This window comes from Dasypus novemcinctus, chromosome X (genome assembly GCF_030445035.2).
Source record: "Dasypus novemcinctus isolate mDasNov1 chromosome X, mDasNov1.1.hap2, whole genome shotgun sequence".
Classification (NCBI taxonomy): Eukaryota; Metazoa; Chordata; class Mammalia; order Cingulata; family Dasypodidae; genus Dasypus; species Dasypus novemcinctus.
Genome location: NC_080704.1, coordinates 167,596,886 through 167,741,064, shown reverse-complemented (window position 1 = coordinate 167,741,064; position 144,179 = coordinate 167,596,886). Strand labels below are relative to the sequence as shown.

General features: G+C 38.6%; 1 non-coding gene and 1 pseudogene across 1 annotated transcript; one reads left to right on the top strand and one right to left on the bottom strand.

Moving 5' to 3' along the window:
• Positions 1–48,389: 48,389 nt before the first annotated feature.
• LOC139438017 (uncharacterized) lies at positions 48,390–142,920 on the bottom strand (annotated as a pseudogene).
• On the top strand, positions 66,272–66,402 carry LOC111758883 (small nucleolar RNA SNORA18). Its single transcript, XR_002793017.1, has one exon. It is a non-coding gene; the product is annotated as a small nucleolar RNA SNORA18 (small nucleolar RNA).
• Positions 142,921–144,179: the final 1,259 nt, after the last annotated feature.

Sequence of the window (144,179 nt, the reverse complement as noted above, 5' to 3'; positions counted from 1 at the left end):
AACTCTTCATTTAGCTTTGTTAGTCATGTAGGATTGCTGTGCCTGCCAAATCTGCAGTAGAAAGTTAATTCACGAAAGTAATGGCCTGCCAACCTTAACTTAGCAAGCATTTCAGTGTATGTCTGTTATCATGGGTTGAATGTTCTTTACATATTAATTTGATAAAATATAAAATGAATATTGTTATAGTACAAGTTAATTATGTCTCCCTAAATAGTATTCCATTTTCATTCATTCATCCAGAAAATATTTTTTGAGTACCTATTCTGTGCCAGGCATTAGGGATGCAGCAGAGAGCAAGACAGATCAAGTTTCTTCCCTCATTGAGCTGACATTCTAGAGAGGGGCAGTCATACAATAAAAAATAAGTAAAATATATTGTATTTTTCTTAGTGAGTACTATGCAGAACACTAAACAGGAGTTGTTGGCATGTGGAGCTATGATTTTTAAAAGGATAGTCAATTAAGACCTCATTGAGATGATTAGGCATAATATTTAGCACAGGGACTGTGCTAAATTAATTAGATCCAGTCTCATCTTTAATCATTACAACCACCCAATAAAGTAGTTAGTTCTGTATTTATTTTAGTTGAGGAAACACAAGGTCAAAGAAATTACATAACTTCTTCCAGGCCACACTGTTAAACTGTTAGTAAGTAGCTGAAATAGGAATCATCTAGATCAAGAAATCTAATACCAAAACTTGTGCTTCTTTCTGCTACACATCTGTCTTGGGTTTATAAATATCTAATAGTTTATAAGTTGGTTATTTATTCTAAAGCCTAAAGTGGAATTTGTTTCATTTGACATCCTCTTGTTTTATAGTATTTCATGCTTTACCTCAGGCTATTGGCTTTACCTTAAACCTTCCTTCTTAGACTTTCCCCTCTCTCCTTAACAGAACTCCACCAATTCTTCAACATCATATAACATGCTAATATGTGCATGAAGTTTTTCTCTGCTTTCCAAACAAGAAGGTATTTCTTCCTCCTTCACAACTCACTGGCAATTGGCTTGAACCTTTCTTATAGCACTTTGCATAGTATTCTTTGCATTATAATCATTTGAATACTTTTCCTAGTGCACTTATGCAGCTCTTGAGCCTTTTAATGACCACTGGAGAGGAGTACATGGCTTCCCATATGCAGCAAAAACTTATTTTTACACAGCCATCAAATTGTCTTATCAACTTGTCTTTCCTCCCTCCATAGTTCTGGGGATGGAGTCAGATCATAGTCCACTGTGTTTCTCAGACTTCAAGACACTTATCTCAGGTTTTTTAATTGGTATTATTGAAACTCCTTTCTCTTGGCTGGAAGTGAAAGGGTTAGTGACCCCCTAAACACTTTTTGTCCACAGAGCACACAATGGCACTTTTTTTTAAACTAACAAAAATTATTCCTAGGTCTTCCCATATCTCTCTTATCTTGAGGTTTATATATCTGTTTTGGCTTTCAAACCTTCCTGTATGTTGATCTACCCATATCCCATCTTCAGAGCCAATGCTGAGAATATTGCGTGCTGATGAACCGCAGTTAGGACCCCCAGATAGAATTGCCTCTTCACCCATGATTACAACCACCCTTCCACCTGGTAGTCTATGGACAATGATTAGCTGATGTGATGGTTCAAAAGCCCATCCCACTTTACTCAATTTGGGACACTTCTGGAAAGTTGACCATCCCAGCTCCAGAAATTTCTGGACTATTGTCTAAGACCACATTTGAAAAGCAGTGAGAATCAGCTTCTCCCTCAGCTCAGCTCTCCCCTCCTCACTTCCTTACAGGTATGTCTCCCTAGAAAACTCACAATAAAACTATCGCATACAACACCCCATCTCAGAGACTTATTTGTAGAAAAACCATCCTTAAAACGAATCTATAACTGGTTTTAATATTTAAAAATCTATATTAATCTGTTCTTCACTTTGGCATTCCATGTCTATTGTATTAACTCAGATAACTTCCAATTTAAAATCCTGTTATAGAAGAAGTACTACCTAAGTTAAACATGCACTGAATTAGTTCAGTGTGGTGTGAGTGAGGAGTATGAAGGGGTTATTCTGAGAGATAAAGCTGGAGAAGTAGGCACTGACCAAATCAAGACATTTTGTGGATTTTTCCCTTTAGGCAACAAGAAGCCTTTGGACAGGTTTTACACAGGAGAATAACAGAATCAGATGTATAACTTAGAAAATTACCTCTGGTGGCAATGTAGAGAAAGGACTGGATCACTTGGAATAAGATTAGAGACAGAAAGAACAATCAGAAGACTAATTCAGATTAGACTTAATGAAGAAATGAAATGATATTGTCGCACTGCTTACTTGTTAGTTTATTTTTATAAATTATAAACTTATATCACTACATAAAATTAACACATGCAAAACATAGGAATTGAAAGGCATGAGATGAAGAATAAATTTAAATAGAATTTCTGTTTTCTTCCAGCATCTCAGTATATGGTATTGAACCCATCTTGTAATTCTCCTTTTTCAGAAGTCTTTTATGTGTAAGGAATGGAGTGTTTTCCCCATTCTCTTATTTGTGCAAAGAGATTTTTATGATCATTTTCTGCCATTATCATTTCACTTAACCTATAATATAATGGCTTTCATCACTTCTTATAATGAATGCTATTCTCTTCAATTACATTACATACTAGCACCGACTGAAAGGGTATGTGCCGGCACTTTTTTTTTCAGGAGGTACCAAGGATTGAACCCAGGATCTCAGACATGGCAAAGATATACTCAACCACTGAGCTACATCTGCTTCCCAATGAGAGTTAGTTTTTATTTTTTGTTTGTTTTTAGGAGGTACCGGGAATAGAACCTGAGACCTAGTAAATGGGAAGCAGGTGCTCAACAACTTGAACTACATCAGCTCCCCAGAATGTATTTTTAACATAGAATGTGCATAAATACAATACAGTTATGTTAGATGAGACCTTTTCAGGACCATGTGGTGGACCTACAGGTTGCAATGAAACCCAAGGACTTTGCTATTATCACACTTGATTTTCTCTTTGTGTTCATTTTTGTGTGTTTATATTCTTCTGTTTTAAATTTTCTAAAGATAGCAAACTGAAAGAAACATTTGTATTGTATTTGAAACTATACAAAGAATACTACGGCAGTCAATCATCATTCTAACTTTACATTTGAATGAGGAGCATAAAATTTTGTTGGAGCTGGACCTCCAGTGCCTGTCTCCTGATCCAGTGCTTTATTGTAAACTCATGTTACCTTTTCCAAATTTCACGTGAGAAATTTCTATATTCTTCTCTGCATGGAGCTATAGATAATTCTTTAATTAATCTTTGACTCGTTCTCAAATACCCACATGGCATCAAGAGGAAATAATACTATTTGGGATATCAGTCCCCTTGAATCACACAGCATTTTAAACAGTCCTTTCTTCACTGAACCTCTTTTGTACTTCATTAGAAAAATAACAACATTTAATGTGGTATTTACCTGGGCGGAAGATTCTGAATCATTTGCTTCTTTCTGTACTATTTGTAGAACAGATATTGTAGACAGCAATGAACTCATTCCAGTTCACAACAAAATTATTTTACTTCTTTCTTAGACAGGGATAAATGTGCCCTGATTGAAAATGTCCCCCTAAAGATGAACTCTGGTTCAGTGAATAGTATCCATGGAAAATATCTCTGTTCTGCTATACCTTGTGATCCTTTTCATAGAAAAGGGGGTAGACAGGATAAAAAATGACCTGTCTTTGTAACTTTCCTATAGAAGGCCATCAAGGAGATGAATGTATAAAAGTTCCTATTGTGTTTATTTTTTTCTTATTTCTCTCCCCCTTCCCCCGTTGTCTGCTCTCTGTGTCCATTCTCTGTGTGTTCTTCTGTGTTTGTTGTATTGTCATTAGGCGGCTCCAGGAACCCATCCTGGGACCTTCTGGAGTGGGAGAGAGGTGATCATTCTCTTGCGTCACCTCAGCTCCCTAGTTTGTTGCATCTCATTTTGTCTCTTCTCTGTGCCTCTTTTTTTTGTTGTTGTTGCATCATCATGCTGTGTCAGCTCTCCATGTGGGCGGCACCACTCCTGGGCAGGCCACGTTCCTGTGCGGGGCTGCACTCCTTGCACAGGGGGAACTCCTTGTACAGGGGGCACCCCTCTGCAGGGTGACACTCCTTGTGTGTGGCAGCACTCCACTTGGGCCAGCTTGCCACATGGACCAGAAGGCCCTGGATATCGAACCTTGGACCTCCTATATGGTAGGCAGAAGCCCTATCACTTGAGGCACATCCACTTCTCTGTGGGTTTTTTTAGTACAATTTTTATAGAAGTTTTTCATTCATACATGAACATACATAAACAATAAGTGTATAGTAAAACTTGTGAATTTACATAACAAACATGCATATTCTCATACAAGGCTCCCATGCATCACCCCATCACCAACACCTTGCATTGTTGTGAAACATTTCTTATAAAATATGAAAGAGCATTGTCAAAATATTACTACTAACTATAGCCCATATCTTACATTTGATGTATTTTCTCCCAACCCACACAATTATTAATAGCCTATATTCATATAACATATTTGTTATCATTCACGAGAAAATATCTCATATTTATCCTGTTTCTCACAGCCCATCTTCCACCACTGGATTCCCTTTGTGATACAGTTCCATGCTTTGTACAATCCATTCAATGTGTACACTCAGTGGCTCTCATTTTCATCACAGAATTGTGCTGTCATCATCTCTGTCAATTTTAGAATGTTTTCATTATTCCAAAAGGAAAAATCCCATATCCCCTTATATCCCCTATTTTTTCCTTAGAACCGAAATAACATCTTTTTGCCATTGCTGCAAAATATTACAATATTACTCGTAACTATCGTCCATAAGTTACATTAGTTGTAATTTTCCCATGTATCACCATGTTCTTAGCACTTTGCAAAAGAAGAGGATTCTTATATTTATGCTATTAACCACAATCTTCATCCACCACCAAAAGCACTATGTTATACATCCCCTAGATTATTCTCTAAGTTTTCTTTCAATTGACATTTATGTTCACAGACTACCTCCTTTCAGCCACAATTACATTTATGAATCAGCAGTGTTAGTTATACTCACTATAATGTGTTACTATCAACTCTATTTATTTCCACACTTTAACAGTTAACCTTTGTTTTAGTCAATTAGAGGGTCATTGATGCAAAATACCAGAAATCTGTTGTTTTTATAAAGGGTGTTTATTTGCGGTAGAAGTTTACAGTTACCAGGTCATAAAGCATAAGTTACTTCCCTCACCAAAGTCTGTTGCCACATGTTGATGCAAGATGTGGGAGATGTCTGTAAGGGTTCACTCTTCCTCCTCCTCCCAGGGTTCCATGGTCCCTGCTTCTTCAATTCTCAGCCGCAGGCTGGGACAAGTCTTGTCTCTCTCCTGGGGCGTATTTCTCTCTGGGTTTAGCTACTCCACTCTCGCCACAAGACCAGCTGTAGATAATCAGGCGAATGGCTCCTCTCTTCCCGGGGACTCTGCCCTGTCGAATGGAGCCTTCTCTCTTTCCTCATGTATCTTCTTCTCTGTGTATTTACTTCCCAGGGCTCCGAAATTAAAACTCCAACTTCCCTTCTCTGTGGTGCAGTTTCTCTATGAGTCCTACTGATGTGACCCAATCAAAGCCTTAATCATTATTTAATCAAATAAAAGTGAAACCTCTGAATCCAATACAATATAATATGCCCTGAGGAACAGACCAGTTTACAAACATAATCCAATATCTATTTCTGGAATTTATAAAAAATACCACATTGCTACAACCTTATTAATAATGTCACGTACATTAAGCATCAGCTCCCATTCTCAACCCACATTCTACTTCCTATTAACCTATGCTCTAGAGTTTGTCTCCATGAATTTACTCATCATATTTAGTTTATATTAATGAGACCATACAATATTCATCCTTTTGTGTCTGGCTTATTTCACTCACCATAATATCCTCTAGCTTCATTCTGTTGTCTTATGCATCCCAATTGCATTTATTCCATTGTTTCTATATACCACATTTTGTTTATCCATTCATTAGTTGATGCACACCTGGACTGGTTCCATATTTTAGCACTAGTGAATAATGCTGCTATGAACATTTTTGCATGCAAATGTTAGTTTGTGTCCTTGCTTTCTGCTCTTCTGAATATATTCCTAGTAATGGCATTGCTGGATCATATGGCAGTTCTATATTCATCTTCGTGAGGTACTGCCAAGTTTTTTTCCACAGAGACCATTCTATACTCCCACCAACAGTGAAGTAGTGTTCTGTTTCTCCACATCCTTTACAGCACTTAGAGTTTTATATTATTTTTTTGATAATGGCCTTTTTTAAGGTTTGAAATGGCATCTCATAATTTTGTTCTGCATTTCCCTAATAGCTAGTGATTTTGAATATTTTTTCATGTGCTTTTTGTTCATTTGTCTTTCCTCTTTGGAGAAATGTCTATTCATATCTTTTGCCCATTTTTAATTGAATTGTTGTCTTTTTATCATTGATTTGTTTGATCTCTTTATATAACATGGATATCAAATCCTTGTCAGATTTGAGGATTCCAAATATTTTCTCCCATTGAACAGGTTTATTTTTTACTTTCTTGACAAAGTCTTTTGAAGACCAAAAGTGTTTAATTGTGGAAAATTTTATTGGCTTTGTTTAACTAAGTGGTGGACAACTATCTTGGGCTTAAAGACAAATATGTGAGGACTCAAATTTAGTAGGTCACTCCAAATCGAATCTCCAGTCAAGGTTTCTATATCCTTAGGGGTACTGCTCCATCATTCTTCATCCAATTTTGTGGGCACAAAATGTTGAAAATCATCTCCTGTTCATTTGGTCCAACATTAGGGAATAGAGCAGAACAATAGTTGATTTTTGAGTAACTATGCATCTACCCATCCAGCATTCATCAGCTGGTAGATATTCATGACTCTTTATCCCCCCACGATTGATCTCAGTTGTCTGAGAGAGATCTCAGTTGTCAGAGATTGATATCAGTTGTCTGAGAAAGAATGGAGGGACCAATATGTCCCTCCCAAATATCATGATGTTCCCCAAGAAGCCGTCTTCTGCATCACTACCTGGGAGTTTTCTACCATGAAATGTCTGGGACTCTCTATAAGCAGGGCAAAAAGAGGGGACACTTGTACTTTTCTAAACTCTTAATAACTGAGCAATGCCATCAATCACATTTTTTCTGCCAGGGCCCTAGGCCAGTATCTTGTTGGCAGCATAAAGGGAGTGCCCGTTGGTGAGGAATTAGGTTCCCTTTTCACTTGGCAGCTTGTTATTAGAGACTGCATAAACATGTTGCCACCTGGCTTCTCCAAAGTCTGAAAAGTCGCTGTTAGGACTTTTTCTCCTGCCAAAACTGGTGCTAAAATGTATCTGAGTCAATTTCCTGGCCCATGTTCTCTGTTACAAAATCTCTAGCGTGGTGTAAATGTGACTACTTTTTCTCCAGCTCTCTAATGTGTGCTTAAGAGTTTTATCTAGTATGTACTCTGGTTCACAGCTAGAAGAAAACTCTGGTCTATAGCTCCAAAGATTCAGCCAAATTCACTTGTTTGCTTTGAGAGCCGAAGTGCCTTTGGGCATTCTGTTACATTGCTGCAGTTTCTTGGTCTCTGATTTCTACCATGGCAAAATCATCTTTTCTGTATTCCCCGTGTACAATTCAAAAATCTTTCCTCCCTGGATAGAATTTTCATGCTAAAAAATTGCCTCAAGTTTGGGTAGGTTATCATTCCCATAGCAGGCAAATATTTTATCTAAATGAGATAGTCTATCCCTGGAGCAGCATGCCCCAAACGAGGGGTAGTTAGGGGTCTTCTATGCCTAGGACCTGCTAAATTTTTCTACTATGTGCCACTCCTTTTCAAGAAATAATTTCCTAATTTGTTCTGTTTAATGATAAAGAGATTCCTAATCTAATGTGAGGACATCAACATGAAAATCCATGCCCCTTTGAGGTATTCCCCTGGGAATCACAGGGGCATTAATTCCATTAGCAAAATCTGGTGTGAATGCATTCCTCCTTTCTTCCTCCAAAGATCCACTCTAGAGGTCCCCTTGCCCAGGGATTCAAACATGTTCTAACTCAGTGCTGTCACAGTCTGCTCTCATTTATAAAACTAGCAGAGACATCTGAGGTTCATCTGTGCATACCAGCTCTTTATTACCAATGGCCTCCATCTCAAAGTGCTCTTCCATTCTAGGGACTGTAAGAGGTAGACTGTGGTTAAGATGGGCACCTATTCTTAGAAAGTCACAGAGAGATTCTCTCCAATGAACCCATTTAAAGCTTTGTGCAAAAACTAAGGTGTAAAATATGTATCATGTTCTTTATTTACTTAAAATAATATAGGATTCATTTAGGGCCTCTCAACTTCCAGCAAGGAATGGAATTACATTTTAATCATTCTTTTTCTTAAAGATTTATTTATCTTTTTAAAAAAGGTTTATTTATTTATTTATTTATTTACATTTCAATCATTTTTGAAGTCCACAACTCTCGTAGTTCAGGGGGCCTGATGTCTTATATGAGAACCCTCAGAAATCATTAGCCCACCATGGCTGTCAAGGAAGCACTCAATATTTTCCTTAATAGCTAACTCCCTATCCAGTCCCAGCCGCAGCCCCAAGTCCTGTGTAATATTTTGCTCTCTTCCCTCTTCTTTTAGGTCTTTCAATAAAAGTCTCTAATGGATTTAGATTTCTAGAAAAACAAAAACAGGAATATAATTGTCACGGAAACGGTGTCTTTGGGTGTTTCTACTTCCCTAGCTAACTCCCAAATCTTAACAAACCTCCACAGAGGCAAGGAAACAGAATCGGACCTCTCCTGTTTCCTCCTAATAGCTGTTAGCATGTACATAACACTCTTTATGTACCAGGTACTGTTTTATTTTTCGTTTTTTAAAATTTTTGTCTTTACTTGATTTTTTAATGTTGTATTCAAAAAATATGAGATCCCCATATACTCCCCACCCTCCTCACCCAACTCCTCCCCCCATAACAACAACCTACTCCATCATCATGAGACATTCATTGCACTTGGTGAATACATCTCTGAGCACCACTGCACCTCATGGTCAGTGGTCCACATCATAGCCCACACTCTCGCACAGTACACCCAGTGGGCCATGAGAGGACATACAATGTCTGGTAACTGTCCCTGCAGCACCACCCAGGACAACTCCAACCCCCGAAAATGCCCCCCATCACATCTCTTCCTCCCACTCCCTACCCCCAGCAGCCACCATGGCCACTTTCTCCACACCAGTGCCACATTTTCTTCGATTACTAATCAAAATAGTTCATGAATAGAATATCAGTAAGTCTACTCTAATCTATACTCTATTCCTCCATCCTGTGGACCTTAGAATGATTGTGTTCACTCCACATCTATATCAAGAGGGGGCTTAGATTCTACATGGATGCTGGATGCAATTCTCCTGCTTTTAGTGGTAGGCACGCTTGGCTCCCTGGTGTGGTCGTTGACCTTCTTCATCTCCATGTCAGCTGAGTGGGGTAAGTCGCATAAACCAGAGTGTAGGAGTTGCAAGTCTGTTGAGGCTCAGGACCTGGCTATCACATGGTCAGTCCAGAGATTCAGTTCCCTGGGTATACATTAAACCCCAGCACCAACTGCAGATCCAGTAAAAGTAACAGGAGAGGCTTGAGGACAAAGATCACATCTGAGTCCAACTCCATCACACAGAAATACATACTCCAAAGTAGGGTCAACTGACATGGCACTGAACTCCATCTGCCATGACCATAGAACCTGTGGGTCTCTGTAGCCCTCAGAAGAACCAATACCTGGGGTTGTATCTACTTTATCTGTCTCTTGGTCTCTGCTGAGCTGTGCATAAGGGCAACCCCTCTGAAAACCTCCCATCTCTTTTTGGGGACCCATAGCCATATAAACTCATTTGTCCTTTCCATTTCCCCCTTTTATTCAGGTAAAAAAGCATTTTTAACTCCTAGTATTATATGTAGATTGAGATATTCTGCTGGTCCAAGTTGCCCTTTTATTCAAGGTCGTTTTCTAGTTACATCATCAGTTGGTATTTGGTAGTAATACCTCGACACCAGGGAGTCTCATCCCCGGGAGTCATGTCCCACGCTGGGTGGAAGGCAACACATTTACATGCTGAGTTTGGCTTCAAGAATGGCCACATTTGAGTGATTTTTGACTAACCTGTCAAGCCCTCCCAGTTGGGGCAGACCAGTTTATTCAACAAATGCTGTTGGGAGAACTGGATATTCATAGCCAAAAGAAAGAAAGAAGACCCCCTACCTCACACCTTATACAAAAATTAACTCAAAATGGATCAAAGACCTAAATATAAAAGGAAGTACAATAAAGCTCCTAGAATAAAATGTAGGGAAACTTCTTCAAGACCTGGTGGTAGGTGGTGGATTCTTAAACTTTACACCAAAAGCACGAGCAACAAAATAAAATATGGATAAATGGGACCTTCTCAAACTTAACCATTTCTGTGATTCAAAAGGCTTCATCAAGAAGGTGAAAAGGCAGCCCAGTCTATGGGAGAAAATATTTGGAAATCACTTATCTGATAAGGGTTTAATTTCCATTCTATATAAAGTGATCATACAATTCAACAATAAAATAGCAAACAATCCAATTAAAAATTGGGCAAAAGACTTAAGTAGACATTTCTCCAAAGAGGAAATACAAATGATCAAAAAGCACAAGGAAAAATGTTCCATATCACTAGCTATTAAGGAAATGCAAATTAAAACAACAATGAGATATCATCTAAAACCACATAGAATGGCCATTATTTAAAAAACAGACAACAATAAGTGCTGGAGAGGATGTGGAGAAACAGGAACATTCCTTCCCTGTTGGTTGGAGTGTAAAATGGTGCAGCCTCTGTGGAAGACAATTTGGTGGTTTCTCAGGAAGCTGAATATAGAACTGCCATATGACCAGCAGTTCCTCTACTAGGAATATATCCAGAAGAAGTAACAACTATGACACAAACAGACATCTGCACACCAATGGTTAGCAGCGTTGTTGAAAATTGCTAAAAGATGGAAACAACCCAGGTGTCCATCCACCAATGAATGGGTAAACAAAATGTGATATATACGTATGGTGGAATACTATTCTGCAATAAGAAGAAACGAAATTGGGACATACATGACAACATGGAGGAGTCTTTATGACATTATACTAAGCGAAGTAAGCCAGACATAAAAGGACAAATATTGCATGGTCTTATTAATATGAACTAAATACAAATGATAAACACATGGAATTAGAACCTAGGCTATAGGTTATAAGGAGCTAAGAGCAGGGTTGAGAAGAACTAAGGATGCTTAATGTATGTAGAAGTTTTTATTAACTTGATTTTAAAAGTGTGGAGATGGATAAAATTGATAGTAACACATTTTAGTGAGTAATAACTGGATTATAAATGGGATTGTGACTGAAAAAGGTAGTCTGGGGAAGTAAATGTCAATAGAAAGAAAGCTAAAGTATAATCTAAGGTCTGAATAACACAGTGAACCCAGAGGTAGATGAAAGTTGTGGTTAAGGGTGCAAATGCAAAAGAGTCCTTCTGTTAGCTAGAGCAGATATACATCACTTATGCAGGGTTATGAGAATATGGAGAAACATGGGAAAACTAAAATTGATGTGACCTATAGACTGTGGTTAACAGTAATTCTATAAGATTCTTGCATTAATGCCAAGCTATACTGTGTTGATAATGGAGGTATATGGAAAAAGTGTGCCAAATGTATGCTATGGACCATGATTGGTGGTAATAATCTGATGATATAGTCGCATAATCTGTAACAAATGTTCCACCAGGTTGTGGAGTTGTATGGGAAATCTACACATCTAAATGTTTGTTTTGCAAGTTCACAATATCTGTAAAAAAAATACATTAAAAATAGTAGTGGTGGGAGAAAAATACACCAAATGTAAGATGAGGAATATAGTTGGTAGTAATATTTTGACAATGCTTTTGTATAGTTTGTAACAAATGTTTCACACCAATGCAAAGAGTTGGTTGGAGAGGTGATGTTATGTATGTTTATTTTGTAAGTTCAAAATCTTTACTATACACTTATTGTTTATGTATGTTCTTGTATGAATGATATACTTCAACTAAAAAAAATGTATGTCGTGGTTCCCTAAAGAACTTTCAAGTCAGCAAGTTGTCCAAAAACTACCTTTAGAAAAAAAATTAATTTAAGATGACAATAGTAGGGAAAATTGGGTGTGGGATATTTGGGATCCCTCTCCACTACATTTGCATTCTTCTGTAAATCTAAAACTGTATAAAATTAAAGGTTTAAGAGAAAAGAGTAAAGTTATCAGGACAGAGTGGTAAGATTAGAAAGCAAGTATCAATATGAATCGCGTTTATGTGGCATCATCTCTAGACGACTTCTCTAAATCCTCTCCCACTCCAGTAAGTCAGAACTAGATGTTTTTCTGCATGGTTCCATAATTTCCACTGATTACATCCTTTTAGACATCACACATGTGGATTGTAAATTTATTATGTAAGTTTAAGCTCATGAGGACAGGGGTTGTCTCATTGATTTTTGTATCGCCACCATCTAGTACAGTGCCTGGCACTTAGTATGTCTTTCATAAATGATTGTTGAATAAATGAACTGATGAATGAGAGGAAATGTGGTTCCTCTATAGTAATTACTACAAATTGACTCTTAAATTTGTCTTAATATTCAGCATTCAATAGTATATTCAATGTATACAATCAATCAGTAATGACACTTAGAATGTGTCTATAGCTGATAAAAATAAAAGATTTCAATTAGTCATTGTTCAATTGGTTTAGACTGAAGAATTACCTTTTTCTTCCCTAAGCTCTTTATCTCCACATCCTTCCACAATAGCAAGTAATAAGGATGCCCTATCCTTAAGGAGTTGAGGCTGTCATGACTTTCAAGGATGCCAAAATGGCATTTGACATATTTCTAATTAATAACTGCTTTTTAATTTCTCTTTGAAATTGTTGTTCATTATCTTTTACTGACTACAAAATGTGCCACTTTAAAATCTTTCAAATAAATTTATGGGTTCATTCCTTTGTGATAATAAAGAGCTTTATTTTACAAATGATGGCCTTTACAAAGGTCTTTCTGTGCCATCTGCTTTTAATATTTAATTTGCTTTTAGCTTTGCATGGAGGTCTCTCAAAACAAAAATGGAATCACTGTTCCACTATTCCAATCAGTTTCATTTCAGTTCAGGTTTTCGACCTTGCATTAGTAATTGTATACTATTTTTATTATGCATTAGTCATTAATAGGCCATGTAAAGGAATGAATACCTGCTAATTTTGACAACTGAGCAATAGATACTTTGTCTTAAAAATAAATTAAGGGGAAAAAGCAGAACAGTCACTTTCAATTTTTTCCTGTCTTATTTCTTGCAAACAGGATTCATGTTTTCTTTTAATATGTAAATATTTATTAAATACCGTATTTAGTACCTCCTGGCTGCTTAGCCTTGTGCTTCATAAGGTTGGCAATACAAAAATTCTAAATCAGAAGTTACCTAATTGTTCTAGTTATTTATTAAGTTTAATGAAAGATTTTTAAATTAATTAGTTTTGTTAATTATACCAGAAATACATGATCATGTTAAAAAATTGAAGCAATAGCAAATGGTATAAGGTGAAATGTCAGTCTCCCTACTATCCTGATCCCACCATCCTCATTTCATGGAGACAAATACCAGTGTCTCTGCATGTTAGGCATATATTACACACATGTATGGGTTTTTCCTCTTCAAAAATTCAACTGCACTATGCATGTTTTACTGTGTTTAGTGTGGCTTTTTTACTTTTCATATTTGTATATACATATATTTACTCTATACTTTTAAGTAACTATATAGTAAGACAATAAGATGTGTTTAAAGCACAGATTAGATTTTGTGTAGAAATTGCATCTAAGATAAGTGTAGATTAAATAAAGGAGAATTGTACATCAAATACTAAACCAGATGCACTGTGGAAAATGTAAATATTGTTTATTCTCCATAACAATTATAAACATTTACTATACACAGGGAAGAGATTTTTATAAAGATATCTTAGTATTCTTTACATTGATTAATATCTGTATACATTATTTGTCAAACACCATCTATGAGCCAGAATCCATTCTAGTCACTTGATATATATCATATAATTTAGTGCTCCCCAAAGGCCTTGTAGTCAAGAAGACATGGGCTTCATTTCTTGCTTGTTGACTGAACAGCTATTTGAACTTGGGTACTGCTCCCCATATTTCCTTAAATTTAAAATGAGAATAATATATTACTTACACAAATGGGTTTATGTGCTAATTGAATGATATACTATATATAACTACCTCAGGGATTTTAGGAAAATTAAATGATTTCATATATGTAAAAAAGCACTCAGAACAGACTCTGATGTGAAATAAGTGTTCCATACAAGTTTGCTAAATAATAACTATGTACTTAGGACAACTGCTATAGATTATTCAACAAATAATGTGAGCTATGCAATATGCTAGAGGTTGGAGATATAATGGAATATTCTGGCCAATTGGAGAAAAGGAAGGGATATAATGGAATATACGGGTAAAATAGAGGAGACAAATCAAATGACCACATGTCTAGACATAGAATCACAAACTCCATGGGTCCTAAAATAGCATGGATTGTTTTTATTAATACTTTTATCATCTTTATACAAATGAACAGATCCTTAATCATTCACTCAAGGTATTTGCTATTATGATTGCAAGGAAAGTTCCCATTTCCCCTACTGGACACCACCCACCATTTTTCAGCCATACTTAACTATTTATTAATGAAACTTTATGTATGAGCTCTAAGAATTTTATTGCTTTTTTGTTTCTATCCCTTCACTACCATATTTGCTCAAAATAATCTGGAATATTTGTTTCAGCTTATGGTGTATTTGTGTAGGCCCCTTCTACTTAAATGATTCTTTTTCAAAAACGCATTAAATATGTAGCTCTATTAACAGATAATTACATTGATCTATTTGAAAGTTTTATTGCACTCCTTAATCAGTATCATTACTGTTTCTATTGTACAATTTCTTTATTGACATTTTATTCTGCCTCCCTCCCTATTTAACTGGAGTCATTCAATCCTTGAATAATATATATTTTATTTTTTTATCAATTAAAAAAATTTCAATGGAGAAGTTGTGGGTTTACAGAAAAATCATGCAGAAAATACTGTTATCATATACCTTGCCCCTATATTAGCTCTTTGCATTAGTGTGGTAACTTGCTTACAATTGATGAAAGAATATTTTACTGATTATACTATTAATATAATCCATGGTTTATATTAGAGTTCACTGTTTGTGTTGTGCAGTCCTATGGCTTTATTTTTAATTTTTATCTAGTAACATATATAACAATCTGAAATTTCCCTCATGTAACCACATTCAAGTATATAATTCAGTGATGTTGTGGATTTACAGAAAAATCATGCATACATAAAATATAAGAGTCCCATACACCACCCCACCACAAACACCATGCGTTGGTGTGGAAAATTTGATGAAACCATGTTTTAGAATTGTGCAATTAATTGAATTCCATGATTTAACTTAGGGTTCAACGTTTGTGTTGTGTTGTTCCATGGGTTTTTAAAAATTTTGTTACCATATATATATAACCTAACATTTCCCTTTTTAATCACATTCAGATATGTATTTCAGTGCTGTGCTACCAACACCACCACTATTCCATCACCACCAATAGAAACTCTGTACCAATTAAGCATTAACTCTCCTTTCCCTACTACTAATCTGACCCCTTGTGACCTGTATTCTAGTTTCTAACTCTACAAATTTGCTTATTCTAATGATTTCATATCAGTGATATCATACAATATCCTTCTTTTGTGTCTGAATAGTTCACTCAACACAATGTCTTCACAGTTCATCCATGTTGCCTATATCAGTGTATCATTCCATTTTATGGCTGAATAATATTCTGTTGTATTTATATACCACATTTATTTATCATTCATATGTTGATGGACACTTTGGATTGCTCCATCTTTTGGCAGTTATGAATAATGCTGCTCTGAACATCAGTGTACAAATATCTGTTGGAGTCCCTGCTTTGAATTTTTTAGGGGTATATTCCAAGACATGGGATATTTCCATAGCAGTTGCACCATTTTACATCACCACCCACAACGAATGATTGTTCCTATTTCTCTGCATCCTCTCCAACCCAATAACTCCACATGGGTTTGAACCCCACTCCTGGTAACAAATTCTGTGTTATTCAGCCAAAGGGATACTGATGCAAGATACCAGAAATCTGTTGGCTTTTATAAAGGGTATTTACTTTGGCTAGAAGCTTACAGTCACCAGGACTTAAAGAGTCCAACTCTAGGTTACTTAAGAGGTACTTTCTCACCCAAAGTCTTTTGCCATTTGTTGATACAAGATGGTGGACAATGTCTGCAAGGGTTCAGCCTTCCTCTTTCGTCTTAAGGCTCTGTGGTCCCAGCTTCTGATCTCAGCTGTAGGTTGACATAAGGTGAATTCTCTCTTTCTGGGATCAGCTGATCTGGTCTCTTCAAAGGTCAGCTGTAGACTATCAGGCTCACCAATCTTCCCAGGGCTGCAGGACCCTGTGTAATGAGCTGTCACAATTCCTCCATATTCTCCTCTGTGCACTTACTTCCATGTCTTTGATTAAGCACCCATTTATATAGCTCACAAAGTAGGGGTGGGGTGGGATTCAAACAGAGTTGCCTTAATGACATGGTCAAATAAAACCTCTAATCTTGATTTAATAAAGTAAAAGTGAAATATCTGCATTTAATACAATCAAAGTGAAACATGACCAGAGGAACAAATCAGTTTGCAAACATAATCAGTATTTCTTTTTGGAATTCATCAATAATAAACTGCCACAGAGGGTATCTATAACTGCAAGCAAGACATTTCCATCCATCTGCCCTATGGGATCTAAGCCCCCTCTCAATCAGAAGCAGAGTGTGCATCACTCTCCCCAAATCCTCAAGTTTGAGGACTGAACAAACATAAGGGGAGAATGCAACTGTGGACTAAAGTAGACATTATTACTCTTGCAATGGAAGAACTTGTATCACTGATATAAAGGCAATGGCCACCAAAGTTTCTGAGGGGAGGGAGAGGGAAGAATAGGTGTAACATGGGGTATTTTGGGGACACTGGAATTGTCCTTCATGACATTGCAATGATAGATACAGACCATTATACATTTTGCCAAAACCTATAAAATTGGGCAGAACAAACTGTAAACTGTAATGTAAACCATATTCCATGGTTAGTAGCAGTGCTTCAATATGTGTTCATCAATTGTAACAAATGTACCACACTAATGAAAGATACTGTTTATGGGTGAAATGGGTAAGTGAGAAGGTATGGGGTATATTGGAATTCCCTATATTTTTTATGTAACATTTATGTAATCGAAATCTTCTTTAAAAATAAAAAAAAATTACATATATGGCCCACATTATATATTTTATTAGAGAAGATGTTAAATTAAAAAATGTACGTAATGTGCAGAATCCCCATACAACACCCCTCCACCAATACCTTACTTTGTTGGAAACACTACTGATTTTTGAGTGTTGATCTTGTACCCCACCACTTTGCTAAATTTATTTATTAGATCTAGGAGCTTTGCTGTTGATTTTTCACGATTTTCTATACATAGGAACACGCCATTCTACAAATAGGGAAAATTTTAATTCTTTCTATTTAATTTGGATGGCTTTTAATTCTTTTTCTTGCCTGACTCCTCTGGCTAGAACTTCCAGTACAATCTTGAATAACAGTGACGGCAGTGGGTACCCTTGTCTTTTTCCTGATCTTAGAAAGCTTTCAAACTTTCACCATTGAGTGTAATATTAGCAGTAAGTTTCTCATATATGCCCTTTACAGTGTTGAGGAAGTTTCCTTTTTATTTTATTTTATTTTATTTTATTTACTTTGTAATAATATTACATTAAAAATATATATATATGAGGTCCCATTGAACCCTACCTCCCCCACCCCACCTCTCCCCCCCCCCTCAGCAACACTCCCTCCCATCATCATGACACAGCCATTGCATTTGGCAAGTATATCTTTGGGCACCCCCGCACCCCATGGTCAACGGTTCACACCATGGCCCACACTCTCCCCCATTCCATCCAGTGGGCCCTGTGAGGATTTACAATGTCCGGTGATTGCCCGTGAAGCACCATCCAGGGCAGCTCCATGTCCCAAAGACGCCTCCTTTGGAAGTTTCCTTTTATTCATAGATCTCTAAGTGTTTTTAATAAGAAGGGGAGCTAATTTTGTCAAATGCCATTTTTGCATCAATTGAGATAACCATGTTTTTTCCTTTGTTCTATTAATATGCTATATTACATTAATTGATTGTCTTATGTTGAATAACCCTTGCATATCTTAGATAAATACCACTTGATCATGGTGAAAATTCTTTTAAAGTGCTGTTGGATTCAGTTGACTGATATTTTTTGAGGATTTTTTGCATCTATATTCACAAATTATTTTGGTTTGTAATTTTCTTGTGATACCTTTATCAGGCTTTGGTATGAGAGTGATGTTATCCTCAGAGAATGAGTTAGGTAATATTCCCTTCTCTTAAATTTTTCGGCATAGTTTGAATAGGATTGGTGTTAATTTTCTGGACATTTTCTTTGGTAAAATTCACCAGTGATGCCATCTGATTCTGGACTCTTCTTTGTGAGAGGTTTAGATTACTGATTAAATCACTTTACTTGTTAACGGTCTGTTTAGATCTTCTATTTCTTCTTGATTCAGTGTAAATACTTGTATTTCTAGGAATTTGTCCATTTCATTTAAGATATCTAATTGTTGGTGTATAATTGTTTATAACATCTTCCTATAATAATTTTTATTTCTCTGGTTTTGTATTAATGACCTCCCTTTCATTTCTGATTTTAGCTGTGCCATCCCTTTTCTTCTTTTACAGTGTAGCTAGAGATTTGTTTATTTATTCATCTTTTCAATGAACAAACTTTTGATTTCATTAGTTCTCTCTATTTTTTATTTATTCCCTAATTTATCTCTGCTCTACACTGAAAATTTCTTCCTTCTGTATGCTTTAGGTTTGGTTTGCACTTCTTTTTCTTGATCCTCTAGTTGTGATGTTAGTTTCTGATTTAAAATTGTTTATTTTTATTAATGTAATAATTTAGAGTTATAAACTTCCCTCTCAGTACTGTCTTTATTGAAAACCATAAGTTTTGGTATGTTGTACTTTCATTTGCATTTGTATGAAGATATTTTCTAATTTATTTTGTGATTTCTGCTTTCAACCATTGGTGATTTAAGAATGTAGTTTTAATTTCTATATATTAGTGAATTTTCCAGGTCTCCCTCTTATTTATTTTTGCCTTTATTTCATTGTGGTTGGAATAGATACATTATGATTTCTCTATTTTTTAAAATTTATTGAAACTTGTTTTTTGACCTAACATGGTCTCTCCTGGAGAATGAACCATGTGCACTAGAAAAAGTGTGTATTCTGTTGAAGTTTTATGCATGTATCTGTTAGGTGCAATTGGTATAATATTAATGTCTTCTGTTTACTTACTGAACTTTTGTCTAGATGTTCTATCCATTATTGAAAGTGGTGCATTGAAGTCTCCTATTATTAATGTAAAACCATGTATTTCACCCTTCAAATCTCTCAATGTTTGCCTCATATTTCGGGGCCCTTCTCTTTGTTACATATGTATTTATAATTGTCATTTATTCATGTTGAATTGACACCTTTATCAGTTTATAGCAACATTCTTTGTCCCTTGTAACAGTTTTTTACTTAAAGTCTGTTTTATCTGAGATTAGTAAAGCTACTCTAGCTCTCTTTTGGTTAGTATTTGCATAGTATGTATTTTCTATCCTTTCACTTTCACCTTACCTATGTCTTTGAATTTAAATTGAGTGTTTTGTAAGAAGCATATATTTAGGTCATGCTTTTTTATCCATTCTGATAATCTCTGCCTTTTAACTGGAGAGTTTAAACTATTTATATTTCAAATAACTACAGATAATTCAGGACCATTGTCTTGGTTTGAATATTTTGCGGATCCCAGAAAATTATATTCTTAAGTGAATCCATTCCTGTTCCTGTCAACCTAGTTCATGTGGTGGGACCTTTTGGTAATATTCAGTTAAGGGACTTCATGATTAGATCATTTTTGATTAGATTGCTTCAGTTAAGGACCTTTGACTAGATTGTGGGACCTTTTGATTGGATTGAATTCATTGGGGGCCTTTAATTGGAGTACTTCAGTAAGGCATGACCAAGGGTGGGTCTCAGCCCTCTTTCTGGAGTCCTTTATAAATGAGAGAAGCATGCAGGGGCAAAAAGAAAGAGAGTTCCCATTTTGCCCTGCCCTGTGAGATAGGACTCCAGGATCACCTGCAGAAACAGAGGAACCCTGAGAGGCTGAAAGAGGACAGAGGCAGGAATGATTGGAACAACCTGAAGTGAAGCAGCAAGGCCCTGAGGAGATGGAGATGAGCTGTGATTGACCACAGCTGTGCTTGAGGAGAAAGTGAGCTTGGAGAGGAAGGCAGAAACCTTGGCAGAGACTGGCTACTGTTGTGCCTTGCCATGTGGCAGGAGTCCAGGATCAATAGCAGCTGACCTTTGGTGAAACAGCATCTCTGATAATTCCTTGATATGGACATTTTCAAAAATCCAGAGCTATAAGCTCTTACCCTAATAAGTTTCCATTATAAAAGCCAACCTATTTCTGATATTTTGCATTAGCAGCCTGTAGCAAACTAAAACAACCTTCTGCCATTTTGCTACATACTCTTGACCCTCCAGAACAGGGACCCAAAATGGAAGCACAGGCTGTGCAGAGGAGTGGCCAGCAAGGATACCAGAAGCTTCTCCCAACCAAGTTTAAAGCTGTGTTTTCTTGATATGGCCCTCTCCTTGATACCTCAAATCTTTAACTGTTTCCTAGAGTTTTGAGGAAGATGGTTCTGCCCATTTTTGCTAGTTGTTCAAAGATTCTGTGGGAGAATGATGGCACCCAGGAACATCTTTTGCTGCCATCTTTGTTGTATATATATATATGTACACACATATATATACGTATTTTAATAATAATTGCATAGGTGATAGAATTCCTGAGTCCTTGTACATTTAAATATATATATTTTAATAAGTCAATTTTATTGTTACATATTAATAAAGGATAAATCCATCCAAAGTGTACAGTCAGTGGTAATCAGAGTAATCACATAGGTATGCATTCACCACTTCAATCATTTTTAGAGCATTTTCATTATTCCAGTAATAATAATAATAAAAAACAAAAACCAACCAAACAAAACTAATCACCTCTCAAGCTCTCTATGCTTATAGAAATATAAATTTATTTTGATCTCATTAATGAACAAGAACCTGGCTGAATTTAGAAATTTGGGTTCATAATTTTTTACAGGTAGAATTTTTCAACATTGTCTCACTGACTTTTCATATTAAAATTTCAGGTAAGAATTTTGATTCAAATGTAATTCTCTGTTCTTTGTAGGTTTGTTTATTTGTCTGTATACTTGTAGAATTTTTCTCTTTATATTTGGAATTCCAAATATTTTCAAATTATGGTTTTATACATAGATGAATTTTGCACACCACTTTGCACTTTCATTGTGGAGGCTTTAGTTACCTTGGCATTTTCTCCTTGGAAAAATAATGAAACTATGGCTAGGTGGATCAAACCTGTCTTTAGTTCCCAGAGATAGGGAAGAAATCTCCATTAGACTGTTTGAATTATCTCTATGGCAGTTGGGGAGAGGGAAGCTGTAATTGATATATACATTGATATATATCACTATTTTGGTATCTACACTTTCTTCCCCTTGTTTCATATTGTGTTTTGGTATTTCTTGATATAACTCTTTCCCCCAGTCTATAAATTTCATACACATACATAAAACTATTACACAGTAATTTTTTTTGAGAGAGAGTATCAGTGTGGGGAAAACTCCTTAGTATTTACATAACTCTTTATTGTTTGAATTATGACTCTTATTGAAAATATGAATTCATTTTTATTTTAATAGTTATACTTGCATAGTTTTTTGAAAATCAAATATGAAAAGACTTATAATAAGAACTTGTAATTGTCTGCCCCACTGCTTTTTATCACTTAGTCCTTCTCTTAAGAGGCAATCACGTCAAGGATTGTAGCTCTTTCTACTGGTATTAACTGCCATATTTGTAAATAATATACATATTTTACTCTTTTGGATCAGGAGTTTCCAGTATTATATATTAATTATTGAAAATATATTATGACATTGAAGATTTAGCTTTCTTATACTGAAATCTTCCTCCACCCCCCCTCACTGTATTCTTTATTTGATTTTATGACAATTTTTATTGTTTTTGTTGTAAAATCAATATTTCCATTACTGAGCATGTAAATATTGTTCTTTGCTGATATATATTTTGAAATATGCTTACACTTATTTTCTCATAAAACTTAATTTTCCTGGAGTTAGTAATCTCTTCTTCCTTCTTATTTCTTATTTGATTGATTTTTTTTACACATGAGTAAAATTGGATCACCTTACTGAAATGAATGAAAAGATTCATTTATTTACTTCCTTTTTAAAAATTTCTTAAAGACTCCAATTTTATTTTTTTCTTCCCATCCCCTCCCCCATCCCCTCCCCCATCCCATCCACTGCCTTGCTGTTTTTGCTGTATCCATTCGCTGTGTGATCTTTTGTATTTATTTCTCATTTTGTGTTCTCATCTTTCTCCTCTAGGATTCACTGGGATTCGATCTTGGAGGCCTCTGACATGGAGAGAGTTTCCCTGTCAATTGCACCACATCAGTTTCTGGTCTCTGCTGTGCTTCAACTTGACTCTTCCCTTCATCTCTCTTTTATGCATTTCACTGCATGACTCACTTGTGCGGGCACTGGCTCAGCACATGGACACTTGGCTTGCTGCACAGGCACTTAGCTTTCCACACAGGCACTGGCTCGCCATGCAGGCACTGACTCACCATGTGGGTACTCACAGAAGCAAACGGTTCACCACACGTGCACTTGGCTTGCCACACGGGTACTCATTCAGGCACTCAGCTCACCGCATGGGGACTGGCTCACCACACAAGCACTGGTTCACCATTTGGGCACTCATGTGGGCACTTGTCTTGCCACACGGGCACTCAGTTCACATCATGTGCACTTGGCTCACCACGCAGGCACTCAGCGCAATGTTTGGACACTGGGAACACCACATGGACACTTAGCTTGTCATGTGGGCACTGCCTCGCAAGGCAGGCATGATTTCTCTTCTTCTTTTTCACCAGGAGGCCCCAAAGTTTGAACCCAGGTCCTCCCATATAGTAAGTGGAGCCCTTATCATTTGAGCCACATCTTCTTCCCATTTACTTCCTTTTTGTATAAAGTAATTTTATTGAGATATATTCGCATACCCAAAAATTCATCTAAAGTGGACATTCAACCCCTTTCAGTATAATCACATAGTAGTGATTCATCATTGCAATCAATTTTACAGCATTTTCATTACTCCAAAAATAAAATCCTCCTGCCTCTTAGCAGTCACCTCTCAATCCCTGTATCCTTCCTTGGCCATAAATAACTGCCAATCTTCTTCTGTATCTTTAAATTTATTTATATTTTTGTTTTGTTTTTTTAAATTTTTTTTCTTTTTTTTTCTGTTTTGAAGATATGTAGAACACCAAAATAGTTACATTAAAAAATATAAGAGGTTCTCATATACCACACACCCCACCCTCTCACTCCTCCCACATCAACTTCCTTTCATCATTGTGGCTCATTCATTGCATTTGGTGAATACATTTTGGAGCACTTCTGCACCAAATGGATAATAGTTTACATTGTAGTTCACACTCACCACCAATACTTTCAGTGGGTTATGGCAGGATATATAATATCCAGCACCTGTCCCTACAATATCATTTAGGACAACTCCAAGTCCCAAAATGTCCCCACATCACATCACTTCTTCCTTCTCCCTGCCCTCAGCAACTGCCATGGCCACTTTCTCCACATCAATCCTACAGTTTCTTCCATTACTGGTCACAATAGTTCTATAGCAGAATACCAGCACATCCACTCTAATCCATATTCTATTCCTCCATCCTGTGGACCCTGGGATGGTGATGTCCACTCTAACTCTATATTGGGAGAGGTCTTAGATCCCACATGGCTGTTAGATGTGATTCTCCTGCTTGGAGTTGCAAGCACTCTCAGTTCCCTGGTGTGGTGGTTGACCATCTTCACCTTCTTGTTAGCTGACCTGGGTAAGTCCAACAAACTGGAGGTTAGGAGCTGCAACTCTGCTGAGGCATGTGTAGTAAGGTCACATCTGAGTCCAGCTCCATCACACTCAGGAAAAGAAAAGACAAAGTAGGGCCCACCCACCATGCACTGAACTCCAGAGTCATCTGCCATGACTGAAGTACCTAAGTGTCTCTCCATAGCGCTCAGGAGCATTAGTACATGGGCTTTCATCTACTTTGGCTGTCTCTGGGATCCTGCTGAGGCGTGTGTAAGCATGATCCCTCTGATGACCACCCAACTCTTTTTTTGAAGACTTGTAGCCACATAACCTCATTTGTCTTTAGCATTTCTAGTTGAATCACTTGTTAGTGATTGGTAGTAATCCCTCTGCACCAGGAAGGCTCATGCTTGCTTGGGGGAAGGTAGTGCATTTACATGCTGAGTTTGGCTTAGAGATTGGCCACATTTGAGCAGCATTAAATTTATTTATATTTACACTTTATCTAGAACTTTGCAGCTGGTTTCTTTAATTTAGAATAGTTTTTAAATTTATAATTGATGGATAAAGATTAATATATTTACTACAGTCATCATTTGCTTTAGGTCTGTGTTTACCCATTATACCACCCTATAAAGATACATAGAACAAACATACGTTTGTTCTAATACATGGAGGGGCATTCTTCTATTTGCACTATTGACCACACTGATCATCCCCATGAGGATTCACTATGCTATTCAATCCCATATTTCATCCTATAGCTTTCCTTCTGATGACATATGCCATGCTAAAATTCACCTTTCAAGCACAATCATACCTACATATCAGTGCAGTTAATTATGCACTATAATTTGCTACCATCACCTCTGTCCATTTCCAAACATTTACAATCAACCTTATACATTCTGCATAAATTAAGCATCAGCTCCCCGTTCTTTACCCTCATTCTATCTTCTGGGGACCTCTAGTCTACCTAGTAACTTCATGAGTTTGCACATTATATTTATTTCATAACAGTGAAATCATACAATATTTATCTTTTTGCATCATACTTGCTTCACTCTACATAATTTCCTCAAGGTTCATCTATGTTGTCATAAGATTCAAAACTTCATTTCTTCTTACAACTAAACAATATTCCATTGTATGTGTAAACCACAATTTGTTTATCCATCCATCACTTAAATGACATCTGGATTGTTTCCATCATTTGGCAATTAGAATAATACTACTATAAATATCAATATGCAGATGTCTGTTTGTGGCCCTGCTTTCAGTTCTTTTGGGTATATACCTGTTAGTGGTATTACCATATCACATGGCTGATCTATATTTAACTTGTTTTCACAGCAGCTGTACCATTCTACATTCCCACCAAGAGTGGATAAGCATTCCTGTTTCTCCACATCCTCTCTAATAGTTTTAGTTTTCTGGTTTTACTTTTAAAAGTGGCCATTCTAATAGCTGGGAAATGATATCTCTTTATAGCTATGAATTTCATTTCCCTAATAACTATTGATGTTAAAATTTTTTCATGTGTGTGTGGTTTTTTTTTTTTCCATTTGTACTTCTTTGGAAAAATGTCTGTTCAGGTCTTTTGACCAATTTTTAATCACATTGTGCTTTTTGACATTAAGTTATAGGGTTTCTTTATATATCATGGATATTAAATCCTTATCATATATGTAATTTCTGAGTGTTTTCTCCCATTGAGTAGGATGTCTTTTCAATCTCTTGACAAAGAACTTTAAGGTGCAAAACTGTTTACTTTTGAAGAGGTCCCATCTATTTTTTCTTTTGTTTTTCATGCTTTAAGTGTGAGTTCTAAGAACCACCTCCTACCACCAAATCTCACAGATGCTTTCCTACATTATCTTCTAGGACTTTTATGGTCCTGGATTTTATGTTTAGTTCTTTGATCAATTTTGAGTTGTTTCTTTTATAGGGAGTGACATAAAGGTCCTTTTCCTTCTTTTGGTTATAGATATCCAGTTCTTCCAGCACCATTTATTGAAGACACTGTTCTGTCCCAGTAAAGTGGAATTGATAGGCTTGTCAAAAATCAGTTGATTATAGAGGTGAGGGTCTATTTCTGAAATTTTACTTAGATGCCATTTATCAGTGTGCCTATCTTCATGCCAGTACAATGCTGTTTTGACCACTGTAGCTTAGTTATGTGCTTTAAGGTCAGGAAATATGAGTCCTCCAACTTTACTCTTCTTTTTGTGGATGTCTTTAGCTCTTCAGGACCCCTTTCCCTTCCAAATAAATTTGGTAAATGACCTTAATATTTCTATAAAGTAGGCTGTTGAGATTTTGATTGGGATTACATTGAATATGTAAGTGAATTTGAGTAGAATTGACATCTTAATGATATTTAGTCTTCCATCCCATAAACACAGAATGTCCTTCCATTTGTTAATCCCTTCTTTGATTTCTTTTAGCCTTGTTTCACAGTTTTCTAAGTACAGCTGTTTTACATCCTTGGTTAAATTAACCCTTAGCTATTTATTTTATTTTACATTTTTTATATAGTAGAAGGATTTTTTTCTCAGATTGTTCATTACTGGTGTATAAAATCTACTGATTTTTGTTTGTTGATGTTGTATCCTTCCACTTTGCTGAATTTATTAGCTCTAATAGTTTTGTCATAAATGTTTTAGAGTTTTCTAAATATAGATTCATTTCATCTGTGAATAGTGAGAATTTTACTTTTTCTTTTCTAATTTAGTTACCTTTTCCATATTTTTCTTGCCTAATTGCTCTAGCTAGAACTTGTACCACAATGTTGAATAACAGTGGTGACAGCAGGCATCCTTCCTTTTTCCCAATCTTAAAGGGAAGGCTTGTAAACTTTGCTCACTGAGTACTATGTTGGCTGTGGGTTTTTCCTGTACATCCTTTATCATGTTGAGGAAATTTCTTCTCTTCCTACTTTTTAAAGTGTTTCTTTCAAGCAAGGATGCTGCATTTACTCAAATGCCTTTTATGCATTAATTGAGGCAATCATGTGTTGTTTGTTTTCCCTTTGATTTGTTAATGTGGTGTATTACATTAATTTATTTTCTTGTGTTGAAACATATTTGAATACCAGGAACAAAGCACCCTTGATATTAGTGGATAATTATTTTAATATGCTGTTGTATTCTATTTTGTTGAGAAATTTTGCACCTATATTCATTAGAGAGATTGTTCTGTAATTTTCTATTATTTTAGTATCTTTATCTGGCTTTGGTATTAGGGTGGTGTTAGTTTCATAAAATAATTTGGTAATTTTTCCCCCTCTTCAATTTCTTGGACAAGTTTGAACAGGATTTGTATTAATTCTTCTCAATATATTTGGTAGAACTCACGTTGGAAGCCATCTGGTCCTGGACTTTTCTTTGTTGTGAGATTTTTGATAACCGATTCAATCTATTTACGTGTGACTTGTTTTTTGAGATCTTGTATTTCTTCTATAGTCAATGTAGGTTGTTTGTGAGTTTTTAGGAATTTGCTCATTATATCTAGGTTGTCTAATTTGTTGTTATACAGTTTTACATCATATCCTCTAATGATGCTTTTTATTTCAGTAATGTCAGTATTAATGTCCCCACTCTTGTTTCTGATTTTATTTGCATCTTCTCTCTTTTTTTCTTTGTTATTCTAGCTAAGAGGTTTTTTAAATTTTATTTTATCGATCTTCTCAAAGAACACGCTTTTAGTTTTGTGGATTCTCTCTATTGATTTTTTGTTCTCAATTTCATTTATTTCAGGTTTAATCTGCTTGCTTTGGAATTAGTTTTCTCTTATTTTTCTAGTTCCTCTAGGTGTGCAGTTAGGTCTTTGATTTTAGCTTTTTCTTCTTTTTTAATGTAATTATTGAGAGCTATAAATTTCCCTTTCAGCCCTGCCTTCACTGCATCCCATAGGTTTTGGTATGTTGTGGTCTCATTTTCATTCATCTGAAGATAGTCACTGATTTCTCTTGCAATTTCATATTTGACCCACTGATTCTTTAAGAGTGTGTTGTTTAACCTCCATATATTTGTGAATTTCCCTTTTCTCTACCTGCTATTGATTTCCAGCTTGATTCCATTATGATCAGACTCGTTGCTTTGTATAATTTCAATCTTTAAAATTTTAAAATGATTGAGATCTATTTTTTGACCAACATGTGCCTCTATTCTGGAGAAAGCTCCATGAGCACTTGAGAAGAATATATATCCTGCTAATTTGTGGTGCAACATTCTTTATATGTCTGTTAGGTCTAGCTCATTTATCATATTGTTCAAGTTTTCTGTTTCCTTGTTGGTCCTCCATCTAATTTTTCTATATATTGATGTGAGTGGCATATTGAAGCCTCCAATTATCATTGTAGAGACAGTTCTTTCTCCCTACAGTTTTGCCAGGGTGTGTCTCACGTATTTTGGTGCACTGAGGTTAGGTGTGTAAATATTTAGTATAGGTATTTCTTCTTGGTGAATTGCTTTTTTTAATATATTATAACCTTCTGCATCTCTAATAACCATGTTGCATTGAAAGACTATTTTGTCTGATATTAGTATAGTTACCTGTATTTGTCAGGGTTCTATAGGGAAACAGAATCAATAAGAGATATCTGTCAATTATATGCGATTTTATAAGAGTCTCTCATGTGACCTTGTGGATGCACAAGTCCCGGTTCCACAGGCAGGCTGCAACCAGGGACTTATATGAAAGTCCACTGAAGGTTCTTGACAAGTTTTTGGAGATGTTGGCTGTCTAAAGACGAGCAGGGAAGTTCTCACTCAATGCTGGAATCACTTCCCCTTTTGAGGCATTTAACTGATTAGATAAAGCATCACTGATTGCTGATAGTAATCTCCCTGATGCTGTCATTATAATCAGCTGTCTGTGATTTGCCACTGCAGGAAAGTCAATGGTGACTAAAGTCCATACATGCACCTATATTACAGTTAGTCCAGTGCTTGCTTGACCAAACAACTAGGCACAATTACCTGGCCGAATTGGCACATTAGCCTAAACATCACACAACCCTTGTTCTTTTTTTTTGGTTACTGTTTGCATAAAGTATCTTTTCCCAACCTTTAACTTAGTCTATTTGTATCCTTGGGTCTAAAGTGAATCCCTTACAGACAGCAAATGAATGGCTCATTTTTTATCCATTCTCTCAGCCTGTGTATTTTGATTGGGTAGTTTAATCCATTAACAGGCAATGTTATTACTGTATAGGCATGGCATACTTCTTCCATTTTATCCTTTAGCTTTCGTATGCTATACCTTATTTTTCTCTGTCCTTTTAACCTTTTGATTGCACTTTCTGATAATTTTCTTTTCTATATTCTCCTTCAAACACCTCTCTCCTGTCTTTTCTTTTCAGTCTGCAGAACTCCCTTTAGTATTTTTTATAAAACTGGTCACTTGTTTACAAACTCTCTTAGTTTCTGTTTATCTGTGAATATTTTAAACTCATTATTGAAGGACAGTTTTGCCAAATAAAAATTTCTTGGCTGGCAGCTTTTCTCATTCACTATCTTAAAAATACCATACCACTGTCTTGTTGCCTCCATGGTTTCTGGTGAGAAATCCACAGTAAGTCTTACTGACTGTCCCTTGTATGTGACAGATCACTTTTCTCTTGCTGCTTTTGGAATTCTGTCTTTATCTTTAGTATTTAACATTCTTTTTTTTTTTTTTTTTATTTTTAAATGAAAACATTCATTCAGATAATAATTATCACAATTCAAACAATTTAAGTTACATATGGAATTCTCTACCATGTTATTTTCATTCATATAACACCTTTTCCTCCTTCCTTTCCCCCAAGAATTCTTCCAAATTAGTATTTAACATTCTGAGTAGCATGTGTCTTAGATTTATTCTGTTTGGAGTACATGGAGATTCTTGGATATGTATATGCATGTCTTCATAAGAGTTGGGGAATTTTCAGCCATTATTTCCTCAAATATTCTTTCTGATCCTTTCCCCTCTCTTCTCCTTTTAGGACTCCCATGACATGTATGTTGGTATGCTTCATGTTATTATTCAGTTCCCTGAGCCACTGATATAATTTTTCACATTTATTTCTCTATTTGCTCTTCTAACTTTTAAAATCTTATCTGCTCTGTCTTCTAAATTACTGATTCTTTCTTTTGCCATTTCTAATCTGTTGTTATATACATTTAAAGTATTTTCTTTGAGGTACTGGGAGTTGGCGTTTGAACCCAGGACCTCATATGTGGAAAGCCAGTGCTCAACAACTGAATCACATCCACTCCTTTTTAAATGTATTTTTAAAATCTTATTCATTGTGTCTTTCATTCCAAAAGTTTTACTTTTCTATTTAAGCATTCAAATTCTTCTTTTGCTCACCCAGTATTTTCTTAATATCTTTAATCTCTTTAGCTATCTTTCCCTTCAACTCCTTAGTTCATTTAGAAAATTTGTTTGACTATCCTTGATTAGTTGTCTCAAATCCTGTGATATGTTCCTTTGACTGGGCCATATCACCCTGTTCCTTAATATGGCTTGTAATTTTTTGATAATGTCTTGGCATCTGATTATGATGGTGAGATAACTCTGATGATCTCTTTCTTTCTCTTGCCTAGGACTTTTATGGTCTGTGTCTTTGCATTATGGATCTTCTTTGATTCTTATTTCAATTTATTCTAGGCTTTTATATTGCCCCCTTTTAATGGACCAAAACAGAGCCAAGGACCCATTAATAAAGTGAAGACTAGTTTCTAAGGACCTTGGGGAGGGAGGCAGTAAATGTACCAAAAATCCTCATTTATTTTTATTCCTGGAGGTGCACTTTCCTGTCCTGTCAGCAGAAGGCACCCTTAAGCAAACCTCTCCACTCATACCTTAGTGGGGAATATGTTACCTGGAGGCTTTGTTCCCTGGAATCACATCTAGGTGGACAGCGAAGATCTAATGCCTGGGAAAGATCCCCCTCAGGTGTGTTATTTGTAGCCAAGTCTATGCATTCAAACTTGCTCATCCGAAGCAACTATCCTCCCTCAGCAAACCCTCCACTCATGGTCAGTAAGTGGGTTGTTTGAGAAGGCCAGATATCTTTAACTGTCTGCTGGCTCTTGGTTGAAGACAATGGCACAGACCTGGCTGGGAAGAGTAGAAATTGTGATATCTATCAGATGAAATTCACTGGCCAAAAGCCAGATCAACAGTGGGCTGTGTCCCTCCCTCTACCCTTTCCTGAGGAAGTGGATTCCTGCCGGCTTTTCAGTCTGGAGCTGCTCACCCGGGACAGGAGGAACCAAAGCTGTCTGATCCAAGGGTGAATGTTGGGTACCAACAGCAGCAGCTGCCCAGGTTACTCACAGATCTTTACCACAGAGTCTCCTTCTCTTTGTCCCTCTCTCTTTTAGGTACTCCCAGTCATCCCCTGGTCTCTGGAGCCCTAAGACAGTTATTCTGGGCAGTCTCTGCCTGTCTTCCAGCTGTTTTTATGAGAGAGAAGACAGCCTGTAATTATCTAATCCTCCATCTTTCAGGAAGTTTGCTTGTTTTTTAAGTACCTATTGCTACATTTTCCCCTAATGCTCCAAATATCTGTAAAATGTCTATTAATAATTTCTCCAAATGCTCAAAAACACCATGTAATCTATTGATATACTCTTCTTAGAAGTCTTTTTCTGAGACTTCAATTCCCACTTTTCCAGCATGGAATGATTCTTCTTTAGACCTGTTGCATAGCTGTTAATTTGGGACTTCCTTTGACTATTTCAGGCTTACATCTCCTTTGCCCTGGGTCCCATGTCTTCCCCCCTTATTTACTCCTTTTTTTCCTGAAGTACATTCTCAAGAAACTTTCTCAGTTAGAGAAAGAATATGTAAATTTCTAAGGCCTTCTATGTCTAAAAATGTTTATTCTACCTTGCACTTGATTGATAGTTTTGTATTAGTCAGGGTTCTCTAGGGAAACAGAATCAACAGGAGATATCTGTAAATAGTATGAGCTTTTATAAGTCTCCCTTGTGACCGTGGGGATGTACAAGTCCAGGTTCCACAGGCAGGCTGCAAACCAGGGACTCCGATGAAATTCCAATGAAGGTCCTCGGTGACATTTCAGGAGATGATGACTGTCCAAAGATGAGCTGGGAATTCTCTCTGAATGCTGAAACCACTTCCCCTTTTAAGGCTTTCAACTGATTGGATAAAGCGTCACTCGTTACTGACAGCAGTCTCCCTGGTAGATGTAGATGTAATCCGCCATCTATGCAGTAAACTCACTGATGACTAAAGCCCATAAATGTCCTTGTATTACAGTTAGCTCAGTGCTTGCTTGAACCAAACAACTGGGCACAATTACCCGGCCAAGTTGACACATCAGCCTAACCATCAAAGGGTTGATATAGAATGGAAGGTTGAAAATATTTATTATCTGGAAGTCTTCTTTCTGGCTGTTCATCATCTTCTGAAAAGAACACTTCAATTCCTTGCCTGAGGCTGTTTGTTGTGTCTGACTGCCTATATTCTGGGAGTAAGGTGAAGGATGAGGCCCCACACTTTAATAATTGAACTTTTACTTTATTCCCCTTTAAGCTTATCCCTCATTCAAATTTTTTGCTTCACTTGGCATCCTACAGGTAAGATGTTCTCACATTCAAATTCTCCAGAGAGAAAAGTGCCTTTATCTGGGGGAGCTAGGGTCATCTCATCAGAGAGGGTGGAGAATAATCAATCCCTGATACTAGCCAGACATCGTACATCCACTTTCTGTATTATTTAATAACCTTTTTCTTAAGTGTCGAGACTCTCAGAAGTCCTACAGAATGAATTGGTTTTTTCCTCATCAGCATCCCCATCATAAGCACTTAGGTTTTAACTTCTTTTGCCCTAGTAAATAAACTATCTTTCTCCTATCTTTGAGAAGTGCATGAAATTTCTGCCTCTCTTGCCTTATCTCCTGCTCTTTTTATCGTATTGATTTATACCTCAGTCACTCACAGAGCTCTTTGAAGAGATTAGGAGTATGGCTCATGGATCCCCTCAGTCACCTTAGCCGAAGCCAAAAATAGAGATGGGATTATCCAGGAAAGAACCGTGGTAACCTCCTACCTAATGGAGTAAATTCCTGTGACATACATAGGAGATTCATAAAGTTTTTGAGAATGTTATATCAGAACAAGTACTGCCATCTTGGACTGAAAGGACTAGAGTGAAGATGAAATAAAAGAATGCTGTCAGAATCCTGAAATTTTGTAGGCAAGAAACATGTGGATAAAACTACTCAGCTTCAATTCCTGCTACCCTTAATAAAAAGGAAATATGACCCAAAGGGAAGACAATTGACCCAGATGGTAGACCTGCCCCCCCAGAGCTGGGAGCCACAGAAATTTATTCTCAGGCTGTAAAACCTAATGTAGTTTTCATAGCTGCATTTTGAATTTTGGGGGGACAGATAGCTCCTTTTTCTCCATTTATTTTCCTCTATTTTGAATGGGAATGTCTATAACTTTTATCTTATGTCTGTCTACTATTGTATTTTTGGGAGCATATGACTTGTTTCTTGAGTTTCAGAGGTTCCAAGACAGTGAGGAGTTTTGCCCCAGGATGGACTATACAGAAAGATTCACTGCCACCTAATTTAGGTGCTATAGATTAAGAGAGTTAGAACTTTCAAGTTGATGAGACTTGGATGTGAGTTTGGATGTAAGTGGATAGTGTAATGAGGTTGAGACATTTGTGAACCTTGACTTGGGGTGAATATACTTTGCTTGTTTGATGATCATAAATCTTTAGGGGCCAGAGGGAAGACTGTGGTAGGCTAAATAGTGCCCTTCCCCCAAAGATGCCCACATCCTAATTTCTGTAACCTGTAAATATGTTACCTTACATGGTAAAACAATCTTTGTAGATGTGACTCAGTTAAGGATCTTGAGATGTGGGGATTGTGTTGATTTATCCAGGTGAGCTCAATGTAATCACGAGGGTCCTTAGGAGAAGGAGGCAGTAGGTTTAGAGTTAGTACAGTCATACCTTTGTACTTGACTCCTTCGAAACATGTTGAATTTGATACTCAACACATTTTGACAGGAATATTTTATCCCGGTACTCATCATTTGTTTGGTATTGGAAACATAAGCTAGAACTTGTTGGTGTCAGTTGCCTCGTGACTCACATACTTTCCAGCTGAAACAAAGGATCACTCGTTAGTCTCACAGTAGCTTTTGCCCTTTGCACATCCCATTTCAGGGTTATCTGAGCTTTTGTGGTCATTTTGTGTTGATTTGAAATTTTTTCTCATCATGGGTCATAAGAAAATGAGCAGAGATAGTGCTGAGCAGAAAAGAAAATTACTTCAAACCACCATTGAACAAAAAAACAAATAATAGGTAAATATGAGAGCAGTATTCATATTACTAATCTTACTAGGGAATATGATATGCCTAGAACAATGGTCTCCACCACCATTAAGAATAAAGAAGCAATAAAAAGAAAAGGGCTGATGTTGCCAAAGGAGTTAAAGCAGTAACAAAGCACTGTTCACAAACATGCTAGGAAGTTGAAAAGCTGTTATTAATTTGGGAAAACGACAAGCTGTGAGCAGTGAATCAGAAGCCATGATTTGTGATAAAGCAAAAGTGTTGCATGCCAATCTTTTGAAAAACAAGCCAGAACTGAGTGATGAGAGTGCTGAAGTTTTTAAGGCCAGCCATGGCTGGTTTGATAATTTAAAAAAGAGGACAGGCATGCATAGTGTTGTGAGGCATGGCAAAGGCAGCGAGCACTAATAAAAAGGCTGCTGATGAATTTGTCAGTGAAATTCAGGACTACATAGAGGCTGAGGGTTTTATTTCCCACCAAGTTTTTATTTTTAATTTATTGAAGTGTACCATTCATACTTATTATTTTTTAAAGATTTATTTATTTATTTATCTCCCCTTGCCCCCCACCCCGGTTGTCTGTTCTCTGTGTCTATTTTCCATTCATACTTAAACCTACACAAACAGTAAGTGTATAATAATAATAATTGTGACCTCACAAAATGAACATACATAACATCATATAGGTCTCTTGTACTTCACCCTACCTACCGATATCTTGTATTGTTGTGAAACATTTTTTCTCTTTCTTTTTTTCTTCTCTCTTTATCTTTTTTAAATGGTATGTTAAAAAAATATCCCACACATGACACCCGGGGATGAGCCTCCCTGGCAACGAGGGACCACTATCAACTACCAACTGATGATGCAACTGGAAAATGACCTTATACGGAAGGTTCAATGCGGATCAGCAGAATATCCATGTCTACATAAAATACCATGACTTTAAAATGCTGTTTGACCTAAAGTAAGGGGGAAATGGAAAGGAGAAATGAGTTTATATGGCTACGAGTTTCTAAAAAAGAGTCTGGAGGCTGGCAGAAGGTTTGCCCTCATGCACAACTGAGCAGAGTCAGAGAGACAGATAAAGCAGATACAACCCCCAGATATTGGTTCCTTTGAGGGCTAAAGAGACCCATGGGAGTTATGGTCATGGCCGATGGGGTTAACTACCAGGGCAGATGGCCCCTCTTTGGAAATGGTGTTTATGTGTGATGAATCTGGACTCAGATGGGATCTCCCTTCATAAGACTTTCATGCTAATGTGCCGGAGGTGCAGTTAATGTTGGGGTTTAAGATATATTTAGGGGATTTGAATCTCTGGACTGACAATGTGATAGCCAGATCCTGAGCCTCAACAGACTCCAGCACCTACAATCTGATTTATTGGACTTACCACACTCAGCTAAGATGGAGGTGAAGAAGGACAACCACCACACCATGGAGCCTAGAGTGATTACAACTGAAAATGGGAGGATTGCATCCAGCATCCAGGTGGAATCTGAGCCTCCTCTTGACATAAAGGTGCAATGGACACAACCAATCCAGTGTCCACATAGAAGAGGTGGCATTGGATTGGGAAAAGTGGACATAATGGACAAAGGGTATGGGGAAAGGCAGGAAGAGATGAGAGGTGGAGGCGTCTTCGGGACATGGAGCTGCCCTGGATGGTGCTTCAGAGGTAATCACCGGACATTGTAAATCCTCACAGGGCCTACATGATGGAATAGAGGAGAGTATGGGCCATGATGTGAACCAATGTATATGAGGTGCAGAGGTGCCCAAAGATGTACTTACCAAATCCAATGGATTTGTCATGATGATGGGAACGAGTGTTGTTGGGGGGGGGAGAGGGGGGGTGGGGGGGTGGGGTTGAATGGGACCTCACATATATATTTTTAATGTAATATTATTACAAAGTCAATAAAAAATAAAAAAATTAAAAAAAAAAATCCCACTCCTCCCACATCAACAACCTCTTTCATCATAGTGGGACATTCATTGCATTTGGTGGTCCCATACATCAACTCACCACCAATGCTTTCCATTGTTGTGAGATATTTGTTACAAATTATGAAAGAATATAGTAGAAATCTTACTACTAACTATAGTCCATATCTTATATTTGGTGTATTTTTCCCCCAACTCACCCTATTATTTTTTAAATATATTTTTATTACAGAAGTTGTGAACTTATAAAACAATCTTGCACATGTACAGAATTCCCATGTAACACCCCTCTATCAACACACCACACTTTAATGGAAAATTTGTTACAGATTATGAGATAATATCATTAGAGTATTCCACTAACCATGGTCCATAACATATTTGGCACACTTTTTCCATACCTCCTGTAGCAGTTTGATATTATTTATGAATTCCAAAAACTGTTATTGGATTATGTTTGTAAGCTGGACTGTCTGAGGCTTCACTTTTACTTGATTAAATTATGATTAGGGCTTTGATTAGGCCATGTCAGTAGGGTGTTGAGTCCCTGTCCCTTTGTGTGTGGGAACTGACAGATAAAAGACATGGCAAAGGACAGAGTTGAGTGTTTAGATCCTGGAGCATGGGAAATAAACATATAGTGAAGCAGATACATGAGTAAGGAGAGAAGGCTTAACTGGACAAGCAGAGGCCCCAGGAAGAGAGACGAGCCATTTTCTTGATACTCTACAGCTGGTCTTGTGGAAAGAGCAGCGGTGCTGAGCCTGTAGAGAAAAAAAATCCCGGGAATAGAGGAACCCAGGAAGTCTGAACAACTGGCCTTGTGGTGAAAGCACAGCTGCTGAGCCCAGAGAGCAAAGAGACCCAGGAAGAGAGGAAGCCAGGAAGCCTGAACTCTTGGAAGATGTTGCCAAGCCATCTTGCTCCAAAACATGGCAACAGACTTTGATGATGGAATTAATGTATGCTTTATGGGCTTGTGACTGTAAGCTTCTATCCCAAATAAATACTTTATAAAAGACCGTTGATTTCTGGTATTTTGCACCAACATCCCTTTGGCTGACTAAAACACCTCCCCATTATCAACACCGTTCATCTTTAGCATAGATGCATGAATATTATGGTATTACTGTTAACCACACTCCAAAGGTCATTCCATTTGTAGTATTCCCAAGCTTCTCCACATTCCCACCATCCTGCCATAATGACATATATCTGCTCTAGCCCACAAAGGACACAGTTGCATTTGTACTATCAACCACAATTCTCATCCACCTCTGGGTTCAGTCTCTAGATTGTTCTTTGTCTCTCTTTCTTTTTTTCTCTATTTTTTTTAAAGGTTATATTAAAAATATTTTAGTGGTGTCCATATACCCCCTGCCCCCTTCACCCCACTCCTCCCACATCAACAACCTCTTTCATCATCGTGGGACTTTCATTGCATTTGGTGAATATTTTGGAGCACTGCTGCACCACATGGGTAATGGTTTACATTGTAGTTTACACTCTCCCCCAGTCTACCCAGTGGGCCATGGCAGGACATAAAATGTCCAGCATCTGTCCTTTCAGTACCACCCAGGACAACTCCAGGTCCTGAAAATTCCCCCACATCATATCTCTTTTTCCCTGTCCCTACCCTCAGCAGCAACTGTGGCTACTTTCTCCACATCAAAATTGACTTTTACATCCCTTAACTACCTTTCCAGCCACATTTCCATTTATAAACTAGCTGTTACTCACTATAATGTGTTACTACCAACTCTGTACATTTCCATACTTTTACAGTAAAGTTAATTAAAACTTCTATGTACATTAAATATCAGTAGTCCATCTCATTTGTCCTCTTATGTCCTTTAAGAATCCATGAATGACCTACCATAAGATCTTGAAGAGGTTTTCCTAAATTTTCTTCTAAAAGCTTTATGGTTCTTGCTTTTATATTTAGGTTTTTGATCCATTTTGAATTAACTTTTGTATAAGGTATAAGATAGGGGTCCTCTTTCTTTCTTTGAGCTATGGATATCCAGTTCTCTCAGCACCATTTGTTGAATGAACTGTTCTGCCCAAGCTGGGTGGGTTTGACAGTCTTGTCAAAAGTCACTTGATCACGCATGTGGGGGTTTGTTCCTGAGCCATTAGTTAACACCGTTGGTCTATGTGTCTGTTTTTATTCCAGTACCATGCTTTTTTTACTACTGTACCTAAGTAAAATGATGTACAACCTGGAAGTGAGAGTCCTCTACTTCACTTTTTCTTTTTAAGATGTTTCTGGCTATTTGGGACTACTTGACCTTCCAAATAAATTTGATAATCGTGTTTTCCATTTATTTAAAAAATGCTGCTGACATTTTTATCAACCTTGATAAAAATACATTTATACAGCTTTGAGTCTGTATATCAATTTGTTTAGAATTGACTTCTTAATGATATTTAGTATTGCAATCCGTGAACATAGAATGTTCTTCCAATTATTTAGGTCTTTTTAAATTTCTTGTAACAATGCACTGTATTTTTCTAAATGCAAGTGCTTTATATCATTGGTTAAGTTTATTCTCAAATATGTGATTACTTTATTCACAATTGTAAATGGAATTTTTTTTCCTGACTTCCTCCTTAGATTGTGCTTTAATAGTGTATTTTAAAGTCTATTTCATCTGATATAATTATAGCTACTTTGGTGTTTTTTGTTTTTTTGTTTTGTTTTTTTTTTGTTTTTTTAATGAATGTGTGGAATATCCTTGTCCAGCCCTTCACTTTAAATCTATTGGTATCTTTGGGTCTAAGGTGAATTTCTTATATATAGCATAGAGGTGGCTTATATTTTCTTACCCATTCTGCCAGTCTGCATCTTTTAATTGGGGAGTTTAATCCATTAATATTCAATGTTATTACCATAAAGGCATTTCTCATTTCACCTATTTTGACCTTTAGGTTTTATCTGTTCATTTTTTCCATTCTTTTCTTTAACTCTTCTTTTGTATGTTTGCTTTAAGGAGGCCACTTCTTCAAGTTCACCAATCCTTTCTTCTACCTCCTTAAATATTCTATTACATAACTCCAATGTATGTTTTATTTCATTTATTGCACATTTCATTCCCTAAGATATGTTATTTTTTCTTTCTATGTATGCTTTCAAATTCTTCTTTGTGTTCATCCAATGTTGTCTTAATATCCTTAATCTCTTTAGTCATCTCATTGAATTTATTAAGGAGATTTGTTTGAACATCTATTATTAGTTGTCTCAACTCCTTTTTGTCATCTGGAGGCTTATGTTTTTCCTTTAACTGGGCCATATCTTCCTGTTTCTTGGTATGGATTGTCATTTTTTTGATGTCTTTGTATCTGGCTTACTAAATGCATTTATTCTCGGTGCAGTTTCTCTTTAGTTTAGGGCTTTCTTGCCCTTTCTCCCTTGCTGTTTGTATAATAGGAGCAAAATATGTAGTTAGTGCTGTAAGCTGTGGAGGTTCAAGCTGCCTTCATTGACCCAGGCACCGTTGAAGCTCTCCCAATTTTCTCCTTTGCCAGAGGTAGGGACCAAGCCACGGTCACCAAGTCATGCAAGGCTAGACTATAGTTGCTCAGAGAGACTGATGAAGCTTCATGTCCCTTCCTCCCTTGCTTGGGGTGGGGATGGAGCTGCAGGTGTGGGCAGCAGTCTGTGCTTTGTGGGTCCAAAATGACCACAGTTGCCCGATCTTCAGACTATTCAGTCTGTGCCAGCCGAATGCGCCTATTGTTACCCAGAGAGGCTGGAGTAGGGCCTGCCAGCTTCCTCCCTGCCAGAGGTGAGGCAGAAGCCTAGGCTAGGACTGCACTCTAATCTTGGTGGAAAGAAGCCGGTCCCTAATGTCACTAGTTCTTAGTCAGCCCTGCTTCCCTTCCTGCCAGGGGCAGAGTCAAAATGGTGGCTACTGTCCTCATTCAGACTTGGACAGGTTCAAACTTTTAGCTGTTCATAGGATTGTACATTAGCCAGCTGAATTTACTAATCAGTAGCTGAAGTCCATAGCCAACCATCTCTTCTTCTTCTGTTTTTGGGAAACAGAGTTTCCCAATCCAGCCCCGCAATAGCTCCTGAGGCAGGTTGCACTTCCAGAGTAGGATGATCACCAGCCTCCATGGTGTAGCCTGTAAGAGGCTGGTGCAGGTTTCCCCAGCTTCCTCCCTTCTAGATGTGGGACTGGGGCATAGGCTAGAGCTGCAGTCTGATCTGGATGGAAAGAAGCTGGTCCCCTACCAAAACTGTGATTTTCAGTCTGCCATGCTTCCCGTCCTGTTGGGGGTGGATTTAAAATGGCAACTCCCAGCCTCTTTCTGAGTTGGCCAGGTTCAAATTTTACCTGTTTTTAGGATTATACTTTAGCCTGCTGAATTTACTAATCAGTAGCTTAAGTTGGTGCCCAACCGTTCCTTCCTCCCACGTTTTTTGGGAAGTGGAGCTTCCAATTCCAGCCATGGAAGAGCTCCTGATGTGGCGTGTGCCCCTAGTGAAGGATGGGCACTGGCCTCTGTGATGTGGAAATCCTCTCTGCAGATGGGTAGTCTCCTCCTTCCATTCCTTCAGTGATGTTGCAGGATGCTCATTTGGTCTCCTGGAGCACCCAAACAGGTGCTTTAGATAGCTCTGGGTGATTACTAACTGCCTTTAGCAAGAGCTGACTCTAGAAACTCCTTAATTTGCCACCATCTTGCTTGTTGTCTGCCCCACCAAATTTTTAGCTGTGATGAGCCAGTTTTTTTGGAAAAAAAGTGCTGAGTAGGACCTATATCACAAAGAGGAGAAGGCATTACCAGGCCACAAAACAATGAAAGACAGGCTCACTCTGTTGTTGTGAGGGAATTCTAGTGGGGACTTATAACTCAAGCCTCCTCTACTCTTCTATTATAGTGAAAACCTATGAGTTTTCAAGAAGTGTAATGTCATAGAAAGCAAACTCCATTAGATGTGGTGGGCAAACAGAAAAGCTTGGTCACCAGGTAATTTTTCATTGAGTGGATAAAAGATGTGTTTCGTCCTTCAGTGAAAAAATATTTTCTGTAGAAAGATTTGTCTCTGAAAGCTCTCCTACTTTTGGAAAATGCACCTGGCCACCCTTCATGCTTGGAGGATGACTTACTGGTGGCATTCTGCTTCATTACTGTAAGGTTCCTTCCCCGCAGCACTACTCCTCTCATCCAGCCCATGGACCAGCAGGTCATTTCAAACTTCAAAGTTTGTACACAAAGGTGCTTTTCCAGAGGTGCTTTGAGATCACCTCTGACACCTAATTGAATCTCAAAGAATTGTGAAAGGAGCATTTCAATATCTTGCACTGCCTTAACCTTATTGACAAGTTCTGTAACAAAATCTCTAATAGGACAGTGAATCTGGCATGGAAGAATTTGTGGTCAGAAGCTGTGACCAAAGTGACTTCCAAGGGTTTGAGGCTGATCACAAGCCTGTAGGTACAGAGGGAACGGTTATGCAAGATATTGTATCTTTGGGCCAATCCATGGGTCTAGAGGTCACCGCTTCTGATGTTGAGGAGTTAGTGGAGGAACATCATGAATAGCTCAGCACTGAGGAACTGCAGAACTACAGAAGGAGCAACAGGAGGTGGCTGAAGAGATTTCTTCAGGTGAGTAGGAGATAAGGGAGGATGTTCCCAGTTCCTTGATAAGAGAAATGGTGCAAAATGGACAGAAGCTCAAAACTTTGTGGAGAAGTACCATCTGGACAAAGCCCTGATAAGCAGAAATGTGAATTTATTGAATGACCAAACATTTTCACACTTTCACGGAATTCCAAAAAGACAGAAGCAGTCCTTGTTGGATAAGATTTTAGTGAGGGTGACAGTGTGTCAGAGCCTGTGTTGCAAGTTGAAAAAAGGCAGAAAAGAGAAAGAACACCCGAAGTACAAGTGTCCAGGATCCTATTGAAGGGGGTTCTCCTTCCAAGCAACACTCCATGTAACCTTTCCTTCTCACAACTCTCCTCCCACCATCCCGTTAGGCCATAGAGTCTTCTCAGTACAGATAAAGTGAAGGGTGTCTTTTATGTAATCTGAGTATTAATTTTTAGTTTTTTTTCCCATGTAAAGTAATGATATAAAACCCTATCTATTTGCATATTGCCTTAAATATGTGCATTGTCTTTGGTTTGGGAACACATTAAACTTATTTACATTATTCCTTATAGGAAAAATTTGTGTGGTACTCGTTGTTTTTGATGTTGTGCCTCCAGGAAGCAATTAATGACGCATACTGAGGTACCACTTTGTAGTAGTAGATATGAGGATGGAAGCCAGAGGTTCAAGAAAAGTGAGGAAGGGACTATGAGTCAAGGGATACAGGTGACCTTTCGAAGCTGTTAAAGGCAAGGAAATAGATTATGTCCTGAAGTCTTGAAGTAGTGCAAACCTGCTGATACATTGATAGCAGATATCTGACATCCATAATTGTAATAGAATAAACGTGTTTTGTTTTAAGCCACTAAGTTTGTGGTTGTTTGTTAGATCAGCCATAGAAAAATAATACAGATTTTAATACATTTTAATGGGATTTGTGGAGTGATTAGAGAAAATAAGCCCGTGTTTTTAATTTCCTAATATTTTAACTAAAATTCATTATTATAATTATTAGAAAATACATTTAAACTATTTCCCCTTTGAATAACCCTATCTGTCCTTTTTACTATAGCTTAAGATCTTACCACTTCTGTGAAACCTTTTTTACTTCTTAGTAAAAATTGAATTATCTTCTTTGAACCACTGTAATATTTACTGTCATTGGTACTTAATTTTATACTTAAACATATATGGCATTAGCGTCATCTCTAAAGAAGTCATATATTAACTCTTCAATCATTTGTTAGCATATTTAAACATATTGAATATCTGTTATTACCCAGCACTATGCTGAGTGTTCAGATCCAAAATTCACAGAGGAATCCAAGGAAAAAATTCTGCCCTGAAAAGCACACATAATTCCCACCAAATTGTAATTTCCTATTAACTAGTAAGTCTGTGTCACTAAATTGTCAGTTCCCTGAAGGCAGGGCATTTTATTTTTCTATAATATACTTGATATAATATTAGAATCTTAGAAAATCTTTGATCAAGAAAAAAGGAGGCCAAAAGGAAAGGAAAAATGTAAAATAACCTCTTCTAAGACAGGAGAAATATCTTTTTTTACCCTACAATCACCCTGTAATCAAAAAGCCATCTAGCTAATATCTTCCTAAAATATTCTATTAGACTAATTTCTTCCTTTTTGTGAAAACTCTAAACAATGACAAAATTTAACTAAAATCCATTGAATAGATTTAAATTAGATTGAGTCACCTTGGTTCCAGATCTGTGTGTTATAATTAAAACATTTGCAGTCATTCTCATTGATGGTAATTTAGAAATTTTGATTTAGTCTTTTATGAAGGTGATATGTTTAAAGTCAAAGTGCCTAAAATACATTTTATATTTTCTCCATTGACCTTTAAGAAATTCAGTTAGGCAATTAATGTCTATAATTAATGAAGTTAGTGATCTTAGTTCTTACACAGCAGAATCTCTATGAAGATGCTTCATACCTATTAAATAAGGAAAAAAATTAAAAATGCTTTAATTTTCAGTACATGCCCTTGGTTCCCATGGAAACAGTTCAGTAAAAGTAGTTTGAAATGTTACATATTATTTAATATATTATATTCATATAAATATTGCCAGAAGATATGTCATACCTGTTCAATTATAAAGTATCATGCGAGTTAAGCAAAGGAATATATTAAATTGAAAGTCGTGGCTCATCACTTTTGACACTGCTGGCCTGAAAGGAACTTCAATGAGAATCTCAAGGACTGTCTTAAAAAAAAATCAATACCTTCAGTAGAGAATGCACTGATTTTATTAGTGAGGATTCTTATAATTGTACTATTCTCTTCTATCAAAAATGCCTGCAATAAATGACTACAGAACTTGAATTTAGCTTAGACTTTTAGGGGATATCAATTCAAAATTGATTTACATTTATTCTTTTTGATTTAGTTAGAGGATCAGGAAAAGTGGGTAGATCCCCAATGAAAGAGGGCATTGGCTTTGTGTTATAATGTACAGGTACAAAATTTAAACCACTCTGTTGAATAGTTTTTCACGTTCAACCTCTTCCATATATTGCTGACCAAGCTCACTTATTAAGCCCAAACATCTAGATGATTTATATCACTAAGAATTCTCATTTTGTAACTTTACAAATCTTATGGTTTTGAATAACACTGTTAGAGGGGACTTTAAAGACAAAGTCCCTGAGCGCAGGGCATTTTATATTCCTCTAATATACTTGACACAATATTAGATTCTTAAAAAATCTTTGATCAAGAAAAAAAGAGACTGGATAGATTCCACATGGATACTGGATGCAATCCTCCCACTTTCAGTTGTAGGCACTCTAGGTTCCATGGTGTGGTGGTTGTCCTTCTTCAACTCCATCTTAGCTGAGTGAGGTGAGTCCAATAAATCAGATTGTAGGTGCTGGAGTCTGTTGAGGCTCAGGGCCTGGCGATCACATTGTCAGTCCAGAGATTCAGATCCCCTAAATATATCTTAAACCCCAACACCAACTACAACTCCAGCATAGAGGTGCAATGGACACAACAAATTCAATGTCCACAGAGAAAAGGTGGCATTGGATTGGAAATGTGGACATGGTGGCTAATGGGTATGGGGAATGGCAGGAAGAGACGAGATGTGGAGGCGTCTTTGGGACTTAGAGCTGCCCTGGATGGTGCTTCAGGGGCAATCACCGGACATTGTAAATCCTCACAGGGCCCACTGGGTGGAATGGGGGAAAGTATGAGCCATGATGTAGACCATTGACCATGTGGTGCAGAGGTGCCCAGAGATGTCCTTACCAAATGCAATGGATGAGTCATGATGATGGGAATGAGTGTTGCTGGGGGGGGGGGGGAGTGGTGGGGTGGGGGTGGTGGGGTTGAATGGGTCCTCATATATTTTTTTTAATGTAATATTTTTACAAAATCAATTAAAAAAAAAAGAGACTGCATAGAAAAAAGGAAAGGAAAAATAAAAAGTAACCTCTTCTAAGATACTATGCAATTTCTTTTTTAACCCTGCAAAATCTGTTGTTGAATCATACTCAAACACCTTCTTTCATATTTTTTATTTTTTTAAATCACAGAGCGATGAATTTACTGAATGTGTTCCAGCTTTTATATTCATACATTCTTCTGTAGCATGTTTACATTGCATATTATTTGCAATTTTCAGTGATGACTACTATACATCCATATTGTCCTGACTGCATTAATACACTATGGAATCTTTCCTGAGGTTCTTAGACTCAAAATGTGAATGTCACAGGCAGTTAGCACTTCCTTCCATTTTCCAGAGACACTTTTCACACTATATTCTTACTTGTACATCAAACTTACTAGACCACAAACTCCCCTGATGGCAGGAGCCACTACTTGCAAGTTTCTAATTTATCCTTGCCTAGCCTATTTGAGATGTAGAGCAATAAATTAATGTTAAATTTGAAAATCTGCCTGAAACATGCTTTGCTTACAGTAATAAAGTCATGTATTTAACAATGTATGTATTATTTGATTATTGCAGGTAACCTACAAATAATTATTTGCAGATATTTGGGTGTATGGCACATACTAAATTTCCCAACAGCCAACTAGCAATTGCCATATACAGAAATAATTATTCATGACTGTATTTTTAATAGCTCAGAGGCTACAAGATACTGGTAGGGTAATACAAAAATTTATGTGGTTGCACTGTCTAAGAAAAAGATATTCTCAAAATATACCCTTAAGCATATATTGCCAAGTCTTTTCCAGTACAAATAGTGATATGCATGGGAAGCATTTATACTGGCAAGATCTGACAGTATCCAGGACCTTTGTTGCTCTCTGACTCCTGCCTGACCTTGTCACTAAACTTCTTTTTGTGCTTGCCAGTACTGCTGTAAAATTGCTTAAAACAGTCTCCCATAGAAAAACCTTCCTCCACTGAGCTATTCTGAGAGGTTGGTATCTTAAAAATAAAAGTAATTGTAAAGAAAATGCCATAAGCAAGACTGTCAAATTTCAGTCGCAAATAAATTGCCCAAATGCACATTGAAATATTTGGCACAAAGAATTTTAAAAATACTGTTGACTCCCCTGATTCCAAGTCCCATCCTCCTTTGGTGGGATGGTAGCATCAAGCCCCATGGAGACCAAACAAATTAGCAGGCTGTCACAATTGCTAGAAATCCAAACCGATTCATAAAAGCCACCATACTGATGGGAGAAGCTTTACCTTCTCCCAGTAGTAGATTCTCCTTCCTTCCATGAAGCAATGACTACAGGTGGAATAGGTGTGGAAAGATGGATGCATGAAATAGTTAGTTGATTGACATCAACTAAGGTAAAGTCAGTGAGTGATATAGCAGTCTGTGGTATATAAAATATACGCTTACATGCAGGTTCTGTCCAATTCGTTTTAAGTACGTTTTAAGTCTATCCCTTTATAATCTTATACTTTACCTATTGAACAAACCCCTAACAAATTCCTTGCCTCTTGTTCCCCAAAGGTGGCACTGGCTGGACCATGTTTTACTCTGATAACTGAGTCACCTCAGATTGCTATTTACTTTACTTGAATAATCTTGTTTTTCACTATAGTATAAATATAAAGAGGCAGGACATAGTCAGGGAAACTAGAAGTATGATCTGTGCAGTTCAGTATTTTAAAAGCTCTGCTTAATTTGATCAAACTCAACTGTATACTTGACTCACCTCACTCCTGTGTTGCAAGAGTGCAAATATTCTGTTCTCTCTTTCTCATTTTCCTGTCTGCTTCTCCACAATGTCTTCCCTGTACCAGTCTGTATTAGTCATGGTTCTCTAGGGAAACAGAATCAACAAGAGATATCTGTCAATAGTATGAAATTTTATGAGAGTCTCTCACATGACCGTGAGGATGCACAAGTCCAAGATCTGCAGGCAGGCTGCAACCAAGGGTCACGTGAATGTCTAATGAAGGTACTTGATGATTTCTGGGAGATGTTGGCTGTCCAAAGATGAGCTGGGAAATTCTCACTCAATGCTGGTACCACTTCCCCTTTTAAGGCGTTCAACTAAATGGATAAAGCATCACTCATTGGTGATGGCAACCTCCCTGATTGATGTAGTTGTAATCAGCTATCTGTGATTTACCACTGCAGTGAAGTCAGTGGTGACTAAAGTTCATAAATGCCCCAGTATTAAAGTTATCCCAGGACTTGCTTGACCAAAAAACTGGGTGCAATTACCTGGCCGAGTTGACACAATGGCCTTACCATCACAGTCCTCCCATTGTCAACTCAGCAACCATACACGTTACCTTAAACCATTCTTAGTCTCTAAGTAAAAACAATAGCAGATATGCATATATATATATATATATATATATATATTTCTGCCTAACAATGTTCAGCTTTCCTGCATACAACAGGAGATGCATTAATACCATACAAAATAGGGTGCAAGTTCTTGGTAATATTCACTCTCAGACTTGATATCCTCAAATATTATGCCATGAAATAGATACAACTTGTTAAATGATAAGGGGGAAGTTTGGGGAAAAAGACAAAGAAATTCATTTTATGTATATATACAATCATCATCATAATGAAACAAGGAAGAAAGATTAATGACCATTATAGTCCTCGTTTCTGTAACTGTCCACATGGTCGAATTTCATATTTATCACTACCTTCTTCCACTACCCATTCCATGTTTTTACTACCCCCAGCAAGCACTTCAGTTGTCTGTGGCACTTTGCCTGATGGGGTGACCCAAACTTTCATTCCTGAAGATTCTGGGCCATTGTTAATCCTGCTTGGATTGAGCTGCTGCAATTTTCCATTGACTTTAATCATAGGACATGGCAGTATGAGGAGATGCCCTAGAGCATCTCCTGTATCCCAGGCAAACTCTTCTTTACCCCCATTACATAGTTGTAGTCCTATTTCCCTTTGATAGTCAGGTGCAACCACCCCAGCCAGTAGAGTAATTCCCTTCTTTGACTGTAGATTCAGAGGTAAGAGGTGCCCAAAGTGGCCAGGTGGCAGTTTTAATTTCCAGTTCAATGAAATCATTGTTGTGATGCGTGGTGACAGCACTCCTCCTTTTGGGATGAAAACCTGTAGACCAACAGAGTTTGAGATTGCAGGGTCACGAAACAAAAATTTTCCTAGTGAGTCTCTAGGGATAATTGTGAACATTGCTACTCCCATTTCCACCCCTTGATTCCTGGACCCATGGTCCTGGTTATGGGAGAAACAGCTCGAAAGAATAGATGCTGATTCAGAGTATACACAGCCTCCTGGAGAATATTGCCCCAGCCATGAATTTTATCACCACCTACTAGGCCCCATACTTGAGTCTTCAAAGGCCATTCCACTGTTCTATCCATCCAGGCACTTCAGGGTGATGGGGAACATGGTAAGGCCAGTGAATTCCATGGGCATGTGCCTATTCCTGCACACCATTTGCTGTGAAATGGTTTCCTTGATCAGAAGCAACAGTGTGTGGAATGCCATGGAGGTAGGTAAGACATTCGGTTGGTCTACAGATGGTGGTTTTGGAAGAAGCATTGTGTGCAAGAAATGCAAACTCATAACTAGAGTATGTGTCTATTCCAGTTAAATCAATTCGCTGCCTTTTCCATGGTGATAGTGGTCCAATATAGTAAACTTGCCAGCAGGTAGCAGCCAGGGTCACCTTGAGGAATGGTGCCATATCAGGGACTAAGTGTGGGTCTCTGCTGCTGGCAGGTTGGGCACTCAGCAGTGGCTGTAGCCAAGTCAACCTTGGTAAGGGGAAGTCCGTATTGCTGAGCCCATTCATAACCTCCATCCTGACCTCCATGACCACTTTCTTTATGAGCCCACTGGGCAATGACAGGAGTGGCTGGGGAAAGAGGCTGAACATGAGCCACAGAGCGGGTCATCTTATTCACAAGATTATTAAAATCTTCCTCTCCTGAAGTCACCCTCTGGTGAGCATTCATGTGTGACACAAATATTTTCATGTTTTTTTGCCCACTCAAAAAGGTCTATCCACATACCTCTTCCCCAGACCTCCTTATCACCAATTTTACAATCACATTCCTTCCAATTCCCTGACCATCCAGCCAAATCATTGGCAGCAGCCCATTAATCAGTGTACAAATGCAGCTCTGGCCATTTCTTCTTCCAAGCAAAATGAACAACCAGGTGCACAGCTCAAATTTCTGCTCACTTGAGGATTTGCCCTCACCGCTGTCCTTCAGGGATGTCCTGGAAAGGGGTTGCAATGCTGCAGCTGTTCACTTTTGGGTGCTACCTGCCTATCGTGCAGAACCATCTATAAATCAGGCCCGAGTTTTCTCTGTCTCAATCAACTGATTGTAAGAAACTCCCCAAGATGCCAAAGCTGAGGGCTGAGAAAGATAAGGTAACAGGGTGACCATAGACATTTGGGCTACTACCTCATGTAACTTACTTGTGCCTTCAGGACCCACTCAAGCCCTATTTCATATATACCATTTACACTTTATTATGGAGTGAATCTGTCCATGCCCAATATTATGGGTTGTTGGGTCAGAAAATACCCAACTCATAATAGGTTACTCAGGTCTCATGGTAACTTAATGGCCCATGGTTAAGCGTTCAGTCTCCACTAAGACCCAGTATAAGACCATAAGTTGTTTCTCAAATGGGGAGTAGTTTTCTCAGAGGATGCCAGGGCATTACTCTAAAATCCTACAGGTCTGTGTTGTGATTCTCCTATAGGGGCCTGCCAAAGGCCCCAAACAGCATCTCTATTTGCCACTGAAATTTCCAGCATCATTGGATCTGCTGGATCATACAGCCCAAGGGGTAGTGCAGCTTGCACAGCAGCCTCGACCTAACACAGAGCCTCTTTTTGTTCCAGTCCTCAATGAAAACTAGCAGCTTTTCGGGTCACCCGGTAGATGGGCTGGAGTAGCACACCCAAATGAGGAATATGTTGTCTCCAAAATCCAAAGACACCAACAAAATGCTGTGCCTCTTTTTTGGTCATAGTAGGGACCTGATGCAACAGCTTAGCCTTCACTTTAGAAGGGTTATTGTGACATGCCACATACCACTGGACACCTAGAATTTTCATTAAGGTGGAAGGAACTTTAATTTTGGTTGGATTTATCTCCCATTTTCTCTCATGCAAATACCTTACTAATAAGTCTAGAGTGTTTGCTACTGCTTGCTCATTAGGTCCTATCAATATGATATCATCAGTATAATGGACCAGTGTGATGTCTTGTGGGAGTGAGAGATGAGCAAGATCCCTGTGGACAATATTATGACATGGGGCTGGAGAGTTGATATACCCCTGAAGCAGGATATTGAAGGTATACTGCTGGCCTTGCCAGCTGAAAGCAAACTGTTTCTGGTGGTCCTTACTAATAACAGTTGAGGAAAAAGCATATGCCAAATCAACAGTTGCATACCAAGTAATAGAGGAAATGTTGATTTGCTCAAGCAGTGATACCACATCTGGGACAGCAGCTGCAATTGGAGTCATCACCTCATTAAATTTATAATAATTCAGTGTCAAGATCTAGCATTTTCTGCACAAGCCAAATAGGCAACTTGAATGGGGATGTGGTGAGAATCACTACCCCTGCATCCTTCAAATTCGTGATGGTGGCACTAATTTCTGCAATCCCTCCAGGAATACAGTATTGCTTTTAGCTTATTATTTTGCTATGTAGGGGCAGTTCTAGTGGTTTCCACTTGGCCTTTCCAACCATAATAGCCCTCATTCCACAAGTCAGGGATCCAATGTGGGGATTCTGCCAGATACTGAGTATGTCTATTCCAATTATGCAACCTGCAACTGGAGAAATAATCACAGAATGGGTCCAGGGGCACACTATACCAACCGTGAGACAGACCTGAGCTAAAACTCCATCAATCACCTGACCTCCATAAGCTCCTGCTCTGACTGGGGGACCACAGTGATGTTTTGGGTCTCCTGGAATTAATGTCACTTCTGAGCCAGTGTCTAATAATCCCTGACACATCTGATCATTTCCTTTCTCCCGATGCACAGTTACTCTGGTAAAAGGCCGTAGATCTCCTTGGGGAAAGGTGGGAGGAAGATTAACAGTATAAATTTTGAGCAGTTTAACAGGATTCTTCAAACTGTCCTTCTCATTCAGGGGGCTCTGGGTCTGTAAGCTGTCTCAAGTCTGGAAATTGATTAAGGGGCCATGATTCTCTGCATCTTTAATTTGAGTTAGGGTTTCATTCACTTGACCGAGAACTTTTCTGTTTATACAGATCCAGAAGAAATTTAGTAGACTGCCTCTCTGTTTCACTGCTAGGTACCCCTTGATGTATTACCCAATGCCATAACTCTACATGACTGAGACTATTTTGAGTGCTTTTTAGAATCTGTCTTTCATTGCTGTAACCTCACTCACCTTAACTTTGGCAATTAACTGCTGATACTTGACTTTTACCAAGCCAACATCCATCATCCACACAAAGCTTAAGGATTCTATTTCCATCACAGCCCTCCCTACAGTAATATCTGGACTACAGAGAAGAAACCACAGAGCCCTTCAAGGAAGATAGAGCTAGCCTTGCAAATTTATTCCTCACAGTTCTGGCTAAAGGTGTGTCCTCTGGACATTCCTGTGGTGGGTGGGCAGTTCTCAAATGTTAAATCCATTCCAGCATTCCAATCTCCCTAAGCCTTTGAATTCCCTCTTCTTTATATACCTGGGCAAATTGGGCATCTCAACCTCAGACATGCTAGGCTATCTTTTGGTCCATATATGAGTCAGTCACCCAAACAAACTGTTAGAGCCCTTTCTAACCCCTCGAGCTACAGCATTGAATCCAGAATTTCTGCTTAGTGGTTTCATATCAATAAATTCAGCCTGATCCATCTTTATATTCCTTCCACAATTACCTCATTCACTTAGTAGCCATTCCCACACATTCCCCTGTTTTCTGTCTATATAAGCTGAAAAACCCATGCAGTTCTTTCTGAGTATACCTTACTTCCTCATGTGTCACACTTTGTATTTCACCTTTTGGGTTTTGATGTGATTTTAGTCTATTTTAGGTCTCGAAGTCAAGTGAGGTGGTGGGGGTGACTAAGTAGAAGGATTAGAAATGCCTTACAAGCTACTGACCTCAGGGAATTCCCTTCCATTTTCTTCTGGTGAGACAGGATTAATCTCTTCAGACAGGATTTGGAAGGCTGTTTCCTCAGGGCAGACTGGAGGTTTGGCAGTGCCTGCTGGAGTTTGACTGGTACAGGCCTGCCTCAGGGCTGGGAGGTCCAGACTCATTGGAACAAAGTGGAGGCTGGGCAAGGGCAGGCTTCAGTTTGGGTGGTACCTACCTCATGGCTGGAAGATTTTTCAGCCTCCCTGGGGCAGGCTGGAGATTGGATCATACAAGGTTGACCAGGTGTGGTCTGGACAGGGAAGGCTATCATAGGCTTATCTGGTAAAGTCTCAGCAGAATTCAGGGTTCCAGTGTCTTCTCCAATATTATCATCGTCCCATATGTCTCCATCCCAATTCTCTGGAGTCCAGTCTTTTCCAATCAATGCCTTCACTTTAACAGCAGAAGTCCTGCAGGGCTGAGATTTTACTTTCCTTAATAACTCCACTATTTGTACAATAGAGTGTGAGTTTGGTTCTCAGATATTTCAAGTCTGTGGCTACAGAAAGCAAGATTTTCTTTCAGACCACACATAGGATCTTTCACATTATTCATGTGGTGTTTAAGTTTCAGATTTGAAGCCTTTAACTTTTTCTTTTGTAACATTACTCAGAGTATCTAGGAGGAGCCGATCAACATCATTATACCGTTTGACTCCACAAAACTCTGTTAAGGTGTTGAAAACACTCTTACCCAGTTCCTTGCTTCTTATAACCATGGAAGTAGTGGAATCCAGTGATGATATTTTGCGTATCTTGATTGCCACCTCATGCCATGGACTGTCAGCAGCCTTTTCATTATTGGAAAGGTTTTTATGAGTACCCTGAGTCCAACTGGAGTAGAGAGCAAATTGCAAAACTCCCAGAACTACCTCACACATCCCATGTTTAAGACTCTGTTCCTCAAGAACCACTCCCAGTACCAACCTGTGTTAGTCAGGGTTCTCTAGGGAAACTGAATCCAGAAGAGATATTTATCAATAGTATGCAAATTTATGAGTCTCTTATGTGACCATGGGGATGCACAAGTCCAGGTTCCACAGGCAGGCTGCAAACCAGGTGCTCCAATGAAAGTCCATTGAAGGTTCTTGAGGAGTTCTGGGAGATGTTGGCTGTCCAAAGACAAGCTGGGAAATTCTCACTCAATGCGAACTGGAGTCACTTCCCCTTTTAAGGCATTCAACTGATTGGATAAAGTGTCACTCATTGCTGATGGCAAACTCCCTGATTGATGTCATTGTAATCAGCTATCTATGATTTACCACTGCAGTAAAGTCAATAGTGACTAAAGTCCATAAATGCTCCTGTATTATAGTTAGGCCAGTGCTTGTTTGACCAAACAACTGGGCACAGTTTCCTGGCCGAGTTGAAACAATAGCCTAACCATCACACTATCTACCTGATTTCACTAATCTAAGTCATTCTATTTCTACCAACTAAAGCAATGTATTGTATTTCCCATTTCCTATGTCATAAATTTCTCTTATGATCAATACTAAATACCATTAAATAATTTGTGTGCTTTAGTGAGACTCACTCAACTAGGCACTGTTAGAGGAATAGTAAATACTCTGAACACCTTCACCAAACTCTTCGCATAGAAACAACCAATGTTTTATGTATCTCCCACTTATGCAGTCTGTGGAATTTAAATCCACCTTATTCTGGAAAATGTATGGCAGTCATCACATTTCATTTGATGTCACTAGAGAAATGTTATTGTTAACAACGCAGTGTAAAAAATACATTGTATCGGCTTTCACTGTTTAAAATTTTAGTTCAGTTGGCATGATAAAATATCTTTTGACTAAACATTCTCAAGGTATCTTGAGAATACCTGGTTCCAGTTTAAACAATTTATTTGATCATGGTTTTGAGGCTAAGATAAAGTCCAAATCAAGGCATCCTCAAGGCGATGCTTTCTCCCTCCAAAGACTGACATTCCAGAACTGGCTGCTGGTGATTCTTGATCCTTAGCTTGTCACATAATGTGTGTGTCCTGGTCTCTCCCTTCTTTTCCAGGTTCAGTTGATGTTCAGCTTCTGACTGCTCCCTCTGTGACTTTCTCTCTTTCTGTCTGAATTTCATTCTGCATAAAAAGGACTGCAGTAATAGGATTAAGACCCATCCTAATTTGGGCTGGGCCACATCTGAACTGAAGTAACCTCTCAAAAGGATTTACTTAAAATGGATTCACAGAACAGAAAAACACTTAAAAACATGTTTTTCTGGACTACATACAGCTCCAAACCACCAGAGTATCTTTCACTATTTAGAGTCTATTTTAGAGTTAAGCATATTTCTACAGAGAGGTTGACTTTTTAGATCTTTATTATGAAACCAAAACCAACTCTAGTTGTCTATGTTATACATTTTGAAAAAAAACTATAAAATATACTTAGAATGATGCAAATTTTTTTCTATTGGGAAAAACATCATATTTGTTAACTTTAAAAATGTTGCTTTTGATGTAAACTAAAATCAAGAAATATATTAAAGAGAAAAATGAGTAAATGAGGGAACTGCACCATTCCAAGAATATTTTAGCTCCACAAATATGCATAAGTCACAAAAATACAGAGCAAAAGTACGATCAGCACAAGGTATATTTTATCATAAGGGCACTTATTTTAAATATTAAGATACTTTATATCAAATGGTAAATATAGTTACCAAAATGGATCCCAGCTACTAACGCACATTCAATAGAAAATTATATAAGTACAGAAATATATTTTCCACTAAACTATAATTTGTAGACCTGATAAATCATTCAACCAAAAAAATATCTACAGATATCATTTAGAGTAATTGCCTTCCGTTCCAGGTATTTATTTAAACAGAACAACTTACCCATTAAAAAATAAGATTTCCATGGTAGCACAACATTTTGAATGCAATTAACAGCACTGAAATATTTATCTGACTATGCTTAAAAGGGAAAATGTTAGATTACATATATGATAACAAAATACATTTTTTAAAAATTCATGGAACTACATTAAACAATGAACACTAAATTAAACCATAGAACTTAATTAATAGTACAATTATAAAAATGTGCTATCATCAACATTTACATATATTCCATATCAATGCAATTTGATGGTGGTGGGGTAGTATATGGGAATCTTATGTTTTATGCATGATTGTTCTGTAAATCCACAATTTCACTAATAAGAAAATAAGATTATTCTATCAGTAGATGTTCTCATCTTGCTAGAGGTAGGGAGCATATTTGCCTATTTTTAGTATCTCCTGAACAACTTAGTACAACTCATTACTCATTGGTTCAATGAAGTTATCCTATTCCTTTCTGTTAACATTCTGTTTCATTTTTGAAATTCAAAGGTCACACTAAATGAGAAAAAAACATGTAATGGTTTAGAAAATGCATTAGAGTCCCTACCCTTCCCCTGAATGTTTTGCTGAAATGATCTATTTATTGATCAAGTATACACTGAGTAGAAACTATGTGCTGTTATGCGCCAGGCACTATACAAGAGCTGACATAAAGTTGAATAAAAGACAGGGCTTAAGGATTGCCTGCCTACCAGAAAACTACCAAATCCAGGAGGAAGCAATTCTTTCAGCTTCTGAAACTACTAGATCCCAAATTGCTTCTGACAGCAAGAAAGATAAAGGCCCGACTTTGTTCTAAAAATAAGTTCCACAAAGAATAGTGGAGAATGTGATCCATGCTTAATGCCACAAAGAATTAGGACAATTCCAGGCTAGATACAAATGGAAATCTCTGAAGCTCTAGCAACTTGGATGGTGTGAATTGGAACTGGGAACTGAATGGGTAGTCATGTCCCATGAAGGATTAGGATGCCTTGTTTTAAAATCATATAGTACCAAGCACAAGTAAAGAAAGCAGTCGTCAAAAACCTCCCCAAAATGAAAAGTTCAGGACCAGACAGCTTCACAAGTTGAATTCTACCAATCATTTAAAGAAGATTTAATACCAAACTTACTCAAACTCTTCAAAAAAACTGAACAGAAAGGAAGGCTACCACTTTCATTCTATGAAGCTGACATCCCCTAATAACAACCCAAATAGAGATATTACAAAAAAAGAAAATTACAGTCAAATTTCTATAATGAATCTAGATGCAAAAGTCCATAAGAAAATACTTGCAAATCAAATCCAAAAACACATTAAAATTATAAATCATGATCAGGTGGGTTTTATTCTAGTTATGCAAGGGTGGTTCAACATAAGAAAATCAATCAGTGTAATATATCACATTAACAAATTAAAGAAGAAAGATCACATGATCATTTCAATCGAGGCAGAAAAGGCATTTGACAAAATGCTACATCCTTTCTTGATAAAAAAAAAACAAACATGCCGAAAGATAGGAGTAGAAGGAAACTTTTTTAGTATGATCAAGTGCATATATGAAAAACTCAGAGTTAACATTATACTCAATGGAGAAAAAGTGAAAACTTTCTAACTGAAATCAGAACAAGACAAGGATGCCCACTCTTCCCACTGTTACTCAGTATGGCACTAGAAATTCTAACTAGAGCAATTAAGCAAGAAATAGAAATAAAAGGCACCCAAATAGGAAAGGAAGAGTAAATTTCTCACTATTCACTGATGATATGATCCTATACTTAGAAAATCCTGAGAAATACACAAAACTACTAGAACTAATAGATGATTTCAGCAAAGTGGAAGGATACAATATTAATATGCAAAAATCAATAGCATTTCTATAGACTACTAATTAGCCATCTGAGGAGAAAGTCAGGACAAATTCCATTTACAATAGAGACTAAAAGAATCGAATATTTAGGAATAAACTTAACCAAGGACATAAAAGAACTGTATGCAGAAAACTATAAAGCATTGCTAAAAGAAAGCAAAGATGATCTAATTAATGGGAGGATAGTCTGTGTTCATGGGTTGGTAAACTAAATATCATTAAAATGTCAATTCTACCCAAACTGATATATAGATTTAATGAAATCGCAATAAAAATTCTAACAGCCTTCTTTGTAGTATTTGAAAGGCCAATTATCGAATTTCTCTGGAGAAGTAAGGGGACCTGAATAGCCAAAAATATCTATAAAAAGAAGAACAGAGTTGGAGGACTTTAAAGCATGTTATCTAGCGACAGTGGTAAAAACAGCATAGTAATGACATAAAGGTAGACAAATTAACCAATGGAATTGAAACAAGAGTTCGGAAATAGGCCCTCAAAACTATGTGTTTTTTTTTAATTTTTATTTTTTTATTGACTTTGTAATAATATTACATTAAAAATATGTATGTGAGGCCCCATTCAACCCCACCCCCCCACCCCGCCTCTCCCCCCCCCAGCAACACTCATTCCCATCATCATGACACATCCATTGGATTTGGTAAGTATATCTTTGGGCACCTCTGCACCTCATAGTCAATGGTCCACATCATGGCCCATACTCTCCTCCATTCCATCCAGTGGGCCCTGTGAGGATTTACAATGTCCGGTGATTGCCTCTGAAGCACCATCCAGGGCAGCTCCATGTCCCAAAGACGCCTCCACCTCTCATCTCTTCCTGCCTTTCCCCATACCCATCAGCCACCATGTCCACTTTTCCCAATCCAATGCCACCTCTTCTATGTGGACATTGGATTGGTTGTGTCCATTGCACCTCTATGTCAAGAGGAGGCTCAGATTCCACATGGATGCTGGATGCAATCCTCCCACTTCCAGTTGTAATCACTCTAGGCTCCATGGTGTGGTGGTTGTCCTTCTTCAACTCCATCTTAGCTGAGTGTGGTAAGTCCAATAAATCAGATTGTAGGTGCTGGAGTCTGTTGAGGCTCAGGCCTCACATTGTCAGTCCAGAGATTCAAATCCCCTAAATATATCTTAAACCCCAACATTAACTGCACCTCCAGCACATTAGCGTGAAAGTCTTATGAAGGAAGATCCCATCTGAGTCCAGATTCATCACACATAAACACCATTTCCAAAGAGGGGCCATCTGACCTGGTAGTTAACCCCATCGGCCATGACCATAACTCCCATGGGTCTCTTTAGCCCTCAAAGGAATCAATATCTGGGGGTTGCATCTGCTTTATCTGTCAAAACTATGTTCAAGTGATTTTTGACAAGACTGGCAATCCTACTTAGCAGGATCAGAGCTGCCTGTTCAACAAATGGTGCTTAGAAACCTGCATATCCATATCTAAAAAAAGAAGGATTACCCTTATCTCACAGCATATACAGAAGTTAATTTTTTTTTTAATTTTTTTATTTTTTATTGACTTTGTAATAATATTACATTAAAAATATATATGTGAGGTCCCATTCAACCCCACCCCCCCACCCCCCCTCTCCCCCCCCCCCCCAACAACACTCGTTCCCATCATCATGACACATCCATTGGATTTGGTAAGTACATCTTTGGGCACCTCTGCACCTCATATACATTGGTTCACATCATGGCCCATACTCTCCTCTATTCCATCATGTAGGCCCTGTGAGGATTTACAATGTCCGGTGATTACCTCTGAAGCACCATCCAGGGCAGCTCCATGTCCCGAAGACGCCTCCACCTCTCATCTCTTCCTGCCTTTCCCCATACCCTTTGTCCATTATGTCCACTTTTCCCAATCCAATGCCACCTCTTCTATGTGGACACTGGATTGGTTGTGTCCATTGCACCTTTATGTCAAGAGGAGGCTCAGATTCCACCTGGATGCTGGATGCAATCCTCCCATTATCAGTTGTAATCACTCTAGGCTCCATGGTGTGGTGGTTGTCCAGAAGTTAATTTAAAATGGATCAAGAACCTAAATATAGAATCTAGAACCATAAAACTAGAAGAAAATGTAGGGAAACATCTTAAAGATTTTGTTGTTTTTTTGGAACTTACACCCAAAGCAAAAGCAAGAAAAGAAAAAAAATAAGTAAATGAGACATCCACAAAATTAAACATTTTTGTATTTCAGACAATTCTGTTAAGAAAATGAAAAGCCAGCCAACTCAATGGGAAAAAAAAATCTTCGAAAACCATATATTTGATAAGGGATTGATCTCCATGTTTTATAAAGAGATCACACAATTTAACAACAAAATGACAAGCAACCCAATTAAAAATAGACAAAAGAATGAGTGATAATTTTCTTAAGTGAAAATACAAAAGTACAAAAGACACATGAAAAGATGTTCAACATCACTAGCTATCAGATAAATGTATATCAAAAGTACAATGATATATCATCTCATACCATACAAAATGACCATTATTAAAAAAAGAAAACTACAAGTGCTGGAGATGATGTGGAGAAATAGGAACACTCCAACATGGCTGGTGGGAGTGTAAAATGGTGTAGCCTCTCGGGAAGATGATTTGCCAGTTCCTCAGGAAACTAAATATAAAACTACCATTTGATCTGGCAATCCCACTATTAGGCAAATATTTAGAAGAACTAAAAGCAAGAACGTGAACAGGTATTTGCACAATGATGTTCATACCAGCATTATTCACAACTGCTGAAAGATGGGAACAGCCAAAGCGTCTGTCAACCAATGAATGGATAAACAATATGTGTTAGTTGGAGGTTAATATGGGGAATGTATTACAATGATTTGGGCAGTAGATGAGGATTGTGGTTAAAAATATAAATATAGGAATGTTTTTCGACTACAAGGTTTTAAGAATGTGATGATACATGGGAAAATATAGCATGTAATTTGTAGATTATAGTTAACAACATTATAATGTTTTTGTGGCAATAGCAAATTTGGTACTATATTAATGCTAAAATTCAAGAAAAGAATATAGGGTTTGGTTTTGTGAGATGTGAATATATTAAGCATTTTTTCTCTTCATTATTTTCTTTAATAAGGAGATCTTGCTTATGTCATTTACTAATCTGTGTTTATCTGTGTATCTTTCTGTACACTAAAGGAACAATTGAGTTAGTAGTTGGAATTAGATGAGCTGAAAGTGCCTGACTAACAAAAATGTTTAGGGGTAATATTTCCATAAATTGTTGGGCTACCATTTACTTTTTTTTTTTTTGAATTTGGAAAAGAATCATTAAAAAAAAAGAAACCATGCAATCGTGACAACAATGGCTGAACATATTTAAAGTGCTGAAAACAAAAATTGCCAACCAGGAATCTATATTCAGCAATACAGTTTTTCAAAAATGATGGAAAGATTAAGACATTTCCAGAAAAACAAAAACTGAGAGAGTTCAACACAACTAGACAAGCCCTAGAAGAAATGCTATAGCAAGTTCTGCAAGTTGCAAAGAAAGGACAATAGACAATAGATTCAAAGACACATGATAAAATAAAGATCTCCAATAAAGGTACCAACATGGGTAAATATAAATACCAGTACTCTTGTAACTTCATTTTTTACTTCCAACAGGATCTAAAAAGCAAATGCACAAAATTTAATGAAAGCTCTGTGACTTTGGAATCATAATGTATAAACATATAACTTGTGTTAAGAACTACATAAAAGTAGGGAGACAGAAGGGTTTATCAACAGTTTGTGTATACTATCGAAGTTAAGTTGGAATCAAAGCAGAAAAGATTTACTATAGATTTAAACCCCATGAAAACAACAATACAAATATGGCAGAATATGCATGCTCACTGTAATAGAAATTAGGCTACATATTGCAATGGGTGAGAGGGAGAGCAAAGGGGGAATTAAAGCATAATGAACATATGGTTTCCAGGTGGGAAAATGGGAAAGTTTTAGTAATGGAAGATGGTGAGGATGCCACAACAATGTGAATGTGATTAATCCCATTGAATGGTATGCTTAAGAATGGTTGATATGGGAAAATTTATGTTATATGTATGTTCCCACAATTAAAAAAAATAAGAGCAACTAAAGAGGCAATGACAATTAAATTTTGATACATGATTCCAGATGAGGTCTAGAAAGGTGGGAGAAAGGTTCCTAAGACATTTTAGGACCATAAGAAAAAATTCGAATATAAACTGTAAACTTTATATCAATATTAAGTATTTTGAAATTGAAAACAGTGTTAAAGGAAGTTAGATACGTCAGTATTCTTATTCTTAGGAAATGTACATGGCAGTATTAAGTGTTTAAGAAATAGCTTGTACATAACCTAAACTCATGTATTCAGAAAATGGATAGATAGATAGATAGATAGATAGATAGATAGATAGATAGATAGATAGACAGACAGACAGATAGATAGGATGGGATAAATAGATAGGTTATTCAGTGAATGTGGCAAAATATTAAAATTGATTCATCTTGGTATTTGGGGCAGGGTTATGTGTATGTTGGAGTTCTCTGTATGGGAATTTGTATTGTTTTTACAATTGTCCTGTATGTTTGATAGTATTTCAAAATAAAAAGTTTAAAAAATACAGGGCTTGTTCTCAGAATACTCACAAGTTAGTGGGGAAGACATATTAAAATATAATATATGAAATGATTCATATGCAATCAAGATGATCTGTTTTCATCACCTTTGAATATAAAATAAATCAAGTAAAACTCGTTTCTTCTAAGCATCTACCTTCTTCATGTTAGCTCGAAATTCTGTAATTTCTCTTTTGATCCCTGACCACTCCCCTTATCCCTGTTTCATTGCCCAAGAATCTATATTGAGTTATTCTGTCCACAGAGATACTTTGCTTCCAAATATCAGGAAGAGGGAGAAATGGAGGCAATTTAAGTCTACAAAATATGTAAGCTTTGTTGTTGCCCTAAGTTCTTGGATTCCTGCAAGTATGTTTAGGTTTCAAGGACACAGTTATTTTTATTCATTCTTTTAGGCTCAGCTATTACTCCTAAAATATTGGCCCAGAGATCCTTTTTTGACCCATCATGCCTCACAATTCATGTGTGAGCCCTGGTCACCAGCTTAGATAGCTTTTAAAGTCATGGTGAGATCCAATTTAGAGGTCTTGGCATCCTTTCTTGCTAGTGAATATCAGTAAATACCCAGTACAATAAATCAGAAAGTTCTTAAAATATTGAATCTTAAAAAGTTAAGAGGTAAAAATTATATCTTTTTCCTCTTAGGCCCTTAGGTGTCAACTTAATCCCTATTCAAACTGACCAGTCTCTTTTAGATTATTTTTTTATTTTCAAGGAGTATTAGGATATGGGGGAGGTCACCTTCTATAAGTCACAAATAGTATACCTTTATTCTATTGCTTAGAGCCTTATATTTCCAAAACAAGGTTGGGGCCTCAAGTAAATCCTCTTCCAGCTGCCTCAATTAACTCTGCCTATAGAAGACTTGTCTCCACTTTTAGATTCAGAATTGAGTCACATTTTATGTATGCATGTATGTATGCATTTTTATTCTTAAAACACAAGAACATAACTTGTAATGTGTGCAGAAATTAATTGCGAGATATTGGAGAATCCCATTCAATTTAACAAATGATACCTAAAGTGATACATTAATTCAATACAACAAATATGTACAAATTCTCTCTAAGTGCTGGGGATACAGCAGTGAACACAAGGCCCCAGTTCTTGTGGAATTTATATTCTAGTAATTGGAGACACGCAAAAACATAAACACATACATATATAATAAGGCAGGTGGTGATACTTGTTTTGAAAAACATAATTCTGGGTAAGGGAAGAGAATAAATGAGGATGGAAGAAGGCTATTTTATATAGAGTATTTTAATAGGGTGCTAAGGAAAGATCTCTCTGTAAGATGACATACGAGATAAGACCTGAAATTAGAAAATCATGACGATATCTGTGATAAGAACATTTTAGAGAGAAATTATAAGGTAGGAGCATTTTTGGTTTGTTAGCATTAGGACAGTGAGCCAGACAGTGGTGGGATGTGTGGGAAGGGGATATATACATATTTTCTAAAAGTTTTAGAAGATTATATGGTGTATTAGTTTTCTACTGGTGTTGTAACAAATGACCACAAACTTAGGGGAGGGGCTTAGAACTTCACAAATTTACTATCTTACAGTTCTAGAGGTTAGAAGTCCAAAATCATTCTGACTTGACTAAAACAAGTTGTTGGTAGAACTATGTTCCTTTCCGGATGCTCTATGGGGTAATCCATTTCAGTGCTTTGTCCAGTTTTTAAAAGGTTCCGCCTTCCCTGGCTTATGATCCTCTTCCTCCATTTTCACAGACAGCAATGTTGCATTTCTCTGAGCATTCTTTCAGTCACATATCTCTCTGATTCTCCTCCCCTGCTTCCCTCTTCCACTTACAAGGACACTTGTGATTACATTGGACCCACATGTATAATCCAGTATGCTCTACTTATTTTAAAGTCTATTGACTAACAACCTCAATTCCATCTGCAATCTTAGTTCCTCTTTGCCATATAATGTAACATTGTGGGAAGCATTATTCTAACACACATGGTTGTGCACATACATACATACATACAAGCATGCAAACATATCAAGTTGGTAGGACCTTTCTAGGAACGATATAACCCCTGTTGTCATATAGGAAAACATGGATATATCATGTAAATAACAAAAATGTAAAGTTTTACAGCAAATATATCCTAAACAAAGTCAAACTTTGAAAAAAGAATGACTCTCATGGTAGAAAGGACAATTTTCCTATTAGTATGTATTAAAGCACCAACAATATACTAGGAAAAGGGGCAAAGAACATGAACAGGGAGTTCTCGGGAAAATACATACAAATGGAAATTAAACACTTAGATGATTGATGCCATTCACAATAAGGGTTGCCAGATTTAGCAAGTGGATACTTTCTAGTATAAGTATGTCCCAAATATTTTATGGGACATACTCTAAAATTATTTGTAATTTATTGGAAATTCAAGTTTAACTAGACATTCTGTATTAAATCTGGCAGCTCTATGCATAATAGAGGAGGTATAAATTAAGTCAGCCAAGAGATTCCATTTTAATAGAATATGGCAAGGATAAAAAATAATTGTATCCTGTGTGTTTAACTTTGTTCAATCTCTGAATCAGTTCAGGTCTAGGCAAGGAGTAATCCCAGAGGTTGTGGCCCAGAATTAGTTTCATTGCCCTAAATCTGGGTTACAATGTAGCTCAGGTGAGAACGGGGCAGTATTTTGCACACCGAAACTGTCTCTCTTGTTTGCCTCCCTCAAGACAACCAGGCTCTGCTTTGGTACTTGTTGAATAATCATTCATTTGGAGCCTGAAGCCATGGCTTTAACCTCATCCTGAGTACTTGAGCGATAGAAGCCCTTGTCTAATCTTGCCAACTTTTTCATCTTTGGGGGAGAATTCTTTTCTCTATGCCCTGCAGACCACTTACTGAATCTTGTTCTGCATCACAATATGACCTGGAACCAGGCATGCTGGAATCTGAGCATTGCCCCTGTCTAGAAACCCTTGTACCCATGGGTCTCCCATTCATCAGATAAGACTGTAAAGTTGAACTCTTTATTGCTTTAAGAGAAAGCTCGGTTAGCAAGGGAACATGGGCTTGGTTTGAAGTAAGCTGTTGTGGACTCCAGCGACTCAAATCTTATGTATGTCAATATTAGGAAAGTAGGAGAAGGAGCCTCTCAGGCTTGTCACACAGGACAGAAAAACAGCCAGAACAATTAAGAAACCAGAGGCAAAAGCATGATCATAAGCCTACAACTCACTGTCAAAACCATTACCACTAGTAGTAGCAAAGCTGGAGCCCTTGCCAGGTTGAGAAGCTGAATCTCCTTTATAGAGGAAAACCCCATGAAGAGTAAGCTGCAGGAATTTCTGTGCATTCTGCACTTAAAGATGGCTTGGATAAACAGGAATTTTGTGTTCCAGACTTCTAGATGAGTCGGGAGGTCATTCCAGAGGTTACCCTTATGCACATCTCAACAGGATCTCACTGACTGCCTCAGTAAACAGTGCCTCAAAGAGCCGGGCTCATGAGGGCTCTAGAGACATCTAGACACCATAGGCAGGGCAGACGATCTCAGGAAATCTGTATTCTTGGAATACTTTGGAATATATGTTCCCCTGCGTAACAGAGTTAGACTCATTTATAATTTCCCTATACAAGGCTTTTCTACACCTTTTATTTGAACCTTTAATTAGCACTATGCTCATTAAATATATGCCCCAAACACTTAAATCTTTGGTCTGTTCATATGTTGTTTGAACCCTGAATCTCAGCAGAGTTGCAAAACCTACTCTCCAGTTCATTGGACTCGTCGAGAACAACTATTAATAAAAGGAGGATGACGGACAATGTCCATCCCAAAAAATGAAGAGCTTCTACAACTGCAAGCAAGACAGTTCCATCCATCTGCCACATGGGATCTAAGCCACCACTCAGTCAGAAACAGAATGAGCATCACTATCCCCAAATCCTCAAGATTGAGGAATGGCTTAAGTCTATCTCTATGTGCTCTCTCTGTAGAACCACATCGTTGGAAACGCCTCACAGAAGAACATTGTGCTTCAACTTTACTCACAGAAATGTTTGTAAGATCTGTGAGAAGGAACTACAAGACAGGTCATTACTAAACATATGAAAGATATAATAGTTCATTTTTGAAAAAATCCTATAGGTATTGGAACATACCACAGGTCTCCACTCATCTTGGGTGTGGGAACAAGAGTGAATAAGATGAAGTCATGATGAGGTTATCCAAAATTCTGAACCATGCAGAGCCACCAATTCTGAGTCTAAAGGACCTAAAGTGAATAACTTGAAGAAATTAGGGTCCAAGAATTCTTGTAAATATGTGGGGAGTTTCATAAGCATATAGCAGTTTGTCCACACATAAGTAGAGATGAAAAGAACCCCATCTAAAAGAATTATAACAAGGCTGACAGGAAACAGTTGTGAATTCTTTTTAAAAGGCTATCTTGAAGATAAATAATGTTTCAAGTTTCAGAGAAAATAAGTAGACTTCAGTAATTATACAGTGAAATGATCACATGTTGAATATTATATTAGTTAGCCAAAGGGGTGCTGATACAAAATACAATGCGGGCGGCATACTGCATGACAGGGCACTCCTTGCACGCATCAGCATTGTGTGTGGGCCAGCTCCACACGGGTCAAGGAGGCCCAGGGTTTGAACCGCAGACCTCCCATGTATTAGACTGACGTCCTATCCACTGGGCCAAGTCTGCTTCCCCTCTAGAAGTGTTTAAAAAGAGAGAAATGACCTAATTAAGTCAACAAATATTTATTGGCTCCTACTTTGTGCCAGACACTCTTCTGCTTGCTGCGGGTACAGAAGCAAAGGAAACAAAAGTCTTAACTGCAAGAAGCTCATATTCTAACGGGGGGAAGACAGACAATCAACAAAATAAATAAGTAAAATATATAATTTACCAGATGAAAATAAGTGTAATGGAGAAAAATGAAGTGGGAAGGGGTATAGTGTGTGATAGGGGTGGGAAAGCTGTTGAAATTTTAAATAGGGTGTTCAAGAAAGGCTTCTCTGTTAAGGTGAAATTTGAACAGACATGAAAGTGATGAGGTATCTGGGGAAAAATTCTTCCATCTGGAGGAAAGAGCAAATTTTAAGATTCTGAAATGGAAACATGCCAGACATGTCCTAGAGAATGTAAGAAGACCAAAGACCAATGTGAATAGTTAGGAAGAGGTAGAGTAGTAGTAGTAAATGATGTCAGAGAGGAAAAGAGAGGCAGAAAAATTAGACGGGATAGATCATGTAGAGACTTGTAACTAACTGCAAGACCTTGGAAGGTCAGGTCAAGAAACAGCAATGCCCTGCAAATGGGGCTTTTCTCAAAAGCTGTAAGACAGGTCGAATACGACCAGTGCTCTGTGGTAGGTCTCCTTGAGGAGCTGTATCTAGTCTGTCCCCTCTGTTGACTACAAAGCTGCTGTTTTTCACAGATGCCATGATTTTAAGGCTGTTGTTTTCTAAGACTGCCACAGAGTTAGGGAGAAGAGTAGGATTGTTGGGTGCCAGTTAAAATGCCACAGACCTTGCAATTATTACCAAGATTCAGACATTTTTCTTGAATAAACGCCCCACAGATTGTCGCAGTCCTTTGGTTTTCCAGACTTCTGAAAAAGTTGATTTTGACATTTTTGCTATTATTTTCACCACTTTCAAGGACAAGCAGCTTTATGGAGGTTCTTTCTGCCACTTGGGAATTACCTGGCAGAGGTTGTAGCATTTTGTATTCCTACCAGCAGTGTATGAGAGCTTCAGTTGCTCCACATGCTCATCAGTACTTTTTAATTCTTGCCATTCTACCAGACTAGCGGGTTCCAAGTGGTATCTCACTGTGGTTTTAATTTGAATTTCCCTAATGGCTAATGATGTTGAGCATCCTTTCATGTGTTTATTTGCCATCCTTATATCTTCTTTGTGAAGTGCTTATTTAAAATATATGCCATTTTAAAAAATCAAAATGTTTGCTATTTTATTATTGAGTCATCAAATTCCTTTTTATGTTTTCAATATAACACAGCTATCACATGTATGTTTTGCAAATATTTCTCCTAATCTCTGGCTTCTATTTTCAATGTCTTAGCTTATAAATAGCAAACGTTCTAAATTTTGATGAATCTTGATTTATCATTTTGATTTCTCTTTTTTTCATGCTGATTGTACCTCTTCTAAGAAGATTTTGCCTACCCCAATGTCACAAAGATAGTGTTTAATTCTAGAAGTTTTTTTAAATTTTAGTTCTTACATTTAGGTGTATGATCCATTTTTATGTGATCTTTCTGAATGGAGTGAGGAAAGGATTAAAATGTGTCTTTTTATTCTGTATATGGATATATAATTATTTCAGCAAATTTATTGGAAAGACTACTCTAACCTTATTACCTTTGCACCTGTGTCAAAAAAGTCAATTGAAAATATAGGGTATAGGTCTATATGTAGACATTCTTCAGTATGTCTGAACAGTGTTTTAGATTTTTCAGCATAGAGGTCTTGCAAATATTTTGTAAAATGTAAACTTAGGTATTTTATATTTTTGATTTTATAAATAGTATTGCTTTTTAAAGACAATTTCTAAGAGTTCATTGGTAGTATATAAATATAAGCATTTTGTATGTTAATATTGTTTTATCCTAGGAACAAACTTGCTTATTAGTATTTGTTTTGTTTTGTTTATAGCGGAGAAGTTGTGGGTTAACAGAATAATCATGCATAAAATACATGATCCCTGTATACCACCATAATATTAACTCCTTGCATTGGGGTTGTACATTTGTTACAATTGATGAAAGCACATTTTTGTACTTGTACTATTAACTAGAGTTCATGGTTTAACTCAGGGCTCAATATATAATACAGTTCCATGAAGTTTTGAAATTTTAATTTTATTACAATATATTTAACCTAACATTTCCCCTTTTAACCACATCAAGATATATATTTCAGTGCTGTTAATTGTCTTCAAAATGTTGTGCTACCATCATCACTATTCCCTATCACATTTTTTCCATCATCCCAAATAGAAACTTTGTATACTTTAAACCTTAACTCTCTGTTCCCTGTCCTTACCCTTTCCCTTTGTACCCTGTGTTCTAGATTCTGCCTCTATAAGTTTGCTTGTTCTAATTATTTCATATTAATGAGACCATAAAATATTTGTCCTTTTGTGTCTGGCTTATTTCACTCGGCATGTTTTCTTCAAGTTTCATCCATGTTATCACATGTATCAAATTTCATTTCTTTTTATGGTTGAATAATATTCCATTGTATGTACATACCACATTTTATTTATCCCATTCATCAGTTGATGGACACTTGGAGTGCTTCTTTCTCTTGGAAATTCTGAATAATACTGCTGTGAACATCAATATGCAAATATCTGTTCAAGTCTCTGCTTTCAATTCCATTGGGTATATACCTAGTAGTGGGATTCCCAGGTAATATGCATGTTTATGCTTAGATTTCTGAGGAACCTCCAACTGTTTTCCACAGCAGCTGCACCATTGCACATTACCACAAGCAATGAAGGAGTGTTCCTATTTCTCTACATCCTGTCTTGTTATTTTCCATTTTCTGTAATATGAGCCATTCTAATGGGTATGAAATGGTATTTTGTGGTTTCGATTTGCAAATGGCTAATGATGTTGAGGATATTTTTATTTGCTTTTTAGCCATTTGTATTTCTTTTGTGGAGAGATGTCTCTTCAAATATTTTGCCTATTTTTAAATTGGGTCATTTATCTTTTTGTTGTTAATTTGAAGAATTTCTTTATAAATTCTGGATATTAAACCTTTATTGGATATGTGGTTTCCAAATATTTTCTCCCATTATATAGGTTGTTGTTTTATTTTTATTATAAAGTTCTTTGAGATGCAAAAATATTTTTATTTTGGTGAGTTCCCATGTATTTATTTCTCCTTTTGTTGCTTGTGCTTTGAAAGTAAAGTCTCAGAAACCATTGCCTAACACAAGGTTCAGAAGATGCATTTTCTTCTGAGTTTGATAGTTCTGGCTCTTAAACTTAGTTCTTTCATACATTTTGAGTTTAATTTTTGTACAAGTTGTGAGGTAGGGTTTATATTTTATTCCTTTCCAAATGGAGACCCAATTTTCCCAGCTCCATTTGTTGAAGACACTATTCCTTCCCAATTGAGTGGTATTTGCCCCCTCGTCAAAAATCATTTGGCCATAATTGTGAGGGTTGATTTCTGAGCTGTCAATGAGATTCCATTATTCTATGTCTTTCCTTGTGCCAATACCATGCTGTTTTGCTTACTGTGTCTAGGGAATATGTTTTCAGATTGGGAAGTGTGAGACTTCCAACTTCATTCTTGTTTTTAAAGATGACTTTGGCTATTCAGGATCCCTTCCCCTTCCATATAAATTTCATGTTTGGCTTTTTCATTTATGCAAAGAAGGTTTTCAGAATTTAAATTGGGATTGCATTGACTCTCTAAATCTTATTGTGTAGAAATGACATATTAATATTTAGTCTTCCAGTCCAAGGACATGGAAAATCCTTCCATTTATTTGGTTTTCCTTTGATTATTTTAACATTATTTTTTAGTTTTCTGTGTACAACTCCTTTACATACGTGGTTATATTTATTTCTAGATATTTGGTTATTTCAGTTGGTATTGTAAAGTTAATTTTTAAAATTTCTTTTTCTGATTATTCATTGCTTGTGTATATAATAGAAACACTACCAATTTATGGGTTTTTATCTTCTAACCCATCACTTTGCTGAATTCCTTTATTAGCTCTAGGGATTTTGTTGTGGATATTTTTCAGGGTTTTCTCTATATAGGATCATGACATTTGCCAATAGGGAAAGTTTTACTTCTCCTGTTCCAATTTGGATGACTTTTATTTCTTTTTCTTTTTTTCTTAATGGCCCTAGCAAGAACTTCCAATACAATTTTGAGTAATGGTAGTGATAATGGGCATCCTTGTCTTGTTCCTGATCTTAGAAGGGAAGCTTTTAGTCCTTTGCCATTGAGTATGATGTGGGTTTTTCATATATGTGATTTATTCTGTTGAGGAAGTTTCCTTCTATTCCTAGTTTTCTAAGTTTTTTTTTTTTATCAAGCTGGGGTGTTGAATGTTGTCAAATGCATTTTTTGTGTGTGTTGGTTGAGATGATGATATGTTTTTTCTCTTCATTCTCTTAATATGGTATATTGATTGATTTTTTTAATGTTGAACCAACCTTACATCCCAGGAATTCACTTGTTTTGATGAGGATCTTTGCATCTATATTCTTAAGAGATATTGGTCTATAATTTTCATTTCTTGTGGTATCTGTGTCTTTCTTTGGTATGACAGTGAATATTTGCTTCAAATACTGAATTAGGATGTGTTACATTCTCTTCAATTTTTTGGAAGAGTTTGAGCATAATTATAAGAATAATATTGCATTAATTATTCTTAGAATATTTGGTAAATTGCCCCTGTGATGCCATCTGGCCCATGGGTTTATCTTTGTTGGGAGGTACTTGATTACTTATTCAATCTCTTTACTCATTAATAATTTGTTGAGATCTGTTTCTTCTTGAGTTCAGTGTATGTTGAAGTGAATCAGGCTGAAGTGCATATTAGTTTTAATAGTTTTTTGGGGGGAGATACTCAGAAATTTCTACTGAAATAAACTTCCTGATTTCTGTCTGTATGCCATTTATTTATTTATTTAGCCTTATTTTATTTTATAAGTTTTTTTCAAGATTTAAAAAAAATTTTTTATTCTTTATTTTCTTTTAAATGTTACATTAAAAAATATGAGGTCACCATATACCCCCCACCACACCCACCATACCCCTCCCACATTAGCAACCTCTTCCGTCATTGCGGCACATCCACTGCACCTGGCTAATACATTCTGGAACACTGCTGCACCACATGGACAGTGGTCCGTTGAACAGAGGTAGTGAGAGCAGACATCCAGGTCTTGCTCTGATCTCTGAAGGAAAATATTCTGTCTTTCATTATTAAGTATGTTACTGATTGGTTTTTTAAAGATGCCTTTGATGGGAATATCCTTTATATTCCTATTTTGTTGAGAACTTTTATCAAGAGTGTGTCTGTCCTTTAAGAAAGAAAAAAAATAAGTGTGTATATATCTATCTATGAATTTATATATTGTATGTATTCTATCTAAAGACATTTTTGGATTTACGGAGATGATTCTACTTTGTTTTCTTTCTTAGAAACAAACAATTTCATGAACTATTTTTTGGATGTGTAGCATTGCAATTCAGGAATAAATCCCACTTGGACATATGTATTGCTCTTATTATATATTGCCAGATTTTGTCTGTATATAGTCTGTTAAAGATTTTTGCCTCTTTGTCAGTGAAGCATAATGGTCTGTGTTTATCTTTTCTTGCAATATCATTGCCTAGGATTTGTTATCACATAAAATGAATAGTTTATTTTTACTCTATTTTCTGGAAGAACTTTTGTTGAATTCTTATTATTTCTACCTAAAATATTTGGTATAAAAATTCATCAGTGATGTCATCTGTACCAGGATTTTTGTTGTTGTTGTTAGGAAGTTGTTAACTATAGACTCACTTTCTTTAGATGTATGGCTACACAGACTATCTCACTTTTTTTCCTGAGTGACTTTTGGTAGTTTGTAACTTTCAAGAAATCTGTTCATTCCATCTTTGATATATAATTTATCATAAAGTTGTTCCTAATTTTTCTTTTTTATCTTTGTAGTATCTGTAGGCTCTGTAATGACTTCCTCTCTTTCATTCTTACATTTCTAATTTGTATCTTCTCCTTTTTTCCCTCATCATTTCGCTACAGTTGTATCAATATCATTCATTTTTTCAAAGAACCAGATTTCTTTCATTGACTTTATTGTATTTCTGTTTTCTCTTTCTTTGATTTCTCCTATTATTATTATTCCCTTGCTTCTCCTTATTTTAGGTTTTGTTTGGTCTTTTATTTTTCTAGTTTCTTAAAATGTAATTTCAGATAAATGACTTGAGAACTTTCTTCTTTTCTTATATAAACATTTAATTCTATAAATTTCTCTCTATAATTTAATAGAATATGTAGCTATAAATGTAGCTTTCGTTGTATCCCTTTAATTTTCATATGTTGGATTTTCACTTTCATTCATTTCAAAATTATTTTCTAAATTTCCTTTGAACAATTTTTGAACCACCTTTTATTTTGAAATGTGTTATTTTATTTCCAAGTACTGAGATTTTCCAGCTCACATTCTATTTTTGATATCAAGTTAAATTCCATTGTAGTCAGAGTACAAGGAAATATCAATTAAGTCAAGTTCTTAGGTAGCACATTCAGATATAAAAACTTAGTGATTTTATTGTTATTTGTTTGTTAAGTACCAAGAGTGGAGTATTTACATTGCCAACTGTCTTTATAGATTTGTGTATTTTTCCTTTCACTTCTATCAGTTTTTGATCCAGTATTGGCTCCCTTATCAATATGAAATGACCTTCCCAGGTGTGACAGAATGGATTGTGTACTCCAATTTAGACATCTTGGTCTTGATCTGAATTTCTTTGCGCATGAACCCATTATAAAAAGGGTCTTTTACACCCGGGGATGAGCCTCCCTGGCACCGAGGGATCACTACCACATATCAGCTGAAGATGCAACTAGAAAAGGACCTTGAATTAAAGGTTCAACACGGATCAGCAGAATATCCCTGTCTACATATAATAACATGACTTCAAAATGCTGTTTGACCTAATGTAAGGGGGAAATGGAAAGGAGAAATGAGAATATAAGGCTATGAGTCTCTAAAAAAGAGTCTGGAGGTTGTCAGAAGGAATCCCCTTATGCACAACTGAGCAGAGTCTGAGAGACAGATAAAGTAGATACAACCCCAGGTATTGGTTCTTTTGAGGGATAAAGAGACCCACGGGTTCTATGATCATGGCAGATGGGGTTCACTGCCATGGCAGATGGCCCTTCTTTAGAGCTGGTGTTTCTGCATGATGGAATTGGACTCAGAAGGGATCTCTTTTCACAAGACTTGCATGCTACTTTAATGGAATTGTAGTTGGTGCTAGGGTTTTAGATACATTTAGGGGATTTGAATCTCTGGACTGATAATATGACACCCAGGCCCAGAGCCTCAACAGACTTCAGCTCCTACACTTTGATTTGTTGGACTTTCCCCACTCAGCTAACATCGAGTTAAAGAAGGTCAACCACCACACCATGGAGCCTAGAGTGTCTACAACTGAAAGCAGGAGGAGTGCATCCAGTATCCATGTGGAATCTAAGCCCCCACTTGACATAGATGTGCAATGGACACAACCAACCCAATGTCCACAGAGAAAATGTGGAATGGGTGTGGGAAGGGTAGCCATGGTGGCTGCTGGGTTTGGGGAATGGGAGGAAGAGATGAGATGTGGAGGCGTTTTCGGGACGAGGAGATGTCCTGGGTGGTGCTTCACGGACAATTACGGGACATTGTAGATCCCCCCAGGGCCCACTGGATGGAACGTGGGAGAGTGTGGGCTATAATGTGGACCATTGACTAGGGATGCAGTGATGCTCAGAGATGTACTTACCAGGTGCAATGGATGTGTCACGATGATGGGAGAGAGTGTTGCTGTGGGGGGAGTGGGGGGTGGGGGACGGTGGGCTTGAATGGGACCTCATATTTCTTTAATGTAATTTTTAAAAATAAATAAATAATTTTAAAAAAGGGTCTTTTAAAGATGTTATTTTAATTAAGTTGTGTCCCAACTGAATGTGGTTGCTCCTTAGTCCAGATTACTGGAGTCCTTTATAAGAAGAATAAATTCAGTCATAAAGAGAGAACATCTTGGGGAAAAGCCAGAAGCTGGAAGTCAATGGAATCCAGAAGAGAAAGAAGAAAACTTTGCCATGTGATGGGAAAGCTGGGGAACTCAAGGATTGCTACCCAGGCAGGATGCAATTGATCCTGGGAGGAAGCAAGCCTTCTAGCCTCCAAAGCCATGAACCAATAAATTCCTGTTGTTTAAGCTAAAACCAGTTTATGGCAGTTATAATCGCAGCATATAAAATTAAAGGTCACTGATATTTTCTTCTGTATAGCCTAATTTGCTAAAAAAAATCATACAGTGTATTTTTCATTTCAGGTATTTCATTTTTCATCTTTACATTTGCATTTTGTTCTATTTATATCTTCCATTTCTCTCCTTATCATGCTCATATTTCCAATATCTTTTTGAACATGCGACGCATATTTATAATGTTTTAATGTCTGTATCTGATAGATCTATCATCTCTCTCATTTTTGGAATTGTTTTTGCTGACTGTTTTTTTTCCTCTTCGTTATGAGATATGGATTATATTTTCTTGCTCTTTGCACACCTGACATATTTTACCTTTTGGAATGATAGAATTTATTATTTTTTTAAATGGTACTGGATTTTGTTTTGGCTTGTAGTTTAGATCCTTGGAATTAGTAAGGTCCTTTACTTGCTTAGGTCCTTTAAAGTACTGATTTTAAACTTTGTTAAGGGTAGTTCATGGGAGCATTTAGTCTAGTGCTAATGTCAAACCACTTGTAAGGTGATACCATTTTGAGTATATAACTCTGTGGCCCATATATTATGAGATGATTCTCCTGTGATTTGTGGGAGGCATAAACTATTCCAAGACCTATGTGAACTTAAGGAATTCCTCTGTTTAATTCTTTCTGGTTGTTCTTTCCAAGACTTAAAGTAATTTCCAGCCATGCATGCATAGATTAGTACTCAGCCAAAGATTGACGGGAGTCCTCTGGATATCTCATATGCTCTTTAACTCTTTGTTCAGCTCCTTCTTCTCCACTACTTTGTCCTACAAATTCTGACCACCATTGGTCTTACCATAGTTCAATCTGTATCATCTTAATTCAGCAAGACTGTAGGCTCTAATTGGATTCCCCATCTCTGAGATGTAACCTCAAAATTGCTGCCAGGAAATAAGCCTGTGAAATAATAGTGCTTACTTTAATTGTTACCTTGAACCACTCCTGCTGTCAGAGATCACATTTAATTACTTGCTATTATCAATGCCTGATAAACTTTGTTTTATTTTTTTCCCCTTGTTTCCTATTGTTTAAGGCAGGAGTACCAATCTGATTCTTGTCTCTCCATTTTGACAGACATGTAGGTTTTGTAAATATCTCTCTGACCGCTGTAATAGACTGAAGGGGAATAAAGGTGCACCAGAGAGACCAATTAGGAGCCTGTGATGGTTAGGCTATTGTGCTAACTCTGCCAGGAAATTATGCCCAGTTGTTTGGTCAAGGAAGCACTGGGCTAACTGTAATACAAGGGCATTTATGAACTTTAGTCACCATTGACTTTACTGCAGTGGTAAATCATAGATAGCTGATTACAATTACATCAAGCAGGGAGATTCCCATCAGCAATGAGTGACACTTAACCCCATCAGTCGAATGCCGTAAAAAGGGAAGTGATTCCAGCATTGAGTGAGATTTTCCCAGCTCGTCTTTGGACAGCCAACATCTCCCAGAATTCAGCAAGGACCTTCACTGGACTTTCATCTAAGCCTCTGGTTACAGCCTGCCTGTGGAACCTGAACTTGTGCATCCCCACGGTCACATGAGGGACTCTTATAAAATCGCATAATTCTGACAGATATCTCTTATTGATTCTGTTTCCCTAGAGAACCCTGACTAATACAGATACTATTATACAAAAGTCAAGGCTAGATGGGATGATGGCTTGTATTTCGATGACAGCAGTGGATGTTGTTAGATGTGGTCAGATTTTGGATATTCTTTGAAGGTAAAGACAAAAGGATTTTCCTACCTACAAGGCATTAGTTATGAGAGATAGAGAGGAATCAAGGATGATCAAAATAGTTAACATTTATTTGTAATTCATTTCATGGTTATTGATTTACTTGGGTATGGTAGCTCTTTCTAATTTTGATCATATTTATTGTTAGATGTTGGGGTGAGACCATTGGGACATGGAGACCAGCGATTGCAGGCAAAGATTTATTGGGAAGCTCTCCCAATGGAGGGGGTCTGAAGAATAAACTTCAGCCTCCTGACAAGCATGGTGGAGGTCTGAAGAGAAACTTCAACCCACTCCTGGCAGATGCAGTTATGAATTTATACAGTACATCTATAAGAGGAAACATGGTTAGTCAGTGGGAGTTGGTTGGGGCTTGAGTAAGACTTGAGGGGCTATTGGGATGACTAGGGGGTGGTGGGCTGGGGGCAGTGAATTCTAGGGGTGTAGGAGGAGTTCAAACTGTCACAGCATCCCTAACAGCATTCCTGAGTGCAGCTGTCTGAATTGTATTCTAAGAAACTAGGAGGGGCTTGGTTCTGAACCCATAAAGAAGCTTAGAATGTGTTTTTCTCTGTAATACTGTTTGGCCTCAGTATGTTTTAAAATCAGTAGAAAATGACCAGAAAATGGATCTATAGGTACAAATACTATATTAACAATTAGACTATAATTATATTTAATTATAACAATTAGACTTATAATGCACAGTCTTTTATGTCTTTATATTAGAATAAGAATTTGCAGAAAAGGGTGCAAAATTATAGTTGAAACTAGTGAAATTTATATTTCTATGTTTCTGTGTCTAACTTTCTATTTGTATCTACCTGTTGGTTTGCTGTATATTTTCCTACCTCTGGATGTTAATACTAAATTAACAAATAAAAAATTCTTAGGAGAGTTCTATTCAAATTGCTTAAAGATAAATGAGTGCTTATATATAAATTAGTACTCCTGGAATCCAAGAAATTGGGAAAGTTGAGCTTCTGTGCTTTTTAAACTCCTCCTGCCTTTCCCCTCTGTGTCCTGGCTTAGCCTAGCTCCCCTTCTATAATGATGGGATTTCCCAAATCCCACTGAAGACTCAGTGCGTTTAGCAAAGAATTTAATCTTATCATTCAGACTTATGAGTCTGGCTACTCAGACCTTTCTAATTAATTTATAGGACTGCTGGGGAAGGTCATGAAGAATTCTGGTTAGACAATACTCTAAAAAGCAGGGGGAAAAAACTGAGAAAGAGAAATCCTCCCAAGCTAAAACAGCAACTAAATAAGCCTCAAAACAACCCTCTAGACACCGGGATTCAGGGCATTAGTACTTGTAATTACTGTAAACAACCTGGACAATAGAAAAGAAACTCTCTAAAACTTCCCCAAAACAGCAGCAGCACCCCCACTTCCCCTTTGCTCTTTGAGCTCTAAGAAGGCAAAGTGCTTTTTGTTAGATGTTGGAGTGAGATATTTGGAACTCGGAGAACAGCAATTGCAGGCAAGGATTTACTGAGAAAATCCAACAGGAACGGGTCTGAAGATAGAAACTTCAGCCCATCCCTGGCAGAGGCAGTTATAAATTTATACAGTACATCTATAGGCTGGTACATACTTAGTCAGTGAGAGGGGCCCGGGGCTTGGGTAAGACCCAAGGACCAATAGGGATGACTAGGGGGTGGTGGATTAGGGGCAGTGAATTCTAGGGATACAGGAGGGATTGGTGGGGTCATGTGGCTTCTTTGTCTATTCTTGTGAGGAAATGAACAGTATCTGGACACACAAACTGGATGTGGGGCTGTTCTATATTATGGGGTGTGGCTCCTTCTGAGTATATGGCTGGTTGCAGTTCAACAATGGGGCAGGTTAATACTAAACTTGCAACTTCTGCAAATCGTGGCTCTTATTCGGGTCAGTGGCTAGGGATGGGTCTAATCCTGTCACCTTTCAGTGTAACGGCTAGGGATGCCTTAAGAAACAGCAGAGACTTTCAATGATCTCTGTCATATTTTTGGATGAAATAGATCCCTTTCTCTCTTTGACACCCTGGTGTCACATGATTGGGGTTTGTTTTTTGTTTTTCAATTATAGTTTTTTTTTAATTTCAAAAGAAGATTTAGATTATATGTTTTACATAAAAATATAAAAGATTCTCATATGCCCTACTCCTTTGCACTCCCACAGTTCCCCATATCAGCATCCCTCATTAGTGTGATACATTTGTTACAATGATGAACACATATTGAAGCATTGCTAATAATCATAGATGACAGTTTACATTATAAGTTTTGTTGTGTGCATAGTGCACTGAACCAGGTTTGGAAACAAAGCTATTTGGCATGGAGTTGGGGTAATTTGAAAGAGTTATTTAAACCATTGCACACCTCTACTTTATCTGTTTTTTTATACCACGGTGGATCTGAATGTGGATGTTTGTGGATGAAATGAAAACTGCACGAATTATTTCAAATCATATTGGAGTTAAAAGTTAATTCTGACAACATGAAACAGCATAAGAAAGGTGGCAAAGGAAAAACCTGTTTGATTTTTATTATTGTCCTATCCCTATATCTGTTTTTTCTTAGAATTTTACACCTGTGATCTTGGCTCACGACTGGGTCTATTACATACATAGGCATGAAAATAAAAACTCAAAAGATCTTTAAAAAATGCCTTTTAAAATGACAATGCTTTTGTGTCCTAAGGCACAGTTTGTTTTCCATGCTTGTACTTAGGCTATTTCAATGATGAATTTCCAAATATGATTAATTCAATAGGAATTATAATTTATGAAAAAAAAATTCAACGTATTAAACACTGTTCCCTAGTCAGCCATCTGCATGGAGAATTTTTATGCTATCACAAGACATCAAACAATGAAATCATTTTATTTCATTTGAGAACAGACGCACAAGCGACTTGAATGTGTGTGTCAGACAATACGGTTAGAGAGAACAAAGCATGTTACAAAAATTCTCATTTATTCTCTTTGCCAGCCTGAGGCAATTTCCAGAAGTAAAACATGAGGTCTTCATTTCACATTGTGCCATATACATCTGGCTTATGTTTAATTACATGAAGAGAGCAAAGTAATCTAAGATTCTTTGTATTCCATTCAGAGACATCACTAAGGCCCTTTTAATTGAAAATCCTTGCCTGCTTTGTTTGTCATTCTCCAGGACAGTAAGCAATGCCCACACACTTATACATTCAGTGTCTACAGGCCAGCATATTGTGTGAACTTGCAAAGGGAGGTTGATTTACAAGGCAATGGGAATCTTGCCACTTTCGACTAACCTAACTGAGATGACTGCTTTGTGGTAGATCAGTAATGGGGAATAACTAGCAGCTTATCACATCTAGAGTGATGATAATGGACGATTGTTCTCAGAAACATTTGGTTAGGCTAATTTCTATTAAAATACATTCCTCAAAACACACAAGTTCACACACACACACACTTAAAAAATTCACATTATCTTTCTCCTGCCTGTGTTTTGTTTTGTTTTTAAATTATTGTACCAGCTGGGCTATGGGAGATGTTTACAAAAATGTTTGCACTTTACTTCTGCCCCCTCCAAACCTTGGTTTTACCACAATAATGAAGGGAACAAATGTTCACATTTACCAAAGGTCTGCCATTAGCAAGAAAAACAAAAACCCAACTGAAGTAAGTGTTCACTTGCTGGATGGTAGCCAAATACAAACATGCTTAGCTTTTGTGGATTGACTTTTTTTTGTTTGTTTCTGGAATCGATGCTACTTGAAAGAACACATTTTGCTTTTAGAGATGGGATGATTCCTAGCATTACGATTCTGTTATGAAAAGGATGATTTAGCAGCCATATCCTGGCTTATCTAATAGGTAATGAATTTTCTGGTATAAAAGAACAAAACTGTATGCCCCCCAAGTGACTATGATTAAAGCAGCCCTTGGCAGGAGTCCTCGATCCTGATCCTTTCTCAATAACTCCATGTGTGACCTTGGGGAATCATATTCCCTCTCTAGATCATGCATTAAGGTTGATACTGTCTAAGATTACCCAAAACTAAATATTCCTTTTGTGTCTTAATAATATTGAGACTTTAAAGTTCGTTACTAGTAAACTCTTAACAGATGAATTCATTTTTATTCTCATTATCGATATGGACAACAGCTTAATTTGTACATTATGCAGAGAGTTTTGAAAAACCCCAATTATAGAGATAATACAGGTGGGTAAAGGGGGTAGCTGGAGTGCTATGAGCTAAGATATTGAAGTTAGAGTGCCTGGGTTCAAATTTCAGTCTCTTCTACTTAGCAGCTGTGTGACTTTGAGAAAGCTACTTAAATTATTAGTACCTCAGTTCCCTCATCTATAAAGTGGTTATAATGATAGCACCTACTGTATGGGTTTGTTGTCAAGATTAGATGAGTTAGGATTTAGTACTTAGTAAAAAGTTGGCCCTTAAAAGAGCCAGCAGTATTTTTTGCATTGATATTATTTGATATGCCAAGAAATTTGAAAGCATATATAGAAATATCAGGAGAAAATATGTTCCAAAAAGTGACAGTGATAGAGAAATGCAATCATGTTGGTACACTATCAGTATATAAAAGTAACAGTACGAAGGTCTGATACTGCCACCATTACTTTCTCACAGTATACATTACAGCAGATGTTTCTTTTGGCCCTACTACATGTCAGGTCCTGGTTCACAATACTACAATTAAGTCTCAATTTACAAGGGAAATTTGGATAACCGAATTTTATAATCAATATATACTTTATAATGTATAAACTTTTTTTTTAACAATTTGATTTTTTTAAAGATTTATTTATTTTATTTATTTTATTTATTTCTCTCCCTTTCCCCCCACCCCCTGTTTGTCTGTTCTCTGTGTCTATTTGCTGTGTGTTCTTCTTTGTCCGCTTCTGTTGTTGTCAGTGGCATGGGAATCTGTGTTTCTTTTTGTTGCGTCATCTTGTGTCAGCCCTCCCTGTGTGTGGCACCATTCCTGGGCAGGTTGAACTTTCTTTTGAGCTGGGTGGCTCTCCTTACAGGGTGCACTCCTTGCGCGTGGGGCTCCCCTATGTAGGGGACACCCCTGCGTGGCAGGGCACTCCTTGCACACATCAGCACTGTGCATGGGCCAGCTGCACACAGGGCAAGGAGGCCCGGGGTTTGAACCATGGACCTCCCATGTGGTAGGTGGATGCCCTAACCACTGGGCCAAGTCAGCCCCCCTATAATGTATAATCTTATAGTTAATATTCAAAGTATTCAGTGTTAATCAAGCTTTCCTTTTAGATTTATTACTGAACTAATCAGCTGGTCACAACAAAATACACAGAAATAATATTTTCCCATATACCGGTAATAGCCAGTTAAAATATACTTGAAAAGTTACATTTATAATAAAAACCTAAAATCTTAAAGTACCTACAAATAAGCTTAGCCATGAATGTGTGGAACCTATAAGAAAAAACTATAAAACAATGTTTATGTCTTATATAAGATGGAATAAATTGAGAATCCTACTATGTTGATGGATTAGAGGTCTCAATATTGTAAAACTGTTTGTTTCTCTCCCAAGTGGTATTTTTTCTGTAAAACCTACTACTTCTCTAATTTAAAAAAATAGTTGCAAAATAATATCTATTAAAGTGCTCTCATAATAATAACAGAAGCTTGAATATGTGTAAAAAGAAAAGATGGAGAAATATTCACTGTAATGTTAACAGTGGTTGTCTTTCAGGGGTTACTTTCCTCATTTTGTAATTTTGTAATGTTTGCATTTTTATCCTGAACATACCCATTTCAGAACAAAAATAACTTCATTGTACATATAGTGCTAGAATATTTTTTTAATCCATGGGAAAAAAAAACTTGGGTAAGAAATCAAAATTATTGCCATGGCCCTTATTCCTGCCCAAGCATATTTCTCTTAGAAATAGTTCAAGAGGATTGAGTAATGAGAGTTCCAGAGCACTAAGAATGTTACCCATGGAATTGGGAAGATTTTTGCTCACTCTTTACTCTATTCTACCCAACTGCATCATTTCAATCTCATGGTTAAAGGAAGATGTAAGAGAACAGTATTAATGACTCAACACACACACAGGTTTCCTTTTTCTCACTGGTTACTGGGTAGATTGGAACTTGGGACAAGTCAGAACAGGTGGTTCTATACATGTTTTAGCCAGTTCTGTCTGTGTTTCAGGCAGTTTTCCTTAGGAAAATGGCCCATGGGGAAACAGCATTGCCTACTCAGAGTGGACAACATAAATGAGAGAGAACCATCTCCTATCCTGCCTCCTGTCTCCTGAAGTCAGGGCATGAATGGCCAATGGATGTTGACTTCAGAAACCTGAGAAGTCTGCTTTGAAAAATCAGAGGCCTTTGGGTACAGAAGAAAAGGGAGGCTGGACCACAGGCCACCAGATCTCTTTTCTGATCCTAAGAAATGATTGTTCAGAGGCTCGAAGCTAAAAAGTCAGTGCATCTGATTGACTTTGTCTGTGTGGGACCTATAGACATAGAGAGGCTTGATGAGATAAGGAGAGGGCCTGACACCTTGGTCCCAAAGAGACAATCCCTGAAAGGCAGGCAGTGGTCCTCAACCAGGGAAAATTTGCCCCCACCCCCAGATGACATTTGGCAATGTATGGGGCCAATTTTCATTGTCACACCTTGGGAGATCCTACTAGAATCTAGCTGGTAGATACCAGGGATGCTGCTAAGCACCCCAAAAAAATGCACAAGACAGTTGTCCCATGACAAATAAATTATTTTGTCCCAAGTGTCAAGAGTGCCAAGGCTGAGAAACCCCCTGTTAAAGACCTCGTGGCTGAGTTCAAGTGCTTGCATGATTCTTCTATGGGTTGCTAGAGCTCAGCATGGTCAGGGTATGTTATGGGCCCTGCTCTTTACATGCTACAGGTCAGGCCCTGAGTGTCAAGAGGGATGATGGGTCCTTCTGTTATAAATGGGGAAGCTTGATAAGGGTATGCTCATCTCCATCTTATAGATCCAGGTAAGCGTGAGATTCAAGTGAGGAGAAAGGGCAACAGAGGTTTCTGGAAACAGAATGATGTGGAAAGTTTTCTCTTTTCTTAGGTGAGATGCAGCAACTCATGTTTTCTGGAGATATTATACTGATGTATCATCCTGTGGTGTGACTTCCCACCAACTTCTTTTTTGGCCCAGAATGTGGGCCTAATTGGGAGGTTAGGTGAGTTCCAAATTAGGGATCTTATATTAATTTGGGTGTACTGTAAAAGACTTTACAGGACTAATTAGAGAGAGCAGGCTTCTCACCTCTTTTGGAGGAGCTTAGACTATTATCAGAACTTCCCTTGTGACAATGTCACATGGTTTTCTCCATTTAAAAACATTTGAGAGAAACAATAGATAAATATATGTATCTAGCTGCCACTGGCGCTGAACTGTTTGCAGGGTTGCACTTTCTCAGGGAAGGATGACAAGCTTGTGACCCTTGAGGACCAGCTTCTCTTTTTTTCCAGGTGCCAGAAAGAGCTTTATGAGCTATGGTCTGCAAATCTTGCTTACTGTTTGCCTTCATTTTTCACTTCCTTTGTAAGACAGGTATAAATGAAAATTCATATGGGTATTTTAATCATTTCTCAGCAACTGATTTTTATTATTATTTTATTGATTTGCTGCCTTCTTTAATTAACCCCCTTTCCTGAACAGACTGTGTGGCCCTTGCCTAGTCTTCCTCTTATGCCCACACCCTGATTTGCAGACAGTCTGAAATAAATCCTATAACTCCAGATGTCTCTTAGTAGGCAGCAGAATCACCTGGAAGATCAGAACTGCCGTTTCTTTCACCACACAGCACTAACCCACTATAAGCTCACTTTCCACATCATCACTACTAGTCTGTGTAGTTTATTGTGCACTTTGTAAATAGATTAGTTATCCGACCTGTCAGGGCAGAGTTCTCTTCACTTTTTGCAAGTATAAATCTAGTCCAAACGTACAAATGTGCAAGAAAAATCACTTTATTTCCCTTAAATAAACTTAATGTTGACTTTGCACCCACATACTTTTGGGTTGGTCTGAAATTCTACCTCGATCATTACTCTGATGCTCTCCCCACTCAGGAGAATCTGGACACCTTAGTGTTTGCCCAGAAAATAATAATTAGGATTACAACAACAAAAACAACTCACACGAATATTGCATAATGTTATGCTAGGCACTGTCTTAAGCAATTTACATATAGTAACTTCATTTGTGAGAATACAGTTGGACATTTTGAACACTAAGTGACGTTTCAGGCTCCTCTACCTATAAACCTTCAGATCTTACTTTCCCTGGCTAAGGGTGGGGCTGTATTCCTACTTTCTCTTTCTCTCCCTCTCCTTCCAGATCACAGACTCTAGCAAAAGACAACCTTCTTCATTTCTCCATCTAGACCTGGCCAATTCCTTGACACAAAATCTTATGCAGCCTCAGTGTAGTCTGTGATATTAGGCTGATATGATGATATCATTAGAAGCAATCCAAAATTATTATGAAATTTAGTATGATGGCTCTGACAAGATAAACTTTAACACTCATTTGTATGTATTCAATTTCTCTCCCTCTATTCACTTCCTCTACCCACTCACTTTCCCCCTCACATTTCAGTCCATTGTCATCATAGACTCAAACTCTCAGAGATCCTATAGCCCAATATTTTGAATTTAAAATTAAGAAAGCTAAGATTCAAACAGTTGCCCTTCCAAGGGCACACAGCTAGTATATCGAGGAGCAGGAATGTTGGGAGTAGATATAAGAAATTGGTGGAGATGGGTGGTCAAGAATGGAAATTCACATTTCTGTATCAAATGCTGAGTTAAAAAATTTCACATGTTATCTCAAGTCTCCCAACAACCTTGCAAACAAATGTATTGCATCTATTATAGAAATTTTAAAAGACGAAAAATAAGCTGACATTCAGATTTTTACCTACCCAAGGTCATGGACTCCAAATGAGTCCAAAGACTGTGCCTCAAAGTTTGGGATCCAAAGGCTTTTCACCTTTCATTTGCTACACTTAAAACTACCATACTATCTTTGTTTTTTTAAAAATCTTTATAATTTATTGTAAAGATGGTGGCAACGTATCAAAGATGTTTTTAACATTATTTTCAAGATAATCTTTTTATTTTGGAATAATTTTGGGTTTACAGAAAAGTTGCTAAAATAGAACAGAGTTACTTTGTATCATGCAACTAGCTTCCCCTAAGCTAAAGTTAACATCTTGCATTACCATGGTCATTTGTCCGAACTAGCAAACTAAGATTGGTTCATTACTGTTAGTTAAACTCAGACTTCATTTGGATTTCACCAGTTTCCCCACTAATGTTCTTTTTCCTGTTTCAGGATCCCATCAAGGATCTCACATTGCATTTTGTCATCATATATCCTTAGGCTCCTCTTGGCTGTGACAATTTCTTAATTTTTCTTTGTTTTTTATGACCTTGGTGATTTCAATAGTACTGGTCACGTATTTTGTATGATGTGCCTTTATTGGAATTTATCTGATGTTTTTCTCATAAACAGGGTTATGAGTGTTGGGGAGGAAGACCACAGAGGTAAAGCGCCATACATAGTTTCTGCTATTTTTAACATCTTACATTGTTGTTAACCAAAATCTGTATTTTCATTATGGTTTACACTTTGTGCTGTACAGTCCCATAGGCCTTGACAAATGAGTAATGCCATGTGTCCATCATTGACATATCAGTCAGAAGAATTTCGTGACCCCAAGTATGCCCTGAGTTCCATGCCCTCATCCCTCCCATTTCCTTCTGAATTCCTGGCAACCATTATCTTTATATCAATGTATGAGTTCTTCCATTAACACAAGATAATACCTACAGTAGCAATTAATCTACTTTGGTCCATGTTTACACTCCCCCCTTATGTTTGTTCACTGTTTAGTCTTAAGGGATTCGGGATGATGTCCACTCTGACTGCTTCAGGCTGAGAGGGGACTTAAATATTATGGGCATGAGTTGTAATACTCCTTTTGGGGGGGATGAGGCTTGTTCATCATCATCGTTGGTGTCCAGGACAAGCCTGAAGAACTAGACAGTAGGTGTTGGCAGCAACTCTGCTTGGATTCAGGGTTCAACCAGCATATGAACAATCCAAAAGTTTAATAAATTTCTGCAAGATATATTTAACAGGTACATTGAGAATTATATATTCAAATAAAAGGAATAGAAGAATCATGATTAGGGGAGTTATAAATGAGTATAACTATGGTATATTGGGGAAATAGATTATCATATATTCCCAAATAGGGCCTGCCAAGAGAGTGTTGTTTTCATGAGACTGTGTGCCTTGACTCCAGTGTTCAGATGACCCTAAAAGCCCTCAGGAGCACTCTTATTTGAGGCTTTGTTTACTGTAGCTGTTAGCGAAATCTGTCAGAAATGTGCATAATTGTAACCTCAAGAATGACCTCCCTACTCACTTTGAAATCTCTTAGTCATAAAATCTATTTTTATTTAGTGTTTCCCCCTTTTAGTCAAGGTTTTTTTTCCAAATGCATCACTGGTTAGTGCTTGGTAATAATCCCTCGTTGACAGGGAGGCTCATCCCTGGGAGTCATGTTCCATGTCGGGGCAGAGGAATGGGAAGGTGGAGTGTTTATTTGCAGACCTTGGCTTAGAGAGAGGGCACATTTGAATAATAAGGAAGTTTTAAGGAGGTAAATATTAGGCATTAATTATAATTAGACTACATTTTATTTTTACAGGAATAAGGTTCATAAGTACAATCATTAAGATAAAAGACTTGGCATTTGGATCTGTTTTCTTTTCTTAGGCATGTCTTATATATTCCAGAAGATTTTGCCCCTTTATTTGAGAAAGTTGCAGGGCTTCCCAGGATGGAGGTTTAATATTTTGTTAGTTACTGTGTGGGGCTCCATTGAGAAAACATACCTATGAAAACACAAACATTCATATCCCTTAGAAGTATGTTTTAGGTACATTTCCCCCCATATATCACACCACTATCAACACCCTGTAAAAGTGATGTACCTTTATTTTGGATCCTAAAAGAACATTCTTATATTTTTATTCTTAATTACTATCTTCAGCCATGCCAGAATTCACTGAGTTATACAGTTGCCCATTTTATCCTCTAGATTTCCTTCTAGTCTCATGAACAGGCCAAAACTTCCCCTTTCAACCACATTCACACTCACACTCACACTCACACTGTTAATTACATTCATATCACTGCACCACCCCCACCTCCATCCATTTCCAAACCATTACAATCATCCTAATTATGAACTCTGCACAGATTAACCATTGACTCTCCACTCTCTATTCCCCTTCTATCTCCCGGTAAACTATCTTCCATACTCTACCTCTATGAATCTGCTCACTATCCTTAGTTCATAACAGTGAGATTAGGCAATATTTGTCCTTTTGTGTGTGTCTTATTTCACTCATCTTAAAGTCCTTGAGGTTCATCCATGTTGTCACATATGTCAAAACTTCATTCCTTCTTACAGCTGACTAATATTCGATTGTATGTTTATACCACAAGAAAAATGAAGTTTGCGGACTCACACTACCTGACTTTAAAGTATACTACAAAGCTACAGTGATCAAAACTGCCTGATATGGGCACAAAAATAGACATATTGACCAATGGAATCAAATTGAGAATTCAGAAATAGACCTGCACTGCACATCGACTGCCAAATGATACTTGACAAGGCTGCTAAGTCCACTCAACTGGAATATAAGTGCTCGTGTAACAAATAGCCCTGGGAGAACTGGATATCCATATCCAAAAGAATCAGAGTGGATCCATATCTCACAGCCTATACAAAAATTAACTCAAGATGGATTAAAGACCTAAATAAGGAGCCAGGATCATAAAGCTCCTAGAAGATAAATTAGGGAAACATCTACATGATCTTCTGGTAAGCAATAGTTTCATTAACTTTACAATTGAAGTGTGAATAATGAAAGAAACAATAGATAAAGGGGATCTCCTCAAAACTGAAAACTTTTTTGTATCAAAGGAGTTTGTCAAGAAAGTAAAAAGGCAGCCTACTCAATGCTAGAAAATATTTGGAAACCACATGTCTGATAAGGATCTCATATCTACCTCTCCTTTTAATCCTGTATGCTACCAAATTTGTCCAATAGCTTGCTGCCCCCTAGCTTCTTGTCTTTAGTGCTCAACCTCCCTGGACCATATTTGAGACCATTTCCTCATCAAAAGTCATCCCTCTCATTTAATACTATCTCAAAATCTTTCTTTATGTAATGTGAAACTAGATATATAATGCTAAATCACTCCTTAGCTGTACTGGTGAATAAATATTTTAACCTGATCAGACCACATTTAATTTTAGGAGATAATTTTAGGAGGCCATTTGAGAACCAAAAGGAGGGCTCTAAAAGTCGGCATTTCAGTCATAGTGACTGGAAAACAGTTTGGCCCCAGGAAGCACAGCATTTTTCTCTGTATCATTTAGGAACCTTTGGAAATTTGAGAATTGTCTTTTATTTTTCTAGGACAGTGTTGGTACATGAATGTGTATTTTGTTTCCAAAGGAAAAAGTATTTCATTTCCAAAAGAAAAAAATCATTTTTTGTCAGTCACTGCATATATATGATTTTGCTTTCTTTAGTCTAAAAGAATAGGCTTGTCCCTTCTGAACTTTACTGTATGCTCAAAGAAATGTAAAACCCTTCAGGATGAAGTTTACAAGCTATGTCCTTCTTGTAACAATTTAGTTCTGGGTAGCTCATGATTGAAAGTTTAATCTATAGAAAGGGGTGGTGTGCAGTTCATTTTATGTTCTGCTCAGCAAATTTTAAAAGATACCTTAAGGTATTGCAGATTGACAAATAAGATGTTATATCTTTGAAAGAGAAAGCTGTATCAGGCTGCTGTTAATGTCAAAACAGTGATGGACTATTTTAATTACATGTATAAAGAGATACGTGATAACAAGGAATAGCTGAGAGAAGATGGGATTGCAACATTTACAAGTATATATAAAGCTATATGGCTGGTTCAGGTATGTTTTTTAGGATGAGTCCCTTCTTTCTGTGATTTTTGGCCACAAAAATCTTGCAAGGATATGAATTAACTTTCCAATCTGTCAGTATTGTATTACAGAGAGATTTGGAAGGCTCAAAGCAATATTTCATTCTCTGCTGAAAATCCACATAAAGGGCACAGTCCTATGCTTTTCTTTCTTTCATAGTCAGTGCAGCAGTAGAATTGGGAACACAGTTTTTACAGTATGTATTTTGAGGTTTTCCTGATGGAAAAACAAGTTAGAATTTGGTAGTTAAAACTGAAAAGGTGTCCAGGAACTCATGGACTGGTAAGATGTAAGTGACATTCTTTCACAGTCATGGTAAAAGTGTTCTTCTGTGTTCTTAAATCATTCTAAGGAAGTCAGTATTGTCAGCCTTGCAACACCTGCAAGCCACTCTTCCATCCTCCATGCCCTGCCAATTTTGGCTATATAGTTATCTCGTTCATTGATTTATTGTTTATTCAAGAAATATTTACTGAGCATTTATTATATTCTAGGCACCATGCCAGGTTCTGGAGATTCAGTAGTGAACATTATAGGTTTGACCCTAATGGAGCATGTGCCCTTATAAAATCAATTTTCATTAATTAAACAGTTACAAGAATGAGTATAAAATGACAACATAGGCAAGTGCCATGATAGCAGATGACATGGGTTGAGGAGAGCTTGTAACAAGATGATTTGACTTATCCAAATTGTATGGTGTCCGAGCAACATTTCCTTCTGGTGATAGGGACCCCAAAGCAATTGTTGCTTTAAAAGAAGACTGTATTTTCATCTCCAGATATTTCCCTGAATTAGTTGTAGATTTATTTATTTCTTATATATAAAGCTGGTTACTGCCCTCTATGTCTACTCGTCTTCTCTTTAGTAGGCTTTGGGAAATGAACCCAGGACCTCCCATGTGAAAGAGAGTTGCTCAATCACTTGAGCCACCTCAGCTCCCTGTTTTGTTGTGTCTCTTATTGTCTTTCCTCTTTGTGTCTCTTTTGTTGTGTCATCTTGTTGCATTAGCTCGCCACGCCTGCCCACCGCGCCAGCTCACCTTCTCCAGGAGTCACCAGGAACCAAACCTGGGATCTCCCATGTGGTAGGCAGAATCCCAATCACTTGAACCACATCCGCTTCCCTGGTTACTGCATCTTAATTTTAATAAGATAATAAGGTTGCAACTCCATGTTTGAAATAAAATGTAGGATTGATTTCTAAAATTCATTTTATTGAAGTATAACATATGTGCCAAAAAGTGAACACATCCATGTAACCGGCATTCAGATAAAGAAATAGAACATTTACAGCTCCCCAGAAACCCCCTTCATGCCGCCTCTTTATCACCACCACCTGTAATTAAATATTCTCAAAACAGATTGGTGGGTTACTTGTGCCTGGGAAGCTCAGGCCATGAATGAGTGATCACCCTCACTGTGACTGGGCAGAGCAGCCCCTGTCTGTCTGGCCATTCTTTTTTTTTTTTTTTTTTTTTAATTTTTAATTTTTAATTTTTTTATTTTTTATTGACTTTGTAATAATATTACATTAAAAATATATATGTGAGGTCCCATTCAACCCCACCCCCCCACCCCCCCCTCTCCCCCCCCCCCAACAACACTCGTTCCCATCATCATGACACATCCATTGGATTTGGTAAGTACATCTTTGGGCACCTCTGCACCTCATATACATTGGTTCACATCATGGCCCATACTCTCCTCTATTCCATCATGTAGGCCCTGTGAGGATTTACAATGTCCGGTGATTACCTCTGAAGCACCATCCAGGGCAGCTCCATGTCCCGAAGACGCCTCCACCTCTCATCTCTTCCTGCCTTTCCCCATACCCTTTGTCCATTATGTTGTCTGGCCATTCTTGAAAAGAGTCAGGAGAACATTGAGCTGGTCCTGTAGGAGGCAGCCATGATGGATGGCTCCCTGAGGCAGCCTAAGCCAACAAGTCCACATAGTTGATGTGGCAGCCTTCAGACCAGATCATAGTCATTCCTCCTCTGACCCTGTTTCCTTGAGAAACTGTAGGCAGTCAGAACGGCTTCATCTATCTTTCTCGGCTGCCAGAGTGAACCAAATTCTACTTAGAGGGGGAAAATTTGTAACCTTTAACTCCTCTATTTGTCTAGGGATCCTAATCTCTCCTCAGTATAGGACTTTGGGAAGGTGGGAGGCAGCATCTAGTGCAAAATTGGTCTTTAAGTAGTCTAATATATCTAGTCAAACAGGTCATGGAAAAATTCAGAAGACGTGACTGGAGCTGAGATCAGAATATCTGAAGGATGCAAAAAAGGGAAACATTCCATGCTGAAGGGAAAATGCATGCAAAAGCTTATGGCAAGTGGGAGCAGAGTACATTAATAGAGATTAGGAGTAAGAATTATATGAGATACAGTTGGAAATACAGGTAGAAGCTAGTCTGTGTAGGGCCTTGTAAGCCCTTCATCCTAAGAGCAATGGGAGTCTCCTTCTTAATGGGAGGGCCATATTTGTGTAAAATGATAAAATCTGCATTTTGAAAAAGATCAATCTTTCTGATGTAGTGGAGAACAGAATGTTAGGGTGTTAGCACTCATAATAGCCAAAAATTATTACAAGTATTTAGTATTTACTAAGTACTTTACACATATTAACTCATTTAGATACTATTTTTATTTTTATTTCATAGATAAGGAAAAGGAGGCACTAAGTGGAGGTCACACAACCAATAAATAGCAGGGACAGACTGGTTTCAGAATTTATGTTTCTATCCACTAAGCAGAAATCTCTTCTGTTCATTTATACATCGCTAGTGTAAGAATTGGTAGTTACCTGGATTTGAAAGGTAATAGTGTAGATAGAAAAAAGTGGGCGAATTTGAGAAACTGCTAGAAGAAAAATGGCAGAACATGATGACAAGTTAGGCAAGGTTAAATTAGAGGTGCTGAAGATGATTCCTCATTTTTGGACTGTGCAAATGGATCTTTGGTGGTATAATTTACCAAGACAAGGAATGCTGTAAGAGGACCAATTTAGGGGGAGAGAATTATGTTTTCTTGGACTATATTGAGTTTGAGATACCTATGAAGCAATTAGTGGAAGACTAATGTCATATGAACAGTAGTCTGTGTGAGCCTAGAGCTCCAAATTGGATATATCATTTTGTGAGTCAATGGCATATAGATAATTACTGCCTATGTTTGAGACTTCAAGAACTCCCATATTAATTTTCCAAATAGAGAAGGGCAGGCAAGAGGAACAAAGGAAGTCTTGCAAATCCCAGGAGACAGAGTGTGTGTGTTACAAATGTTAGTGAGATCTAAAAGGGATGACTGAAAATGTCTTGATGATTTTAGAAGATAGCCATGTACCTGGAAAGGTTATGCATTGTACTGTTGTTAAATGTTACAAGTGACTGGGCTGGAAAACTGACAGCAGAAGGTTTAGGAGTGAGTAGGAATTGAGGAAATGGGATAATAGGCAAATTTGGGGGAAGGGAAGGTATTGGGAGGTAATGAAGGAAGATGGGAGGTTTGTTTTGCAGTTGTTCCTTTAATGAGTAATATTAGATTAGGTTTAATAGACCAAGAAAGAGGGGAGATTTGAATAGATATTGCCTCCTTTTTCTGTTCTACTCTTCATCTAAATCCCATTTCTTTCCCATCTGAACCCAATACCTTGAGAAAATATGGAATGGCTGTGCCTAACAATTTGTCAGAATAAGGTTTTAGTTTCCTAGTCTTCTCCAGCAAATACCATGAAATGGGTTGGCTTTTACAGTGGGAATTTATTAGCTTACAGTTCTGAGGCTGGGAAAATGTCCAAATCAAGGCATCATCAAGGTGATGCTTTCTTCCCAAAGACTGACTGCTGGTGGTCCTTGGCTCCTCTGTCACATCGCAAGGCACGTGGCAGCATCTGCTGATCTCTCCCTTCTTTTCTGGGTTCCATTACTTTCAACATCTTGCATTTGTTGTTCTCCCTCTCCCTCTCGCTCTCCCTCTCGCTCTCCCTCTCCCTCTCCCTCTCCCTCTTGCTCTCCCTCTCCCTCTCCCTCTCCCTCTCCCTCTCCCTCTCCCTCTCCCTCTCCCCATTCCATTTATAAAGAACTCCAGTAATAGGATTAAGGCCCATAGTGAATGAGGTGGGTCATATATATCTTATCTAAGGAATTCTTATCAAAATGTCCTATTTACAGTGGGTTAATAGCCACAGGAATGGATTAGACATAATAACATGTTTTTCTGGGGTACATACAGCTTCAAACCACCACAAACAGCTACCTACTTAAGGGAAAGGATAATTTCTTCCTCCATGAATACTTTACATACTACCAATATTAATAATATTACCATAACCAGTAACAACCCTAGAAGTTGTTGTTCTTTGTGTTCTTTTCATTTTTAACAGGCTTCCCCAATTTTATCCTCACAAATGCACTGCTGGTTTTATGTACTTTTTAAAAATGTTGAAATTGAGACTCAATGTTTCAGGAATTTACCAAATGTCCCACAGGAAGCAAATCCTGGATTCAGGAATAAATCTTTGTAATCCTGACTTTAATGCTTGTATATTACTCATTCATTACTTTCTGTAATTACCATATCCAAGATTTTACATTTGCTTTATAATTTAATGAATGTCAATAATGGGTCTATACTCCTCAGTGAGACATTCAATTCCCCTTACTCTATAGCCCCAACTCAACACTCCTAGGAATAAGTTAATCTAAGAAAACCAGAAAAAGGAATAAAGTTAAATAAAAAGAGAAAATTAATATACATCCTCACATATATATTGATGTATATGGAAGAGACTAAATTATTTTAGACATATAAATCATCCTCCCAATACAAAAATATATAGCTAAAATGCCAATTGACAAATTAAAAGGGAATACTAAATAATACTAAAACAATTGTCAAGTAATCCAAAAGAAGACAGTAAAGGTGGAACAGAGAAATAAAAACAGAGAGAACAAACACAAAATTAACAAAATGGTAGACATAAACCAAAATATATAATATTACATTAAATCGAAATTGTTTAAACACTCCTATAAAAAGCAGGGATTTTTAGACTCAATAAAAAACAAGTTCAACTATATACACTTTAGAAAGATAAAAATAAGTTGAAATTAAATATACAGAAAAAGACAAGCCATTCAGTAAGTAAGCATAAGAATGCCAGAGTGACATTTATATATCAGCTAAAATAGAGTTTGAGGCAAAAATTATTACCAAGGAAAAGAAGGGGCATTTCCTAATGATAAAGTGAACAATTAATCAGAATTAAGAATGAAAAATGGGTATGCATTTAATAACAGAGCCTCAAAATATATAAAGCAGAAATTGACCAAATTCAAGGGAAGATAGACGATTGCATAATTATAATAGTTTTTTAATACCTTCCTTTCAGCAATTAATGGAACAACTAGACCAAAAATTGATAAATACATAGAACATCTCAACAACACTAACAACTACCTTGATCTAATATCTAAGAACAGTAGAATACACATCCTTTTCAAGTGCACATTCACCATGGCACATTCACCAAGACGGACCAAATTTAAGGTCATAAAACACATCTCAATCAGTTTAAAAGATTCAAAATTATACATGGTGTATTTTCTGACCACAACTGAATCAAAGCATAAGTGAATAATATTAATATATCTGGGCAAACCTCACACCCTGGAAATTAGGAACACACTTCTAAATAATTCATGGGTCAAACGCAAAATTAAAAAGGAAATTAAAGAATATCATGAGCAGAGTTATAATGAAAATAAAAACATATCTAAATTTGTGGGACACAGATAACAGTGTTTAGAGAATAAATTATAGCGTTAAACACATTTATTTGAAAGAAAAATAAAACAAAATCAAGGATCTAAAGTTCCATCTTAAGAAGCTTGAAAAACAATAGCAAAGTGAACCCAAAATACCTGGAAGGAAGAAAATAGCTAAAGAAGTATAAAACAATAGAGAGTGGAGAAAATTAAGACTAGAGAAATAGAGAATAGAGAAAATATTTAATAAAGTCCAAAGGTGATTCTTTGAAAAGACCCACAAAACTGAAAAACTCCTAGCAAGATAAAAAGTGAGAAACAGAAAGCATCTATATCCAGAATGAAAGAGTTTATCACCACAAATTCTACAGACATAATATGAAAATAATAGGAACAACTTAGCCAAAAATTTTCAAAACTTATGTGAAACTTTTGAAAAAGGCAAGCTACAAAAATTAACATAAGAAACAATCTGAATGGTCTCATATCTATTAAAAAGTAGAATTCATTAAGAAATTTACCCAAAAGAAACCTGTGTGCAAATTCTAGCAAACATTCAAAGAAGAAGTATTACCAGTCATAAACAAACATATAAAGTAGAGGAGGGAACACATCTCAACTCATTTAATGAACTGACATAATTCTAATAACAAAATCTGGCAAATAAATTTTAAAAATACATTTCAAACAATATCCCTCATGGAAGTAGATGCAAAAATCCCAAACAAAATAGCATCAAATAGATAACTATAAAAAGCGTAATGAATCATGACCAAGTACAGTTTAATAACAAGAATTCAAGATCGTATTATTTTTTATTTTTTTGTTTTTTTTTACATTATGGTTTATATTTTATTTATTTATTTATTTATATTTTTAAATTGATTTTTTAAAAATATTACATTAAAAAAATATATATGAGGACCCCTTCAACCCCACCACCCCCACCCCACCACTCCCGCCCCCAGCAACACTCATTCCCATCATCATGACACATCCATTGCATTTGGTAAGTACATCTCTGGGCACCTCTGCACCTCATGGTCAATGGTCCACATCATGGCCCATACTCTCCCCCATTCCATGCAGTCGGCCCTGTGAGGATTTACAATGTCTGGTGATTGCCCCTGAAGCACCATCCAGGGCAGCTCCAAGGCCCTAAGACACCTCCACATCTCGTCTCTTCCTGCCATTCCCCATACCCATTAGCGACCATGTCCACTTTTCCCACTCCAATGCCACCTTTTCTCTGTGGACATTGGATTGGTTGTGTCCATTTCACCTCTATGTCAAGAGGAGGCTCAGATTCCACATGGATACAGGATGCAATCCTCCCGCTTTCAGTTGTAGGCACTCTGGGCTCCATGGTGTGGTGGTTGTCCTTCTTCAACTCCATCTTAGCTGAGTGAGGTGAGTCCAATAAATCAGATTGTAGGTGCTGGAGTCTGTTGAGGCTCAGGGCCTGACTATCACATTGTCAGTCCAGAGATTCAAATCCCCTAAATATATCTTAAACTCCAACACCAACTAAAACTCCAGCACAGTAGCATGAAAGTCTTATGAAGAGAGATCCCATCTGAGTCCAGATTCATCACGCATAAACACCAGCTCCAAAGAAGGGTCATCTGACATGGCAGTTAACCCCATCTGCCATGACCATAGCACCCATGGGCCTCTTTAGCCCTCAAAGGAACCAATACCTGGGGGTTGTATCTACTTTATCTGTCTCTTAGACTCTACTCAGTTGTGCATAAGGGCAATCCTTCTGACAGCCTCCAGACTCTTTTTTAGAGACTTGTAGCCATATAAACTCATTTCTCCTTTCCATTTCCCCCTTACATTAGGTCAAACAGCATTTTAAATTCATGTTATTTTATGTAGACAGGGATATTCTGCTGATCCGTATTGAACCTTCCATTCAAGGTCATTTTCCTGTTGCATCATCAGTTGGTAGTTGATAGTGATCCCTCGGTGCCAGGGAGGCTCATCCACGGGTGTCATGTCCCACGCTGGGGGGAAGGCATTGCATTTACATGCTGAGTTTGGCTTCGAGACTGGCTACATTTGAGTAACATGAAGGCTGTCAGGAGGAAATTCCCAGGCACAATGGTGCTCTAGGCCTTGTTCTTATTTCAGGCGTATCAGCTCACAAGCATAGTCATTAGCATCAGGGGCTCACTGTTCGACCCTCATTCCTTCCCGGTCCTTGCCGCTGCACCTGGGAGATTGTCGCTGCTCCCCTAGGGACCACGACAGAGCACCACCAGCCAGGAACCCAGTACCCCCCCCAGCTGTAGTTTTTAATTGTTGCCACTATGAGTATATCCAAACATTGCCATGCACCCTGGACATATGTCCTGTATAGCTCCCTGTCAGCCATATATCACCTGTCAATAGTATCCTATACCAGTATTCCTCCGTTGCCATTGTTGAACCACTCTGTGATCCAGAACTTCCTGAAAATTGAAGCCCAATATAATGTCAGGATCCCTTACTAGCAAAATGGCATATAGCGATGGGTTTAAAGGTTAGATATAGAATACATGTTGACTTGGAAAAAATTCTACGTCCTATCTTTTTCTTTTTTTTCTTTTTTCCCCTAATTATTGAACTTCTCTTAACAAGAGCCCTAGACCACAGCAATTCATATATATAATATACAGCACTCCCACACATCCACCACAAAACCTTTTCCCTTCCACAGTGATACTCTTACACCCTATTCACATCATATTTACTTAAAGTGATGTACAGAGTCTGAGACAATAGCATTCAAACAAGGTGACATCTGTGCTTACATTGTGGTGCTTACTTTAGGATACACAGTTTTCTAATTTTTTAGTTATCCTATGTTTTACATTATGGTTTACATTATCAGTCTGTCGTCTCCTATATGTTATGGTGTAATATTACATGTTTTATATCCATCCTTGTGTACTCTCGCGAAACTCCTCTCTTACCCTCCATTTACCTTGGTTCCACACATTTAGCATCCATTTTCCCATCCACCTTGGTGCCCACAGTGACAGCCAAACTCCGTTTCCCGAGGAGCCACGTCCAGAGATAGATGGAATAGTGTTCAGGGCCTAACTTGCTCAACTGCCCCAATGCCCTGGGAGCCACCCTTTCTCTCGAGAGATACAGTTCCCTCTATTTGATGGCATTAGTCCTCCCCAGGATGTAGGTCCACCCCAACTCTCACTACTTGGGTCTCAACCCAATGGTGCCACCCACTCTGGCAAAATGAGCATTCAGACTTTCCCCAGGAGCCCGTCCCGCATCAGACCATCCCCTCCGAGCATTCTAAACAGGTAACCCTCTTAATTACATTTTGATACACTTTTCTTGGCATTTTACTCTCCACCAACACCTGACACTCTCCTATGTTCGTATGCTACCCCTCCCTCCCCCCACTTTTGGGCAATATTACCCATCCACCCATCCCCAGCCACCCTCAAACCTGCAAAGCCCCTCCCAAAGGCAACCCCTTGCCCCCATTTTATCTCTTCTTTGTGTTCATACTTACCACCAGCTCGTCATAAATTCCACCCCTGCAGACGTTGGCTCACATCCTTCCTCCACCCCCCGATTTCCTGTAAGCCTATCGTTCAGTCTCTTGCTCTCTGAGGCAGCTTGCTTATTTCATATCATTGAGGTCATGTAGTATTTGTCCTTCAATGCCTGGGTTGCTTCACTCGACATAAGGTTCTCAAGAGTCATCCATGTTATCACGTGTGTTTGTAGTGTATTTGTTCTTACAGCCGAGTAGTATTCCATTGTGTGTATATACCATATTTTATTGATCCACTCATCTGTGGATGGGCATTTGGGTTGATTCCAACTTTTGGCAATAGTGAACAATGCTGCTATGAACATTCGTGTACATATATCAGTTTGTGTCCTTGTTTTCAGTTCTGCTGGGTATATCCCCAGCAGTGGTATTGCTGGGTCATATGGCAAATCTATGGCTAGTTTTTTGAGAAACCGCCATACTGTCCTCCAGAATGGTTGGATCCTTCTGCATTCCCACCAGCAGTGGATGAGCGTTCCCCTTCCTTCACATCCTCTCCAGCACTTGTATTCTTCTGTTTTTTTCATAGCTGCCAATCTTATGGGTGTAAGATGGTATCTCATTGTAGTTTTCATTTGCATTTCCCTGATAGCTAGAGATTTGGAGCATTTTTTCATGTGCTTTTTAGCCATTTGTATTTCTTCTTTGGAGAAGTGTCTGTTTAAATCTTTTTCCCATTTTTTAAATGGGTTGTTTATCTTTTTATTTTCAAGATATAGGAGTTCTTTTTATATGCAAGTTATAAGTTTCTTATCAGATATATGGTTGCCAAATATTTTCTCCCACTGTGTGGGCTCCCTTTTTACTTTCTTGACAAACTCCTTTGATGTGCACAAAGCTTTAATTTTGAGGAAGTCCCATTTATCTATTAGTTCTTTTCCTGCTCGTGCTTTTGGTGTGATATTCATGAATCCATTTCCTATTACAAGGTCCTGTAGATGTTTCCCTACACTGCTTTCTAAGGTTTTTATGGTCTTGGCTCTTATATTTAGGTCTTTGATCCATCTTGAGTTGATCTTTGTATAAGGTGTGAGATGGTAATCCTCTTTCATTCTTCTACATATGTCAAGATTGCTTTAATAATGAAACCTAATCAATGTAATTTACCATATTAAATGAATAAAAGAGAAAAGCATATTATCATTTCAATGACTACAAAGAAAATATGTGATGAATTTCAAAATCCATTAATGGTAGTCTTTCCAAAATAGGAATGGTAGGGATCTTCTTCAAATTGATAAAGGTCATCTATGAAAAACCTATAGCTAGTATTATATTTAATGATGAAAACAGTTTCTCCAATAAGATTGTTCTGGCAAGATACAAAATCTCTGCTATATGGGCTTATTACACAGAAGGTCAAGAATACAAAACACTTTTTACGATCTTTTGTTAAGAGTTAACTGAATACTCCAAGATCAATTTTGAACTACCAGTCCTCTCCACTTTATCACACATAAGCTTCTTTTGCTTGTGAATATAAACATGCCTATGTATGGATGGATATACAAATATTTAAATGTATACATATATGCACATAGTCACATGACAGAATTATTAAAGCTTTCAATTTTTGTTTCAAAATATATTTAACCTTATAAAAATTAATATAAGGCAAGTATAAATCACATTGAATTTTCCATCTTAATTAGAGCTTTGCAAATATGGACAGGTATACATAAGTAAAACCTTTACTTGATGACCTTTACTATCTCTATCCCTCTGAATTTAAATTTATTTAAAATGTTTCCCAACAACCAAACTTTTTGTATCAATGTAATATTAGTTCTAAGTCTAAGTCATTTAAAGAAATTAGAAATTATATTTAAGTTGACACAGTAGAGCAACATACACATTTTTGATATTAAAAATGTGTTCAAGAGAAGACATTTACAAATTTATATCAAAGGTGAAAAGAGAAATTATCTGAGAACAGAACCTTGATTTGGAAAGACATCATTAATTATAATTCAATATACTGTGTAAACAAAGTTCACTGATCAAAGTAAAAAAAAACAGTGTGGAAGTATTTAGGAAGTTCAAATTAATTAGACTTTCCATGAGGAAAACAAACCCACATCTTTCAAAAATCTCTGTGTAGCAGATACTGTTGGTGTGCTGAACAATCACCTTGGTCAGTTCTGGAGGTTGCCACAGAGAGTTCTTGTACATGCAGACAGCTCTGCATCTCTGTACCTGGTGTCATTTTCTAGCCCCTGGAACATGTTGAGCCTGCCTGCAGGATCAGTGTGAAGTTCTGGGGAGTGCATACATAAGGAGAAAACTCAACGAAAGAACAGAAGGAGTAGACAAATAAATAACTCAACTTCCTTGGGACAGTAGGAATGAGGGCCTGTTCCCCAACCTCTCACAGTGCTTTCTGAGACCATTTCTTGCAGGAAAATTCTTTGTCTCAGGGTTTGCTTCTGTAGGACCCAAACTAACATGGCTTGCATTATATTCCATGCCATAGTAAGATCACAGGGAATACACTTAGATGTTTATAAACACAAATTATCAAACAATCTGATACCAAAGATATACCTTGATTAAGAATATTATGTGAAGTTGCATCCAGATAGAATTCTGCATTTACTTCCCAAGTATTAAGAATTATTCACAGAAATGTTCTTTAGTACATTTTAGGGCTAAATTGTTAGTGTGATACCAATTTGCAGTTTTCCTTCTGTTTGGTCATGAATTTATATCTGTATGTTACAGATATATGAGAGACTCACATGCTCAAATAATCTCCAAGAGTACCCCAGTAGAATAATCCATTCACAAAATCTTTGGACTACAAACACAAACAGACAATTGGAAATGGTCAATCACTTTCCCGCTGTGAGGAGACTTTTCTCATTTATAGGGCCAAAGACACGCAAAAAAAAAATACACATAAATATATATAATTGGGAAAAACTTCAAAATGAAAAAAAGAACCCCTAAAATAATCAGGCCCTTGAGACTGTATAATTGCTCGTCCTCATTCATAATTTTAAAAATATAGGCAGTCACTATTCTTCAGACATAAGAGATACAAACTATGGGATGACACTAATTTCTCTCCTACTTTTTCTGAGATTTTGGAGCCACCAACCACAGCATTTTTAAACAAAACAAAAACAAAAAACACTTTGAGACAGCTGCTGGTCTTCTACTACTCTACCTCCTTTTTTTCCTCTTTATTTTCTTTTAAATGTTACATTCAAAAAATATGAGGCTCCCATATACCCCTCACCCCCACACACACCTCACTCCTCCCACATCAATCATCTCTTCCATCATTGTGGCACATTCCCTGCACCTGGTGAATACGTTTTGGAGCACTGCTGCACCAAATGGACAGTGATCTATATTGTAGCCTACACTCTCCCCCAGTCCAGTCAGTGGGCCACGGTAGGATACACAATGTCCAGCATCTGTACCTGCAGTACCACCCAGGGCAACACCAAGTCCTGAAAATGCCCCCACATCATATCTCTTCTTCCCTCTCCCTACCATCAGCAGCTACCATAGCCAATTTCTCCACATCAATGCTACAAAATATTCTTCCATTACCAATCACAGTAATTCCACAGCAGAACACCAGTAAGTCCACTCCAATCCATACTCCATTCCTCCATCCTCTGGACCCTCGGATGGTTATGTCCAGTCCCCCTCTATATGAAAACGGGGCTTAGATTCCACATGGATGATGGATGCAATTCTCCTGCTTGCAGTTGTAGGAACTCTGCACCCTGGTGTGGTGGTTGACATTCACTTCCCTGTTAGCAGGCCACAGTAAGTCCAACAAACCAGAGGGTAAGATTTGCAAGTCTGCTGAGGCTCAGAGCCTGGCTGTCACATGGACAGTCCAGAGATTCATGTCTCCTGAGTATACACCAACCCCAGCACCAAGCACAGGTCTGGTAAAAGTAACAGAAGAGACATATGTAGAAAGGTCATATCTGAGTCCAACTCCATCATACTCAGGAACACAAACTCCAAAGTATGGCCAACTGACATGGCACTGAACTCCAGAGTCATGTGCCATGATCATAGAACCCATGAGTCTCTGTAGCCCTCAGGAGAAGCAGTAACTGGGTTTCTATCTACTTCGGCTGTCTCTGGTACCCTACTGAAGTGTGCATAAGGGTTACCCCTCTGATGACCTCCTGACTCTTTTTTGGAGAATCATAGCCATATAAACTCATTTGTCCTTTCCATTTCCCCCTTTTATCCAAAGTCAAAAAGCAGTTTTTGATATTACATGTAGGCTGAGATATTCTGCCAGGCTGAGTTTACCCTTTTTTTCAAGGTCTTTTTCTAGTTACATCATCAGCTGGTGCTTGGTAGTAATCCCTCGGTGCCAGGGAGGCTCATCCCCAGGAGTCATGTCCCATGCTCAGGGAAGGTAACGCATTTACATGCTGAATTTGGCTTAGAGAGTGACCACATTTGGGCAACATGCAGGCTCTCAGGAGGTAACTATTAGGCACCCTGCAGCTCTAGGCTAGTTCATATTTCAGGCACACAGGCTCATAATCATAGCCATCAGTATCAAGGGCTCATTGTTGGACCATCCATCTTTATTGTTCTTTGCCATTGAACTTGGGGAACTGTTGCTGTTCCATCGGGGAATGTGATAGAGCTCCCCTGACTTGGGACTCACTTCTCCCTCAGTTGTTGTTTTTAACTGAAACCACTATGAAAAAACTCCTTAGAAAATATAATACAAAAGTTACCTGTTTAAGATGCTTCAGGGGTGGCATGTGACACAGGGCAAGCTTCTAGGGAGTGTGTGAGTGGTCATTTTGTCCTAGTGGGTTATGTCATTGGAAGGAGACCCATACAATGAAAGTGAAGGTATAGCCACATACTGGGGAGGACTGATGTTCTCAAACAGATGGATTTGTATCTCTTGAGAGAATTGGTTGCTCCCAATCAGTTAGGGCAGTCAAGTATGTCAAGCCCTCAACATTGTTGCAAGTATCTCTGAATATGGTCCTTCAAGTAATGAAGATTGATTGGCCCAGTGGCCACTGAGGGGAGGTGGAAAGAGGTATTGAATAGATGGAATCAATATAATTGTGGGGCAATGGAAGTGTTCCACAAGATCATGCAATGATGGATATAGGACATGTTAAATTACCTCACCTTCTGACATTTCAAATACTTTGATACAAAAGAGGGGTATCACAGTTTGTGCATCCTACCCAAACTTCCAACATTTAATCTGAAAGGTGACTAAGAGGGCTTCCAGATTGTTACCTGTAGACTACCCCTGGCACCTAAAACTGGTTTTTGGATTTATTGAAGGACACTGACCATGTCCTATCCATTTCCAACTGGCAGACAGCAATGACTTATAGAACCACTGTCCAATTTTTAAATGACAAAGATGCCTTAAGACAGATTTTGTCATGTGGGTATCTGATAATGCTCCCAATTTGCTGTTTTTCAGCATAAATTCAAAAGCTGGCCTTTGTAGCTCTGGAATAGGAAGATCAGGGAGATTAAAGGATCCTAAATGTACTCCTGTTGTGACATTCCTTGATTGACAGTTGCTCTCTGTTCCACTGGTTATCCATGCAGTGATCACATCTAAGTATAACTAACAAAAACCTTTAAAAGTGTATAGGTCAAATTGTTAAGAACACATGATTCTCATACAAATAGGTAGGGAGCATGTGTCAAATTTTATTCATTTAATTAATTGGGAAACAAAATTATAACAGAGCTAGCTCCAAAAGGATTTGAGTAACTCCAACTTATATAATTATTGGAGACAGTGATACTGAAATAAAATTGCTAGGTTAGCTACAAAACTGGTTAGTATCCCATTAGGCCAACTCTTTGTGTTTTCATTTCCTGACTGCTAAATGAAATATCCTGCAATAGGTTGGCTTAAACAACAGGAATTTATTGTTCCAGGTTTTGAGGCTAGAAGTCCAAAATCAAGGCATTACCAAGGCGATGCTTTCTCCCAGAAGACTGATATTCTGGTGCTGGCTGCCAGTGATCTTTGGTCCTTGGCTTTTCTGTCACATGGCAATGCATGTGGCGGCCTCTCCTGGCTTCTCGGGGTTCTGTTGACTCCACGGCATTTCCTCTGCCTGATTTCACTGTTTATAGAGGACTCTGGTAATCTGGAAGAAAGCCCAGCCTGATTCATTTGGGCCACACTGTAACTGAACTTGAAGAGATCTTATTTAAAATTGGCTCACACCACAGGGATGAATCAAGTTTAAGAACATATTTCTCTGGGATACACAGCTCCAAGCCCTCACACTTAGTATTTTCTTCTCCACCTGCCAGAAAGAACAATCATTTCATTTTTTCCGTTTTCTACAATTTATGGTGCCCTAGAAAATCTGAGCTCTATTGGTTGTTGATCAGATAGAGGTACATTTCCTAAGGGAATCAAATGAATTTCAGTAGGCTCAATACAAATTGCTCAAACATGTTAATAAATGGTCATTTAATTATCTGTTTGCTTTGTTTTCAAAGTTTGGATTTTTTTCCACTGAAAACTCAGAACAAGTGATTTCTGTGAACTTCTATGTTTAGGATAGAGGCAGCTCTCAAATAGGGTGTAACAAAACATCACAATTGTAAATCATCAGAACATAGGGAATGTTGAAATGTTTAGTATTAACATTCAAAAGATTTGCTGGTATATCTATAACTATATCACACTCATCTGCATTTTAATATGCCTTCTTACATGGAAAAGAGTATTTGAAACAGAATCTCCAATGGGAAAAGCCCACGTTGACGGTTCTTCAAAGCTCCCCAATGATTCAAATGTGCAGTCAGGATTGAGAAGTACTGCTCTGGAATGAAACACTACCCATTCTGGCATGTGGTGGTTCCTCAGAAAAGTGGCTGCCCCTGACCCCACCTACTCCAAAGCAATGCCTACCTGTAGAAAAGTCCCACCCAATATAGGAGGCTCCTAGGAAACTTGTCTATTTCATATCTACTCCCTCATTCTTAAATATGTATCAATGTTTAAACAAGTGTTTGAGGAAATCCTGCAACCTTTAAGAGAAAGACTGAAATAAACAAATAAGAAGAAAATGACTCCAGACAACCAGAAAATTTCAGGAAGAAGAGAATTTAAAACAATTCTGATGAACACAGCACATGAGGCAAAATTTTAAGATAAAAAAACTCTATGGGAGTTTGAACTTCCTTTGTCCCATCATGGAAAAGTTTTCCTTTGTATAGAATTAGAAATGATTAATAAATTTATAACCCTTGTTCCTAAGCTGAACATACAGCCAAGCTGAGTGATCTCACTTCAAATTCATGACCACCAAATTCATGTGTGTTCTTTATATGACTGATCTTCATATCAGTCCTGTTGTCCCTTAATCCATTCACTCTCTCACTCTTGCCTCAAGTGCCCAGTTCCTCTTCTGTCAACTATACTCTCATCTGATGGCCTTGTCTTTTCCACTGATAAAATTGAAGCAAGCAGAACTGAGTTCCCTCAGACACTCAGCACCATATCTGCCCACCTATCAGCATGCATAGCCATGTGCTCTGCCTTTTGGCCTGTTATGAACTTTTCCTCTTTCTATCCAGTGGTGCATTTGCCTCATCCTCTTTTACCAAATCAAGGACATAGCTCCAACAATTCTCCTTCTCTCTTTCATTCATTTTCATTCTCCAGGGAGTATTCCCATCAGTAAATATGTTCTTATTTCTCCCATTGTTACACAAACAAAAAACCTTCTCTTGACCCCGCTTTCCCCATTAACTACTTCTTCGTTTCTCTGCTCCTCTTTATTTGCCTTCTTCTTTTCCTTTATTTTTAAAGAAGCTTTAGGTTACATAAATATTATATAGAAAATATATAGAGAGAGTCCCATATTCCACACCCCCTATCCCTCCCACAATTTCTCTCATAACAACATCTTTCATTAGTGTGTTACATTTGTTAAAATTGAAGAACACATATAGAAGCATTGCTACTAACCATGGTCTATAGTTTATATTGTAGCTTACAGTTTGCACTGCACAATTATATAGGCTTTGACAAAATGTAAATGACTTGTATCCATCATTGCAATATCATACTCTGCTCCTCTTTAAAGTAAAACTCCTTCAGAGAGTGTTGTCAATACTTCCTCTCCACTTCCTTTGCTCCCATTTGTCTTTGAACTTACTCCAGTCAGGATTTTTGATCCCTCACTCTATTGAAACAATGCACAGTGCCTGTCAAAGTCAGTAGTTGGCACCCCATTGCCAAAGTAAATGATCCATTCTCAGTTCTCATTTTACTTGACCCCATCAACATTTGAGAAAATTACTTTCCTCACTTTGTTCACTTGGCTTCAGGGATACATTCTCCTACATCATTGTCCAGTTCTTCTTATTTTTTCTCTCCATCTTTCTTACAATAAATACTGGGAGTTGTCAGTACTCAGTTCTTGGTACTTTTCTCTTCTCCATTTACACTCGCTCCCTTGATTTTTCAACCCTATGGTTTTACATATCATTTAAAAGGTCCCAATTTTTCTATAGCACAGAAATCACTTCTAAATTTATATCTCTGGCCTAATTTCTCTCCTGAACTCCAAACACTTATTTATAATCACTTGAATTTTCTTCTTGAATGACTAATGGACATCTCAAATTTATCTGAACTTATGACCTTCTGCCTGCAACACACTTGACCTTCACTGTTCCCCATCTCTTTTCATGGCAGCCCTGTTCTTCCAGTTGTTCAGAACAAAAACCTTGGACTTATCCATAACTCCTCTTTTTCTCACACTTCACATCTAATCTGTGAGCAAATCATGATTTATCATCAAAATATATCGCCTATTCAAGTCTATATTTCACGCATCGGCCAGAACAGTTCTTTTAAAACATTAGTCAGATCATACCCTTCATTTGCTCATAACTTTCCAGTGGTATCTCATGTTATTCTCAGTAAAATCTAAACACCATACAAGTGCCTACAGCCTTATCCCAAACTAGCTCTCTGGTCTCATTTCCTACCATTCCTTTCTATCTTACTCAATTTAATTCACCTTGGATTCCTTGTTGTAGACTAAGCACTTGCCCTTCCCTATGCCTAAAATGCCCTTTTCCCAGATTTTTTATTCATTTGTTTTATTTTAATTCATTTTTAAAAATTTCTTTCTTCCCCTCCCCCTCCCTCACCCTGCTGTTTTTGCTGTCTGTGTCCATTCACTGTGTGACCTTCTGTATTTATTTATCTTCTCTTCTCATCTAGGATTCACTGGGATTTGATTCTGGGCATCTCTGATGTGGAGAGAAGTTCCTTGTCAATTGTGCCACCTCAGTTCCTGGTTTCTGTTGTGCTTTACCTCGACTCTCCCCTTTGCCTCTCTGTTGTTGTATCATCATCTTGCTGCATGACTCACTTGCACGGGCACTGGCTCCCCACTCAGGCACTCGGCTTGCTGTGTAGGCACTTGGCTCACTAGGTGGGCACTAATGTGGGCACTCGGCTCACCACACGGGCACTGGCTCACCACACTAGCACTCACATGGGCACTTGGCTCACCACAAGGGCACTTGCAGAGGCATTCGGCTTACCATGTGGGCACCTGACTTGCCATGCGGGCACCCACAAGGGCACTTGGCTCACCACACAGGCACATTTTCTCTTCTTTTTCAACAGGAGCCCCAGGGGTTGAACCTGGGTCCCCCCATATGGTAGGCGGAGGCCTTGTCACTTGAGCCACATCCACTTCCCCTTATTCACTTCATTTCTTCTGGGTTTCTGATAGACTGGGAGACCTATTTATCACAAAAGAAAAAGACAAAGAAGATGCATAATATATAAAGATTATCAAATAACCAATAACAAAAAAAGGAAAATAGCAAACAGGAAAATGAGTAAAGATATGAACTGGAAATCCAGATACAAAATTAAAGGCATAGTCAGTATTTTAATGATATGTTCTACCTTTCTTGTAAATGCCTATTACTGGAGGATGAATTAAAAATTTAAATAATCATCTATAGCAGTTTGATATAGTTATGAATTCCAAAAGTGGATATTACACTATGTTTGTAAACTGGTCTGTACCTGGGTGTGATTAAATTATGATTAGGGCTTTGATTGGGCCATGTCATTAGAACATTGACTCCCTGCCCCTTGGGTGAGAACTCACAGATAAAAGCCATGGTAAAAGACAGATTTGGAGCTTTTGATGTGGGAGGTTTTGCTGTTGGAGTTTTGATGCTAGAGCCCAGGAAGTGAACATAGAAGAGAAGAACACAGAGGAATAGAGACAGCGCCTTAGACACAGCAGAAGCCTCAGAGAGAGTCGTTTGCCTGAGAGTCTACAGCTGGCCTTGTGGAGCGGCAAAGCCTAGAAAGCCTCATAGTCTTCAGCTGACCATGTGGAGAAAACAAAACAACTGAGCCTGGAAAGAGGCAAGCTCCAGGAGAGAGGAACCCAGAAAGCCTGAACCCTTACAGATGTCGGCAGCCATCTTGCTCCAACATGTGGCAAAAGACTTTGGTACAGGAAGTAAATTATGTTTTATGTCCTGGTAACTGTAAACTTCTATTCCAAATAAAAAACTTTTATAAAAGCCAACAGAATTCTGGTATTTTGCATCAGCATCCCTTTGGCTGACTAATACATCATCCATACAGTGAAATACTGTTCATCCATTTAATCAAATAATGTAGATCCCTATATACTTATATAGAAACATGTTCATGATATATATTTAACTAAAAAAAAACCGTGGCAGAACAATATGTGAATTATGAACTAATTTATTTTAATATGTCTCAAGTGTGTATTTGTTTTGTACATCATCATATGTTGCTTTCAGGTTTTTCCTATGATAATATCAGTTACTAAAACTCTTTTGATGGGTGCCATTGTGGGAAGAAATTGGATTCTGTAACTTTAGTGATCATTTCTTTGTCCTGACACTTTTCTATGAAGAGAATTTATCAATTTTTAGCTATTTTGAATTTGTACACCACATAATTCCTGAAGAACTTGTGCAGTTTCATAATAAAGCATTTTAAATAATTGAATAAATTTTTAAAAATAAACAAAGTGAAGAAGAAATGTCTGAACCATATTGAGTAAGAGACACAAGAATGTACTTATTTTTATGCTCGATCATTCAGTTTACTTTTAGGCTTCTTGGCAGTAGAAGGCAAAAAAGGATATAAAAAATCAGAACAAAATTTCTTAGACAGCTTGACTACCCCAGCAGAAGTGAGAGGCTCAATTGTGATAATGGAAGTAAAAACGCTTTACACAATGTAAATGCTGTATAAATGTAAGGAATTGTTTCAACCGAATACAAAAATTCTTAACTGATCTTAGGAAACTACAAAATGGGCCTTTCTTTGGCTGCAAATTACCCTTTATGAATATAATATAGTGGAGAAAATCTTTCTAAAATCTTTTGGGCTTATTCTTATAGCTACTCACCAAACTGCCTTTGCAGAAATGCGCCTTCTATCAGTAGCCATGTTATGTCCAATTCTATCAGGGACTAATTGACAAAGTAAATAAAATGTTCTTGAGGAAGAAACCAGTGATTTGCATAGCTATTTAAATGAACATAACTTATAACTAAAGTTTTTCTAGTTTGAACATTAGTGATTATCCCCAAACCCTTGTGTTTGAGGCTTAACATACTTATACCACATAGATAATATCATGGTGTTTGTGCCTTCATTTCTGGTGGGTATACTTAGGTATGCTGGAATCACTTGAGACTATCGATTAGGAATTTCAATCAGCAGAAGAGGCAACCTAGTTAGATCTTTGCTTGATTATTAGTCATTTTCTTCTTTCAACATGAACTCCCAAGCGGCATTCTACAGTTTTGGAAGGAACATACTTAATGATGATTGAAGCAGGTAAGAGCTTTTTAAAAAACTGTGTACAAACTCATTAGAAAAGGTTTGCCTGACTAGCATAGTTTCTGGAGACACTTTGAATGTTTAGACTTCCTTCTCTCCCATTTACCAGCTGTGTGTGACCTTGAGCAAGGACCTAATAATTCTGTGACTCAGATTTTTCCTATGTAAAATTGAGACAATAACAGTGCTTACCTTAAATGGTTGTTGTGAACATTGAATGAGGCAATACCTAGAATGGGCTTAGAATGGTGCCTGGCTGCTAGTCGTCAGTGATGTTAGCTAGTAGTAATAGTAGTATCACATGGGCCAGAAAACCATAGGCTGTGCTCCAGAAACCTTCTGTCTCTCAGGCCAAGAGGCTAGGAAATGCCCTTTTATCTTCTTTGTGTCAGAACATTTTCTCCAAAGGAAGTTCACCGAAGATACTGGAATTGATAATGGGTTTGCTGAATCTTCCTCTAGAAAGGAAAATTGAGAAGAGCCAGAGAGGTTTCTTGGAGACAACCAGATATGGAATTAAATTCATTCAGTCCACAGGGCAGGCATAGCATTTAAAATGGGAGAAAAAGGCACGGGTTAAGAGACTGGCAGTGGTAGAATGGGTCAGGATCAAAATTGGGAATGATGGGATTGCACTCACTGTTTCTTTTTTTTCTTATTTTTTATTTTATTTTTATTTTTTTTTAATTATTTATTATTTTTTTTAAAAATTACATTATGAAAAATATGAGGTCCCATTCAACCCCACCGCCCCCGCCCCCCACTTCCCCCACAGCAACACTCTCTCCCATCATCATGACACATCCATTGCACCTGGTAAGTTCATCTCTGAGCATCACTGCACCCCATAGTCAATGGTCCACATCATAGCCCAGACTCTCTCACGTTCCATCCAGTGGGCCCTGGGGGGATCTATAATGTCCCGTAATTGTCCGTGAAGCACTATCCAGGACAACTCCACGTCCCGAAAACGCCTCCACATCTCATCTCTTCCTCCCGTTCCCCACACCCAGCAGCCACCATGGCTACCGTTCCCACACCCATTCCACATTTTCTCTGTGGACATTGGATTGGTTGTGTCCATTGCAAATCAATGTCAAGTGAGGGCTTAGATTCCACATGGGTACTGGATGCACTCCTCCCGCTTCCAGTTGTAGACACTCTAGGCTCCATGTTGTGGTGGTTGACCTTCTTCAACTCCATGTTAGCTGAGTGGAGTAAGTCCAATAAATCAAAGTGTAGGAGCTGAAGTCTGTTGAGGCTCTGGGCCTGGGTGTCATATTATCAGTCCAGAGATTCAAATCCCCTACATATATCTTAAACCCAGCACCAACTACAATTCCAATAAAGTAGCATGCAAGTCTTGTGAAAAGAGATCCCCTCTGAGTCCAATTCCATCACGCAGAAACACCAGCTCCAAAGAAGGGCTATCTGTCATGGCAGTGAACCCCTTCTGCCATGACCATAGAACCCGTGGGTCTCTTTATCCCTCAAAAGAACCAATACCTGGGGTTGTATCTACCTTGTCTGTCTCTTAGACTCTGTTCAGTTGTACATAGGGGTATTCCTTCTGACAACCTCCAGACTCTTTTTTAGAGACTCACAGCCTTATAATCTCATTTCTCCTTTCCATTTCCCCCTTACATTAGGTCAAACAGCTTCCCGAAGTCATGTTATTATATGTAGACAGGTATATTCTGCTGTTCCGCATTGAATCTTTAATTCAAGGTCATTTTCTAGTTGCTTCTTCAGCTGGTATGTGGTAGTGATCCCTCGGTGCCAGGGAGGCTCATCCCCGGATGTCGTGTCCCACGCTGGGGGGAATGCATCACATTTACACGCTGAGTTTGGCTGTGAGAGTGGCCACATTTGAGTAACATGAAGGCTGTCAGGAGGAAACCCCCAGGCACAATGCTACTCTAGGCCTTGTTCTTATTGCAGGTGTATAGGCTCAAAAGTGTAACCATTAGTATCACGAGCCCACTGTTGGGCCCTCCTTCCTTCCTGGTTCTTGCCGTTGCACCTGGAGGATTGCCGCTGCGCTCCCACGGCTCACAACTGCACTCACTGTTTCTTAAGGAGCTTTAAGCTCTCCTTCATACCCAGCATCTGGAAGGGTTAGGTTGACTTGAAAGTACAGGATTAGTTCTATTTCTTCTGACAGATATCTTCTGCAGTTCTGTTTAATCAAAAGACAGAATGGCAACTTGGAGGTTTAGGAAAGTGAAGGCAAAGCACATTTATTTAAAGATCAGGAAATTTTAGCCTGCTTTTAGGCATCATAAAACCAGTTGATAACTAAATGCCAGGAAAAAAAGAGAACTGATGGCATAAGGCCTTAGAGAAGACAGGAGCAAACATGTTCCAGGTTAAATACGGTGTGCTTAGTCTTAGAATGGAAGAACTGCTCTTGTTTTGAGAGTTCCAGGAAGAATAAAAAGATGAGAGAACATATAGGGAAGTTGTGAATCAAAGTGAGAAGGTGAAGAAACTTGCTCTGGGTACCATCCACCAAAGTAAACAGCAATGTCAGCTCCTTCTAGTGGCCTGGCAGGCAAGTGGAGAGGTTTGGAAAAACATCTGTGGGGAATGTGATAGGAAGTCAACATGAGATAAAAAGAAGGATGAGGGATTGCCAAGCATAAGGGGAGACCTAGCTGAAATTAAATAGCATGAGTCTACTGTGGATGCAGTCAAGTTTCCAGTGGAATTAATGTTTTTCTCCAACTCAGTATTTTGCAGTGGTTTGCACTTACTTGCAATTTTTCATCTGGCTCATACAGAAATAAAAGTTGGGTAAATCGTTGGAGTTTAAAGTCCCAAGGAAAGGACAGAGACAAATTGAGTAAAAAAATGAGAGTCCATAGGGTAAAAGTTTAAGAATAAAAGTTAAAAGGAATTAAAAATCTTAATGACTTTTTTTTTTGGCTTTCACTGATTATTTTATATTGCTCTACTTTAGGAACTTAATTAGAATACTTAAAGAGAATTGCAAAAGAATTAGTTTCTCAGATAGTTTGTGTACTGAGATATATATTTTTCCTTAAAAAGGAGAATGATTCATATAAGCCATCTGTTTAAACATTTTTTTATCAAGTAAAGAAAAGGTTAGTAAGTAGAGTAATTGAACTAATAACAACAAATAGAGAATGGTATATGAGTAAATATCTGATAACAGATTTTGGACAATAGTATAATTTAAACCTAAATATGTACTTTAGAAATATGTCTACCAAGTTTTAGTGAACTGTTAATCTTAAATGTAAGTGCAATGATTTTTCCAAAATCTTTAATTGTTACCCAGCTCTATTCTAATGGTTGCAGGTGGTATAAAAGGTATAGTAAGACATAGACCTTGTGATCATGAGTCCACAGTCTAATTGGAAGGACAAAACCAATGTGTATGTAACAGATCATGACCACCTGATGTGTCACCTGTTATTGACAATAAATGCAATAGATATTAAAATAACCCCTTTCATGTTCACCATGTAATGAATGCCTCTCCTATATACCTCATTTCTTCTTCACAACAAACCTTAAAGGTACTAATCTACTTACTCTGCTTAGTAATAAACTACTTCACATATTAGTGACAAAAAACAACTATCTTCTCATACTCAAAGATACCATGGGTAAGGAATTTTGTCAGGGCTTGGCTGGGCATTCCTGAGATCTCATGGTGGTGAGGGGTCTCTTATGCAGTTGCTATCACATGTTGAGTGGGTTTAAGTCTTCTGAATGTTCCACTGAGTTCCATGTTCAACATGGCCCACTCCTATGGCTGACAATTCGATGTTGGCTGTTGGCTGTGATCTCAGCTAGGGCTGTCAATTAGACAGCCTACATATGTTCTTTCCTTGTAGCCTGGGCTTCCTCACAGCTTGGTGTCCCCAGGGTAGTCAGACTTTTCACATGACAGCTCAGGGCTTCAACATAAGCACATCAAACAGAAAAATTGGAAGCTGCATGGTCTTTTATTACTTAGCCTTGAATGACGCACAGCATCCCTTCTGGCATACTTTATTGTTGAAGCAGGAACAAACCTGCTCAGGTTCAAAGTGAGGAGAGATAGACGCTAACTCTAGATGGAAAGAGTGTCAAAGAGTTTGCAGTCTTTTAATTTTTTTAACATCCGCAGGTATTTATTATTACCCTTATTTACAGATGAAGAAAACAATGCTCAGAAAGGTTAAGTAACTTTCCTAGCACCATAAACCCTGGCCCTTTGATGCCAGCTCCTGTACGCGTGCCACTACACTAATCTTTATCCCTGAGAAGTCAGTATTGACAAAAGAAATAAGAAAATGTTTTGTGGAAGAGTTAGAACCCTGACTATGACCATAATAGATAAGGTCTATTGGGTTAGACAGCAGAACAAAAAGGAAGGAGTTAAAGACAGAGAAGACAGCAGAGACCTGATTATAGAGTTAATGCAAACTCAATACACCTAATATAAATTAACACATTCCTAGTATACTTACTCTTTCCACTATATTCCTTGACTCAGTGAATGGGAAAACCATATATTCAGGCACCCAAGCCAGAAAACCAGGAGTCCTTCTTGCCTCTTTTCTCTCCATTATTTTCCAAAACATGTTAGCTCTAAGTCCTCCTGATTTCAACCTTTTTGTTGAAATCAATAATATGTCCTTGATTCTCCTTATCTTCCCAAGTTCAGGACCTATAATATCCTTCTATATCATGGGTTGTCACACCATGGCCTTCAGGCCAAATCTGGACTGCTGCCACTTGTTTTTGTGCAGGCAACAAGCTAAGAAGGCTTTTACATTTTAAAATGGTTGAAAAACATCCAAAGAAAAATGATATTTTGTGATACATTAAAATTTTATGAAATTCAAATTTTATTGTCAATAAGGAAATCTTTATTGGAAACAACCATGCCCATTCATTTATATATCGTCTATGGCTACTTTCCTACTACAAGGGTAGACTTTAGTAGCTGCTACATAGATGGGCCCACAAAGTCTAAAATATTTGCTATGTGGCCCTTTAAAGAAATATTGGTCCACCTCTGTTCTGGACTGTACTGCAAGAGTATCCTAAATTGTTTCACTGCCTGTGGTCTTATCCTGCAACAAACCAATTTCTACCCTGAAGCCATAGTGATCTATGCATTAAACTTGTCTAACACTTGGTATTGCCTAAAGAATCAAGGTTGAAATAAAATTGTTTTGGCATGACATACAAGGTCTTTCTTGATATGATGCCTACTTACTTTTTTGGCATTATTTTTAGCTACATCCTTTCTTGAATTTTATTTTTAGTATTAATGAAATGATTGTAATTTGCTACACATTTCATGAAGATTTATGCTTCGCTCATGGGACTCCTTCATCCTGGAATCATTTTACCTACTAGTCCTTCAAGACTCAGTTCAGTTCTAAACTCTTCCAGGAAGTGTTTCCTGACACTTCATCCTAAGACCATACCCATAGTCAAGTGAGACAAGTTGGGAGACAGTGATAAATATATTATATATGATGAAGGGTCTGCACAATATGATGGAAGTTCAAGTAAACAACATTAGGAAATTTTGAAAGAATAAATGATAGCCCTTGTTAAGGTGGACAAAGAGAATAGAAGACAGAAAAGTGGGAAGATGCATCTAAGTTATCTTGCCTGGGGAACGAGAGTAATGATGACAGCTGGACAACAAAGGAGCCTTTGATCAACCAGTCATACCCCCATGCCCAGAACAAAAGAATGTTCAATATTTACTGAATTCTTTTGATAACTAAATGGTTGGAAAGGGAAAGAAAAGTTATGTTTGAGAAAAGGATGGATTTCACTTTGGAACATATTGAGTGAGTAGGACAGTGTGATGCCCAAGCAGAGAATTTGTTGGTATTTAAAATCTTAAGTCCAAATCATGAATAAGAGGCTATGAATACAAGCTTCCAGAGGGCAGAAGCTATACTTCTCTTATCTAGACCTGTTATTTCACATTTCTAACACAGAATCTAGCAAGTACTAGACCCGTGGGTTCTCAACATCATCAGGGAATGAGAAACATGTAGAATATTTTGGTGTGTTTGTCTTTGTTTTGATACAGCTGTCTAGGTACCATAAAATTCTTATTGAGTCAGAATTTGTACTGGTGGGGCTCAGGCATTTCTAGTTTTTAAAATCTCCACAGACAATTATAACACACGAAGTCAGGAATCATAATAGGCACTCATTAAATATTTATTGAATTCATAAATGATTGACTCCATTCACTCATTTTGCCTATAGAATGGGATGAGACGTGTCTTAGTTAGTCAAAGTGGTGCTGATGCAAAGTACCAAAGATCTGTTGGCCTTTATAAAGGGTATTTATTTGTGGTAGAAGCTTAACTCATTTAGTTTTCAATTCTGTATTATTTTAAACTACATACAGGCATCTTGACATTCTGTCCCTAAATACTCTGGTGCACAGCTCCTAAAAATAATATTATATTATGGATTCAATTGTAACTATAGCACCTTACAACATTAATAATTCTTTACGACTATTGAATACTCAGCCTATCTTCAAACATACCAATTAAAAATATTCTTTATATCTAGGATCCCATTCAAGACCACGTATTGTATCTGGGTATTCTGTTCCTTAATCGTTTTTAATACTAGAACAATTCCTTTTTTCATGACATCAAATCACTGGAGATTCCAGGCTCTCTCTGAACATGCCAATGCCTGAATTTGTTTGCTTCCTGGAGGTGTTCATTTTTTCTTCTTACCATTAACAACGTTGTGGGGGGTGATAAAACTGATGTGCATTAAAGAGAACATGTTTAAAGTACATAATTTGATGAGTTTTGACATATGTATACACCCATGAAATTATCAACACTGTAACTACAATGAAGATATTTGTCATCCACAAGATATTCCTCATATTCCTAAACCTACCCATTTCCCAAGCAAACACTGACCTGTACTTTGTCACTATATATTATTGTATATTTTCTCAATTTTATATAAATAGAATAATGTAGTACATACTATTATTATATACTTTATTTCATTTAGCATAAGTATTTTGATATCCATCCATGTTGCATATAGCAATAGTTCATTCCTTTTCATTGCTGAGCAATATACCAATGCAAACATATATAAAAATTCATTTATCCATCGTCCTGTTGATATACATTGAGCTGTTTCCAATTTGTTACTATTGCAGGTAAAGCTGCTATGATCATTCAGAGGTGCAAGTCTCTTTGTGGACATATATTTAAATTTCTCTTGGGTAGTGTCTTAGTTTTCTATACCTGCTATAAAAATACCATGAACTGGGGCAAGATGGTGTCTGAGTGAGTGTAACTCACAGTCTCGCCAGCAAAGAGGCGGCTGAGTGGGGTTGGAGTCTCGCCAGAGTGGGCTGTTTTGGGGGCTTGCAAGGCAGGAGGTGTGGGGACTTCGATTTGGAGAGACAGTGACAGAGGTAGCACTTGCTAAAGGTAGAATTGCGGGTTGCAAGTATGGAAGTTGGAGGCTGTAGGAAGACGGGACCCTTCCCCCTAGGACTGGCTGCTGTGGTGTTCCCTGAGAACTGTCGGTTATGCGGTGGCATTCCTGGGCCCCGTGACCCCAAGATGTGTGGTACCCAGGTCCATGTCCCCTAACTCCCCATAGCCCGCATTCCACAGACGTTTGAGTCTGCAGTTTCCTGGACTTCCCTTTCCCAAGTCCAGCACTGCCGGAGGTCGGGGATTGCTGGAGCGGTTTGGTTTCTAACTGACTCCATGAGAGAGAGGGATTCCGTGTGGGGTGCACCAGAGGGGCAGGGTGAGTGTGGGTTTAATTCCCCCCCCCCCCCTTTTCTTTTCTTTTTCTTTTTCTTTCGGCACTTGAAAATGCATACCATCTGGCTTGGGGAGAGCTTGGGAAGAGAGGAGTGGCAAATCTGCTGAGAAAGCCCAATTCACCTAAATACCCTGGGATAGGAAACTTCGTTTGGGAGAAGGCGGAGTCGGAAAATCAATTAGCCCTCTTGTAGCACACCTAAAGGAGTGGAACTGTAGGAGGTGCTTTCCAAGCTTCTAATAGCATACTTGGGGGACCTGGTGAGGTGTGGGTGCTCTCTCTCTGGAAATTGAGTCATTGTTTTCTATGCAGAGCTGGTTCAACAAGGACCCCTTGAATCTCCTACTGGACCTCTCAGGCAGCTTTCCTGCTACCTGGGAGACAGGGATGTGAGGAAATGAGAAAGGGGAAACATCAGACCCCTAAGCATTTTATATAACTACAAAGAGGATTCCTTGCTTGAAACTTTGCCTAATATTTTGTTGTTTTTTTTCTTGTTTTTCCTTCCTCTTTATACCCCCAAGGTCCTTTTTTCTTTCTTTTTCCTTTTTTTTCCTCTTTTTTTTTCCTTGCTTGCTTCCTCCCTCCCTTTTGTCCCTTTGTTTGTTTCTTTCTTTCTCTTCTTTTTTATTCTTTTTACATTAGGTGCTACAGGGAGTACTTCATATTTGCTGTATTTCCTCATCCTCCATTTCCTCTTTTCTGTGTGTATTGATTTTGACCACCAACACTATCCCTTTTCCTCTACATCTTTCTATCCTCCATCATTGATTGTTTCTCTTACATTACACCTCTCTTTGATTGCCCTCTATTTTTCTGAAATTTTATATCTAAAACCTTTGTCCTGTTTTCTGTCTTATACTCACTCTTTATATTTTTGTTCTTTCTTTTCACTTTCCCCCTCTCCTGAACACACTGACATTTTAATTCACACTATATTCCTCCCCATATTCAGTTTACTGTCTCATTATATGTACTCTATTTTTCTTAGAGTTATAACTCTACATAACTTGCATGAGTCTAATATCCATTCTTCTAGATCTCACATGGTAACTCTGTTAACATATACTTCAATACTATTATTATACTTTTTCTTTTCTTACTCCTTTTGTTTACTCCAGCCCTAATATTTTCCTTCAAGTAAACTTAGCCAAAAACAAGGAAATAGAATAAGAAGAACAAGGTGACAAAGAGAAGATTTAATATGCACACAAAAACAACAGCTAATTAAAGCCCAAACTAGACAAAGAAGCTAAGCAACTGATTAAACCCATCAAGATAAAATGATGACAAGACAGCAACAAAAAACTACAAACCAAACCAATAATCAGGAAAACATACCCCAATCCAATGAAAAAACTAAAAACTAGGAAGAGGAGCAGAACATAAAAAAAAGTAATTAAAGCTCTCAAAATGGATATTAGGGGCCAATTTGATGAACTGAAGGAAGAGATTAAGAATATGAAGAAAACACATGGAGAGAATACAGAAGAAATTGCAATCATATGCAAAAAGATCCCGGATAGGATGGTGATGAACAGCACAAGTCAAGCAATCAAAAATACACTCTCAGCAAATAACAGCAATCTCAAAGAGGCAGAGGAAAGAATTAGTAATGTGGAAGACAGTACATCTGAAATAAAACACATAGTAGATTTGATCAATAAAAAGATAAAAAAAATCCACCTGGGACTTAAGAACCTGAATGACAATGCAAAATTCACAAACATATGTATTATAGGCATCTCAGAAAGAGAAGAAAAGAGAAATGGGACAGAAGGGGTGTTGGAGGAAATAATGGGTGAAAACTTCCCAAAACTGTTGAGAGAGGTGGATGTACATATCTAGGAAGCATAATGCACCACAAACAGCATAAATTCTAACAGGTGTACCCAAGACATATACTTGTCAAATTATCCAATGCTCAAGACAAAGAGAAAATACTAAAAGCAGCAAAAGACCCCTCAGCGTGGGACATGACACCCGGGGATGAGCCTCCCTGGCACCGAGGGACCACTATCAACTACCAACTGAATATGCAACTGGAAAATGACCTTATACAGAAGGTTCAATGCGGATCAGCAGAATATCCCTGTCTACATAAAATAACATGACTTTAAAATGCTATTTGACCTAATGTAAGGGGGAAATGGAAAGGAGAAGTGAGTTTATATGGCTACGAGTCTCTAAAAAAGAGTCTGGAGGCTGTCAGAAGGATTGCCCTTATGCACAACTGAGCAGAGTCTGAGAGACAGATAAAACAGATACAACCCCCAGGGATTGGTTCCTTTGAGGGCTAAAGAGACCCATGGGAGTTATGGTCATGGACGATGGGGTTAACTACCAGGTCAGATGGCCCCTCTTTGGAACTGGTGTTTATGTGTGATGAATCTGGACTCAGATGGGATCTCTCTTCATAAGACTTTCATGCTAATGTGCTGGAGTTGCAGTTAGTGTTGGGGTTTAAGATATATTTAGGGGATTTGAATCTCTGGACTGACAATATGATAGCCAGGTCCTGAGCCTCAACAGACTCCAGCACCTACAATCTGATTTATTGGACTCACCACACTCAGCTAAGATGGAGGTGAAGAAGGACAACCACCACACCATGGAGCCTAGAGTGATTACAACTGAAAGTGGGAGGATTGCATCCAACATCCATGTGGAATCTGAGCCTCCTCTTGACATAGAGGTGCAATGGACACAACCAATCCAATGTCCACAGAGAAAAGGTGGCATTGGATTGGGAAAATTGGACATGGTGGCTGATGGGTATGGGGAAAGGCAGGAAGAGATGAGAGGTGGAGGCGTCTTTGGGACATGGAGCTGCCCTGGATGGTGCTCCAGGGGCAATCACCGGACATTGTAAATCCTCACAGGGCCCACTGGATGGAATGGGGGAGAGTATGGGCCATGATGTGGACCATTGACCATGAGGTGCAGAGGTGCCCACAGATGTACTTACCAAATGCAACGGATGTGTCATGATGATGGGAATGAGTGTTGCTGGGGGGGGGGGGGAAGACGTGGGGGGGGTGAGGTTGAATGGGACCTCATATATATATATATTTTTTAATGTAATATTATTACAAAGTCAATAAAAATAAATAAATAAAAGCAGCAAAAGAAAAGAGAACCATCACATACAAAGGAGGTTCCATAAGATTAAGTGCTGATTTCTCATCTGAAACCATGGAGACAAGAAGGCAGTGGTATGACATAGTCAAGGTACTAAAAGAAAAATATTTCCAACCAAGAATACTCTATCCAGCAAAACTAGCATTCAAAAATGATGGAGAGTTCAAAATTTTCACAGATAAACAAACTAAGAGAGTATGCCAATGAGAATTCTGCCCTTCAAGAAATATTAAAGGGAGTTCTTCAGGAAGAAAGGAAAAAACAAGAGAGACAGAGTAGGAGGAGGATGTAAGAACAACTAAAAGGACAAAAAACAAGAAAAGAAAATTAAACAAATTATAACAAAACACAAATCCAAAGAAATTATTGCTAATATAAATAATTCCTTGAAAGTAATAACACTGAATGTCAATGGATTAAACTCCCCTCTCAAGAGAGTCATACTGGAAGATTGGATAAGGAAATATGACCCATCTATATGCTGTCTCCAAGAAACACATCTTACACACAGGAATTCACGGAGGTTGAAAGTGAATGGCTGGAAAACAATCTTACAAACAAACAATAACCAAAAAAGGGCAGGATTGGCTATATTAATATCAGACAAAATAGACTTTAAATTCAAAACAATTGTGAGAGACAAAGATGGACACTACATATTAATGAAAGGGAAAATCTTTCAAGAAGGACCCACAATTATAAACATTTGTGCTCCTAAAAAGGGGACCTCCAAATATGTGAGGCAAACACTGGAAAAACTAAGTGAAAGAATAGATGACTCTCCAGTTATAGAGGGGGACTTTAATATACCACTATCAACTTTGGACAGAACATCTCAAAAGAGAATAAATAAAGAATCAAAGACTTTGAACAATATATTAGAGGAGCTGGACCTAATAGACATATACAGAACATTACACCCAAATACAGCAGGATATACATTCTTCTCAAGTGCACACGGATCATTCTACAAGATAGACTACATCCTAGGCCACAGAAAAAGTCTCAATGATTCAGAAAGATTCAAATCACACAAAACAACTTTTCTGACCACAGTGGAATGAAGCTGGAAATCTGCAAGGGCCAGAGACCCAGATTTGGCACCAAGATTTGTAAGTTAAATAACACACACTTAGAAAAACAGTGGATCAAGGAGGAAAACTCAAAAGAAATTAATAACTACCTTGAAACTAATGAAAATGATAACACAGCATATCCAAACTTAAGGGGCACAGATTTGTAAGTTGAACAACACACACTTAGAAAAACGATTACCGACGTACACCTCATACAAAAATCAACTCAAGATGGATCAAAGACCTAAATATAAGACCCAAGACCATAAAGACCTGGGAAAGCAAAGTAGGGAAGCATCTACAGGATCTTGTAATAGGAAATGGCTTCATGAACTTCACACCAAAGAAGAAATAGATAAATGAGACTTTCCCAAAATTAAAGACTTCTGCACTTCAAAGGAGTTTGTCAAGAAAGTGAAAAGAGAGAATACACAATGGGAGAAAATATTTGGTAACTATACATCTGATAGGAGACTTATAACCTGCATATACAAAAAACTCCTATATCTAGAAAATAAAAAGACAAACAGCCCATTAAAAAATGGGAAAAAGATCTGAACAGACACTTCTCCAAAGAAGATATACAAATGGCTAAAAAGCACATGAAAAATGTTCAAAATCACTAGCTATTAGGGAAATGCAAATCAAAACAACAATGAGATACCATCTTACTCCCAAAAGACGGCATCTATCAAAAAACCTGAAGACTACAATTGTTGGAGAGGATATGGAGGAATAGGAACCCTCATCCACTGCTGGTGGGAATGCAGAAGGATCTAGCCATTCTGGTGGACAGTTTGGCAGTTTCTCAAAAAACTAGCTATAGATTTGCCATATGACCCAGCAATTCCACTGCTGGAATCCCTGTAGAACTGAAAACAAGGACACAAACTGATACATGCACACCAATGTTCATAGCAGCACTATTCACTATGGACAAAAGGTAGAATCTACCCAAATGCCCATCAATAGATGAATGGATAAATAAAATGTGGTATATACATACAATGGAATACTACTCAGCTATAAGAAAAATAGAGTACAAACACATGTGATAACATAGATGAATCTTGAGAAACTTATGTTGAGTGAAGCAAGCCAGGCATTGAAGGACAAATACTACGTGACCTCTTTGTTTGAAATAAGTAAACCAAGTTGTCTCAGAGAGTTAGAGATGGGATGATAAACTTGAAGAAAGTTGGGGGGTAGAGGAAGGTTGCGAGATGACACCTACATGGGACAAAATGATGATAAGCTTGATATAAGTATTTGTACAGGGAAGGGATAAAATAGGGGCATAGGGATAAACTTTGGGTGGGCTTGAGTGGGGCTAGGGATGGGAGGATAGGAGGTGGCCCAAGAAATTGGGGAGAGGGTGGGGGGAACATTTGAACATAGGAGATTGTCCGGTATGTGGTTGAAATTATAATGTAGAGAAAACTCTTTAGAAAGTATAATATGGAAGGTTACCTGTTTAAGATGCTTAACAGTGGGCATCTGACACAGGGCAAGCTTCCAGAGAGTGTGTGAGTTCTCCTTTTGCCATAGTGGGTTATATCATTGGATGGAGACGCATACAATGAAAGTGATGGTATTCCCACATCCTGGGGAGGACTGATGTTCTCAAACAGAGGGAATTGTATCTCTCAAGAGAATCAGTGGCTCCCAATGGTTTAGGGAAGTGAAATATGTCAAGTTCCTCAGCATTGTTGCAAGAATCTCTGAATATGACCCTTCAAGTAATGAAGATTGATTGCCATGGTGGACCCTGAGGGGAGGGGGAAAGAGGTGTTGAATACGTGGAACCAGTGCAACTGTGGGGCAATGGAAGTGTTCCACAAGATCATGCAATGATGGATATAGGACATGTTAAATTACACCAAAAATGTATAAAAGCCTATAGGCTAAAATGTAAACCATAATGTAAAACATAAGATAACTAAAATTTTAGAAAATTGTATAGTCTAAAATATAAACCATAATGTAAACCCAAATGGAGCCATGTTTGAAAGCTATTGTTTCAATATCTGTACATCAGCTGCAGCAAATATAATATGAACATGTAAAAAGATCATTGCTGGGGAAGGGACAAAGTTTTTGATGTTAGATATGTGGGAGTAACATATATTGTATTTGTGAATTACTGTGATCTAAAACTTATGTGAAGACTAGCTTAATAATTAGAAAAAAAATGAAAGAATGTAGACACTGAGGAAGAAATGGAGGAAATTCCCTCTGCCACTGTACATACAAGGCAACACCTATAGCAATGATGAAAAGCAAAATATCAAAAACAAAGCTTTTTCATTTTTTCATTTTTTGATACCCAATTTATTTTCCCTTTATTTAATATTTCTAAATTACTTTGTATTCAATATCTAATCTTTAAACCCATCACTATATTCCATTTAACTTTAATTGAACCTGGCAATATATAGGGCTTCCTTTTTGAAGAAGTTTGGGACTACAGAGAGGTTCAACTGTAGCAGAGGAGGAGCACTTGTGTGGGGTGTTACTGGTGGGGGACACAAGGTTGGGAGGGAATTCTCCAGGCATGTATACAGGGCATATAGAAAGATTTGGCTATTTTCATAGTGGTTTCAGTTAAAAACGACTGCTGAGAGAGTGCTGAGTTCCTGGCCAGGGGAAGTCTATTACATTTCCCAATGGAACAACAACAATCCTCCAAGTACAATGGCAAAGAACAACAAAGATGGATGGTCCAACGATGAGCCCTTGATACTGATGGTTCTGATTATGAGTCTGTGTGCCTGAAATATGAACTGGGCTTAAAGCTGTGATGTACCTAAGAGTTACCTCCTGAGAGCCTCCATGTTGCTCAAATGTGGCCACTCTCTAAGCCAAACTCAGCATGTAGATGCATTGCCATCCCTCCAGGGTGGGACATGACTCCAAAGGATAAGCCTCCCTGGCACCCAGGGATTACTACCAAGCACAAGCTGATGATGTAACTAGAAATAGACCTTGAATAAAGGAGTCAACTCAGACTGGCAGAATATCTCAGCCTACATGTAATATCAGGTGTTAAAAACTGCTTTTTGACTTTGGATAAAAGGGCCTCAGCAGACTTGTGGTTCCTACCTTCTGGTTTGTTGGATTTATGCTGGACAGCTGACAGGGAGATGAAGAAGGTCAACCACCACACCAGGGAGCCAAGAGTGCCTACAGCTGCAAGCAGGAAAATTGCATCCATCATCCATGTGGAATCTATGTCCTCTCTTGATATAAAAGGGGACTGGACATAAACATCCCAGGGTCCACAGGATGGAGCAATAGAGTATGGATCAGAGTGGACTAACTGCTGTTCGGCTGGAGAACTATTGTGATTAGTAAGGGAAGAAATTTCATAGTCATGTGGAGAGGGTGGCCATGGTGACTGCTGATGTTAGGGAGATGGAAGAAGAGATATGTTGTTGGGGCATTTTTAGGATTTGGAGTTTTCCTAGGAGGTGCTTCAGGGATGGATGCTGGACATTGTGTGTCCTACCATGGCCCACTGGGTGGACTGGGGGAGCGTGTGGACTACAATATGGACCACTGTCCATGTGGTGCAGTGGTGCTCCAGCATGTATTCTCCAGGTGCAGTGGATATGCTGTGATGAAAGAATCAATTGTTGATGTGGGAGGGGTGGGGTGGGTGGGGAGTGTGGTATATGGGGACCTCATATTTTTTTTAATGTAACATTAAAAGAAAATAAAGAAGAAAAAAATTAAAACATAAAAAATAAACTCTGGACTGATTCACTTTAACAATATGAATTTATTTTCTCACAATTTTTAGGGTAGAAATCCCAAGTCAAGGTATCAGCAGGATCATGCTTTCTCTGAAGGCTGCAGCACTATGTTAGTCGTTTGCCTGCAATCCATGATTCAGTCTCTGCCTCTGTCATATGTTCATCTGTTTCCTCTCTCTCTTCCTCTTCCTACTGTATCCATGGTTTCTCTGCTTATCAGGACTCCAGTCATATTGGTTTAAGGCACACCCTGATTCAGTTTGGCCTCATCTTAACAGGATCTTTGAAGCCTATTTAAAAATAATTTCACAAGCATATGAACAGGTGTATAATTCAGCCAAAGGGGTTCTGATTCAAAGTACCAAAATTCGACTGGCTTTTACAAAAGGTATTTATAAAATCTTTCAGCTACAAGACCCTAAAGAGTCCAACACAAAGTTGCTTTCTCACCAAAGTCGATTGCCACATGTTGAAGCAAGATGGCAGGCAATTCTGCCTGGTCACTCAGGGTTTCCCATATCAGTCTCTGGCATAAGGTTCCTTTTTTCCAGGCCTCTTCAGATGCTCAGCTGCCCAGTTCTCTTCAGCTTCAAGCTATAGGCAAATGGCTCATCTCTTTCTAGGCTTTAGCTGTTTGAGCCTTCTCCTTTCTGTCATATGACAAAGTTCTCTCCTCTGGCATCTATGGAGCACTCTCTCTTCCCATGTATCTTCTTGGGTGAGTGTCCTTTATGTCAGCCCACCAAGGGGATAGAGACCCAACCCTGAGTCATGTCAGCTGAATCTAATGCATTCAAAGAGTATCACGCCCAGAGGAATAGATTAGTTTACAAACATTATCTCTCTTTTGGTTATTCATAAATATTATCAAGTGACCATACCAGGTATCAGGACTTAAACATGTCTTTGTGGAGAATATGTTTAGTCCATAATAAGTAGACAGCTAGAAGAGAAATTTAGGTTTATATACCACTTGTAGTATAATTTAAAAAAAAAAAACTTCTAAACTCCATGAAAAAAGAAAATTACAGACCAATTTCTCTAATGAATGTAGATGCAAAAATCATCAACAAAGTATTTGCGAACCAAATTCAAAAGCACATTAAATGAACCATGATCAAGTGGGTTTTATCCCAGGTATGAAAGGGTGGGTCAATACAAGAAAATAATTATTGTAATAAGCCACATTAATGAATTGAAGAAGACAAATCACAGAAAAGGCATTTCAAATAATACCGCATTCTTTCTTGATAAAAACACATAAAAAGATAGGAATAGAAGTAAGCATTCTCAACATGGTAAAGTACATATATATATGTATATATTTGTATATATATATATATACACACACACACATATATATAAAACACAGCTAGTATTGTACATGGTGAAAGACTGAGAGTTTTCCCACTGAGATTGGGAACATGACAAGGATGCCCACTGTCACCAATGTTATTCACTATTGTGCTAGAAGTTCTAGCTAGACAAATTAAGCAAGATAAAGAAATAAAAAGCACCCAAAAAAGAAAGCAAGAAGTAAAAAATTCACTATTTGCTGATGATGTATATGATCCTATACCAGAGAATCCTGAAAAATCCACAACAAAGGTACTAGAATTAGTAGATGATTTCTGAAAAGTGGCAGAATACAATATTAATACAATATTAAGACTCAAAAATCGGTAGCATTTTTATAAATGAGCAATCTGAGGAGTCCATAGTTTACAATTTGGATTCATTGTGTTAAACTGTCCTATTTTTTTCAATTTTTATTTTAGCAACAGATATAACATATAAAATTCCCCCTTTTAACTATATAGAGACATATATTTCAGTGGTGTTATTTACATTCACAAGGTTGTATTATCATCACCAATACACATTACCTAAATTTTTCTATTATCCCAAATAGAAAACCAACTAAGAATTAACTCCCCATGCTCACCACCAACCTGGCCCCTGATAAACTGTATTCTAGAATCTGACTCTACGAGGTTTCTTATTGTAACTATTTCATATCACTGAGTCCATACAATATTTGTCCTTTGGTTTCTTCTATTTTTTCACTCATCATGACGTCTTAACGGTTCATCCATATTGTTGCATGTATCAGAACTTCATTTCTTTTTAGGGATGAATACTATTCCATTGTATGTACATACCATTGGACTCTTGCTTGCTTCCATCTTTGATTATTGTAAATAATGCCATTGTGAATGTCTGTGTGTAAAAATATGTTAATGTCCCTACTTTCGATTCTATTGGATAGGCATATAGAAATTGGATTACCAGGTCATATGGTAGTTATATTCTTAGCTTTCTGAGCAAATGCCAGAATGTTATCCACAGTGGCTACATCATTGTATATAGCCATCATCAATCCTATTTCTCCATATCTTTTCCAACACTTACACTTTTTCATTTTTAAATAATATCCATTCTGGTTCATATGAAATAGTGACTCTTTGTGGTTTTGATTTGCATTTCTCTAGTGGCTAATGATGTTGAGCATCTTTTCATATGCTTTTTGGCCATGTATGTCTATTCAAGTCATTGGCCAATTTTTTAATTGAGTTGTTTTTGTATGTATTGTTGAATTATAGTATTCCTTTATCAATTTATAAGACATGCTTTTCATGTATTATCACCGATTCTGTATGTTGTCTTTTTAATTCCTCAAATGATGAATTCCTTTGAGTCCCAAAAGTTTTTAATTTTGATGAAGTCCCACTTCTCTCTTTTCTTTTGTTGCTCATGCTTTTGGTATAAGGTCCAAGAAACTATTGTCTAAGTCAAAGTCCTAAAGATGCTTTTCTACATTTTCTTCTAGGAGTTTTGTAGTCTTGGTTCCTATATTTATTTCTTTTTATTTTGAGGGGTTTTTTTTTATATATGATGCAAGGTAGGGGTCCATCTTCAATCGTTTGCATATGGATATCCAGTTTTCCTCACACCATTTGCTGAAAGACTTTTTCCCCCATTGAGTAGACTTGGAACCCTTGTCAAAAGTCAGCTGGCCATAGATGTGAGGGTATATTTCGGAACTCTCAATTCAATTCCATTGGTTTGTATTATTGTCCTTGTGCCAGTACCATGCAGTTTTGACAACTGTATCTGTAATAAGTTTTAAAGTCTGCAACTGTGAGTCTTTCTTTGTTTTTCTTTTTAAAGATGTTTGTGGCTATTTGGGTCCCCTTACTGTAAGTTTATAATTGGCTTTTGCATTTCTGCAAAGAAGGCTGTTGGAATTTTGAATTGGGATTGGTTTGAATCAGTAAATGACTTTGCATACTGCTGACAACTTTACAATATTCTTCCAGTCCATGAGCATGGTATGTCCTTACATTTATGTAGGTCTCCTTTGATGTTTTTTAATGGTATTTTGTAATTTTCTGCATACTAGTCCTTTACATTCTTGGTTAAATTTATTCCTAGATATTTGTTTATTTTAGTTGCTAATGTAAACAGAATTTTTTCAAAATTTCCTCCTGTTCAGATTGTTCATTACCAATGTATGGATACACTACTGATTTTTGTTTGTTGATACTTTGCCACTTTGCCTAATTCACTAATTAACTCTAGTAGATTGGTATAGTCTTTGGGATTTTGTGCATATAGGATCATGTCATCTGAAAATATGGAATGATTTACTTCTTCCTTTCCAATTTGGATGCCTTTTTGTCTTTATCTTGTCTAATTGTTCTGACTAGAACTTCCAGTACAATTTTGAAAATAATGGTGACAGTGGGCATCCTTCTCTTTTTCCAGATCTTAGATGGAAAGATTTAAGTTTTTCACCATTGAATATGATGTTAATTTTGGGTTTTGTACGTATGCCCTTTGTCATGGATAGGAAGTTTCCTTCTATTCCTAGTTTTCTAAGTGCTTTTAACAAGAAGGGGTGCAGAATTTTGTCAAATGACCTTTTCCTCATCATTTGGGATGATCATGTGAGTTTTAATTTCCTTTATTCTTGTTCTGTTAATGTGGTTTATTAAATTAAATGATTTTATTATGTTGAACACACCTGCATACTTGAGATAAATCCCACTTGATCATGTTGTAGAATTCCTTTAATGTTCTTTTGTATTCAGTTTGCTAGTGTTTTGTTGAGGAATTTTGCATCTATATCTATAAGGAATATAGGCCTGTAATTTTATTTTGATGTGGTATGTTTATTGAGCTTTTGAATTAGGTGATGTTGGCCTTGTACAATGAGTTGGGAAGTGTTCTCTTCAATTTTTTTAGAAGATTCATAGGAGCATTGGTGTTAATTCTTCTTGGAATATTTGGTAAAATTCACCAGTGATACCTTCTCATCATAGGATATTTTTGGTAGGTTTTTGATTACTGATTCAATATCTCTAATTAGTTATTGGTCTGTTGAGATCTTCTATTTTTTTTGAGTCAGTATAGTTTGTTTGTGTGCTTCTAGGAATTTGTCCCATTTCATCTATGTTACCTAATTTGTTGTCTTATAAGTTGTTCATAGAATCCTCTTTAATCATTTTTTTTTTTAATTTCTGTGATTTGGTAAGAATGTCCCCCCCACCCTTTATATCTGATTTTTGTTATTGGCATCTTCTTTTTTTTTTCCTTTCTCAGTCTGGGTAAGGGCTTTTTGATGTTATCGATCTTTTCAAAGAATTATCTCTCATTTTCTTAAATTCTCTGTTTGTTTTTTAATTCTTTATTTCATTTATCTCTGCCATTGTCTTTGTTATATCCTTTCTTCTGCTGACTTTGGGTTTTATTTGCTCTTCAACTTCAAGATTCTCCACTTGTAAGTTTAGGTCAATGATTTTACATTTTTATTCTTTTTTAATATAAACACTTAGAGCTATAAATTTTCCTCTCAGCAGTATCTTTCCTGCATTCCATAAGTTTTGGTACATTGTGTTTTCATTTCGTTTGCCTTATATATTTCCTAATTTCCCTTGTAACTTTTTTTTTGACCCATCAACATTTAAGAGTGTGTTTTTTAATTTCAACATACCTATGAATTTTCCAGTTCTACCTGTTATTGATTTCTAGCTTCATATCATTGTTCTTGGAGAAAAAAAAATTGTATGAATTCTATATTTAAATTTATTGAGACTTGTTTTGTGACCTAACAAATGGTTTGACTTGGAGAATCATCCATGTTCACTAGAGAAGAACTTATATTCTGTAACGTTTGGGTAGATTTTTCTATGTATGTCTTTTAGGTTTAGTTAATTTAAAGTATTGTTCAAGTCTATTTCCTTACTGATATTCTATCTAAATGTTCTGACCATTATTGAACATTGTACACTGAAGTCCCCTACTATTAATGTAGAACCATCAATTTCTCCTTTCTAATTTGCAAATACTTGCTTCATATATTTGAGAGCTCTGGCATTAGGTGCATATATAATTATAATTGCTATGTCATCCTGTTGAATTGATGCTTTTTCAGTATATAGTGAAAACTTTGTCCCTTGTAACTCTGTTTTTTTTTTTTACTTGAAGTCTATTAAATATGATATGAGTATAGCTACCCCAGCTCCCTTTTATTTACTATTTGCCTGGTATATTTTTCCATATTTTCAGTTTAAGCCTACTTGTGTCTTTGAATTTAAGTTGGGTCTTGTGAGCAGCATATAGTAATGTTATGCTTTGTTATCCCTCCTGCCAATATCTATCTTTTGACTGAATAGCTTAATCCATATACATTTACAGTAATGGCTGATAATGCAGTATTTTCTTCTGCCATTTTGCTTTATGATCTTGGTAAGTCTTATAACCATTTCCCTCTTAATTCTTTCATTAATATCTGCTGTACTTTTTATTTTTTATATTTTGTACAAATTTGAGTCCCTTCTCATTTCTTTATATATATATATATTTTTTTCATCTATTTTCTTTGTGATTGCCATGGGGCTAAAATTTAACACCCTCAGTCTAGAAATGACTTTTAATTTTATACCAACTTAATTTCAATAACATAGCTACCCTACTTCTGAATCTCTCTGGCACATCTTTTTGTTATAATTGTTACAAGTTATATCTTCATACATTTTATTTCCCACATCATATATTTATCATTAGTATTTATACATTTGCATTTTTGAACTTGAAAGAAGTAAAAAGCATGGTCACATATCCTAAACTACAAAAAAAAATCATTCTGGCAGTTACAGTTACTCAAATGGTAACTTTACTGGAGGTCTTTATTTCTTTATGTCACTTTGATCCACTATCTAATGTCCTTAACTTTCAGTCTGAAGAACGCCTGTTAGCACTGTTTGTTGGGCAGGTCTAGTTTTGATAAATTTCCTCCGCTTTTGTTTATCTTGCAATGTCTTAATCTCTTCCTCATTTGTAAAGAAATTCTCACCAGATATGAAATTCTTCATTGGTAATTGTTTCCTTTCAGCACTTTAAGTATTCAGTCCACTAATTTCTTGACTCCATGGTCTCTGATCAGAAACTGGCACTTAATTTTATTGGGACTTCCTTGTCCATAATACATTACAATTCTCTTGCAGTTTTCAGAACTCTCTCTCTTTGTCCTTTTCATTTGAGAATTGGATAAGTATGTGACAGGGTGTATTAGTCAGGGTTCTCTAAGAAAACAGAATCAATAAGAGATATCTGTCAGTAGTAAGAGATTTTTATCAGAGTCCCTCATGAAGCCATGGGTATGCACAAGTCCAGGTTCCACGGAAGGCAGCAACCAGGACTTATAATGAAGGTCCTTAATGAGGTGTGGGAGACATTGGCTGTCCAAGATGAGCAGGGAAATTCTCCCTCAATGTTGCAATCACTTCCTCTTTTAAGGCATTCAACTGATTGGATAAAGCAACACTCATTGCTGTTGGCAATCTCTCTGATTGATGTAACTGTAATCAGCTATCTATGATTTACCCCCGCAATAAAGTCAATCGTGACTGGAGTTCATAAATGACCTTGTATTACAGTTAGCCCAGTGCTTGCTTGACCCAACACTTGGGCACAATTACCTGGCTGAGGTGACACTTTAGCCTAACCATCACACAGGGCAGATTTTTCTTCATATTTATCCTGTTTGGTGTTCTCTGGGCTTCTTAATTGTGCATATTCATGACTTTTGCTAAGTTTGGAAAGTTATCTGTCATTATTTCTTTGGACAGTCTTTCTTTTGCTTTTTTACTTTCCTCTCCTTCTGGGACTCCCATAATGCATTCATTGTACACTTGATGGTTTCCTAGAGGTGTTTTAAGTTATTTGTGCTTTTTATAAATCTTTTATTTCTCTCTTCTCCTCAGCCTGACTCATTTCAATTGTCTTGCATTCAAGTTCACTGACTCTTCCTTCTGCCTGCTCCAATGTGCTGCTGAAATCCTCCAGGAAATATTTCATTTCAGTTATTGTGGTCTTCAATTCCAGTGTTTTTGTTAGGTTCCTTTTAAAAATTTCTGTCTCTTAATTGAAATTCTCTTATTGCTCATTCATTGATTTTATAATATCTTTTAGTTCTTTCACTTTGTTTTGCTTCATTTCTGTGAGCATATTCCGGGATCAATTTTTTTCAAGTCTTTGTCCAGATTGTCCACTGTCTGATATTCTTCACTAATGCTCTCTGGATTTTTTTTAACTTCTTTGGCATGAGCCATAATTTCCTGTTTGTTTTTTTTCCTTGTAATATTTTGTAGCATATTGTACATTTAAATATTTTAAAGTGTTAAATTTTGTATTTAGTCCCTGAGTTGTGTGTTTCTTGAGTTTGTATCAAACTCATGTTAGGACAGAGATTTCTGAGAGTGCCAGGAACTAAAAAATAATGGGTAAAAGTATGAAAGACATTGCACAGCCTTTTCAAATTTTCTTTACGTTGGCCAGTGCTCTCCTTTAGATTTCATCTCTCCTATCACAGAGATCAGTCTGAAGTGAATTTTAATGCAGGATCCTCCCTGTCTTTTCTGAGCCTGTGTCCTTTCCTGGGCTTGTGCTTGCTGTTAGCCTTAGGAGTGCCCCTGTTACGGGAATTTGAATGCTCCCTTACTCCCTAGGAAACAGAACTTCTCCCTCTCTCAGATGGTCAACTTCAGAACTTAAAGCAGGTAGAGCTTTTTCCAAGGCTGTTTGGCTCAGGTGTTCCTTATATTGGTTGTCTTGTTTTAAGCTGCTTTTGCCTGAAGGGCAATTCAGGTAGGGGGCAAGCTGGAGAGGAGTTTTCTTGTTCAGTCTTTCCCAGTCAGATTGAGGCCAGAGACCCACAATGGAAGCATAGCATGGCTCTACACTGTGCTGGTGAGTGGATGAGGTAGGTCTATCAAGGGCACCAAGAACTTCCCTTATGTCTTTTGTAGCTGTGTTTCCTTGATTCTGCACTTGCCCAGTTAATATAGCCTTTTAACTGTTTTCAGTAGTTTGGAGGAGGTGTACTCTCTTTAAGAGTCCTCTGCCACTGTGGGCAGTGGCGGGCCTTGGAGGGTCGGCAGTTGGCTGGGCAGGCTCTCCGGACGGGGGTTGCCTCGCGGTCGAAGGAGAGGAGGGGGTTCGGCATGAAGCCGTTGGGCCCTCGCTCTCTCCGCTCAGGCACGGGGGACGCGCGGTGCAAGCAAGAACACCACGGAGACAAGGTCTAGGCACAAGTCGACTTTATTGTTGAAGGGGACATGGTTTTATAGGGTCTAGGGATACGTAAAGGGACTTGTTTGGTGCCGGCGGGTGCTGTTGCTTGCGTAGGCGGTTACTGGACAGTAGGCGGTTACTGGACAGTAGGCGGTTACTGGACAGTAGGTGGTTACTGGACAGTAAGCGGTTACTGGACAGTAAGCTGGCTAAGAGGTTAGGAGCAAGGGAGGGGAAGGGGAAAGTGTGGGCTGTCTAGATAACGGCTAGGCGGAAGACAGAGAAGGGGAGAAGGAGGGGCAGCGCCGGCTGCCAATACTGGGTGGGAAGGAGACGGGGACAATTGCTCCCTTTTGTTTAAAAGTATGTGCTTTGGGGGAGGTGAACTGGTGGCAGCAGGGGCAGTATGGGACGGGGTACTGGGGTAAGACGAGGGGAGGAGGGAGACCACAAGGACCGGCTGGCGGCGAGAAGCAGAGGGGCCTCCCAGCTGCTCTCAGCTGCAGAGGACACAGCGTCTGGCCAGGACGCATGTGCCTGCTGCTGGGGTCGGCGCATGCCGGCGCCTGGCGCGTGCCAAGCTCTGCCAGCAAAACGGGGTCGTGATATTCCTGAACCCCTCGCCCGATTGGGGGAGAAGGAGGGAGATGAGTGAGGAAAGGGAGACAGGAGGTTACAGGCATGCAGTTCGGTGTTTGCGGTGGGGGCGGGAGGAGCGCGGCGGATGGCTTGGTGGTGGCTCTTTAGTGGCGAGGCGTTGGTAATGAACCTGCACAAAGGAGCTGAATACCGCGTTGGCTTGGTCTTTGGCGAGGCGGACTATTTTTTTGACGGCCCAGGGCCCTACAGTGAGGGCTAAGATGATGATGATGAGTGGGCCTAAAAATGGAAGGAGGTATGGGAGGAGGGTATGGAGAACACTGGAAAAATAGTTCGCATTTTCTCGCTCTTTGCGGCGCTTATCCAATCCCTCCTGGACCTTTCTCAGGTTGTCCTCGACTAAGCCGGTGGAGTTGGCGTATACGCAGCACTCCTCTCCAAGGGCGGCACAGAGACCCCCTTCCTTAAGGAGGAGGAGGTCGAGGCCGCGGCGGTTCTGGAGGACTACCTCAGAGAGAGAATTGAGAGAATTTTTTAGATGTTTTACAGCATTTTAAAGGTAGGTGATATCTTCGTCGACGGCCTGTCTGAGAGAGGAGAGGGCAGAGGACTGTGTGGCTAGGGTGGCGATCCCTGTGCCTGCCCCTGCAAGACCTAGAAGGGTAGCGACTGTTAGGACTGCGGTGACAGGCTCTCTCCTTTGTAAGTGGAGGGAGGTATGTCTGCTCAGCATGTGGTGGAAAAATTTGTGGTCAGAATGGTAAATGACTCAAGGAGCGAGAAGGATGAGCAGGCAAGTCTCACGGGTAGCGTTGAGGGTGGCGACATTGAGGCAGGGGGTTAGCCCGGTGGAGGTGCAAAGCCATTGGGAGGTGTTAAGGGGGATTAAGAACTTGGCGGACCTGGAGGGAGTGAGGGTTCAACAGTGAGCCCCTGATGCTAATGACTATGCTCGTGAGCTGATAAACCTAAAATAAGAACAAGGCCTAGAGCAACATTGTGCCTGGGAATTTCCTCCTGTCAGCCTTCATGTTACTCAAATGTGGCCAGTCTCGAAGCCAAACTCAGCATGTAAATACAATGCCTTCCCTCCAGCGTGGGACATGACACCCGGAGACGAGCCTCCCTGGCAACGAGGGACCACTATCAAATACCAACTGATGATGCAACTGGAAAAGGACCTTATACGGAAGGTTCAATGCGGATCAGCAGAATATCCATGTCTACATAAAATACCATGAATTTAATATGCTGTTTGACCTAAAGTAAGGGGGAAATGGAAAGGAGAAATGAGTTTATATGGCTACGAGTTTATAAAAAAGAGCCTGGAGGCTGGCAGAAGGTTTGCCCTCATGCACAACTGAGCAGAGTCAGAGAGACAGATAAAGCAGATACAACCCCCAGATATTGGTTCCTTTGAGGGCTAAAGAGACCCATGGGAGTTATGGTCATGGCCGATGGGGTTAACTACCAGGGCAGATGTCCCCTCTTTGGAACTGGTGTTTATGTGTGATGAATCTGGACTCAGATGGGATCTCCCTTCATAAGACTTTCATGCTAATGTGCTGGAGGTGCAGTTAATGTTGGGGTTTAAGATATATTTAGGGGATTTGAATCTCTGGACTGACAATGTGATAGCCAGATCCTGAGCCTCAACAGACTCCAGCACCTACAATCTGATTTATTGGACTTACCACACTCAGCTAAGATGGAGTTGAAGAAGGACAACCACCACACCATGGAGCCTAGAGTGATTACAACTGAAAATGGGAGGATTGCATCCAGCATCCAGATGGAATCTGAGCCTCCTCTTGACATAGAGGTGCAATGGACACAACCAATCCAATGTCCACATAGAAGAGGTGGCATTGGATTGGGAAAAGTGGACATAGTGGATGAAGGGTATGGGGAAAGGCAGGAAGGGATGAGAGGTGGAGGCGTCTTCGGGACATGGAACTGCCCTGGATGGTGCTTTAGAGGTAATCACCGGACATTGTAAATCCTCACAGGGCCCACTGGATGGAATAGAGGAGAGTATGGGCCATGATGTGAACCAATGTATATGAGGTGCAGAGGTGCCCAAAGATGTACTTACCAAATCCAATGGATGTGTCATGATGATGGGAACGAGTGTTGTTGGGGGGGGGAGAGGGGGGGTGGGGGGGTGGGGTTGAATGGGACCTCACATATATATTTTTAATGTAATATTATTACAAAGTCAATAAAAAATAAAAAAATTAATTAAAAAAAAAAAAAGAACTTGGCGGAAGCGCTGTTAGAGGAGTAGTTAGATCAAGCACTAAGGGAGGGGTGGGAACCTTGACGAGAATGAACACAGCGTCCTGTGGAGGAAACAGATTGAAGGGTTAGGGGGACGGAGGAAGTGTTCCAGTTGCACTCTGCTGGGTATACTGAAGTGGATTCGTTGAACGTGAAGTTAACGGCGACAGGCTCATAGATAGGAAGGGAGGGGGAGAGGCAGAGCCAACAGTTCTTGGTGAGGTTGGGGTGAGAAGTATTTAGAGATAAGTAGGATGCATAGATTAACGCGAGAAGGGGACTGGAATACTTGGTAGGGGGGGCCATGGCTGGGGAGCGATGGACGGGGGGGGGGGGGTGCAGCTGGAAGGGGGGGGAGGCGGGGGGATTGAGGACTTTATTGGGGCCAACGGCGAGGGGTGGGGATTCAGGCGTGGGCAGTAGTTTTCTGATGATGAGGAAGGCTTCCTCTTGCCAGCACTGGAGGGTCCAATTGGAGTGTTGATGGGCCGACTTGACAACGGCTGGGGAGATGAAGGGAAGCATGACGATGAAAGCAATGGGAAGAACGGAACTACCCGCATGGCGGCGAATCATCTGTGGAAACAAAAGAGAGAGAGAAAACTACAAAGGAAACAGCGATGGGAAGGAGGCAAGTTAGGTAGGCAACTCGTTAGGAGGATCATTGGTGTCAGAGTTAGCGGAAGCCTCGGTGGTGTGGGGCTTGATGAGACGTCCTGGGACCCAGATGGGCTGCGGCTCTGATTCAGGGAAAACGCAGGCGAATCCCCGTCCTTGGGCTAAGAGAGGGGCAGGTCCATGCCATTGGGTGGTCTGCGGGTCACGCCAGAGAACAAGCGGTGCAGGGGTGGGCCGGAAGGTAGGCCCCCAGTGCATGTGGACCGGTGAAAAGCCTTGGGCATTGAAGGTCATCAGGTTGTGTCGGATTAGGACCTCTGTGACGACGTCGCGAGGGGTGCGACGCAGCTGGTCGGCAGATGTCTTGAGAATGAGGGTTTTGAGAGACCGGTGAGCACGCTCTACAAGGCCTTGTCCCTGCGGATTGTAGGGAATGCCGAAGTGATGGGTGATGTCATAGAGCTTGAGGAATTCGGCAAAGGAGGCGCTCCGGTAGGCAGGTCCGTTGTCTGTCTTGATGTCCCATGGAACGCCCATGAAAAGAATAGATTCTCTGAGCGCTTGGATGGCATGCTTGGCCATTTCTCCGGTGAGCGCGGTTGCGTAGCAGACGTGAGAGAAGGTGTCGATGGCTACGTGGAGGTATTTCCATCGGCCAAACTGGGGGACGTGAGTGACGTCCAGTTGCCATCCGGAATTGGGGCAGAGCCCACGAGGGTTAACTCCCTGCGGTTGGAGCGGCCCCAAGGGCAGCAATGGAGCGCACGTTCGGCATGACCGCACAAGGTGTTTGCAGGTATGGATTGGGAGGTCTGGAAAGAGTTTGTGGAGGCCAGCTGCTGAGAAGTGAAATCTGGCGTGCAGCAGCTTGGCCTGATTGATGAGGTCTCCGACTGCGACGGTGGTCTCGGCTGGAAGCAGGTGAACGGCCTGATCAGCAAGGTGGTTGCGGTGGGCCAGGGGCCCGGGAAGGCTGGAATGGCTGCGGATGTGAGCGATGAACCAAGGCTGTTGGCGGTTCTCTATGAGCTCTTGAAGGTCCAGGAGAGCGACGTTGATGCTTCCACTCGCTGAGTTGTCGGGCAGAAAAAATACAGAAAAGGCGATGACTTGGCAGACTTGTAGGCAGTAGAGGCTGTCTGTAAAGATGTTCAGTGGACAGTGGGGATGGGTTTGGAGTGCTAAGATGACAGCACGCAGTTCGGCCACTTGCACAGAGGATTGATGGAGGCGCACATGTGAACGTGACTGGTGCTCGCCGGGTGTGAAGACAACGGCGGCAAACTTAGTCTTGGAGGCGTCTGTGAAGATGATGGTGGTGTCTGGAAGAGGCTTGCTGGACCAAAAAGGGAAATGGCCGGGGGCGGCGATTTCTAGCAGGGGAAGGCCCTGCAGTAACCGATGCTGTGGAAAGTGGTTATCGAAGTTGCCATGATAAAGCTCCATAAGAGTCTGCATATCAACAGAGCTGCGTAGCAGGGTGGTGACTTGCTCGGCGGTGAAGGGCCACACAATGGTGTCAGGTGGGCACCCATAATGATGGGTGGCTTGTGTGACTAGGGCAGTGGCGAGCTGAACGAGTAGGGTGGTTTGAGGTCCAATCTTTCGGAGCTTGCTCTTTGCCATATGGACCCAGAGGAGCGGTCCGTCTTGCCAAAGAAGGCCAGTAGGTGTTCCCCGAGTGGGTAAGACTAGGCCTAACAACGGTTTCCCAGGCTCATGTCGCTGGAGTTGGCACTGTTCGATGGCTCTATTTACCCGGGCCAGGGCATTTTTGGCCTCGTCGGTGAGGCGAATCCTCTTTCCGGGTGCGGATGATGGCGGAGCGTTGGAGCAGAGTAGCCGGTACAGGGGCTGGAGTTGCTCTGTGGTAAGCGGCAGCGCTGGGCGCAACCAATTGATCTGTCCTCAGAGTTGTTGCAATTCGAGGAGCCTAAGCAGGTCAGGAATTCTGATGTGTGGCGTTTGGGGCGCAACGGTGGAAGTGATGGAGAACCCTAGGAACTGGTAGGGTGGATGAACCGTTAGCTTCTGTGTATTGACTTTGAGATCTAGGTCTCGAAGGTGGCGCAGCAGTTGCTCCAGGACTGCGTGCAGGCCTGACTCTGAGGGATGGGCCACAAGCAAGTCGTCCATATAGTGGATGATGTTAACGTACTTCACGAGTGGCTGGATGGCTTCGCGTACATACATCTGGCAAATGGCAGGGCTGTTTCACATGCCCTGAGGCAGAACGCACCAGTGGTATCGCAGTGCCGGTTCCTGATGGTTGGTCTGAGGAACCGTGAAGGCGAATTTCGGTCGGTCGTCCGGTTGCAACGGGATGGAGAAAAAGCAGTCTTTAATATCTATCACTGCAACAAACCAATGCCGGGGCACCGCGGTAGGGTGGGGGAGGCCGGGCTTCGGCGATCCCATAGGCTTGATGTGTTTGTTGATTTCTCTTAAGTCTTGAAGTAGACGGGACTTCCCGTTCTTCTTTTGAATGAAGAAAATTGGCGAGTTGTATGGGCTGGTGGAGGGCTCGATGTGGCCCGCGTGAAGCTGCTCATCAACAAGCCCCTTAAGAATGTCCAGTTTAGGGATTGGGAAAGGCCATTGCTCCACCCAAATGGGCTCCTCTGTATCCCATTGCAGAGGAACGGGTGCTGGAGGTCGAACGCGAGCAATGGCCGAAACTATTGGGGGGGCAGCTGCGGTGGCGTGGCAGTGAGAATGGCTCCCGACTGATGCAGGATATCACGGCCCCAAAGAACTTGCGAGATTTCCTTCAGAACGAGGGGGCGGAAGGTTCCCTGTTGACCTTCTGCGTCTCTCCAGATGATGTCCTGGGCAACTTGCTGGGAGGGCACTTGGCCGGTGGCTCCCACCACTAGGGGGCCATCGGTCAGAGGGAGGTGCCTGGCCTGGTCGAGTGGGATGCAGGAAATTTCTGCTCCTGTGTCGAGTAGCCCTGTGAGCCAGCGGCCGGAGACTTGGATAGAGAGAAGAGGCCTGGTGGAGGGTGCGATGGGAATAGACCAGAGTACTTTCATGGGCGGGGGTGCTGAGTCGTTGCGGCCTCTTTGTTGCGGGGCTGAGGCCTGCCCCCATGGCCGTTTAAAGGCTTGTGGCTTGTGTTAGGGACGCGGCAGTCGCGGGCCCAGTGGTATCCTTTTCCGCACCGAGGGCACGGAGTGGAAGGAGGCTGTGGTGGATGGCCTATGTTGGGCACGTCCGGCGGCGGCCGTGGCTTGTTGGGGCAGTCTCGAGCAAAGTGGCCGAGTTCGCCACAGCGGAAGCATTCGTTGGAGGCCAAGACGGCAGCGAGGACAGCCTGGGCCACGGCGGAGGCCTAGGCATTGTCTCCGGAGCAGGCGAGGACCCAGTCGTGGAGGGGCTTGTCTCTCAGCGGCCTGATGATCGCCTTGCAAGTTGGGTTTGCGCCTTCCTGAACAATGTCCTTGATGAAGGAGGTCTGGGCCTGCGTGCCAACGACCTTGCGCTCGGCCGCGGCCTGGACACGCGCCATGAAGTTGGAGAACGGTTCCTCTGGTTTCTGGAAGAGTCTGGTGAGTGGCTCGGGCGCGGAGGCGGTGCAGTTGCAGAAGGCACGGAGGGCACACTGCTTTAGCTGGAGGAAGAAGCCTTGAGGGAGGGCGACATAGCTCTGTGGCATGGCGTAGCGCCCCAGTCCGAGGAACGCGTTGGCAGGATATCGGGTGCCGTCGCGGGCATTCTCGGCGATTTGTTTTTCATTCTTGGCAGCGAAATGTGCGCACCAGTCAATAAACTGCCCCGAGGGAAGTATGCCTCTCACGAGGGATATCCAGTCGTAGGGGAGACAGCGGGCAAAGGTCATACGTTCAAGGAGGTCTTGAGCATGGGGGCTGGCGAGACCATCCTCTCGGATAGCGCTGCGGAGGGTTTGCACGTCTTTCGGGGAGAAGGGAATCCATACTTGGGCGCTCGCTCAAGAACGATTGGGATTTAGCGGATACATATCAGCGATTGGACCAGTGGGGGGCTTGAAGAGGAGATTATTAGAGCGCGGGAGGGGTTGTTTATTTGGTGGCACATAAGATGGCGGGCGCTCGTACGCATCATCTAGGTCGTCATCAGAAGATGGCGGATGAAGCGCTTCCGGTTCCAGGTAAGGGCAAGATGACGCCGGTTCTGGGTAGGGGCAAGATGGCGCTGAGGCAGGAAGGGGAGGGTACAACGGTGGATAGTCCTTCCGTGAAGAAGCAGGAAGGGGCGGGGAGTGCGGCTTCTTCCTCTTTTGGGAGGAATATGGAGGGAGCACGCCCTCTTGGGTGGGCTTTCCTTTGTTTCGTGAGGAAGAAGGCGGAAGTGCACCATCTTGGTCGGAGTCAGAATCAGCGGCGCAAGGGGGATGAAGCTCAAGCGCGGCCTCCAACTGAGCCGAGAGCTCATCGGAGTCGTTACCGGGAGCGCTGTCTTGGCGGCCGCGCCCTTCCCCTGACTCATCCACGGTATCGCACGGGAAGGACTTGGCCTCGGGAGCGGACACGCCTTGCAAACAAGCGCAAATGGCCACAAAAGCGGGGAGGAGGCCGGGGGAAAGACCCGGCCCTCATGTTCCATGGCTGAGGCTACTCGTTCGATCAGCCGGGCATAAGTGTGAGGACTCCAGAGCGGGCAGGTGATGAGCCAGGGATTGAACGGGAGAAGTAATTCCCAGTAGCGCTGAAGCTGGAAGACGGAAACTCTAACCTGGTTAGTTTCCAGGAGGGCAGCCAGGGCCCGAACCTGCGGGACCTGACGGGAGGAGAGCGAAGCACCCATTCTGGTTTGAATGGAAGACGCCGAAGAGTCCCTACCTTAAGTGAAGCGTGGGGGGTAGGCGTCAGAGTGGGCCCCACCCACGTTGGGCGCCAAATGCGGGCAGCGGCGGGCCTCCGGGAGGGTCGACAT